The sequence below is a fragment of the Leuresthes tenuis genome, unplaced genomic scaffold, assembly GCF_036924035.1.
Source record: "Leuresthes tenuis unplaced genomic scaffold, fLeuTen1.0.hap1 SCAF_23, whole genome shotgun sequence".
In the NCBI taxonomy this organism is placed as follows: Eukaryota; Metazoa; Chordata; class Actinopteri; order Atheriniformes; family Atherinopsidae; genus Leuresthes; species Leuresthes tenuis.
In genome coordinates, this window is record NW_027325377.1 from 25,194,097 (window position 1) to 25,315,992 (window position 121,896).

Consider the following 121,896-nt stretch of genomic DNA (forward strand, 5'->3'; position numbering starts at 1 on the left):
AGTGGGATTATTTGACAGCGAGGGAACAGTTTTACCATAAATAAACTGTACCGAGTGGGATTATTTGACAGCGAGGGAACAGTTTTACCATAAAAAAACTGCACTGAGTGGGATTATTTTACAGCGAGGGAACAGTTTTACCATAAATAAACTGTACAGAGTGCGATTATCTTACTCCGAGGGAACAGTTTTACCATAAATAAACTGTACCGAGTGGGATTATTTGAAAGCGAGGGAACAGTTTTACCATAAATAAACTGTACCGAGTGGGATTATTTTACAGCGAGGGAATAGTTTTACCATAAATAAACTGTACCGAGTGGGATTATCTTACAGCAAGGGAACAGTTTTACCATAAATAAACTGTACCGAGTGGGATTATTTTACAGCGAGGGAACAGTTTTACCATAAATAAACTGTACCGAGTGGGATTATTTGACAGCGAGGGAACAGTTTTACCATAAATAAACTGTACCGAGTGGGATTATTTGACAGCGAGGGAACAGTTTTACCATAAATAGACTGTACCGAGTGGGATTATCTTACAGCGAGGGAACAGTTTTACCATAAATAAACTGCACTGAGTGCGATTATCTGACAGCGAGGGAACAGTTTTACCATAAATAAACTGTACCGAGTGTGATTATTTTACTGCGAGGGAACAGTTTTACCATAAATAAACTGTACTGAGTGGGATTATTTTACAGTGAGGGAACAGTTGGCTGTGATGCCAAAGGACACAGAGTTCAGAGGCCTGAACATCGACTGATTCGAGTTTCGAGCATCTTGTTCCTTCTCTGGGTGCAACACGTAATATTTCCACAGAAGAAGAAGGGATGATGTTTCTATCAGCAGCATCTAATGTTTTATTTCAGCGTCCTGAGTCTCAGATTCATGGAATAAATGTTTTGGAGGCTTTGAAGTTAAAGTTAAAGCCGCTATGAGGTTCATCACAAACCTGAAAGCTTTCACACTCTTCTGCTCAGCAAACGCTCGTGTCAGATGGTTTTCTTCGTCCTTTAGAATATTCTTATTTATAAATCTATTCTTGGTGTGTTTCCAAGTTATCTTCAGCCTTCTATCCATCAAAAAGAACTCGGTGCCTTCGTTCCCATAGTTTGTATTTAAGGAACTGGTCTTAATTAAATATATTAGAAGCAGATTTATCGGTTTATAATTGTTGTGTTTGACAAATTTTGTTAAATTTTTTTAGGTTTTAGTGTATTAAACTTGTGTTATTTTAACTTATGATTTATTTAGTTCCCCTTTATAAATCTGACCGAAGCAGCTGCCTGTCTTGGCCAGGAGACTCTAAAAGAGATTTTAAATCTCAAGAGTTTTATTTCCTGGTAAAATAATGACAATGAAAAGCTCTCTTAAACATTTATTTGACCTTACAGAAGCTCAGAATGTGAAAGAATATGGAAATGACCCCACAAAGTGAGAAATATTGTGCTATTAGCTGAAAAATCCTTAATTCTGGTGACAACGTAAGTGGAAATCACCCTGAATGAAAAATTATGCTCATTAGATAAAATAAAAGACTCAAACCTGAGCAGTGAAGATTTGAACCAATGCTACAGATCAGCCACTGGGAGGCGCTATAAGGCAACATGAAGAAGACAAACTGGGAATAAATTCATAACTTCATGAACTCTGTAAAGGAAACGCAAGCTTTGAGCTCACGATCAAGCAAACATTCGATTATCTATCAAACAACTGCTTTCAGATGTGATAAAACAGAAGAAAAGCCGTCACCATGGTGACGAAGACGATCCTGAAAGGTATTTACTTACTGTTGCTGTCTTCATTTCTTTGGAAGCGAAAGCTCAGCCACTCAGAGCTGGCCGAGGGGAGAGTTTGATGAGCAACATGCAGCATTTTGGCTTCTTTACTTACTTCTCCTCCATCACAGAGTCGTAGTTTTTCATTTGGAGAAATTATTAAAGTCTTTCTGACCTCCGGAAAAGTCACAACCCAACAAGGTCTTAAATAAATGTTAAATTTCTCTTATTTCCTGATGCCAAAACAGTCAAAAGATGTTAAATAAGGTACAAATTTCCACTTTTTTGAGCAGTAATTCACAAATTAAGTAAAAAATAAGGTTTATTATTGAAGTTTTTCTTATGTCTTAAACAGAATCTTACAGATTAGCTTAAAACACACACGATGGAATAATATTGGCCGACTGTTTTAAGTTACACACAATTTCTATGAACTAAAAATAAATATCTGGTAGCTTCATCCGATCCAATCATTCTTTTTCAGTTTATCTTCTTGATTTGGAAGTGAAGACTCAAACTTCTCTCATTAGGAACTTGTGACTGGAAGCCAAACGGTCTCATATTCTAATTACCCGTTATGGTCGTGTACATTTTCTGGTGATAAAAATAAGCAGAACGTGGCTTTACAGACAGTTTGCTGGTTAAATCATTACAATCATGGCTCCATAACATAAATTTAGTTTATCTCTGTCTGTTTAAATGCACAGACATCAAACTCACTGTAAATACATCGTTATCTTCCTTTTAACCCTCTAGCATCATTTTTAGTGGAGGTTAACCGACCTAAAACCATCTCTAACACTTGATTTAGTTCCGTAGAGGTAGAAGAAATTATGTATTATGACATTACTTTTTCAAAATGACACTTTTAACATAAAGTTTCACCCCAAATACTTTATAAAAATAATTTATTCTGATTATTTTTACTCCAAAGAAATAAAAAAATGCAAATAAACATTTTAAAGAGTTAAAGAGCGGCATTGTGGGTAATCTGCTTGGAATTTAGGGTCAAATAGTCAAAAAAGTTCGTACTTTTTACTTCGTAAAAGTCAATACGTGAATCTGACCCCACTGACACTCGCCTGAACCTACAAATATTAACTTTAAGTATTGAACAAAGTGCTTTTGATACTTTTCATCTTATCTCATCGTTATTAAAGATGATGCCACATATATCCTGTTAGAGATTATACAGAATATTATCTTTTAATCAAAGTTAGTAACTGAAAATTAAAGGAATTGCGGGACAGAATGAGCTTCTTTGTCTGATAAAAGATGGTCCGCTGTTTCCTAAATAATTAAATTAGAATTTACAGATGGCTGCTAATCAGATACATCCAGGTTACATAGAAAGAACCTGCCAGGAATCTAACCTGCAACCCTTTTGCTCATTATGTTCTGTGTTAAGGTCCAGGTCAATACAGTTCATTTCAACTTAAAATAGTTACAGTAGACGTACGCTGGCTTTGCATGTTTGATTTAATTGTGCTCCATCAGCGCCAAACACTTTCTGCTCAACCCATAACCGCCACCTTATGGTGACGCATCACTACCAGGTCCCACCATGACGAGAATCATTGTCCATCCATGATACAGCATAGAGATTATACAGATTATTATGTGCAGATAATTCCCCAAAACTAAGATTTATTGATAAATAAATGTAGATTACATCTTTATAACAAAATTCTGCCTCATAAATGACCAATTATCATAAAAAAAAAGGCTGATATAGTTTAAACACGTGCTAGAAATTGTTGTTGTTAAAGGGAAACTCCGGTGTTTTTAAACCTTATTTCTGGCATGAAATGCGTTCATCTGCTCACTGAGAACAGTTTGGTGAAAGTCGGCGTCCTTCAGAAGATATTTAGATAACTGGAGATGAACGGGGGCTTAGAGGATGCAGCCTCTAAATAAGGCATTATCTGTCTTTATTTCACCAATACTTTAAGAAGAATGAATGAATGAACGTGTGCTATAGCTCTGTTAGCTCATAGCTGCTGTTATGTGGCTACTTGCAGCTATAGGAGAGCTAACGGAGGGATTTCTACACAGGCACTCTACTGGGACCACTTCATTGATCATACTTTGGGACTGTTGAAGCGAGTGTAAAACAAATGTAAAACTAATTCAAACTTAAACACACTTCTGGTTTATATTGATCTTGGGGACATGTGAACAGTCCACATCCTCTCATCCTAAACCTAAACGTATCCTAATTCAAACCTCAACCTTCAAACCGAGTTTTAACCCTGAAATATCACATTTCTATGGGGACAAAATGGTTAAAAAATAGATTTATTTCATTCATTGAGGTGATAAAATGCTGAAAGAGAAGAAGATTATTACAGAACAAAATAAGATTAGACCAAAAAAGGTTGAAATCGTTCCAGTTCAGGTCTAAATAAGAAAGTTGACTTCAGTGTGATGTCTGCATCAGCAGTTTTCTCTTTTTCATTGTGCAGATGTTTGTGTGAATCAGTGTATCACAGCATCTTCTGCAGATTGTCTCGGTTCATTGGAGCCGTCACCGTCAGTGACATTATTTCAAAGCGCTTGCCATTTCTGATCATTGTTCTCACCCATACAGTGGGCGGTTACAGCAGAGATCTTTTCATTTTCCACTCTGCCTCCGATCCTCTTTCATAACAAGTCACAATCATCTCAAAACTTCTTGACAGCATTGATTCTCTGGTGAAAATCATAAAGATATTTCTCCCCAGATACGTTAAAAGTTGTGTAATGTGAAGCTTTTTTCATAGTAAAATGTGAAATAGACACAAAAGTCAATGAAATCTCTTTCAGTTCAAGTCATTATGATCTCCTAAACCTAACCACATCGTTTAGATGCCTAAACCTAACAAATCAGCGAGAAAACGCGAAATTGAACAGGAAGTGAAAATGAATTAAATGTGAAATGAAACAAGCTTGTCTTCAAAGCTTTCCACCATTTTGCCAACACGCTGCCCCAAACCTACGCTTTGGAGTTCATGTTAAACGACACAAACGAGGCAGCCATTTTAGTGTAATCCTTCTGCTTCGTGACATTTGATCGCAACAAACTTCACCAGGAGGTACAGTATCAAAAAGATGCTATTTATAAATTCTTTTGGGGATGAAACCATGTTAGCAATGCGCTCTATTTAGCTCCCCAGCGAAGCATTGAGCCCTATAGCTGTTGGTTTACTGTAGGTTTTTTTTTAAAAATAGACAAATAAAGCTTCTTGATGATACCTGTGATGGTTGAAAAACCAAAAAACTAGCTGGAAAATGTTCCTTAATTCTCAGGGAAGACTAGCACACTTACCCAGATACTATATATATATATATATATATAAGTTTAATTACATAGACAATGTTTTCAGTTCAAGTATGAAATACGCCCATTTTATTTTCCCCGAATAAAATTGAATATCTTAGTCGATGATGTTCAAAGGTTTATTTTACAGTCTTTTCAGAGGCCCTATTCTCTCCATATTTGCACAGTTTATTAATTTTTACAGGTTGAACAGGTTTTTACATATTTACTCCCCTGAGTTCGAGTAGATCAGTACACATAGTGTGAGAGTGAGTTGGTTATGTGAGAGTGTGTCGAGTCAGCAGAGCCACAGTGAAGTCATGGCTGTCAGATTATTCTCTAACTTCCCTCGACACTCTTGACCCTTTCACTGTACATCAGTCAGCTTCCTACTCGTACGTCCGCATGCCAGCACACATGCATGTATTCACATGTCTGAGTGGCTAAAGAGACGACAAACACAGCAAGAAATACTGCGAGAGTGCACCAGGAATTAGCCACATCCCACACTGACGTGTTTCCACCTTTCTCTAATCTACACACAAGATAAGAAAGCCTCAACAACCCCATTTATCTATTAATAATTAACTAACTCACACGTGTTATGAAAATGTAATAAACCGAGTGGACCATGAAAATATATACCAACACACAAGACAAACTTTTTTTAAAAATGCAGTCGGATTTGGCCCGAAAACAATGTTTGAGTACAGCTTAGAGCTGCCTGGTACAGGTTGGAACCGGTTTGGTCCGGCCTGGGAGCACATGTGACATCATTAGCCACGACGGAAGCCAAACCAATAGGGGAGAAGTATTGGGTGTGATCTAATTGTTGCCGTTCTGCCCGGCAGGATAAACCAGAAATTGAGCGAATAAAAGCTGCCCGATGCGACCGTAAAATCCGTCTTTTTCTGGGAAGGACTCGTGTTTATTCTTTTTTCCTGAATAAACTTTACCGCATTGGATTTTTAACTCTGTCCAGTGTATTTTTTAGCTCTTTTGACTCCAACAAACACTTAAGGAACTCTGTTCTTGTCCCTAGTATTGCTCTAATAAGGTGTTTGTAATAAATGTTTGTGTAGAAGTCCAGTGTTAAAACTGTTCTACCTGGTTATTTTTACCAAAGTGTAACTTTATCAGCCATCTTTTAACTGAGCGACCCAGAGGGCATTTAGTTTCACTTGTTTGTAGACTTTAATTAAAAAATAGCATTTATGTCAGTGTGACTTTTTTATCTTCAGTTGATGTAAGCAAAAATGAATAAAATCCAATAAGCAAAAATGAGAGACATAACTTTTATAAACAGGACAGAGTACTTAATTTCATGTTTGCTCACATTATCTCAAATCACATCTCAATTATCCCCCAATCTTGACATATTAAGCTTTGTAACGATCACCACTTAATTATCTCATTCAGTAATTATGGTTCAAAAGCAAATTCTTGATGTAATTTCACAGTAAACATTTGATCAAGTCTTAATCAGGCAACTGATTGCAATCTGTGCCTGAATCACTATTTTGACACAGAAACTAACTGAGCAGCAGAGGATGCCATATATTAAAAGTGACTTTATGCTGAGCCTGAAAAATAAACTTGGTTTTTACTCTACTTTAAGTTTTCTATGTATAATTCTATATTCTCTTTTACCCTTAACAATGCTATTTGGAGTATTTTCTGTGGCGTTTTAATGTTAAATCTAAAAAAATTGGACTGCTAACTGCAGGAAATGTTATCAGTCGTTAATACGAGGGCAGAGGAGCATTATACGTTAAGAGTGGTTTCTCCTCCTTTTTTTAAAGTAAAACTGTCAGATTTTCATGCCCAGAAGCCTCCAAATTACTAATGTTACCATTGAAAGACAAATGTGGATAAATATGAAAATAAAACCTTTTTTTTTACCTTCAAACAGGAGGTCCAGAGTCTGTAAACAGTGAAAAAATAAAAGTTGAAAGCACCATATCATCATATATATATTATCAACGTGATATCAAATACAGTAACAAGACACCTGCTTTCCACAGAAAGATGTTACATCGAGCTTTAATTAAATAGCTTTAATTATTTATTAATTTGAATGGTTATGAAGAACTGGTAAAACAAATCAATATCAGTGATGATTCTCGGTTTAAGTAAGCAATAAGAAAGTTTTTAATCAGCATTCAGTCCCTGAAAATGACTCTAAATGAACTAGTTATCTATCGGCTCCGCCTCCAATTGGCGTTTAAAGTCAGCTCTGAGAAAAAGGTTAATTTCCTTGGAGCCATAGTAATCACAATAAATGCTTTTCTACAAATGGGTGTTGGGACACTTTATGGTAAAAGTATGAACATTTTAAAACATAATGTCATTTCTTTATCATTTCATACCTCAAACATCTTTAAAACCTGGTTCCTGATGAGGTTTGAGCAAGAACTGTGGATATAGTGAGTATATAGTGATATACTGAGGCTGTGAACCATGTTGTTACGCAGACATTCTGCTGTTTAGACCGTAATTAATAAGTAAACAATGATCTTATATGGAGCAGTATAAAAGTATAATATATCCCCAAAATGAGAGCGTTCTGACTGCTGTCTGATCCAAAAATAGAAGAAAAAATTTAATATTACTTCAGCCCTTTAACTTGCACTTCATTTCCTTGAAGCAATAACAATCAGAAACAATGTTTTTATGGTAAAAGCATGAAATTTAGAAGCAGTGATGTCATGAGACATACTTTCTTTTAGTATTATATACCGAAGCCAAGTTTTAGAGACGGTTTAGGTAGGTTCACTTCCACTAATCTTTGATAAGACCGAGTACAGACAGTGAAAAATGTGCTGTGTGAGGGATTTTAAAGGGTTTAAAGGCCTCCTTTACCAACCATAACAGCTCACATAACGGTTCTGAAACTTAAAGGTAACCGGACTGATCGATTTTAAACATGAAAAATTATAGTTTTTAATCATAAATTGTAGGCCAAATAAGTGACCCAGTGTCCTGCCTTCATGTCACAGTTTATAGACTTGTCCCCAATTAAACAATCTCAGATAATGGCTGAATGTATGTTCTGGCTTTTTAAAAGATCCAGTTTTGAAAGCACAACCAAAATTACAGTGTTTAAAGTTATGGAGGAACCAAATCCAGAGATCAATTAAGAGAAACCAAAAGAGCGGCTGAGCTGAGAAACATGAACTAAACTAAGCAAACAAAAGAATAAATAACAGGACAACCAGACAGGGAGATAATCAGATGAGAGTGGACCAGAACCACAGAGAAGAAGGAGCTTATATACTGTGGGGAAGTAATGAGTTAGTGACCGCAGCTGAGACGAACAGGTGAGCCTGGAGGCAGGTGGAAAGACCAGAAACAAGCAAACACTGACGACTGAAACCGAACACAAGAGATCAGAGAGTAAACCCAGGAACTGAGACATAATGAAACCAGAGAAAAAGAACCCAAAGGACAGAAAATCAATGCATGAAAACTATGGACCATGTCAGTTCTTTATCAAACCTCCTCTGACTTCATCAATAACAACAAAAACAATATTCATCATCAGTCAGTTCCAACTCATTTTAAAGAAGAACTCCGGCATTTTTAAACTTTATTTCTGGCATGAAATGCGTTCATCTACTCACTGAGAACAGTTTGGTGAAAGTCGGCGTCCTTCGGAAGATATTTAGATAACTGGAGATCCATATAACGGAGAGAACGGGGCTTAGAGGATGCAGCCTCTAAATAAGGCATTATCTGTCTTTATTTCACCAATACTTTAAGAAGAATGAATGAATGAACGTGTGCTATAGCTCTGTTAGCTCATAGCTCTGTTAGCTCATAGCTGCTGTTAGCTCATAGCTGCTGTTATGTGGCTACTTGCAGCTAAAGGAGAGCTAACGGAGGGATTTCTACACAGGCACTCTACTGGGACCACTTCATCCACACGCCCCCCTGCAGCACAGTTTATTAACTCCGTGCTCTGTGACAGTCGGCTAACTAAACACAGAGTTTGCTGCTGATAGTTTTGTGCAACATGGCAGGATATTTATCAGATTTTGACAACATGAATGACAACTTTGAGTAAGATGGACGTTCTTACCGGAGTGAATGAGCTGTGCTGCAGCCATCCCCTTTAAACCCTTAGTTTAACCCCTCATTACCCTGAAAACTGTCCATCTGTGCGTTTACTGTTGAGCTAATGACTGCCCCCCCCGCTAAAATAAACCCCAGATCATCAATGATTGTGGAAATTTCTTTTCTTCAGGCAGGCGTCTTTATTCTTTATGTTTCATTGGACCTGCACCCACCTGAGGAGATATTGTCATCATTAAGCTTGAGAATTTAAGCTACAGTTTTCTTGACTGCGTTGCATTATGGGAAAGAAAATAAGCAGTAAAATGTAGTGTATGTGGGCGTGATTGAAGATGAAAATATACTTAGTTCAGTGAAGTAAAACAATAAAGACGCTGCATGAAAATGTGACTTTCACAGCTTCGTTTGGCAGAAATTACACGAGCCAACAGAACGCATAATGTATATAACCGTGCCATCACTTAGCACCTTAAAAACTATAAAAGTTACAGAAGAAAGTGTTCTATTTCTGTAAGAGTGGTGCGTTAGCTTCCTTAAAGGCACGCCGCCCACATTCACATCAGTTTGACGGTCGCACATTTGATGGTCCACAAAGGTTTACACTCAGGGTTGAACCAGCCACCTGACTTTCTTTGTTCTCCCCTCTTAATATCTGAGCAATATTCAAATGAGATCCAACTTTAGCTCGTCTCCGTGGCAGGTTGCTAAGCTACGGACTGTGTCAGGAAGTGACAAGCGTACATAATTACGACCCTGGTTGACAGACATCGACCACAGTGTTCATTAGACTTACTCAAGCATTAAGGCATCAAGTCTTTTTAAGGGATGGAAACCTGACACAACCTTTTGTATCAGCTAATTACCACGTCATAAAATTGGTGAGTCAGTATTTCGACAGTAAAGAAGCAAAAAAGGGAGTCGGTCCTCCTTTATTTGATGTATTATTCCTCACTTTACTTACATCTGGTTACATTTTGAGCTTTTCTTTTCTTTTCTTGAGTTAAATCGCAGCTTAAAACACTTCCAGTGTTTTATTGCACGTAACATTTGAACAAAAAAAGGTTAATTCCGTCTTGTCTTGTGTTCATAGGCCATGCGGTTCATCACATTCTGTTTCTTTGCAGCGAATGCGCCCCTGCTAGCTTTGACTGACAGGGATATTAGCACCTTTTCCTCTCTCCGCCTCTCTTCAACCCACAATCAATCCATCCATCTCTTCCCTTTACCTCAGGCGCGCTGGGAAAATAAAGCTATTTATAGCAACCTGAGGCATGCATGAGGCTCTCTGAGCAGGGAAAAAAGCCTCAAATCATATTCAAACAACTCAGAAATATTCTGCTGATTTTTAACTGGATTTTCAGTGAAACGTGATGAATTTAAACAGACAAGCTGTAACCAGTTGAGTCTGAGCCTGGAGTATCTCCACTTTAATCAGGATTTATGGGTCTCACACCTTAAATTTCAGTGTCTTTCTCCTGGTTTTCCTGTTGATGTGAAGCTAAGAGCTGATTCTGACAGCAAACCCAGCAGTCGCAGCTTCCCGTGATAATCAGATTCGTAAAAAACTGAACCACAACCAGGTGTACATGGCTGCTTTAAATGTCACTGCTTTCTTATTATTTATAACTCCAAAGCATGTTCCCCCAGTGCTGGATGTCCTGAGGCTGAAAACAGGACAAATGCATGAGCTGCAGAGCAAATATTATGTTTACCATCAAGATTCAGACACATTCCAGACCCAAATCTTTCCCTTTGATCTCATTACCTAGTTTGGACGCACTTAATTCCTCCCTTGGATGTCTGAACTCGCATCTTAGTTCACCATCAGAGATGTGAGCAGGTGGAAATTCGTCAGCCTCGCTTGAAACAGACGTCGGTAAAGATGTGGCATCTGACACAGCTGCAGAGTCGTTTTCTGCTGTCAGATGAGCATAAAACGTTTGTGTCGGTGTGTTTTTATTCAGGTTACAGTGTGGAAAAAAGCTCCTCCATCATGCCTCCTCTCCAGGTAATCTCCTCTCTTCAGAGTGTTTTAGAAGCTGAGATGTGCTTCAAAATACTGGAACGATTTCCAGGTTCCACACAGTTGGAGGAGAAGATGAAGAGGCACAAATGAGGCAAATCAGTGTCAACAAGAGGATCTTTTTACACTTGAAATCACTGAAACAAAGAGCCCTAAAGGGCCCCAAAGGGCCCCAAAGTGCTCAGACATATTAAAGACTTTCCACTGGACTGGAGGAGACGATGACTTCAAACCATTTTGTCTTGTTCGTCTGTCAGAAGTCGAACTAACATCCAGATAAAAGGCCATACGCATCATAACAAATCCAGAGCCAATAAATCTGTTACTTATGCAACTAAATACTCAAAGATTTAGTGGATTAGAACATTATTCAGATTAACATTTACCACTTGATATCCAGAAGCTGTTTAAAATGAGGGATGAATCCAAATATAACATTACGGAGGTTAAACTTTGCTCTGAAAGTGTTTAAAAATGTCCAAAAACAGCAGAATTAGTCAGAATCGTGATAAATGTTTCGTGTGAAGATGCTCGACATACAAACAGCTCATTATCGCTGGGTTTGACACGAAAGGTCTTTCTTTTCTGTGATTAAATCAGGATTAAAGGTGTCGCTGATTTAATTTTCCTTATCTGTCGGCTGTTATATCAGCTGAAGCTGAACCCTTCTGGTTAATCGTTTAATTTCTTTATCGTTTAATATGAACATAATAAAGATTTCAAGAAAGCTTTTAGATGCATGTTCTGAAAACTGATTAAAACATAAAAAATTTATAGAATATCTATTAAATACTCTGATATTTAATCTTAAAACTGTTTCTGCTTCCTGGTTTAATCAGACCTAATTTTGATTTTTGTGAAGAAATGTAACTTTTTATTGAGGAAAATGTTTAAACAGCAACAACTATGACTGGAAACATAAAATCCTGCTGGATCAGTGCCTCTGGATCTCTGGTTAAATAACAGTTCAAGCTTTTATCCTGACAGTTCGGCTTCCTTCTTTGTTTCCACTGGTTGGGAAGAAAAACGGAGCTTTAAACTAGTTTTAAACTCGTTTTATGGACATAAAAGCAGAGACCGTAACCGAAGATTAACCAAGATAAGCTTGTCTTACCTGGTAAGATCGACTCTGCGTCTAATGCCACTCATTCTGGCTCCTTTTTGTAGTTGTTTTACATTCATTTGTTTTCTTCTTCTATGACTTTCTCGGCTTTCTTACGTCTCTTCGCAGTTGTTTTGTTCGGAGATCACAGCAGAACTGTGGTCCAAACGGACCAAGAACAGAGTCTCTCAGAGTTATCAGGGAAGAACAACGAAGAAAAAGCTCACATTTTTCGGTTTTTCAGTTTGCTGAGCGGCTGCAGCTTGTTTGAAGACAGCTGCCAGTCAGACCAGGTGAGGTGAATTTCTCTAATTATCTGCCACATCCTCTGCAGCCGCGGCCCAAAAAAACATGAAATGGTGAAATATTCCATTGTGCAGGCCTCATTAGCACATAGTGAGGCTACAAATGGGTCTCTTGTGGTATTTATAGCATAAAAATGTAAAATAGGAACAATCTGGAGTCATTAATTATCACCAAGATAAAGAAAATTGATCTCCATCAACACAAATCACCTTTCCAAGAGAAGTGTAATTTCACTTGACTCCACACAGCCGATTCTCGATTTCAGGCTTGATTTTCAGCGGGCAAATGTGCCGCCAGCTGAGTGGATTTGTTTTGCTAATACATGCAAATATGGACGATTAATGAAGCAGATTCATCAGCCGGTTCTGTCCGTTTCCTTAATGTACGAGCGCATGTATGAGGGAAAGAAGAGGGCCAGCACCTGACATCGATGGGCTGATGGTGATTGATTGGGCTGCCTTCGGTTGCAGGGACACATGCTTGATTATATCTGTCACATCAGCAAGCTTCACTATCAGCATAAAGCTGACATATTCTCACAGATGTCTCACTTTAATTTGTGCTCCGAGGGACTCCAGAAAATGTTTTTATCCGTTGGCATTTAAAGGTTTTAGTGGCGTCTCTGTTCAACTCGGTGACTTCCTACGTACTCAGAACAAGCTGTAGCAACAATAAAGATAGCAATTAATGAGATAATGTCAGCTACACTGCAGGATTTATACTTTTTCTGTGATAATTAGCTTTTGCATTTGAGGGGTTTGGGTTGAAAAAGATTAAATGTGCTGCTACTGTCTGCTTGTTATCAAGTTGGAAACAATGCAAAGTGAGTGGGAGAGACTTTTGTAAGCATATGGCATTAGAAGACAGTTACCATGTGGGCAGCAGCTCCTATATGAGGATAAATGGAAGGAATCTGGAGGAGTTTAGGTTCGAAACGTGTGTGTGGACTTTAACTTTGGTTCAGGAATGAGTAAATTGCCATAATTGTTATTTTCAACTGGTTCTGAACAGCAGCAAAGACTACAAAAAGCTCACATTTCTTTGAAAAAGCAAGTAAAAGCAGAAAAGTACAATTAAATATTTCGTTTTCAAGACCAAATTATAATATTTTCATGCAAATCTATAACTTTCAGAGCCAAAAAAAACCCGCATAACCTCAAAAACCAGCCCGAACGGACCTCTAATGTCCTCCTCCTGTTAACAATTTCAGCTTTAGCTTGATAACGGAGACCTGATACATTTTGTTCTCTCTTTCTTGCGATTTCGGCTAGATTAAGGTGACCAGATTTCTCAAATGAAAATCGGGGACATTTTCAATGCGGCGGTGAAAAATCTGCCAAAAAAAACAACAAAAAAAACCCTGCCAGTTAACACAAAATAAATAAATTAATCCACAACATACCATTTATGGCGGCCGTTGGTCTCCTTTTCTTTCCTTTTTGCCGCCTCTTGATTGTTGCTGTTGACGCTGCTGCGTCTGTACGTCTATGACGTCGTCTCTGGTGATGCGTTCAATGGCTACCGTAATAACTGGTGTTACTCTGCGCGCATTTCCCCCCCATTCAGTGTCAAAATCGGGGACATTTTCGGGGACAACTTTGTCCAAGGACAGGTCGCCTTACAGTAGATTTGTGTCAACGTTTAATTTGATCTCTCCTTATTTAAATGAGCTTTACCTGTTTTACAAGTTGTGTTTTATGCCTTTAGCAGGAGTTAAGCTAGCTTTTTTCACACCAAAGCTAAGTTCTAAGCTCATCGGCCCAGGTCTGAGTCAAACTGGTTCGATCAGAGGTCACCAATCGCTATGTGTGAACACTCCAAAGACATGATTTGTGAGTCTTAAGCACGTAGCTACAGTCGATGAGATTCCAAGCGATGGGCTCAAGGGATAATATGTTGGGGGAAATCTTTTGGAAAAAGAACCATACAGCAAACAGAGCATGATGAAGAAAATACTGCCAGGAAACTCAACACAATTTGGTTAAATGTTGGCTATAACGTGCCTCTTAGAGGTTTCCATTGTGCAATATGATTACAGACTTAATTATATTGTGTATATTGTGACATTAATGATGAGTCTTGTCTACATGACAGCTGGAAATGCTTAATATAGATTTGTCAAATGAGCTGGAGGTTAAATCTGGGGAAAAGTCTTGTGGTGTGTGACCCCCTGTTGCAGATCAGCTGTACAGTGTGAACACACTAGGTTACATAACTCCCAAACACAAGAGAAACACATGGATGCAACAACACAATGACAGAGTTACTTGTACTGTGAACCTACGTCAGGCCATGAACCTTATTCTGGTAACAGCAGGAAGCAACAGCCTCTTCAGGTCAATTAAGTAACCCCCCACCACTCTTATGGAGGGGGTATGCTAAAATTCTAACAAAAACAAGCCAGATCAGGAAAATCAGTAACGGCATCTGAGTGTTAATAACAAACCCCATCAACCCCCAGCAGACATACCCATCTGGGTGTTTCTGTGACAGGGCGTTGGCAGCTTTACTAACTGCAAGGTGCCAATTCGACAAAAGAAAAACTGAGAAAATCTTTAAAAAATATGGAAAATAGTTGCTTCATCTTTGAATTAAATTACAGATGTTTTTAATTTAGTGTCAAAGTTGGTTGACATGTGCTTTATTTGTTAAAAAAGAAGGAAAAAAGACAAACTTTAAGGGGTAAAAGATGTATTTGAACACTGAAGATTGAGTTTGATATGAATATTTATTTAAAAATCCATAGTTCAATACAGAAATAGTCATCTATGTATTTATCAGACAATCAGTACTTCAGCCATGCTTTATCTGATTAATCACGGTTTAAAAAAAAAAATACAATTTCTTTTCATAACTGAACTTGTGCAAAGAAAATACACTCGAAAGCAATAGAAACACTGCCACTATAATCAATTCCTTTAAACAAGTCATTTATCTGAAGAAGGCATCGCACAATTCCAAGAAAATCAGTGAGAGATTTAAGGCCATTTTGTACAGTTAATTTTCATAGAGATTTTATATTTCAAAACACTCAGTTTTTAACAAAAGGAACTGGTGCATCCTTTGTAAAACTGTACATGCAAACATAGTGCACATTGTTAAGAAGATATGACAAGCATACAATATATTATTTGGATATCTTTAGTAAACAAACATCTTACCTGGTCTAATAAAACACTCTTGTAAAGGTGCCTCACAGGCACTCACAGACACACTATAAAATACAGGCATGCACACACACACTTACATACACTCACTTCTGGCTTTGTGGGGACAGATAAAGTCAGTGATTAAAAAATAACATATCTTTGTTCAGCTGAAACAGACCAACGTGGAACAGCTGGAGATAATTGGCAGCTCCGACTATGTGGACGATGTGAGCGCGGCAGCAAGAAAGGTCAGAAAAATTCAATCTTTATTAGCAAATTAATCAAATTATTTAAAATAATACCTTTAAATCCAATACGGATTCATTTTTGGCACCGAAATGTTTTAACTTGAGTTTTATAAACAAAAATCTCAAAGTCTCAGTGACATCAGATTATCGAAGTGATTTTCTGAATAGATTTCTGAATTTCTTTTTCGTGTTGAGCCGTTAAAATCATCGACTCTGATTTGTGAGCCTAAACTATGACAAACTCATCCTCTTGAGGCGTTTTGTAGAGATTAAACAGTTTCCTGCAGTATCCAGGACCAGACCACAGGATGTCAGGATGGGGAGATGTGTTTCTGCAACACTGGAATAGGTAGGGATGGGAACTGTTAAGAATTTAGCAATTCCGGTTCCATTAACGATATCGCTTATTGATTCGGTTCCGTATCGATTCTCTTATCAATTCTCTTACCGATTCTCTTATTGATTCTCTTGCCGATTCTCTTATCGATTCTCGTATCGATTACCATCCAGTTATATAGTTCAAATATAGTACAATATATAACTCTAAATATCTAACTCTGCCTCACTCTTGCAGTCCTCATCACCTAAATGTTAATATCAGGCGGAAATGATTTATACAGGATGTCGCTAATATTATTTCAACAGGGCTCGGAAGTTTTGCCCGAGCCGACCCAAGCCGAGCCGAGCCGAGCTGAGCCGAGCTGAGCCGAGCCGTCTCGTCTCTTCTTCCTGAGATGGCTCAGGTCCTTCAATGAGGACTGAGAGGTTCAGGAGGTCCTTTGTCCCCGCAGCCATAAGGCTTTTTAACACTGACTGCTGACATGTTCTCATCAAAGTTATTATTTTATTATTATTGTTGCTCTAATATACAATCATTGTAAATATTAAATTTTTTTGAGCTACTTGACTAATTTGAATTCCCCCACTGGGGGGTGAATAAAGTATTTTTCTATTCTATTCAGGCCTTTCTGGCCTTTCTTGCATCTGCACTGCGTCCCGCTCCGGATAAAAAGTTTTTCAAGATATTTAGAGAAAAAAAGCATCGTTTGTCCAACCCTGAAAGGATTTAGTGAGGAAAACACAACCGGGGCATGAGTGTTTGAACTTTGTCAGCCAATTGGGTAAAAAATTTACAATCAACAATAAATTGTCCAAACGAATATTTCATCTTTACGTGTTTCTCGTTTCTGATTGGTTCCCTTTGATCTGTAACTGTAATTTAACCATTTTAATGATAAAACAAGATGTTTTTCATTCTGATTAAATGTACAGCTGCAGCATCACATCCAATGTTCCCACAGGAAACTTCTTGGACTCTCCAATCAACAGAGCCTGTGATGAACCCACTGTGGTGCCCACATTTTCGGATCCGTTAACAGTTTGGTGGATCTGTTTTATAGTGTATCTGCTGCAGTAATGAGCTCCTCATGTTGACCTGCAGTCCTAATGATATGTCCAGCGAGGCTTTGAACGCAGCAGGTGGCTGCAAGAGTTCTGAGACAACACGCACACACACATTCATGCAGTTAGAGCTGCCATGTTGGCGCTCTGCTACAGTGATAGTTGTTGGGAAGAAGGTGAAAAACACGAGATGAGTTTGGGATTGTCAGGCAACTATAAGACAGGGCATCAGTGTAAGAAGACAAACAGAGTTTTAACAAACCGGCGTTATCATTTCTGAAAACATGAATTATTTCAGGTGCTTTTTGTTTGTTTTATAAATTTAGCAAAGTTTCCATCACACGACCATATTCATCTTCAATTTGTATTTGGTATCGTGTAATCAGAACAAATCAGAAGCTTCTACGCTGCCAGAGTCCTGTTCTCCTTAGTTCAATGTTACTGAATGTTAATGCACTTCCTTTTGTAAATTTAGATTCATTTCAACTGAAAATATCTCTATTTACTGAGATAAAGAACAGCTAAATCACAGGTTACTGTTTGATATGATTAATAAGGGACACCAACCGTACTCTAACCCCCTCTGATGAGTTCCAACAGTATCTTGGGTAATATCAGGTACCAATTCTGTTCTATACAGTGCTAAGGAATATAAGGACCCTGAGAGCATAGTGATGACTCCACAACAGAGAAAATAAAGTGTCATCAGAGCAGCTTTTCCTTACACAATACTTCCCAGATACTATCTGGTTTAGCTAGCTACCGAGATGTGTAAAAACTGGAAACATCTCTACAACCTTGTCAAATAGATGAGTTCAGTCAACATCCAATAAAAGTGAAATTATTGCAGTCACACTTTCTGTAAGCCTTTTAAAACTGTCAATCTATACAGTTTAACGTCTTTAAAGAATTCATTCTTCATCAATCTGTCCACATTCACCACAAAAACAGAAGAAATCAAAGTTAATCAGAAACTTGCTGTCGGATGTCGTCAGTGACCACAAAAATCATCCATGTACACGTGATTAGAAATCCTAAAAACATACATACGAAGCTGTATCAAAGCTAAAGGTGCAAGGAAAGTTAGAGCTCACACACACAACAGAGAACCAAAGAGCATACAAAGGGAAAGTGTGTTTTTCTATGCATTTTTGACCACTGGGCTCTTTTTACTCAAACAGCATTTTGTTTGAGAGCAGCTGCTGTCGTTTTAAAAATGGGGTGGAAATGACGACAAAATGAGATGGAACCCCTGGGCACGTGGGCATCGTATTGCCAAGGCAGTTTGGATGAGATACACAGATACATAGAGAGAGAAACAGTAGCTACGTTTCCATTCAACTGTCAATTATGCTACATGAAAATCTGAATTGCTCAAAAACAAAGGTAGTACTTTGAATCCCCATCATCTTAAACAAACCTAAACAAACTGACATTTAAGAATTAAGACATTAACAACAAATAAAATTGGGTATATTTTAAACTTTATGTCTTTCTCAATGCTAGCAGCTGTGCTTCGTCCTACTAATTCCACAGAAACTGCTAATGAAGTGGCATAATACTGCCACCAGATTACGCGTTTCCTGTAAAACTAGATACTAAAAACCCTGCTCTGATTGGTCAGCTACACAGGCCTGAGCAGGCCTCAGAAATTGAGAACACATTTTATCAAACTCAATTAGCATCTGCCCCCGAATTCAAGATTAGCCTTCAAACTTTTTTTTTTTAAGCATTTAACTAAATGACAAAATCTACCATTACCATTTGGTAAAAGGTTTTGTCATTATTGGATCACTGGTGTATAAGTAACATACAGCACAAAACATCTATAGAATAAATATAATATCTGAATTGATTTCATGAAAACATGCTAATACCGATGCTAACGTTAGCATGCTAACATTTTCAAAACAACAAAGCTAGCATGCGGAGAGTTTGAAGATATTTCGTTTCCCAGTTACAATATCTTAAGAGTGTTAATCTACTAATAGCTGCTAATTGCCAATGCACACACAATACAGTTGATGAGTGATATTAGTTCTTCATGTTTTTGGTTTTACATTAAACTATTGGGTAAGCTAAACAAGTTCATTTTGAAAGCAGCAGAAATCGCACACTTTTTAAGCAACATCACCACCTTTTGTGTAGCATACATGGCTACAACTGATGACATGCATTAGGGAAAATAATGTTTTTCTTTTTTATGGACACTGAAATAAACAAGATACTTCCAGTTATTCAACAATAACTTTCATCTAATTTTCACCGATTGCACCCATACGGTGTCAACATATTTTCACCTCTGGACAAAATGTATAAAGTAAACAACTTTCATTTTAATTTAAAATAGGCCACATCTACTGGCCAACATCATTGGGCATTGCTAAATGAAAGTAATATTTTAATATTTTGTTTTGAAGGTAAATTAGTTATGAAACTGATTGCTCTGAAATTGAGCTTTTATAGTTTTTCTAATACAATAAATTGCTGTACGGAATGGAAACAGAGCTACTCGAGGTGAGAGAGGCACAAAAGAAAGAGCGATGAAGACAGACAGGATGAAGTGACAGACAGATGGGTAGAAGAGGTAGTGCAGGGCCACTATATGCATGCACTGAGGCTACACTCATGCAAAAAGGTTAATACAAACACTAGAATACGGTACAGTACGGCACGGTACGGTACAGTACAGAAGGGCTACCAGGACCTGCACTGCTGCTACCTGACACGAGTGCCAGGAGAGAGAAAGTAAGAGAGAGTATAACAAGCTCCATATTGAAATTATATGTATATAAAAGTATCAACAGTAGAAATCCTTAATAGCATTTACTGTAAACAGTGAGTGATCTGGAGAGAGAAAAAGAGAAAGAGAAGTTACATTTGTCCAGGTATTTACAGGAGATATTGTTCATTTAAGATCAAGTGATTCCTTGTTTGTCTGGAGACATTCTCTTTACAATGTTTCCAAAGATTTGGTCCTTCATTAGCCCCCCCGCCCCGTCCTTTCTTCACGTTTCTCCTCACAGCTCGTACTTACTAACTCTCTACGAGGACTTTCCAGGTTTCCCAAGAGAAAAACAACCCAAAAAAAACAAATCAGTAAAAATCCAGACGATTACAGGAATGCTTGACAGTGGAAGTAAACAGACTCTTGTTGGCTTTTCCCCTCAGAGGCGTCTCCACTCTGGCCTGACGTGCAGCTTCCTGAACACGAGAAAGACCTCTGTGATCCACGACGACAAGGCATGGAGAGCGGCTTTAGGGAAATGGAAGTATTTCGCGTGTAAAGTTCTGCGAACCCCTGACTCGACCACATTTCTCAGCTCCGCCCCTTAAATCTGGGTTTGGATGGGTTGCCCTGGCGGAGTGTAGGGAGGTGGTGCTGGCGAAGGCTTTATCCCACGGGTCCGCATGTAGGAGAGGAACTGGTCGGGGATCTCGGCCAGGACGTCTTTGGCGAGCCGAGCCATGCTCAGGACGTGGTTACCTGTTCGGTCGATGTAATCCCTGAATGGGACAAACTGGAAGGACAGAGAAGAAATATGAGTCCAACGCTCTAAATTCACATTTCAGGCATCTTGCTTCTCACTTTAAATTCTTGTGTTGCTAAATTGAATTTGGGTCCGTTGCTTGGCTTTGCTGACATAATTTGTGTCATACACCAGCCAATCAGATCGCCTGATTACTGGATACCATCAAGCATTAACGCTTGTGCGAATCCGTATTAAATCCTACCCTGAACAGCAATATTCCATATCCTAGTTACTAAAAGCGAGCAAACCAGTCTGACTAACTGGGCTCGCAACTAGCACTGTGCATTATTAGCTTAAATTAGGATTTAAATGACCAAAATTATTAGCTAAATATTTAACGGTCAGTGTTAAAATGACCAAAATTAGCTGCATTTAAAAAAAACAACAACCTGTAACTGTGTTTGAATACAGTTTGAAGTTAAGGTTATTAACTGTAAATGTTAAATGTGAGTTTGATTAGAAATTGAAAATAATAAATCATGAATAAAACCATTGTTGCTAATCTTATATTTTTCCCTGACATGTGGTCCGACTGTCATTCGGAAATCCAAATTTTCTTAAATCTTTTAAATTCTATGATCAGTTTTTGCCGGGTAAACTGGATTTTAAAGCAGGGTTAAAGGGTTAAAGGCCAAAGGGAGTATTACAAAAACTAACAAAATATTTATTTTTTCTTTTCCTCCAGATGAAAAACAAAACAACAAAAAGGAAACAAGGCACGGATGCAAGTTTCTATCTTTAAGAGAATAACTTGAGGGGGAAAGATTGTGTTAAACAGATTGAATAAAGAATAAAGACTGATGGAAGTGGAGATCAAGGGAGAAGATGGGGAAAAGGTGGAGATCGAATCAAATCCATGCTAGTTAAGACGGCTGGTGTTCAGCTTTCTGAGCAGCAGTTGGTGAATTTCTAAACTGTCCTTAGAGAGAAATGAGCAGCCAAAGCAGATGCTCCAACTGTGAAAATTATCAATATCATGTTTTTTATTCATGAGTTTTTTGGCACTTATATCTGCTGATGGTATTTAAACGGACCAATAATACTGAGACCTAGTTAGCTACAACACGTCTGGGATTACTGAGATCAGTTATAATAAGCTTATTATTTTCTGCTGATGCTAAAAAACACGAGCTGACTTCAGACTGCTTCATGCAGCGATGAATGCTGCTCATTCTGTCTTTGTGTGTAAAACATGAACTGCATTTACAGCCACTGCTGGTCAATAAATGCATCTAATATCTAATGATAGCCACATGCCACAAACCTTGACAGATCTTTTTCTGCTCTTACATGGATGTTTCTGCTAAACTAAAGGTGGACTGCTTTGTTTACTTCATTACATGCTGTCACCTGCAATCCCAATCTCCAACGAGAAGCCAATTTGTGCTGGAAGCCCTCGCTGTGGAGGGTAAGCCTCACAATATCACTCGGGGTTATTAGCTTGCTGATAATGGGAGCCTGTTGGCTGAGCTGATGCTCCAGAACAGAAACTTGGTTTCACACCATCCCCAGGTCTTCTCTGCGTGGATCGCCTGTGCATGTGTCCACATCAGCTTGTTAAAAAGCTAACTAATGAGCATCCATGTGGCTCGATGTGAGGGTGCCAGGCAGCAAGACATGACAGCGGCAGCATAAAGGTCACGGTGTGACTTCACTGTGGCACAATCAAACAAACAGCTCGCTATGAAATATGTGCGTTCCTTCTCTTTGCTTTGATGCAAGGATACAGAATGAATCTGTGAATGAAACACACTACATGTGGTGTGAAATAGAAGATAAAGAGATGACGAAGGCATGAAAGAAAGGAATTATATTAAAGAGAGTTTTCTCTCATTTCTGTGAGGGTCCACTTTATATCATAAACTCTGCAAATATATAAAAACAACAAGCCAAAAACGTAGCCTACACAGTGACAACATCTCGTTTCATTACTTGTCCTTTGTGCACTGCACAGTCCCCTCTGTTTGCAGGCCCCACGATGCCCAAAAGGCTTTTTAAGCTGGACATTAGGTCAGGGGTTAGAGCGGAGGGTCTCTGTTCATTCATTTTAATGAGGAGAGACTTAGCAGAAGATGGAGGAGCAGAGGATTGGCTCCTCTTTTTTACCATCCTACCATCTGCTGTCTGGTGCACCATGAGGTTAAAGCAACCAGAGATCAGATGCATGAAAATCTGTCGATTGACGACTAAAAACTGAGTGCAAACAAAGGCAGAAATTATTTAAAAAGCAGTCTTATTTATGCATCTCAGATTCTACGCCTAACTACCACTCCCATCCTAAGCTATGAATGGGAATACGCAGTCCTAATATAGATTAAAAAAAAGTAGAGGCAAAGTTCCACCTGTTGTGAAACAGGATTTTATTAGATCTGGAACCACTTACAAAACAAACAAAAAAAAAGCTAGCTAACGTTAGCATGCTAATGTTAGCATCTTAATTAGCATGTCTTCATAAAATCAATTTATACTTAGTTCTACATACAGTATCTTTTGTTCTATATGTTACTTATACAACAGTATCTGATCCAGTAATAAAACCTTTCCCCCAAAAATACCAAATAGTAAAGGTAGATTTTGTTATTTTGATGCTTTCTCAAATTTGTCGTTTTTATAATGATTAGCTTGTATACATAATTAGCTTTGATACATTCTATTGTACAAACACTGTGTAAGAAAAGGCGAATTTTGCTTTTGGTATACTTCCAACTCCAGCTGTCTGTTATATCTCACTCAGTTTTCTGCTGTAACTGTAACTTTGCTTGATGTTGATGTCAACTGAAAAGCATCATGTGACATAAAAAGGCTTTTGAAGTGAGCCTTCATTTTTATTTTTTCTATATCTGATGAAAGTGCAGAAGAATTAACCAGAACCCTGCAGACCAAGTAGATAATTGTCCACAAAAGCAAAACAAAACAACATCCTAAACAGAGTTTCAGAACATTTTTTGGGTGAGCAGCAAAAAGGAGGAAAGAGCAGAATACCTGCACAATGTCTCTCTCAGCGAATCTTCCTCTGGATGAAATTCTGATTTCATCGCCGTCCAGCTCAACCATGGCTGCGGAGCACAGAAAGCAGAAAAAAAGGTAGATGAGAATAAACTGAAAAGACACGCAACCCTGTGACAGACTGCTGACCAGCACAGTCCTGAAATCCTCAGAAATCATCATAAAAATATGAACGAGTTTGGAGGCTCACCATCAAATTCTGCAGGTCCAACCCCGACGATAATGATGGACATGGGCAGACAGGAGGCCTGCAGGAGAAGCCAAAAGAGGAACAATAAACACTCAGAAGCGTAGCCTGGGTAGGTCCTTTTCGTGATTATTTTGGGTGGAACACGCACGGTTTGTGCAACGCTTTCACCTCCCGGAGCGCCGCGTGGGAGCAGACATCACAGTCATAGAATCAACAACACAGCCTGAATCCACTGACAGCTTACAAATGACATGTGTTTGGGTCGTGTGTGAGTGGGAACGTGCGAGTGTATTAGATCCAGGATGCCAGCAGTGTATCTGAGGAATGTTTTGACCTGAGGCTGCACAAAGATGGACCATCATGTCAAAACATCTCGTATTTTTTCCTCTTCAGGTCTCTGCTCTTCTGGCTGTTTTATTTTTCCATTTTCTCCTCATCTTCGTCACCTTCCTTCTCCACTATCCTCACACCTCAACGTTTTCCTGCCCACTTCTCTGTTGTTTTGGTGTTTGTGGCTTTCACATGTCCGGGTCACCGGCTTCACAGCTGACCGCCGTTTTCTTTCCATCCTACGAGGCGCTCCGGTTTCCCTCCGCTGCGTGCTATGACTTGACAGTGATGAAGAGGACGGATCAGGGGTGAATAACACGCTGTCAGATGGAAGAGCCGCACGGCAAATGCACAGAAATAACAATAATAAAGGCTCCCTCGAAAGGAGGAGAAGATTTAAGGCCAATCGCTGTATGATATGATAAATATGATAAATATGATAAACACTCATGGTAGCTGATGGTTGATTCAGAGTATGAAGCATGAAACCCCTACTTAAGCAAAAAATAAGCCCTTATTTGGAGGCAAATGAGAAATTTCAGTTATGGAACACAACTAATTACTTTCTGTAAGGCTAAGGTACATCCAGGTTCAGATATGGCAAAGGAAAATAAGCTTTAATATTTGATATTTGGCCTTTTGAAAACATAAAAACATGTAAAACACCAGAAAATATGACAAACTATAAACCCAAAAAAATCTAATTAAATTAATAATGTGAACAGCTTCACTCCACAACTAACTTTTGACCTATATGCTTGAAAAATAAATCAAAATTTAGACAAAACAGCAGTTAAAATGGCCTGAAAAGCAAGAGGCTGAAAAAAATGGTTGCAAGTATAGAAAATAAAAACAAAAAAAAGACAAATTAGAAGAAGCAGATCCCCGGGAGCCTGGAAACTGAAGTCTTCTTCTTCTTAAGGACTTGTTGTGGGGTGAGAGGGAATAAGATCTTTCACACCAGGAGGAGCTCAACCACTGAAGCCTTTAAAGGTGTTTCAAATCTTTAAATCCAAAGTAAAGAGGTTGGACTGATGTGATCAAATGCATCACTTTAAGACATGATACTCCTGATTTTTTGGTGCTACAGAGATTAAATAAGTTGTTTATTGTGAGATATAAAAGAGAAATCCAGGTAAAAAATGACTCCAGGGTTCCTCACAGTAGAAGAAGAGACATCAAGGGCAACTTTGTGTTTACTTTGTGTTCACTTTTTAAGATTTTTAGACCTTTTGTGTGTATAAAAAGTGTTGTAATGTCCACAAGGTGGGTCTGAAATGTATAAAAAATAACTTTAAATTAAAGTCTGGAATGTGCACTTTGACCCCGAACATTTTGCATTGAAGGAATATCCGAGGGCTCCATATCAGACCAGCTACTGACACACAGTTTATGATACTTAACTGGGACCCGCTTGGTTCAATAACTTCCAGCGGTGACACAGGCTGGAAATGGGCAACACAAACGGTCCAAACTGGGCCTGACAAATGAAAACGGGTCTCATCCTGAGCAGATCAAACATGATGCAGAGAGCAGCAGGTGCAGATATCTGAGGTTCTCAGTCAGGTCCATCTTGTGCATGTCGAACCAAGTTGAACCAAGTTGAAAATGGCCAAAATATTAATCTTGAGACTTGGAAAGTACGTAAGCCACAACAATACAAATGGAAGTTTAGCTCGTAGTTATGCACATGCACTTGAGTTGATTGTGTGGTGCACATTTCCTTTTTACAGTTTAAAACACCGACTTATGCAAGTTAAATTTCTCAAAAGGCTGCAACCTTTTGGCGCCGTTTCCTGCAGGATCGGGAGCTGATGTACTTACATTCACGATAGACTCTTTAGTCTGAGCCATGTCTGAGATGACGCCGTCGGTGATGATGAGGAGCACAAAGTACTGAGAGCCATCCTTCACAGAAGCTGCATACCTGTGCACAAAAAGCATCTTTGTGGTTATTTTTCAGCTCCCATCCTCTTGTTTTCTTTTGAATCAACTTTATCATTTATCATTTGGACACTTTTTTTCCACTGAAATGCTTAAAAACTGAGACATCATGTTCATTTTGATGCTAGCAACAAGGAGCATGTTTAACACATGCTGCTCTGCAGGTTAAAGACTCCTTCACTGGACTTGTCTGTGCAACAAATGTTTTGAATGGGTCTGAGTTTCATGCAGGTTGTTTCAGAGCTTTCCATAAAAAGTTTGGTTCTGTGAGCAGAAAGATGAGCGCCTCCCCATCTTCAGAAAGTGTTCGGGTGGACTGGTGCTGAAGAGATGAGGAGCAGCAGACTTTAAAAACACAGGCAGACAGCAACAAACAGCGAGAATCTGACAAAGACGGAGCAGGACAAAGGAGTGGATCTATAAACTGAGGGGGAACTAATGAGGAAGTGGCTGCAGCTGTGGTTGGATGAGATGGAGACAGGCGTGGAAGCAGAGGACCAAACAGGAAACTGAGGACACTGGGAGTGACATCAGCATATAAACACAGCACTGGATGCAGGGATGAAGCTTAAAGGGGAACTCCGGTGTTTTTAAACCTTATTTCTGGCATGAAATACGTTCATCTGCTCACAGAGAACAGTTTGGTGAAAGTCGGCGTCCTTCGGAAGATATTTAGATAACTGGAGATCCATATAACGGAGAGAACGGGGCTTAGAGGATGCAGCCTCTAAATAAGGCATTATCTGTCTTTATTTCACCAATACTTTAAGAAGAATGAATGAATGAACGTGTGCTATAGCTCTGTTAGCTCATAGCTGCTGTTATGTGGCTACTTGCAGCTAAAGGAGAGCTAACGGAGGGATTTCTACACAGGCACTCTACTGGGATGACGTCATCGCCGCTGCAAGTCAACTGTCACATATTGGGTTTAAAGTATTTGCAAATCATTTGATTATGTTTGATTCATATTCCTGTTAAACTTCCTCAACTTGTTCCTGATGCTGATACTTTCCAAAGTACATTTCCTAAATGTTACGAAGCTCCCACTCTGGATCATTTTAAATGGTCAGAAACCTCTTTCTGTATCCGTTTCATTCCACAGATCCTCGGCTTTCAATTTATTCTATAATGTGGAGTGTGACCTTTCATTCCCATGTAAGTCGTGATCTGTTACTGACATTTACACACTGAGATTACTCCAGTTGCTTCACCTTTCAGGGCTGAGAGATTAGCCGTTCGTGTACGTCTGGCTCCTCCACTCCAACAATAACTGATACATAAGTGCCTTTTATTGAAGGTGATCACAGTGAAGGAGCCAGAGACTGATTGAGATACCGAGCGAGACAAAGAACGGCAGAGAGAAGAGAAGGTAAAGTTAATGAAGGTGGAGAGGGCAGGATTACAGGTGAAAGATGAGAAATAACAGCCTGATGACAACAGCCTGCTCTTCATAGCAAACTGCACGAAAGCTGAGAGACTGAGAAGCAAACAGGCAACAGAGCTGCAGAAAGATGCCCTTAAATGAGAAGTTTTACAATGTGGTTACACAGGATGAATGTGTGGAACGTGCACTGATCTGTCTGGAAGCAAATTAAAGAACAACATTAATAATCTACAATCTGGTTGAGAGGGTATTTCTGAAAAAAAGATACCTTGTTCACTTTAAAATGTGAATATATCATCCAATGATTTGCAAAAGAAGGGGCATCCCTGGTCTAAAGTACCCGGAGACATGTTAGCTTCTTCTTGTAGCATTCAGTTACGATTTAAGAGCGCGAGGCAGCTTCCTGTTTGGTTTAAAGAGTGCTGATATGGCTTTAATTAGGATGTGAAATCATGGTAAAACCTTATCTCAGATGACCCAAACTGGGCAAAGAGAAAATTAAACTCTCATGTATGCTAAATACGAAGCTAAATAAAAAGGCTCTTAAGCTTTGTGTAAAAGATATGCTTAGACCGAGCCTTCATCTTCAAAGTCAGCACATTAACTAATCTTGTTTACTGAACCCTTAATAAATGTGTTCCAAAGTGTCAAATGTCAGGTCCAAATGAGTTAAACTTACGTAACAACAGGGAGTTACACAGAAATCTGCGTTGGTCAGAGCCAGGCTGGCTGTTCCAGGCTCAATGCCGAGCTAAGCTAATCAGATGCTAACGTGAATATATTAGGGTTTATTCACCATCTGAAGAATAAAGAAATAAAGCAGTGTTGCCCTTTCATGCATAACTGCGCTGTTGGGATTTCAGTAAACAGTCTTCCAGAGATGTGAATTAACCTGATGAGACATCACTTGAGTACATCTTTTTGATTACACGCTCGCATTTAAAGTTTCTTAATGTCTTTTCAGACAACTTTGCCTTGATCACATAGCTGCAAGGCTTCCCTGCAGGATAAATCATGTTCTCATTGAAACCCAGACACAAACAAACACGCAATCAGCTCCTTCAAACTCTTCCTCACTGCGTGGGAACACCTGCTTCGCCGCTTCAGGAAGCCTGGCTGTGCGATCTGCTCAGTTTCCTTTCACACAAAGTTCGCTGCACTGACAGTAAAGTGTAAAAACAAAGTCCTGGAAGCTGAAAAACTACCTGGCCACGTGGTTGATGACGGGGGAGAAGTTCGTGGGACCGTAGAGTTGAACGGACTTCAGACTCTGGTAGTAGGCCTCCATTACGCCGTCAATGCCGGCGCAGTATGGGTTCTGAGGGTTCCCGTTCTGCAGAGAAAAGGAGAAGCGAGGAGAGGATTAAACCCCGGGATTGATCTGAGATGTCTTCAGCAGAGCAGCAAGAGGAGGAAACACGCTCAGGAATGATGGATGCAGTTCAGAGGACTCTGCAAAACTCAAAAGCTCGACCTAAAATCCTTCCTTCAGCTGAGATGTGTTTGGATTTACATTTTCATCCATTGTTCTTCTTTTTTAAAGAACAAAGATGGAGATCTTTTTTTAAAAATGACAAAACTCCAGGTCCTGTGGCTGCAGAACGAGCCCAGATCATCAGCCCTCCACCACCGTGCTTCACAGTTTGTGCTGATATGCTGTGTTTGGTTTCCTAAAATATTTAAAAATCATTTAATTCTGCTTTTATCTGTATTTTAGAGTCAACAAACCAATAACTTTCTACCTGAATGAAAAAAACTAAATCTATAAAATCAATATCTCAGCATTTTTCCCTTCGTTTGCAACAGTTTTTTATTCTGTCTGATATTAAAAACGACCTGCACACACACTACAGCCACAAGCTGCAACCTAGCTGCTGTTTTAAAACAGTGGAAACAAATCCAGGCTCGCTTCTGTCCGTCTCATCCAACAGTTGAGACGTCCCACAGGTCTCAGTCTCGTGCTCACCAAGGCAAACTCATGGGACACCCGTCCATCAGGAGGCAGTTTGGCTCCAAATCCCAGAGCAGGGAACATCTTGTCGCTGTCATAGTCCTGAATGATTTCTCCGACTGCCTTCAGAGCCATGCCATAGGCGTTCAGCTGGTAGGGGCTCATGTAGTGGAGGGAGGTGGGCTGGGCGGGGTTACCTGTGTGTGACAGATATAAACGTTTAAGTCAAACATTGTAATGTGGTTTTGTAGCTGGTGTATCTCAGATAAAACTATCTGATCCTGAGCAGATCAGTCAGAGCTCTGTTAATGTGATATTTCTCCAGCTGACTCGTCAGGCATCTCCTTCAATTGCTTTTGATAACCTAAAGTGTTCGGTACTTAGATTCAAGTGACAAACCCACAGGATCAAGTACACCTGAAGCTCGAGTGCAGATGGATAACCCTTAATCACGGCCATCAGCGCTTGTAGTGCACTGAGCTTTAGCTGCCAGGTGAGATGGAGGGGGCCAGTAGGAACAGTTTGGTGAAAGTCGGCGTCTTTCGGAAGATATTTAGATAACTGGAGATCCATATAACGGAGAGAACGGGGCTTAGAGGATGCAGCCTCTAAATAAGGCATTATCTGTCTTTATTTCACCAATACTTTAAGAAGAATGAATGAATGAACGTGTGCTATAGCTCTGTTAGCTCATAGCTGCTGTTATGTGGCTACTTGCAGCTATAGGAGAGCTAACGGAGGGATTTCTACACAGGCACTCTACTGGGACCACTTCATCCACACGCCCCCCTGCAGCACAGTTTATTCACTCCGTGCTCTGTGACAGTCGGCTAACTTCACACAGAGTTTGCTGCTGATAGTTTTGTGCAACATGGCAGGATATTTATCAAGTTTTGACAACGTGAACGACGACTTTGAGTAAGATGGACGTTCTTACCGGAGTGAATGAGCTGCAAGTAGCCACATAACAGAAGCTATGAGCTAACAGAGCTATAACACACGTTCAAACTATCTGATCCTGAGCAGATCAGTCAGAGCTCTATTAATGTGATATTTCTCCAGCTGACTCTTCAGGCATCTCCTTCAAATGCTTTTGATAACCTAAAGTGTTCGGTACTTAGATTCAAGTGACAAACCCACAGGATCAAGTACACCTGAAGCTCGAGTGCAGATGGATAACCCTTAATCACGGCCATCAGCGCTTGTAGTGCACTGAGCTTCAGCTGCCAGGTGAGATGGAGGGGGCCATTAGGATTCCCCACCTGCATATATTTGTATAAACTCTCCCTGAGAAAGCTTTGTGTGAGTATGAAAGGTGTGATAACAAGGCTCACCATTGGAGGCGGTGAAATCAATGGCCACTGTGAAGTTAATCTGCGTCCTTGGGAAACAAAAGGAGAGACATCATTTATCAATCAGCAAACATAGCCTGGCTGGCGTTAAAGTGTAGAAACATGCAACAGAAAATATGTCTCCTCAGACCTGAAATAACATTTAATAATAACAGTTTGAGAAAACACGTATCGTCCATCACAGAGAAATGAGTTGAGGCGAACCAGAGAAAAACTGACACTGCTTAAAGGGGAACTCTGGTGTTTTTAAACCTTATTTCTGGCATGAAATACGTTCATCTGCTCACTGAGAACAGTTTGGTGAAAGTCGGCATCATCTGTCTTTATTTCACCAATACTTTAAGAAGAATGAATGAATGAACGTGTGCTATAGCTCTGTTAGCTCATAGCTGCTGTTATGTGGCTACTTGCAGCTATAGGAGAGCTAACGGAGGGATTTCTACACAGGCACTCTACTGGGACCACTTCATCCACACGCCCCCCTGCAGCACAGTTTATTCACTCCGTGCTCTGTGACAGTCGGCTAACTTCACACAGAGTTTGCTGCTGATAGTTTTGTGCAACATGGCAGGATATTTATCAGATTTTGACAACGTGAACGATCTCCAGTTATCTAAATATCTTCCGAAGGACGCCGACTTTCACCAAACTGTTCTCGTGAGTAGATGAACGTATTTCATGCAAGAAATAAGGTTTAAAGATACCGGAGTTCCCCTTTAAGTCAAAAGTGTTTCTCAGCCAAAAGGTTTTTCATAGATGACTGAACTGTTTCCATGATGTAAAACAACCTTCTGCATTTTTATCCTTCTGAGATAAAACATAAAGAGTTCGAAATGATGAAAAAGAAGGAAGAACACAAACAACCAAATATCACCAGAAAGCTGTGCGTCTCTTTCCATCAAAACACTCCTTCTCTCGTTAACCTGAAGCAGCAGAATGTGGTCGAGCACTCTGTCACAGACATTTCACACCTATCCTCAGCACTGCCTCCCCGTCTACCTCTGGTGTCAAACACCGAGCAGCTCATCGTCTTTGTCGCCTCGGCAGGTCACAGAGAAGTCCAGAGGTGACGCAGGAAGAGGGGAAAAGGTTCATCACACGTTTAATGACCAACCAACAAACATTGGGGGGTTTTCTGGGTTTAAACAGTGGAAAAGGAGAAAAAACGTACTCCTAAAGCTCAAAATAATTATATTCACCATCATTTTGATTGATGTGTATGAGATGGGTTAAAGACTTTCTGATGTAATCTCAGTTGATAAAATTTAGTCTGTAGCTGTTCAACATGAGAAGAGAAGCTGTTATGAGGCTGAAAAACCAGAATAAACCATCAATAGGCCGAGGAGGACAGAAGAATCCTCACTGTGGGAAAGAAACATCCTCAAAGGCCCGTCCAACGGATCAGAACCATCTCCAGGAGGCAGGTGTGTCTCTGTCAGAGACGACTGTCCACAGAAGACTTCATGAACAGAAGCACAGAGGCTACACTGCTACATGCTAACCGCTAGTTAGCCACTGCTACATGCTAACCACTAGTTTAGCCACTGCTACATGCTAACCGCTAGTTAGCCACAGAAACAGGATGGACACGTCACAGTTTGCCAAAAAGTCCTTAAAGGAGCTGCAGAGTTCTGGAAAAAGGTGTTCTGGACAGACCGGACCCAGATGAACCTGCATGTCTGGCTGCCACAGGTTCTGCTGCCACAGGTTCTGGCTGCCACAGGTTCTGCTGCCACAGGTTCTGGCTGCCACAGGTTCTGCTGCCACAGGTTCTGCTGCCACAGGTTCTGGCTGCCACAGGTTCTGTTCACTTATCTTCACTGATGATGGAGCTGCTCCATCAACTCTGAGCTGGATAGAAACATCTGATCTGCTCCAGTAAATGCCTCCAAAGCTTCATCCTGCAACAAGATAATGATCCAAACATCCTGCTGAGCAGCACCAGAGTTTCTCAGAGCTGAAACATGGCCGAGCCCGTCAGCTGGTTCAGATCCAGCTGAGCTTCTATCTGCTGAAGGAGAGACTTAAAGGGACAAACTGAGGGCTGAACATGGCTGCTTTAATGCAGCCTCCATCACTCTGTCCCACACACTATGGAGCCTGAAATTAGGGGTGGGGGGGGCTGTCCCGCCTGATATTGTTCGTGGCTTTAAAACTTTTCTGATTTATCTCTTATAAAAAACTTCACTGTAGTTACATCATCACTCTGTAAGTCCCTTAAGTTATTTTTCAGCTGCTCTGAACTCATTTGCTGAAATATCTTCACTGGTTTCCAAGGTAGCGTTTCGTGTTCTGAACTCACCTCGATCTATTTGTGGAAAAGGTTTAATTTGGGTAAATAAGCTGAATTAGTAGAAATGTGGGTGTATTTCTGTGCTGTTTCAGTCTTGTCTTCACTCATCCACAGACCTAATCATTTACTCATTCTCACTATTGATCAGTATCAGAAGCATCACCTAACCCTGAAAATCCCTCAGGTTCAGACAGGTTCAGGACATGGGGGGGCGTCTCTGGATCAGCCCCAGACCAGTTTCCTTCTTGGCTTTGTGTCCTCATCTGGTTCTGATCTGGGACCCGTTTTCTTTGCACTGTTTCCCACCCCTTGAACCCCTTTAAAGGGCTCTCATATCATTATTACGCAGATGATATCCAACTGTTCGTTTCCTTTTCTCCAGAAATATCAGCATCTGTCCTTCAAGACAGCGCTGGAGCCACAGAGAGCTGGATGGCTGCTAGCTTTGTGCTCACAGGCTCAGTCAAAGGTCTGAAATGTAGGCGTTACATTCGACCGGGATCGTAGTTTTGATGATCATATTCATTCTTTTTTCATCTATAAAACATAATACTGCCGAATGGAGTTCAAGTTGGAATTAGAAATGATGATTCAAGCCTTTGTTTCCTCATGATTGGACTGTTTTAAGTCATATTTGGGCTAAAAAATGGTCCAAAATGCAGCTGCAAGGCTTCTTATTCTCGGTCAGGGATGTCCAAAGTCGGTCCTGGAGGGCCGCTGTCCTGCAGCTTTTAGGTGTTTCCCTGCTGTAAGTAAATATGTCCGCCACGTATTCAAGGATTCTTCTCACCATTTTGGAACTGAAGCAGGAAGTTGACAGCACCTCGTTAATTCTGGGGCGATTAGTCCGCTGGCCGTGACCACGAACATCACACAAATGCCAGCGCATTGCTTCTTCTTCTTTAGCCTCAGTTAAATGGAATATAACTGGAATAACCCTTCATTATTGATCCAATAACGGGAAATTTGCGCCGGCTTCAATCCATTTTAGTTCATTAAGAAGAAAACCTGCAAATATTTTGTAAAAAAAACACATAATAATGAAGAAAAACAGGGCGTTTGATGGCGAAATGATGATTCAAGCCTTTGTTTCCTCATGATTGGGCTGTTTTAAGTCATATTTGGGCTTAAAAATTGTCCAAAACGCAGCTGCGAGGCTTCTTACTCGGTCCTGGAGGGCCGCTGTCCTGCAGCTTTTAGGTGTTTCCCTGCTTCAACACATCATTAGCAGGCTTGTGCAGAACTTAATCTTTTAAAGAGATCCATTTAATCTGAATCAGGTGTTTTGAAGCAGGGAAACACCTAAAACCTTCAGGACCGACTTCCAGCATCCCTGCTCTAAGTGGGTTCGTGTGACAGATGTTCTGTCGTCTTTGTACTGGCTCCCAATAAAGTTCAGACTTCAATTTCAGGTCAAATTAACTCTTTCCTCCGTATATAACGTGCAGCTCATTAATGTCCTCTGACCAAACCTGTCGGTGGTTCCTCGTTCTTACTTATTTGAAGTAAATTTCATAGGAGACAGCTGCAAGGACAAGAGGACAGAGAAAGCAATTTCTGGTCCAGTTGCCCTTGCTGGCACAGACGAGCTTCAGCTAAGCAGGCTAAATTATGCATGAACTCCTTCTCTTCTGCCATATCTCCCTCAGTCACACATGCAGAATTTCACTGAGCAACTCAAATTGGGATAAATGGGAAGCCAGAAACACAAGGTGAATTTAGAAAAAGACAAGTAGAAATTACGCTAAAAAGAAGCAAGGCAGCTCCAAAATAAATGCATCATTCTGAAAAAGTCAGAAAAAGGAATAAAAAAAGAGGTATTTTTGCTTTTTATGAGTCAAAACTGAGATGGACGACTATAGAGACGTAAAGAAAATCATTTAATATAAAAAAAAGCACATAAAGGGTTAAAAAACGCTGTTAATGCGAGTTGAGTCACTGGTACAAATTAACACGATCAAACCTCTGCAGCCCGTGATTATTTTCTAATTTGTCACAATTAATTTCAAAGTCAGTGTCAGTTTTTGGCAGAACAAAAGTTGGATTTAATGCTCGACACGATCATTTAAATATGACTCATAATGGAATCAGAGTGGGACTTAAATTACTCCTTTTTTCTGGCTTTGAGGTAAACATACAAAGTTATGTCTTTTCCACTTATATTTTTAAGTTTGCTGCCCTGTGATGGACTTTTATCGCATCAACATGACTTCTTTTACTCTGTATGTGAAGGAATATGGTTAAAAGAACACATTTGTTCTGTTTTCACTGATATATTTTCATGATTCTGAGTAGAGATTAGAGCAAAGGCACTGAAATAAAAGCAGGAATCACACTGGAGTGTTTTTCAGGTGCAGTTATGGCTCAAAAACTCTGAAAAACACCACTTTGACAGTTGCTTTGGGTCTAATTTTTTTCTCAGCTTCAAGTTGGAAACTCTGAGATACTATTTGACAAAGTTAAACTGGTTTCCTTTGCTAAAAAGTAGCTCATATAAGCAACCGTGCTTAACGTTAGCCTCTAAAAACATTCTTGCTAAAATATCCAAGACAGGCTTTAGTTAAACCAGACCAGGCTGATCTGAGGAGGAACGGAGCAACTGCTCACCAACGCTTTGGCTTATCGTGAGCTAGCTGAGCTAAAGTTTCAACCAACGAGGCTTCAGCAAGCAGTCGGGGAAGAGTTAGCTTATTTAGGCTTGTACGTTGGCTAAGGACACACTGGCTGCACTGTGTTTAAATATGTTACCTGGTATCAAAACCTGTTTAATTTAATGCAGAAATCTACCAAAAACACTCCAGCTCTCTATATGTAGGTACAGATAGTTACTCTATTTATCCCAGAGGGAAATAGTTTAACAGTTAGCTGTAAGTTAGCAGTTAGCTGTAAGTTAGCAGTTAGCTGTGAGTTAGCAGTTAGCTGTAAGTTAGCAGTTAGCTGCAAGTTAGCAGTTAGCTGTAAGTTAGCAGTTAGCTGTAAGTTAGCAGTTAGCTGCAAGTTAGCAGTTAGCTGTAAATTAGCAGCAGATGCTAGCAAACGATGCTTTCTCATCAACAGTAATGGTTCAAGCCGGAGATGTGCACAGCCTAACTCGCAGTAATGCACGTTAATTAATTTAATTAATTAATTAAATTAATTTATTAATTTAATTAAATTAATTAACAGTTAATTACTGGAGCAACAATGAAGCCCAGCGTTTATGGTGCGACATCATCCAAGTGTCATGTTACCCAGAATGCACCAGCCGAGTGGCAAAAAGACAAATTACATGTATGAAATAGGAAAAACCTGCTGTGCAACTGTCTGTACCAACATAGTCAGTTTGGGTTTTCTTTTCATACAAAAAAACTTAAAAGACAAGACAATTCTGCAACAACACTTCGTCTTCTGGTCAGTATTGTGAATAAGGGTTAGAGATGTTTGCTAATCATTAACTTTAGAATAACACTAACTGGTGGTGCACAGAAAGTGACTCAACTTGAGCTTTTCAAATAGGGCTAAATAACACTTCTAACCTCCTTTTGTGATTCTAATCCTCAGTTTCACATGTTTTTCCAATGCTAACAAACACCGGGGACAAAAGGTTTGCCTTTGAAACCTTTTTAACCGTCTCATGACTGCACTGACATAATAAAACACATTTTTCATTTCACTGAGGTAAAAATAAATACAGGGAAACCTGCTTTCTGGCTAAATGAAAGAGTTAAGTGTCCATGATGCACTGAGTCTTTAAATTTAGATAATAGTCACTCATAATATCAGGCGCTTTTCTGCAGATATTATCAAAGATAACAGCATTCCCTCAATATGGGACGAGGAATCATGAGGTAATGTTTGACATGTAGAGCTGTAGGAGGCAGAAACATTTAGTTTAAACTGGAAAAAACATCTCCTTTGGGCTTTGTTTCAGCCTGCAGAAATGTTCACACCATCACGGATGTGTTTGCCAGATCCCAGGTCTTGTTGGGTGTCGCTATTGGCTGCTCTACAAAAGCAGATGAACGTGCGTTTAGAGCTGAGGAAGAGCAGAGCGTAAACGTTGCAGCACATGCATCGAAAGTCACCATCCAAGCCCTGGCAGCAACTACCGACATGAAATAAGCTAATATTAGCATCAACAATGGAGAAGAAGAAGCTCTAACGGCAAGTTTTAGCAATTTCTACATGTATCATGATTGTTTGTTGTGAGCTGATAGTCACAGTGAGTACCTGTGTCAGTTGTTGCTGATAGCATAGCATAGCATAGCATAGTATAGCATAGCATAGCATAGCATAGCATTCGGTTCACCACAAGTTAAAGTTAAGCTGCCGTGGTGGCTACTTTTATCACAGAGTATTAATCTAATCCTCATTATGATGTTAAGTATTCAGACTATTTCATTTAACTGTAACTCTTTCAATGCGGGCTCAGACCAAACAGCTGTTCGGTGGTTCCAGTTAGTCCAGAATGTGGCTGATCGACTCCTTACTGGGACATAAAAGTGTGAGCACCTCACTCCCGTTTTAGCTTCACTTCAATGGCTCCCTGTGATTTTGTTGCTTGTTTTTAAGGTTTTAAATGGGCTGTTTATTTATCTGAGCTTTTACATATTCACCACCCTAATTCCAGGCCTGAGCTCATCAAACCAGATGATTCCAGATGTTCCCACATCCAGGCTCAGAAATCAGGGTGGATGTTGTGGAACAGCCTTCCGAACAGTGTCAGAACTGCTCAGGTTCCACCTTTTTCTTTGGCTTTTATTTCATCTTGAGCCACGACAGACCAGTAAAAAGCTTTTTGTAGCTAACGTAGCTAATTAGTTAGCTAATGTAGCTAACTACTAAAATCTGTGTGGAGGGGTTAGCAGCAGGAAACAGGCTTTATTTCCAATATTCTGGCAGTTTTCTTGCGTTATTACAACCGATGATTCACAAAGAAATGTGCCTGAAAGTGCCATCATCTTGGAGATTAAAGCTATCAGTGTGCAATCAGTTAGCAGTTAGCAGTCTGTGCTCTGATGCCAGATCCTGTCTGCTCTCCTGTGCTTCAGTGGTTTTAAAAGAGGCAGATCTGCAGGGGACAGGGGTGAGGCTGGCGTTATGTGGGTCACTCCACGCCCTAAAACAGGCCGGTGTGAACAGAGATGTACATTCGTGGTTGAAACTGGAGCTTTTGTGTGATATTCTGATCAGGAATTGATGTGTGAGGCGCCCACTTTAAACCTCGGGGCTCCTCAGATGTGCAGATGAACAACTTTACTTTAATCTTCAGCTGTTCGCTGAGTAGCTGCCTGTGAAATACAGACAGAATGTGTGTCCCACCTTTCGGGAGAACGGGGAATGCCTTTAAATCCAGCTGGTTCTCTGTCAGTCACTGATCTTCCCCCGCTGTTTAAGCCTTCAGTGACTCAGCCAGGAGCCAATGTGACAAAACAGAGCTCAGCGGGGGCGACGATTGAGGGGGTTGTGCTTAATATTCAAATAAGCTTTTTAGCAGACTGAACAGGCTGTTCTTCAAAATTCCTACATCTGTGTCAGTGATACAGCAGCATGAAATACTCAGTTCGGTCATCACGTTTTGGCTCTCGGGGCAACATCCCGTCAACTTCATTTCTGTCTTAAGATATTAAGACGATACAGAGACGGAGAAGCGTCGTTTCTCAGTGAGGAGCAGACAAATCCGGACTTTTTATGTTTCTGTTTATGCATTTAGCAGACGCTTTTATCCAAAACGACTTACAGGTAGGCAGATAGGGTAAGGCAGGGGTCGGGAACCTATGGCTCGCGAGCCAGGTGTGGCTCTTTTGATGATTGCATCGCAGATAAAACTAAATATTCTCACTTGTTTTAATCCATCCATCATCTGCCGCTTATCCGGGGGTCGTGGGGGCAGCAGCTTTAACAGAGAAACCCAGGCATCTCTGTCCCCGGCCACTTCCTCCAGCTCTTCCGGGGGGACCCCGAGGCGTTCCCAGGCCATAGCCTCTCCAACGTGTCCTGGGTCTTCCCCGGGTCTCCTCCCAGTGGGACGGGCCCAGAACACCTCCCCAGGGAGGCGTCCAGGGGGCATCCTAACCAGATGCCACCTCATCTGACTCCTCTCAATGCAGAGGAGCAGCGGTTCTACTCCGAGCCCCTCCCGGATGACTGAGCTTCTCACCCTATCTCTAAGGGAGAGCCCAGAAGCCCATTTCCTTCGCTTGTATTCGCGATCTCGTTCTTTCGGTCTCTTCCCACAGCTCGTGACCATAGGTGAGGATGGGAACGTAGACTGACCGGTAAATAGAGAGCTTCGCCTTCTGGCTCAGCTCCTTCTTCACAGCGACGGGTCGGTGCAGAGCAACACTGCAGACGCTGCACCGATCCGCCGTCAATCTCCCGCTCCATTCGTCCCTCACTGGGAACAAGACCCCGAGATACTTGAACTCCTCCACTTGGGGAAGGATCTCATTCCCGACCCGGAGAGAGCATCCCACCCTTTTCCGGCTGAGAACCATAGTCTCGGATTTGGAGGTGCTAATATTCTTTGTTTTAATCCATCCATCGATTTTTCACTGCTCCTGTTCAGGGCTGCAGGAGCAATTGTCCATTATTTTAATTGGATGCTGGACTACGTTGGCCGTTGCAGCGTAAAACAGGTAAACGCCCCCTTTTGAATCAGTCTGCTCGGTCATTAGCTCAAAGCTAACCCTTCGACGAAGAAGATGGCGAAAAGAAAAAAAGATGACGAGTATCGTACATTTCAGGCCGAATGGACTGAAGAATTCGCCTTTGTGGAGAGAGCAAATTCTGCGGTGTGTCTAATTTGCAAAGACAAAATTACATCGATGAAACGGTCGAATGTAAAGCGGCACTTCGACACGCGCCATGCTACCTTTGCATCAAAATACCCAGCAGGAGACAGCAGAAAGAAAGCGTGCCAAGAGCTACTGAGCAGGGTACAAGCTAGAGCTGCTGAGCAGGGTACAAGCTAGAGCTACTGAGCACGGTACAAGCTAGAGCTACTGAGCAGGGTACAAGCTAGAGCTACTGAGCAGGGTACAAGCGAGCCAGCAGCAACCCGGCAAGGTGACTATAATTCTGCTAGCTTTGCTGGATCTTTAGCAATAGTGAGGAACGGAAAACCATTCACAGATGGCGAGTATGCTAATAAATAATATGCTAATATAATATGCTAATAAATTCAGAGGCTTATTATACTGACATTTAGTTGAATTCACTTTTAAAATATATTATATGGCTCTCATTGAAATAAATTTCCAAATTTTTTGCTTTCATGGCTCTCTTAGTCCAAAAGGTTCCCGACCCCTGGGGTAAAGGACATAAGGACCCCTAATACCTTTCATGTAGGGGTTTTGAACCCTGGGTCTTCCCCGGGTCTCCTCCCAGTGAGACGGGCCCAGAACACCTCACCAGGGAGGCGTCCAGGGGGCATCCTAACCAGATATAAATCCAGGTCTCCCACTACTATCCAGTCCCTCCATACATTTTTATGTGAACTGATCATGTTCCAACGTAAAAGATGCTCGGAAAGAGTTGCCAAAAACCTCCTTTCCTGCTACTCAGGGGAGCAGGGTGAAGCGTGTGTGCATGAGCGCACTGAGTGGCCTAAAAACAGCATCAGATGTTGTGACCTCTGCTGACGATATGCAAACAGATGTTGCTGGTTGGACAGCATCCAGGGGGGAGGAGGGCTCTACCTGCATGGAGGGAAATTAGCCTCATCCTCACACTGAGGTGCTGAGCTTCTGCTCATTTGTGCCGGTTTCTCCCCAATCTTTGGGTCTGCTCTTCTAGCTAATGATAACCTCTCCGAATGATTCCTGTTTCAAAGCTCAATTCACAAACCAAAACAATATCTGTCACCGTGGGAGACGGGTCTGCCTTCAAAGACGCGACTCAAAATGAAAGATAGCGCCGACAGTTCCCGGTTTTATCGTCACGCTCACAAAAAGAGGCGCTTTTGTTTGAATTCACGGGTGGTGATGATGCTTTATGAAAGGGAGAGAAAAGAAAGATGCCAGCAGATCATGCTCCTAATTAGGTCCAAATGAACAATTAGCAGATTGGGTTGAAACTGCAAAAAGAGAGCCGTCAATCAGGGAATGAGAGGAGATGCAAAGCAATGAGACGACGGAGAAAATAGCACCGGGGGTTTCACAGAGAAGGATCTGCCTGAAAACTGCACACAAACTGGCCGTCTGCCCATTATGCAACTGGAGTATTTGCTCCTGGACCATTAGAGTCCATTTAGGTTTCAAACACTGAAACAGCACTTGGTTCTTAATTTAGCCGCAGAAGCGTGTTAAGAGCAGCGAGCTCACAGTCCCAGAGAAAGAGAGCAGGAAAAACCTCTGCCTGAGAGTTTCAAAGCGCTGCCAGGACCGCAGTGCAGCTGGGAGCAGTGAGAGAGAAACTAAGTGAACCCCTGATCCAGCAGCTTCAGCAGCAGTGAGCTGCAGTGATGGTTTCCTGTGGGACGTTCTCAGTCTCTCTCCTGGTTCTGGAGGAATCTCGGCCCTCTTCTCTCCAGCGCTGCTTCAGCTCATTGAGGTTTGCAGCATTGGTTTCTGCACAGCTCTCTTAAGGTCCCACCACAGCATCTCAGTCAGGCTGAGGTCTGGACTCTGACTGGACCTTTGCAACACCTTGATTCTTCTCTTTTTCCCACATTCTGCTGTAGATCTGCTGCTGTGTTTGGGATCTTTGTCCTGTTGATGAGCCAGTTTCAGCCCAGCTTTAGCTGTGGGACAGATGGCCTCACATTTGACTCTAGAATACTTTGGTATCCAGAGGAGTTCATGGTGGACTCAATGACTGCAAGGTGCCCAGGTCCTGTGGCTGCAGAACCAGCCCAGATCATCAGCCCTCCACCACCGTGCTTGACAGCTGGTATGAGGTGTTTGTGCTGATCTGCTGTGTTTGGTTTCCTCCAAACGTGCTGCTGTGCATTAGGACCAAACATCTCCACTTTGCTCTGGTCTGTCCAAAGGACATTGTTCCAGAAGTCTTGAGCTTTGTTCAGATGCAGCTTTGCAAACCTAAGCTGTGCTGCCATGTTCTTTTTAGAGAGAAGAGGCTTTCTCCTGCAGCCCTTCCAAACAAGCCATCCTTGTTCAGCCTTTTTCTAACTGTGCTGTCGTGACCTTTAACCTTTAACATGCTAACTGAGGCCTGGAGAGTCTGAGATGTAGCTCTGGGCTTTTTCACCTTGGGGTGAACCTGCTGGGATGTGACGGTTTCTTTAATGTTGGTAAATAGCAGAGATTCTTATTTGCTCTTTCTTTCTTTTAAATGATTTGATCTTTTGAAGTCAGAGTAAACATGACTCGGCTTTGTTCCTCAGGACTTTAATGATTACCTGAAACCTTTAATGACACCTGAATCTTTTTCACTGTAAATGTGACGAACATCAGTTTACAACAGATTATATTCTGCTGGTTCTGAGACCCAAACTGATTTATCTTCTGGCTTATTATTCGTGGATGAAAACAATCATCCCTCTCTTGTATTTTGGAAACTAAAAAGCCGATTTTTGAGGTAATTCAGTTGCTTCTCTGACACAAAATGTGCTTAAAAGTACGCTGTGTTTTGTGTTGGTGACGGGGAAAATTAAACCACTCGTCCGGTGGTTTTCTTCTCAAAAACACCTCCGAACCAAAGCTCCAAGGGCAGCAGGAACAGAGAAACACAGGGATGACATATTTTCTCCAAAGTTGCAGGCATACACTCACATTCACACACTTTTCTCTCCCCTGACAATCTCCCCCTCTGTGACTCTAATGAAGGCAGAGTGTGTAGGCGAGCGTTTACGGCATGCCTGGCTGCACACGGTCAGCACCTCCTGAGCAACATACAAGAGCACAGAAACAGGCTTTGGAAGAGCAGCTGTCAGTCTCTGCCTTCCCACATCGTTTTAATGGCATCATCTCACATGCAAATGCAGACTTTTCCATCCGATTCCCTCACACTTAGGGATCATTATCGCTGGCACTTTGCAGACACGCAGTCATGATGGGGTTATTATGGAGACAGGGACCAGCTCACCTCTCATTATTAGCACAACCCCCGTCTGTCAGTGTGGGTTCAATGGATGCAGCGACTTACCCTCCTTTGATGTAGTCCAGGAAGGTGACTTCGATGTCCACCAGGAAAGAAAGCAGCGTTACCTGGAAATTAAACAGTCAGTGACCTATGGGACGGATTCAGTTATTCTCACCAACACAGCCAACAGCGTCCAGTGCAGGCATTTAAAACTGCAGCTGGAATACAGCTGTGGGAATTAAGGAAAAATAAGATAGCTTCAGTTTTACGCCTCACCGTTCCAGAGTTGATGTATTTTTTCTTCTTTCCTTTCTTCTTTGGATTTATCACCTAAAAATGAACAGATTGACAGTTAACAAACGCCACCTCAAGGCCCGATAATACAAGATCAATTCATGTTGTCAGCCTCAATTTAAATCTTGTATGTGCCTTTTTTAAGTATGAATGAATTGGCTGTAATAGAGCAGAGTAAGAACAGCTATTTGCTTTTTCCTGACTGTTTCAGCTCCGCTGACCTGTCTCCTGCAGATATTTTCTATTAACAGCAGCCCTTTAGGACACTTTTACAATTTAAGAGATAATTTAGCTACTAATGTTCTACCAGTAAAGTGTTTAATTTGAGTTTTCTTTTGGAAGTAAATGCAGATTATAACGGGACCTGAAAGTTTCCCCTAATGAGCAGAAGTTGTTAAAGTTAGCTCCTGAAAATGCAATCAAAACACAGATGAAGCCTGGTTTTAAAAACCAGCACCAGTTAAACACACGACTTTCAACTAGATGGATTCGTACAGTTTCCATCTTTGTGTTTAAATAAAGTGCTTTTCTGTCAGTTTAAGGTGTGGAAGTCTGAGTTTGGTTTGCTGTGTGCTGGTTTGAGCTCTCAGGCTCCATACTGTCTCTGTTATACTGTAATAATGAGCTTTAAGGGTTACTGAGTCCAACGTATGTTTGTGTAATAGCATAAAGCTTGAGGCAGCCTGCAGGACAACCAAGACATGGCTGAAAAATAAGCTGTTGTGCTACATGTTTGTGATAATTTGACCAAAGATTGCTGGAGATTTTGATTTTTACAGCACAGAGGAACCAAGTGGAGGAAGGACAAGTTAGCTAAAGCTAAAGTTAAGCATGAGGACAGCTTAAATATCATATATCAGAGCCCCCATCCTCGATGAGGCAGGTGTTCATCCTCCCCAACCAGTGGAAGGAATCGAACATCATTCCCATCCCAAAAAGACCCGGCTGAAGGATCTGAAACTACAGCCCAGTGGCCCTGACATCGGTTCTGTCTCAGTGTAACCGGCTGTTAGCTGGACTGGATTCACTCCGGTTTGCTTATAAAGCAAAAGCAAAGGATGCAAGTCTCCTGCTTCTGGACACAGTCGCCAAGTGGACTCTACAGAACCACACACAAGCATCTTATTATGGACTTCTCATTGGCTTTCAACACAGTAAACACCAACACTCTGACCTTCAGATTCACCCAGCACTGATTTCATGGATCAGGGACTTTTTAAAGGACAGACCACAACATGTGTTTCCAAATGGGTTCTGAATCCAGTTCAATGAGTTTAAAGACGAGGCTTCCAGCTGCAGCAGGGAAGGAATGGACAGTTTAAATATGGTTCTGGTGGCCTCATCCGACTGATTCCAGGCCACAACCTGGTCCAAACCTTTGCTTAATATCTCAAAGACCAAGAAGCTGTGCTGTGAGTCCAGAATGAAAAACCCAGAGAACTTGTTCCTACCGATCAGCATCAGCTGGTGGAGCAGGTACAGAGCTTTAAAGACAGAGATCAACACCTTTCCTGTCCTTTTCACAACAGGCTGACTCAGAAAACAGAACTTTTACCATCAGCACAGATGTTTTAGCCCTCGTTTACAGACCACTCAATGAATCCACTGCTATCGATGACATTTCCTCACAACTGCTACCAAAACAAAACTCTCCCACATCATAAATCGGGCCAGTAGAATAACCAGAACACCCTCTGACTGAACTGTGCAGGCACTCAGGAAAGCCACCTTAATCACCGAGGACCCCTTCCAATCTATGGCAGAAAGATGAAGGGAAAGCTAACCTATAAAACCGAGTCTTCAGCAGTCATTTAAAACAAAACACAGACTCAGTCGAACTGATATGCCGACGAAGGCTGTTCCAAAGGGATAAGATCTCAGTAGGTCTGATATAAAAGCAGAACCTGTCCATGTAGAGCTTTATATGTTCTTAAAAAGATGATAAAGTCGAGTCTGAATTTCACTGGAAGCCAGAGAAGGGAAGTAAGAATAAGTGTGATATGTGAGCGCCGGATAGTTTTTCTTAGCAGTCTTTCTAAGATGGGGTGAAGGATCTGATAAATATCCTGCCATGTTGCACAAAACTATCAGCAGCAAACTCTGTGTGAAGTTAGCCGACTGTCACAGAGCACGGAGTGAATAAACTGTGCTGCAGGGGGGCGTGTGGATGAAGTGGTCCCAGTAGAGTGCCTGTGTAGAAATCCCTCCGTTAGCTCTGCTTTAGCTGCAAGTAGCCACATAACAGCAGCTATGAGCTAACAGAGCTATAGCACACGTTCATTCATTCATTCTTCGTAAAGTATTGGTGAAATAAAGACAGATAATGCCTTATTTAGAGGCTGCATCCTCTAAGCCCCGTTCTCTCCGTTATATGGATCTCCAGTTATCTAAATATCTTCCGAAGGACGCCGACTTTCACCAAACTGTTCTCAGTGAGTAGATGAACGTATTTCAGGCCAGAAATAAGGTTTAAAAAGGTTTAAAAATACCAAAGTTCCCCTTTAAAAGTGAGTTACGATGATTTTTTAAGTTTGTACTCAAAGTTCCAGATGATCGAATGATTTTTACTATATTTCTTAGATGAAGGAAACCAGACTGGATGAGCTTCGAAAGGTGAGATTAAAAATTCAAACATTGATCAAAGATGATACCAATGTTCCCAGCAGATGATCTGATGTTGGTAGCAATGGGGCCAATGTACTAAATTATGTATTAAACCTCAGTTTTACTCGATTTCAGATTAAATCAAACCTTAAATCAGCAGAGAATCGTTCACCGAGGCAAGAAAGTACAACTGTGCATCATCTGCGTAGCAACGGTAGGATATTCCTTTGAAAATGTTACGTAGATGGCCCAGAAAGAAAACCGAATTGGTCCGAGAACTGAGCCCTGGGGCACCCCACAAAAAAGCTATAAAAATACATTACATCAATAAAAATGCTTCTAACCTTTAGATATAAGTAAGCTCTTAGTACTTTTTACAGAAAATATTCAAGAAGAGACACTAATTCATCTGAGGCCCTCAGTTTACATCATCTCCCACACTGCAGGGACCAGAGCTGAAACTCCTTCTGAATCCCAAACACTGTTTCTGTGCTTTACGGTCTCATTAAACTGTGCCAAGGTTAAACAGAAAGAGAAGGCCTCAAGGAAACAACGCATTAACGTGTGGATTTATGCATTTCTCCTTGGTTTACTCCGAGCCGCCCACGAGGACACGACTGGCTTTGAAGGTGAGCTGAAACGCACACTAAGTGCATCTCTGACTGTCCCACTCTGCTGAGTTTGATCACTGCAAAATCCTGAAGAGTGTGAGTGTGTTAATCTGAGAAGGAAAACAGCAGCTGTTTAACATGGCCGTCCCCTGTGTGCTTCCCTTTATATTTAATAAAGATGTCTCCTCCAGCGAGAGAATAAGCAGGTGATCTGTCATTATGTCGGCGTTTGCTTTAAAAAAACAGGAAAAGTGGCTCAGGATGCAAAGGATTCTTTAAATTCTTACTCCAGGTGAACCCAAGGACCTGCAAACATGAGGAAACCCACTGAGAAAAGAATTTTTGGGATTTTCTTGGAGCAATAATGATCAGAATCAACACTTTTATCAGAAATTATTGGAGCTTCGGGTCAGATTTTTCTCAGCCGTCAGTAGAGATTCCGTTTAAAATGAGTTTTTTTCTTCTTTGGACAACACTTCTGTCAGGTCTCACAGAGGCTCTTAGGTTTTTTGTACCTTGTCTTGTCACTTCCTGTTTTATTTTGAAATTAACAACTCCTTTTGTTTCAGATAACTTTCCCTTCCTCCCGTGTCTCATTGTCTTCCCTGATTCCCAAAGTGTTTCCACCTGTTCCCCTTGGTCCCTCATGTGTATTTAGTCCCCAAGTTATCCAAGCCTAAGTATCCAAAGATCTTGTTTATTAATGATTTCCTCCTTGAGAGTGATTTTCTGTTGTAAGTTTAGCTCTAGTGAAGTTTTGTTTGTCTTGTTGTTTATTCAGTAGTTTCTCCTGTAGAGGAGTGTCTTTGATTTATAATTATAACTTTCATAGCAACTCCATTAGAAGGAGTCTCCTTCTGTTTATTGATTTTGTTAAATTTCTATAGAGCCTCCGACGGTTCGGATAAATTTATTTGTAAGATTTATAAAACCTTTTGTTTTGTCCTCCTAGCGTGGAGAAAGTTTTCTTTTGATAAGTTTTATAGTCTCACTCTCCTCCCCATAGGTTTCAAGAAGAGTGAGTTAGGAATTCATAATCTATTACTTTGCTCATCAAGGGACTATCATTATATAAATAAAATCTGATTATTGATTCTGCCCTGGATCTGCCTCCAGTGCTTCACGGATCGTGACACTTGTAATCATTACGTGCCGAATGAGGCTCTTATCTTAAGGTTCAGTTCAACTAAACCTCCATTTATAACTCTGATTACTCAGATTTGAAGCCGTCTGCGTGTCTCACAGGTTTATTGGCTAAATGGGAAAGTAGGAGGAGGTTAAAGAACTGCCAGGATGGTGCATCGAACACAACCTTCTGCTCAACAAAATGATGGACAAGGTGCTTTGACTCCAGCTCCCACATCAACAGGGACTGTGTTCAGCAGGTGTCTTCCTTCAAGTTCCTCACATAGCTGAGGACCTCTCTTGGACCACCAACACCAACTCGGTGGTTAAAAAAGCCCAACAGAGACTCCACTTCCTGAGGATGCTGAGGAGGAACCATCTGGAGAGGAAAGTGTTGGTGGCTTTGAACCGCAGCATAGAGATCCATCCTCACCTGCTGCATCACGACCTGCAGAGGGTCATCGGCTGTCCCCAACCCTCTCTGCAGGGCCATCCCTGGGCCATCAGAACACTGAACACCCCCCCCCCATCATGATACGATACACTGGCATAATGGTATAATATTCAATATTACTTACAACCCGAGACTGCTGCTAAACCTAGCATCATGTCCTTTGCTGCTACTGTTGACTCAACAGTTTGGGGGAGTTTTCCTCCTCTTAACACAGTACTTTGTGTGTATTTATTGCTTTTATTTTCACTATTTTTGTTCAGCACGTAACAAAGTTCGCACTGTCGGCTCGTCTGCTGAAACTAAAGCTCCGCCCCAGTTTCACTGTATGACGTCTACAGATAGCAATAATAAAGGACTGTTCATCTTTGTCTTCACTGGGAACGTTTGGGAGGCGTTCAGTCTCATCCCAGAATGAAATATAATGTATAAAATAATGTTCACGGTGGGGTAAACTGCTGCTTTCTCACGTCACACTGTCAGACCAGTTATTTAGTTGGGTTTAGCATGTAAATACTGCAGTAAAATGTCATTCTCACAGCTTTTAAAGCTAATTATTTTAAATACAGTGTTTTATATCTGCAGAAGAAGAACCAGACCCAGCAGCTGCTCATGAGGTGCACAGATGTGAACACACCTGTACACAAAAGCTCACCTCGTAGACGTTGAACTGGCTCTGTCCTCTGGACAGTTCTCTGTAGCAGGTGCTGAACTCTCCGATGAAGTCATGACTGCAGAATGAGGCGAGGAAAAAGACAATTTACTCGGTAAACAGCTCCAAACAGTGACACGTCCATCCCAGAAGTAAAAACCCAGAACACACTGACGAGAGCAAACGAGTTTTTAAAAGCAAACTTGGATCATTTTATTGAGGGAAACAAAAATGAGGGTTAGGGTTATTGTTAGTGTCAAAGCACTGAGTCTCACACCCCCCCAAACACCTTGTTAAAATCAGTTTTGTGAGATAAAGTAGAAATAATGGAAGAATAACTCCCGTTTTTCTCGTTTTGTGTGACAGAATCCAGATGCTGCTGCTGCACTCAGCTTCCTTACCTACTGAAAACAGGCCGCTGTTAATTATGTGCGAATGGGATTAAATGAGCACAACAGACAGCTGACATGTTAAATATTAATGTAATCAAGACACACGGTAAAAAGGAAATGCATCGCTGTGTGATTACAGGCTCTGAGGTTATCAGTGGGAATATGTCGGATTAATATCTATCATGTTATTAAAACCAAACTGGTGAGCAAAAGTGTTCGATGTGGCAAAGAAACATCCACGTAAATATCAGGATGCAGGTTTCGACAACATCATATGGAGGACTGAAGCTGCCATAATCCAAAATAAATACAAAAATGTATAAATGGCTAAATAAATAACTTTATATGATTATTTCGATTAAGTTATACAAAAATCATCGGACAGAATGTCTTAGAATGACATTTTTCTGCTTTAATTCAACCCGTAACCATGAGCCAGTGAGACAATCTGAAGCCCCGCCCCCTCATTTGCATAACGGATGAGTAAAAAGAAAACATGGAAATAAGTGGGCTGAGAGAAATAAGATGGAGAAAATGCAAAGAGGAAATGACAGAGAAGTAAAATCAGTTCGGTGAAATAAAATTTAAATCAAGAAATAAGGGAATACGTAGATCAGTACGATGTAAAGGGAACTAATACAGAAATAAACAGTAAAAAAACTAATTAACAAAGAAGGAAACTAAATATATTCAAATCAAAATAATAAATTAAATTAAAAACTAAGTGCAAAAGTAAATAAACAGCAACATTAACACAAATTTAAATTAATGCAGTTGAAAATCAAAGCGGAAAATATACTTATTTCACATTCTGTTTGATTATTTTTCGTATCTTAATGTTTATTTTAATTTTGGTATCATCTATCATCATATAAACTTCTAAATTAAGCTATTTATATATTTTAGATTATTTATTTTAAATTTTGACAGTTTCAGTCCTCCATAGCACAAATGTATGACATAATAATGACAGATTTAAGCGCTCTAATGTTGCACAATTTCATCTTTGTTGCAAAAAATACATAAAAAAAAACAGTGTTTACATTAGAAAATATGAGCTTGGCTTTGGAAGTGCTTCCAGAGCCAGTAGATTGGTCCAAATTAAGAAGAAAACATTTAAAAAATCTGTTTTATGGGTAATCTTAATCAATTTTGGATTATGAAAAATGTAGATGACTCATACTGATATGTGCACTAATTTTGTGCCAAATGAAATTTGAATTTCGAACTTAAGCAAAGCTGGTAAGAAATGATTGGTGGAGCCTGACAGGCCATTGAAGACGACCAATCAGAGCAGACTAAGCAGACAAAGCCAGTACCATGATACTAGCTTTGAAAAGGGCGTGGCCTTCCTAACCTGTTTATTTACTTTTTTTAACCAGAAATTTAAAAGCCACCAGTTTTAGCTGAAGACTTTAGTTATTATGGGGGGTTTTAGTGCTTTATTATTCACTTCATTAACTAATGCAGCAACAGTAAGAAAGACAAGTCTCCGTATGTTTAACTCATCCAAACATAAGCTTCTTAGCCCACGTTTTTAATATGAAAAACATGCTAAAATCTTTACTGATGCCTGTGAAAATGGCTCTGGTTCCACCTCATTTCACCAGAAGTTGCCACTTAACTGATGATAGTGATGCTGCAGGCTGTAATTTGACAGAAAAACATTCAGAGAATTTACCTGCCGTCTCTGTCCCAGTCGTACACCTCAACCTTGATTGTTCTGTTGGAAGAGACACAAGATTTTACCAGATTTTACAGATAAACTGTTCTTTATATTCCTGAAGAGTCCTTCGTTGCATCATGTAACGCAGTAAAAGATGGAGGTGTTAAATGAAACTAAAGCTGATTTCTCATGGAGCAGATCCATTCTCCAGTTTATCCTTATTTAACCACGGTGTCCACCTGTCCCTGTATATATCTCTGCTAATATTCACTCCTTATGAGGAAACTGGAAAGACGTAGACACAGAAGGGTAATTTCTCCCTGACAAAGGCGAAAGAGATAAGAGAACAAACAGTAAATTAAAACAAAGTCACCCTGCCGGGGAGCAGGACTCTCGGTTAATTAAGGTTTTCATTTTGACCGTAAAAAGCAAAGACAGATCGAATCTTAAACACTCTCATGTATTAATGTGTAAAGTTTGTAACCAGACACCTTCCAACTCGAACATCCTTTCAAATTCTGTCTGCTCAAATCAGAGCTGCACTTTTCCATCCCGCTCATCTCTCAGTGCGAGAGCGAGTGGAAATACGAGTCATTAAAGGGAGAGCCAGAGCCACATTAAAGGGAACAAAGCCATAAAGGAGAGGGAATGGGCTTCCTGATAATAATGGCCACTCTCGGGATGAATGGATGTCCTGGTTAGTGTACCACTCTGTCCTCCAGAGAAGCCGATCTGTGCAGATCTGTCTGTGGAGATGTCTACGCACTTTCATCTGTTTACGTGTGCGTCTCATTAAAGTCGGTGTTGGTGTTGATGTGACACAAAACTGACAATGTTTTCACTTGTGGCCTCACTGCCAGAGGCCCACCGGAGCACCCATGAGCAGAAAGACACAGTTCTCTATTGTTTGCCAACTCGAGCTTCCTCTTATCTCTTTTCCCAGGCTGCAGACACACAAACTCAATGCTTGTGTGTTTGTCCCGTATGAGCAGCTTCCTCAGCCTCCCGTTGATAAGAAATGGTGCGAGTCAACTCCCCACAATAAGCCGATTGGACCGAACTTCAGATCAATGCGGCTGTCTGTTAGCTCAGCAGAGATAAACCCTACTCTCTACACTTTATCTACTTATTTGTTTTCTAAACTGATAGTTAAAGAAATCAGAACGGACAGTATTTTGTTTTTGCATAATTTGTAAAAAGATTCTTAGATATGATTGATGAATGCTTGTTTCTCAGTCTTAGAAAGAGTCTTTCTCTAATTTAGAAAACAAAGTGATTGCATTTGTATTGTTTACATTATATCTTTTACAGATCATTGGAGAAAAAGAAGCTTGTGGCCATTCAAACTGGTAATTTAGATTACCAGTTTTATGATGCATTATGATGCTAAAACTTTACAAAAGTGGGAAAATAAAACATTTAAATATATAACGTTGCTCTTCAGATTTGCTCTACAAAGTCCTCAAGATGCAGTAAAACTGGTTCAAGTCTTACTTCGAGGACAGGAAGTATTTAGTTGAAATTGGTAACTGTGTCTCAGATCAAATGGCTGTGACCTGTGGGGTTCCCCAGGGGTCAATCATGGGACCCCTATAGTTCAATCCGTACATGCTCCCATTAGGCCAGCTAATATGCAGCTATAATGTGTCCTACCACAACTATGCAGATGACACTCAGATCTACGTGTCACTGATGGCAGGAGAACACGGGCCTGTAGATACATTGGGTCGCTGCATCGAACAGATCAGTGTGTGGATGCAAAAAAGTTTTCTCCAGCTAAACTCCAAACTGAAATCGTTGTTTGTGGCCCACAGAAACAAAGAGAAAGTGTTATCAGTCACCTTGAAACTCTCTCCCTAAAACCTAATAATCAGGTTAGAAATCTGGGGGTAATATTGGACTCAGACCTGAACTTTAACAGCCACATTAAATCAATAACATCAGCAGCTTTTTACCATCTAAAAACATTGTCAGAATCAAAGGAATAGTGTCTAAACCAGACTTAGAAAGGCTAATCCATGCGTTTGTCTCCAGCAGGTTGGACTACTGTAACAGCTGCTCACTGGGCTCTAAACAGGCTGTAAGACAGCTGCAGGACATCCAGAACGCTGCTGCTCAAGTCCTGACCAGAACCAGGAAATACAGCTTGTGAATTGCCTCAAGTATGAATTGTGCTCTACAAATAAACTTGCCTTGCCTTAAAAATTGTGGGTGCTTTGAAAACACCAAGAATATACTTCAATAAATGATGCTATAAGAGCTATAAATTTAAGAAATAAATGATAGACGAATGTTTCATTTAAGCAGAACTTTAAATTTCTGCGGAAAATGCCAAATAAGCCATTTGCACCTCAGTGTCCCGACAAGTTGAATCCACAAATCTTCCATAAAAGACATTTTTCTTGTCTAAGAGGGTTCAGGCTGTGTTGAAGAATAAATGCAGTCACACTAAATATTGACTTTCAAACTTGTTAGAGCTGTACAAACTGCCTTATAAACTGTATTTCTGTTTATGTTTGCACATGTCTGAGTAAATTACTGCACCTATTTCTTCTTTTCCTGGCAGTGTGTAAAGAGGAGTGGCTCCAAATGTTTGCACAGTACTGCATAAAGTATGCAAAACAAGCATCAACACTTAGCGATGCTGCTCAAACTTACAAACACAAATATTTCTCCTGAGCGGCTTCATGCATTATTCATTCACACTGTATGGAATCCTGAAAGTGCTTATTTCTGTATTTCCTCAAAACACAGAGCACACATTTTTCAGACAAAGGGGGTTTGCAGAGTCATGTTTATGCAGTTTTTATTGACTTACTGTTTCCCTGTCAGATGAATAATGTAACGACTATTTTATCAGTTGAAATTAACCCTAAAAACGAATATGTAACACATCTTTAAACCTACATGTGAACATATTGTTACATTTGTTTTTCCAAAAGATGATGAGACTTGAACCTCATTTGTAAACCATAACCAGACGTTTTATGTTACGCAGGCTGAAGAGGCCATTAGACACTGCAGGAACATTCAGAACATCTTCAGGGTTGCTCGTATCGTCTGTAAGCCTGATACTGAACATAATGGTTGTCTTTGTTGTTGCGCTGCATTTAAGCTGTGGCTTACCTGTCGTAATCACCGTTGCAAAGAGCTCGCACAGGGATTTTAAAGGCTTGCCACACGGGGTTCAGAGTGTTCTTCACCACCTCTGTCTTGTGGCAGATGGTAAACCTGTAGAGAGAATGTAAAAAGTAGAAGAGTGGAAGATCTTTCATGAGCAGAAAATACATTAACAGGGAGAGAAAATGCCATTTGTGACTTATTGGACTGAATATGCTCTAATTAACCTCTCCTACTAAACACATTGAGAGAAACACATGAAATTTCTCATTTCAAAAACCCTGAAATGTAGTCAACATATTTTGAATTAAGGAGGCCACCTTTGCTTTAGTTGAGCAAAGTGTTCTGAATCAGTGAAGTTTGCAGCTTTGCTTGACAGTTACTGTTCTGATGGTGTTACAACAATTAAAGGCCAGCCGAGGAGAAAATATCTATAGAATTTAGTTTGTAATCTCAAAGCAACAAGGGAAGTACAGCAAGTCTTTACAGCTTTTGTAGTGATAAAAAAGGAGCAAAAACAACTTTGTAAAGGTCTTCTACTGTGTATTCACCAAGTCCCCTTATGTACTTTATGAATTTATCAACGAGAAGACGTGAGGTTTTGGTTATAGATAAATAAAAAACAAACAGAAGAGGGTTTTACATACTCCAGGTCTTGCTCAAGATTTGTGTTCATGTAAATGTAAATGTAATTTATTTATACAGCCCTTTACAACAATCCATTTCGGTACCAAAGTGCTTTACAGCAGATAGTAAATAAAGAAAAGAATAAGTACAAAACGATAAAATAACAGGAAACGCAATAAAATACAGCAAAATTGAATAAGATAATATAAAAGAGTCACCATACTACTGGGTATTAAAAGCCATCTGAAATAAGTATGTTTTTCATGAGCCAGAGGCCACAATAGTGCGGTTAAATAATACAATTTTTCATTAGGGTGCTGAAAATCATAAATTCTATCAAGATCTGAGAGTAGAAGCATTGATAAGATAAAGTAGAAAATGAAGCTGCAGTGTGTGACACTTTTGTCGGCTGTTATCCAGAAGTAGCCTGAGAAGTGAATTCAGCAATGTTAAGATTTCAAATCATAGGAAGGAGAAACACTCGGTTCAAAGGGAACTGAGAACTTTGTTGGGAAGAACTGAACAACTGTTCTTTACTTCACATCAAGCTGAAAACAAATCTTATACCATCGGTCACTGCATCTCACTTGAGTTCCTAACTAAAAAGACAAAAAAAGAAAAAAGTTTTAATGTTTTAGTCAAAATAATTTAATAACCCTGTCTTTATTGATGTGATTTATGAGATTAAGTGACAAAACAACAAACAACTATGTTTAAAAGTGTATAAAAATGATTAAATACCCTCAGGAAAACAAGCTAGTGCTAACATTAAAACTAGCCTGTTAGCAAGCTAAGCTAACTCCGGTTTGGCTAGCTAAACGACTGGAACTAACATTAGCTTTTGGTGTTTAAATCACACCAGCAGCAGTAAGAGGTATGTTGGGTGATCAGAGTAACACAAGATAAGTTGTGTTGCATGTGTGCTTCAAATGGAGGAACTTTTCTGTGGGAAACTCCCTTATTTAACATTCCCTTAGCAGGAAGTGGGGATGCTGTTGATGCACATTGTGGATTGGAAGGCAGCTTCTGTTTTTTGATAATAAATTCATTATGATTCTCGGCATCCTGTACTTTTTGTACAAGATATAGTTATAATATAAACTACCACCAAATGTTGTGCCTATCATTATCTCCCACACTGTGCTGTCAGATGGTAATTTAACTAAATATGAAGAAGAATGAGATTCAGGAGCATAACACTGTGAATGCAGCACTTGTAACAATGACCTTCAAAAAGTCAGGTGCCCATATTTTCTGTGTAATTCAATCCACACGGGGGCTTGTGTCAAGCTCATTTAAAAACACATCACAGCTGAAGTGCTGAACAAGCATCATTAAACACAATCGGGACACAATAGACGATTACCGGGAATAAAAACAATGAATAAAAATACATAAAAAGCAGTTAAGGCTGGAAAAGCCTGCGAGAAAAGCTCCGTCTAAAGAAGAGATTTATGGGAGAGTAGTGATGAGCGTCTTCAAAGCAAACCACATAACCCGAGTGTGATGTACTCAGGTGTCACTGATGAGAGACGGGAGTTAAACAGCTTCTATCCACTGAGTCTCAGTCAAGGTCGTCCGGTGTCTTCAAAGCAAACCACATAACCCGAGTGTGATGTACTCAGGTGTCACTGATGAGAGACGGGAGTTAAACAGCTTCTATCCACTGGGTCTCAGTCAAGGTCGTCCGGTGTCTTCAAAGCAAACCACATAACCGGGCGCTCACACCAAAAACGTCTTGAGCTGCCAAAGGGGCGTGGCTTTCAGATAGCAGGCATATTTAATAATTAATCTATACATCGGTTCCAGCAATAGTAAGTTTATAATTGTCAGTACCAGAGAGGGATTCAGGACGCAGGTGCAGGGTCGTGTGGTTTCAAGAGGTTTTATTATCAGCACAAGACAAGATCACTGCAGGGCGATCTCCCAGCAGTGCAAACAAAAAGGCTATAAACGCCTAAGCGCTCTCCTCCGTATCTACGAGGGAGGAGGAGCGCGGCTATGAAAGTTAACAAAGGTAAAATCTCTCCACAACGGGAGGAAAACCAAAAGCTACGAACTCTTAACAAAGCAAAGTCACGCTCTCAAAGTGAGGCGGAATAAAACAAAGGCGCACTCTTTACAATAACAGAGGCTCTATGAAACTTTAACTGAAAGCTCTCCTTTAACGGAGGCGACCATGACAAGTAACAACGAAAAATATGGAACAAGAATAAATTACAAAACAAGACGCACTACAGGAGAGTCGCTCACTGCAGGCTCGTGGAAACTGTGGGTTCAAGACAAGGAGAGTGGCTGGTAATGACGCTCAAATGCAGACAACATACTGGCGACGAGACAAGGGAAACGCAGACTATTTCAACACATGAGGGACCAAGGGGAACAGGTGGAAACACTTTGGAATCAGGGAAGACAATGAGACGCATGACACGGGAGGAAGGGCAAGTTACCTGAAACGAGAGGAGTTGTTAATACTTCAAAATAAAACAGGAAGTGACGAGACAAGACATGGAACGGAAAATAAACCGTGACAATAATAATAGGTTTCTCCTCCATGGTTTTTACTCTTTTCCACCTTTTTTCCGCCTTCGGAATCCAGATCGGCTGCTCATTTGCATAAAGTTGAGCCTTTCTCAACTTTCGAAGCTCACAACGCCGGCCGCTCATCGGCGCCAGCTTACATTGAAAATTAATGGCCGCTCAAGACGCTTTTGGTGTGAGCACCCGGGAAGGAGGTCAAAGGTCAAACTCATCCCGACCTGATCTTTACCGAAACAGTTCCATGAGTCTCAGCTAAAGGGACAAAGCCCTTCATGCTGCTGAGCTCAATGAGCTGGTGGGAGAAGCTGGAGCTGTTTGCACAACCTCTCAGGACCAGAGTCAGCTGACGTCACTTCCCATAATGCATAGAGATGCAAACAACAACCGTGGCAATGAGTTTGCGTTTCACATCGACGTTAATCTAATAAGACGGACGAGTCATTTTCCTCTCGGTTCTGTCCACTCGATGAAAGTGGACAGCTGTGGAAGCTGCACACACACACCCACTGAAAGAGGTAATTTCATTAGTGCCTCTCGCTGGCAGGTGGAGTTGGTATTTTCCACCCTCAGAGCACCAAGTCTTATCTGACTTGTAACACACTGCGGGATGGCAGAGAGCGCCGACAGGGCTGGATCGAACACACCCTCACATCTAAAATCTTTTCACACAGACCACAGCGCTGCACTTGTCCAATACCCCCTGCTTCCACACACACACACACACTGCCACCTCCCCACATGCTTAAACAGGCAGCATTTCCTTTGATCTGAGGCAAATCAATGAAAGCCATTTCCTTTGGATGTGGGGAAGGATTAAACCGAACATGAAAGAGGAAGGAGGGAAGGAACGTGAAGGAGGGGAACTCACGTGCCGTCCTCGTTGCTCCTGTAGAAGACCAGGAAGGGATCGGACTTGCCAAAGAAATCCTTTTTGTCCAACTTGTTTCCACAGAATTGCATCATCACTGATTCCTTGTGAGCAGAGACAACAAAGAACAGATATGAGTCAGGAAAGCTGACCCCCTGGATCTCCATTTCATGACCAACCAACGCAGCTGTAAACCAAAAATACAGAAACGGCTGAATGAAAATGTTAAATGATGATAAATGCAACTGAAGTTAAATCATTTTAACAAAAAAAATTTAATAGAATGTCAAATAAATACATTTTTCTGCTTTATTCTGTGTACTGAAGCTAAAAAATGGGACTCAAATGATGACAGAAGTGCAGATGAACTCTTCTTATCATTCGATTTCGTATCTTTTGCTTTGTTTTGTGCTCTTGTGGGAACATCCCGGCACTCACCCTGCAGTTGTTCAGCTCCTCTGCTTTTACAATGATGGTCCCACACTTCTTCCCTGGAATGCCCCTGCAGACGACACAAAACACAACACGGCTTCAGGTCGCAGTCACGGGACGGCGGCACGACCACGTGGTTTACGCCACACGTGCCCCGCCTCCTAATAATAATCAGAAGACGCCTCACATACAAAAATCCTCCGGAACTTGTCCCGTCCAGAACTAAAGCAAATAAATTCTCATTGATGATCATATTCATGCTGTGCCACATTAGATATGACAGATGTCTGCATTTAATTTACATTAAATGTGTTTATATTCACTGTGAAGTTGTAAAATCTTTAATGTAAATGTAATTGTAATTTATTTATCAATTTCGCTTTACAGCAGATAATAAATAAAGAAAAGAATAAGTACAAAACAATAAAATAACAGCAAACGCAATAAAATACAGCAAAATTGAATAAGATAAAATAAAAGTGTCACCATACTACTGGGTATTAAAAGCCATCTGAAATAAGTATGTTTTTAGTCCAGATTTAAAGAGGCCCAGGTCAGAAATAAGATGCATCTCGGGGGGGGGGGGGGCTTATTCCAGAGCCTGGGGGCAGCAGCAGAAAAGGCTCGGTCACCCCAGGGCTTTTATTTTGACCTGAACACTTCCAGCAGAAGTTGATTTGTTGACCTCAGAGCTCTGCCAGGGTTACAGTTAAAAGCTCAGATAAATACGATGGGGTGAGGCCGTTAAGAGCTTTAAAAACAAACTTTAAAAGTTTAAAATCAGTTCTATAAAGGACAGGAAGCCAGTGAAGGGAGTTAAGAACAGGAGTGATGTGCACAGGTCTGTTAGTGTTGGTTAAAGACGGGCAGCAGCAGCATTTTGCACCAGCTGAAGGCGACTGAGAGAAGTCTGGGAGACGCCGACATAAAGTCCATTACTGTAGTCTAACCTTGAACTTATCAGGGCAGGGAGGCTTAAAAACATTTTAACTTTGGCCAGGAGACGCAACTGGAAAAAACTCGTCCTGACAACATTATTAATTTGTTTGTCAAACTTCAGATGACTGTCAAAGGTCAAAGGTCACTCCCAGATTTCTGACAGTTGAACTGAGCTTTAAGGACCGAGCAGTGAGCAGACAGCTGAACTCTGGGCTCAAGAAAAGAAAAAGAGCTGAAAACAACCATTACGTGCCTTTATATCACAGAATGTCTAGAATAGATCCCTTCTGTGGCCACAGGTGTCTGAATCCAAGCACCTCGGCTGCAGACTGCTGCTACAAACTGTGAAAGATCGGGTCGCTCTCAGGAGCTCAGTGAGTTCCAGCGTGGTGCCGTGAAAGGAGGCCACCTGCGCAACAAGTCGTGAAGTTTCCTCACTGCTAAGTATTCCAGTCAGCTGTTGGTGGGATTATAACAGAGTGGAAGCGTTGGGAACGACAGCAGCTCAGCCAGGAAGTGGTCGGCCAGGTAAGATGACAGAGCGGGGTCAGAGGTCGCCGACTTTCTGCAGAGTCGATCGCTACAGACCTCCAACCTTCATGAGGCCTTCAGATCAGCTCAAGAACAGAGCGTAGAGAGCTTCATGGAATGGGTTTCCATGGTAACTGCATCCAAGCCACACATCACCAGGTGCAATGCAAAGCGTGGGATGCAGCGTGTAAAGCTGCCGCCGCTGGACTCTACAGCAGTGGAGACGCCTTCTCTGGAGGGACGAATCACGCTTCTGATGGAGGAGTCTGGGTTTGGCGGTTGCCAGGGGAACGGTACTCATCTGACTGCATTGTGCCGAGTGTAAAGTTTGGTGGAGGGGGGATTATGGTGTGGGGCTGTTCTTCAGGAGCTGGGCTTGGCCCCTTAGTTCCAGTGAAAGGAACTCTGAATGCTTCAGATACCAAGAGATTTTGGACCATTTCATGCTCCCAACTCTGTGGAAACAGTTTGGGGATGGACCCTTCCTGCTCCAACATGGCTGCACATCAGAGCACAAAACAAGGTCCATAAAGACCTGGATGAGCCAGTTTGGTGTGGAAGAACCTGACCTCAGCCCGGTAGAACACCTTTGGAATGAATTAGAGCAGAGACTGAGAGCCAGACTTCTGGAAGAAAGGTCAAAAACTCCCATAAACACTCCTGAACCTTGTGGAAAGCTGAAGAGTTGAAGCTGTTATAGCAGCAAAGGGGGGGCCGACGCCATATTAAACCCTCTGGATTAAGACCAGGTTTAAACAATAACGTCATCATGTTGTATTTCCTCTGCACAACCTCAGCCCAGCACATTGTAAGTGGTTGAAAGAAGTTATCCATGGCTGAGCAGCAGAGCACGATGACATAATCTGACTTCACTCCTGATGGGTCCTGAAATCTAAAAGTGATGAGCTCTGCCATGAGAGACCCATCTGGCAGAAATCGACTCAGGCAGTTACTTAGAAAGCCCGGAATTGGGGTCGAGGACCTCTGCGTAACTGTAATTCAAATTCTGCTTTTACTCCAGCTCTGAGAGGAACATGCTTCTGAAATATCATATTTATTAAAATGAAACAGATACTGGAGCAAATGAGCTGAAAGCTTTACTTTCTTTTTCCTTGAAAAACCTCGAAAAGTACATCCTCCAGGAAATGTGAAGCAGGGAAGAAAAGCTCAAACATCAGACCACACGGGAAGAAATGACCTCTTTGCCCCCTTATTCTCACTGCCTTTTATTCCCAGACGGCACAGAGATCTGGGGTCACATCGTTTATATGCATCATGTGTGCAAAGCCAAGGAAAGATCATCGAGAAGCAGACAGAGAGGAAAAGTCAGGGGAACGATAAAGAAAAAGATGATTTATTAACTTCCCCCAAGAGAGATTATCAACTTAGAGAGGATATTTTGGTGGCTAAGTCTATCAGTTGTTTCCAGATGTTTCAACCCTCTCCAGTTCCAGCCTTCCACAGATCAATAATAACCTCTTTTCTTCTTGCTCAGTCCTGCTACGTTTGGACACTCGCAGCCTCCGACAGCTAAACCTAATCTAGCTTTAAAACGGTGAAGTTTTACCTCACAGGTAAAACAAATAAGGCTGCTAACTTCTACTTTATAATCACAATTAATTTCCTTTAGAGGAAAGGAGAACAGAGTAAGATCTCTGTCAGGTTGTTCATGTAAACGTAGCGTAGCTAATATTAGCTTCAGATAATGTGGTCTATTTTAAGCTTTACTATGAAACTACAAGCTATCAGATCTGAGGCCCTGGTTCTGAACCTCCGGGTCGGGATGAGTCTCTGCCTCAGCTGGAGCAGTTTCAGCATCTCTGGACCTGGTTCCCAGTGATGGTGAGTTGGATCAGAGATGGACAGACGGATCGGGGCTTCGTCAGCAGTAATGAGGGCGCTGCTCCGGTCCGTTTGGTGAAGCTGAGCCGGAAGGAGAAGCTTTCAGGTTCCTGCTCCATCTTTGTTCCAACCCTCACCTGAGCTCACAGATCTGGGTTCTGACCCAAAGAAGGAGGTCGTGGATACAAGCGGCTGAAATGAGTTCCTTCAGAGGGGGGCGGGGCTCAGCCTTAGAGATGGGGGGAGGAGCTCCATCATCTGGGGGGAGGAGCTCCACCATCTGGAGGGAGGAGCTCCACCATCCAGGGGGGAGGAGCTCCACCATCCGGTGGAGGGGCTACATACTATGGGGGCGGGGTTACACCATCCAGGGGGAGGAGCTACATCATACGAAAAGGAGCTACATAATATGGGGGCGGGGTTACATCATATGGAGGAGGAGCTCCATCATCCGGAAGAGGGGCTTCATTATCTGGGGGAGGAGCTTACTCAAAGCCAAACTGCACTGGATTTAGTCTTTTTATCTGAAGAAAGTTCCCTATTTGGTTGAGAAAATGCTTTAAATTTGGTTGCACACACGTGTTCTGCATGTGAGATGGAAGAAGAATATCCAAACCTCTCTGAATTAAAGTTAAATTAAATCAAATATCAGAACTTCAAATGCTTCGATTTTCTGATTGATCAAAAGGAAGAGAACGAAAATCCTCCCCCACCATCTACCTGCCCATGGATATGAGTGCAAGTCTGCCAACATAAATAGGCCCCGCCCCCATCGGCGCCCACATTCCTGAACGCTAAAAACTCTTCTTCGTTACTTGTCACTTGTAAATCCTCCTTGATTTAAATAAAGTTTTCCTTTACAGTCAAAGTCCTCGTTTTAGTTTATCAAACACGAGAAGGTGGAGAAACACTGAATTCTCTAATCAAGACACATGGATCTGCAATCATGGCCTCTTAAGAGATGGATAATTAAGTAACTGCGGTGCAACACACACGCATGTAATTTTCATTATATACCCACTGAAGGTGGAACATCTGAATGGGATCCATGAGCAGACACAAAAGGCAGCTCATAAGCACAATGCTCCCTCACAAAAGGAGCACTGACATGAAATCCATGTGACATGTCTTTGTCCTTGTTGTACAATCAGGCTCGTATTCACAGCCATCTGCTTTGTGTGCGTCTGAGTTTTCTCGGCTCATTCGTATCTAAAACTGTCGGCTTTTCAACAGCTCCACGCCGACCCTGAACACACCGCTTAAAATGAGCGCTGAGATCTTATTCCTGGTAACCGAAGAGGGGAAGTTAGGACAAAAGAAAGGGCGTAAAAGGGCAAGTAAAAAAAGGGCGGCAAAAAGGAGGAAAAAGAAAGAGGAAGAAGCACAAAGTGGCAGTTTGTAATAAAATGCCTCGGTTCACAGAAAAATGTCTCCAGTTGTTACAGAATCAGGCTGGTTTTTCAACAAAATAACAAGCCCTGAGCGGTGTTTCTGCTGTGCTTCACCTCAGGTGTTTTACCTGCAGCAGAGCGCTCTCAGTTTGGAGAATCAGGGACCAATTCTGCCGGAAAACAGCTGAGCTCCGACGTTTTCAGAGCTAAAGTCATCCTGAAGGTTTTCAGGAACATGCTTCAGAACTCAGCTTTTTATGTGTCTGAGCTGCCGAATGTGGACAAAATATCTCTTTATGGAAAAAGTCCAAAATATCTCTTTAAGAAAAAGCAAATTAAAACAAATGTTCCCCCACTGTGCAGCAGCAACAACATCTGTAAACATCTGGAACTGAGGAGACCAGCTGCTGGACCTCTGGGAGAGGAATGCTGTCCCGTTCCTGTCTGATGGAGGATTCCTGGCTCGTCTTTGTTGTATGTTAACTGTTTTCAGCTGGTGAAACATCTGGACTGCAGCTGGACTGCAGCAGGTCGGTGCAACAGCTGGACTCTTGAAACATCTGGACTGCAGCAGGTCAGTCAGCAGCTGGACTCTTGAAACATCTGGACTGCAGCAGGTCAGTGCAGCAGCCGGACTCTTGAAACATCTGGACTGCAACAGGTCGGTGCAGCAGCTGGACTCTTGAAACATCTGGACTGCAGCAGGTCGGTGCAGCTGCTGGACTCTTGAAACATCTGGACTGCAGCAGGTCAGAGCAGCAGCTGGACAGAGCAGCAGCTGGACTCTTAAAACATCTGGACTGCAGCAGGTCAGTGCAGCAGGTCAGTCAGCAGCTGGACTCTTGAAACATCTGGACTGCAGCAGGTCGGTGCAGCAGCTGGACTCTTGAAACATCTGGACTGCAGCAGGTCAGTGCAGCAGCTGGACTCTTGAAACATCTGGACAGAAGCAGGTCGGTGCAGCAGCCGGACTCTTCAGGATGTGGTTCAGCTTTTTCCTGCTGAAATATTTCAGGCCTTCCCTGAAGAAGGGTCCAGATGTTGCTCCAACACCTGTTTATACCTTTCAGCACTGATGGAGCCTTTCCAGATGTTATTATTATTCATGGAATAATAAAAGATCCAATTTTCTTTGTTCTACTGTGGATTAAATATTAGTTTCTGAGACTTGCAGATGATTTAATTCTGCTTTTATGTACACGAACGCAGTTTCAGAGCGGAATGCAGCCCCTCCAGCAGCTCAACGGGGTTAGTGATGGGCGCTGTGACATCACCGTGACTAAGTCCATCCACACCTCCTCCATCACCATGTGCTGCACCGCTGCAGCTGCCAGATCCCCGGCTGCAGCCTGTCATCTCTCAGGGACCCGCATGCCTCCAGGACATCGAGGCGAGCAGGACAGATTATGGCCGACCCCCTTCTCCATCCTGGAAAATGTTTTTTTAAAACGCTCGCCTCCGGCGGGAGACTGCGGTCTTTCATGATCAGAGGACCCAAAGCCCACGATATATTAAGTTTGTTGCTCCATGTTGTTTGGAAATATGGGGACAGAAGACACAGGGACACATGAAAGTCTTTTTCTGTAACCGATTACAATTAAATCCGTTTAATTTCATTTAAAGTGTGGAACTTATCTTAAATTTTACTCCCAGAGCTGATTACTGTCAGTCACACTTTGTTCTTTAATCTTATTCTATATATATATATATATGAATAAATAACTTTACCGCTTTACTTTAGGTGTGAACTGTTTTCTTTATATGTTCAGTTTCTACCAAAACTACAGAACTGAGCAACTGTCAGATTAAGCCAAAAAATGGCTGAATTAATGGAGTTTTAGAAATTTTTGTGGAACTTTAAGCAAGAAAAATGTTAAACAGGTTAAAGCTCCGTCAGATGCAGGTTAAAGCTCCATCAGATGCAGGTTAAAGCTCCATCAGAAGCAGCTTAAAGCTCCATCAGAAGCAGCTTAAAGCTCCATCAGATGAAGGTTAAAGCTCCGTCAGATGCAGGTTAAAGCTCCGTCAGATGCAGGTTAAAGCTCCATCAGATGCAGGTTAAAGCTCCATCAGAAGCAGCTTAAAGCTCCATCAGAAGCAGCTTAAAGCTCCATCAGATGAAGGTTAAAGCTCCGTCAGATGCAGGTTAAAGCTCCGTCAGATGCAGGTTAAAGCTCCGTCAGATGCAGCTTAAAGCTCCATCAGAAGCAGCTTAAAGCTCCATCAGATGCAGGTTAAAGCTCCATCAGATGCAGGTTAAAGCTCCATCAGATGCAGCTTAAAGCTCCGTCAGATGCAGCTTAAAGCTCCATCAGATGCAGGTTAAAGCTCCATCAGATGCAGGTTAAAGCTCCATCAGATGCAGGTTAAAGCTCCATCAGATGCAGCTTAAAGCTCCGTCAGATGCAGCTTAAAGCTCCGTCAGATGCAGCTTAAAGCTCCGTCAGATGCAGCTTAAAGCTCCGTCAGATGCAGCTTAAAGCTCCATCAGATGCAGGTTAAAGCTCCATCAGATGCAGGTTAAAGCTCCGTCAGATGCAGCTTAAAGCTCCGTCAGATGCAGCTTAAATCTCCGTCAGATGCAGGTTAAAGCTCCATCAGATGCAGGTTAAAGCTCCATCAGATGCAGGTTAAAGCTCCGTCAGATGCAGGTTAAAGCTCCATCAGATGCAGGTTAAAGCTCCGTCAGATGCAGCTTAAAGCTCCGTCAGATGCTCCATCAGATGCAGGTTAAAGCTCCATCAGATGCAGCTTAAAGCTCCGTCAGATGCAGCTTAAAGCTCCGTCAGATGCAGCTTAAAGCTCCATCAGATGCAGGTTAAAGCTCCGTCAGATGCAGCTTAAAGCTCCGTCAGATGCAGCTTAAAGCTCCGTCAGATGCAGCTTAAAGCTCCGTCAGATGCAGGTTAAAGCTCCATCAGATGCAGGTTAAAGCTCTATCAGATGCAGCTTAAAGCTCCGTCAGATGCAGCTTAAAGCTCCGTCAGATGCAGGTTAAAGCTCCATCAGATGCAGCTTAAAGCTCCATCAGATGCAGGTTAAAGCTCCGTCAGATGCAGCTTAAAGCTCCGTCAGATGCAGGTTAAAGCTCCATCAGATGCAGCTTAAAGCTCCGTCAGATGCAGATTAAAGCTCCGTCAGATGCAGATTAAAGCTCCATCAGATGCAGGTTAAAGCTCCATCAGATGCAGGTTAAAGCTCCATCAGATGCAGGTTAAAGCTCCATCAGATGCAGGTTAAAGCTCCATCTGATGCAGGTTAAATTGCTCTTTTTAACCTTCATTTTTTAAGCATCATTCATTATTTCCTGAGTGAGTCACTGACTTAATGATTAACAATTAAATGTCATAAGTTAGTTTCTTTCAGGTCGAACCATTGTTCCTGATACATTTGAGACCCTTTATTTCCTTTTTTTAGATAAAATATTTTAAAAAATGCACTATTTATCCAAATAAACTCAGAATAAAAGTCTGCCAGCCGGTCAGCTGGGAGCTGCTGTTACATCCTGCACCCGTCAGGGTATCTCGCCTCTTGTTGCTCACACACACTCCAATGCCCACCGGAGTTTGACTGAACAATATAATTACTTGTAATTAGTGTTCATTAAAATTGTTAAAGAGCCCCCCCGTGGACTCCAGCTGCAGGTGTGTGTCTGACAGTCGAAGGCTCACACGAACAGACAGGCAGCTGTGGTCTCTGCACCTCTGTCTTTAATACAAGTCGACATTCCTTCTATTTCTGCACCAAATCCCTCCTGACTTTAATCAATGTTTATCAATCAGACTTGATTCTTCTGTGAACGGCTCTCCTGAGCATGATGCTCTGCAGCTATTCAAAGTTTTTACTTTACTGACTTTATTCCAGGAAGATTAACACTCTTTGCTGTGTGTCAGAGCTGTGGGAAACCAAAGGAGGGAAGAACTAACCGACAGCCGTGTTCAGAAGTATTGATCCAGCTGGAAACAGACAAATATCAACATAAATATAGTTCTTTACAGTGAAACTGAAGCATGGACATAAATCCAGAATCTGAGGCAGAAACAGAGTTTTTTCTCAGTTCTCAGCAGCTTTAAAGTGAATCTCTGGTCTGAGCTCCTTTATTCTCCAACACAGCCTGAACCCTCTGAGACGAGCTTTCTGTCATTTCTTTAAGGAGTCTTCAGGAATAGTTCTCCAGGCTTCTTGAAGGACATCCCAAAGCTATTCTTTGGATGTGGGCTGCCTTTTGTTCCGTTCTCTGTCAGATGGTCCCACACTGCTTCAATAATGTTGAGGTCCGGGCTCTGGGGAGGATTCATCCCTCCATAAGACCTGTTGCCACTGATTTTCAGTCCACTTCTTGTGTCATTTGGCACAGCTCAGCCTTTTCTCCCTGTTTCCCTTCCTTAAGAACGGCTTCTTGACAGCCACCCTTCCATGGAGACCATTTCTGATGAGGCTTGGGCCAACAGTAGATGGATCAGCTGAAGGTCCAGATGCATTTCTCAGGTCCTGTCAGGTCACAGCTGGATTTTTTCCTCTTTCTTAAGGACATCACTTTCAGATCCTGTTCATCTGCTGGAGATAGTTTTTTAGGCCTGACACTTCTTCTTTTGTCCTCCACTTGTCCAGTTTCCTCAAATGTTTTAAGGACACACTGCACACCATGCTGAGATATGCCAAGTTTTCAGCTAATAGCTCTTTGGGAATCACCTTGTTGCTGCAGAAATCCTATTTTCTGTCTGTCAAACTGTGTTTTCTTTGCTGTTTTTCATAGATGCAACTAAAGAAATTTGAACCTTTTACATGAGACAGATGCATTAATTCTCCATGTTTCCACACATCACTTCTTGGACGATGAGATCATTTAAAACAGATTTGATGGTCCTTCATGTTATATTTATCTTTACCCTTTGACTTCCCGCCTCTCTTCTTCTGTTCTCTCTGACTTTTCTTCTTCTCTGCCCCACATCACATCATATGTCCGATGTTTCCAGCAGCCATTTACAGCCTTTTTCTGATCCAAACCTCAGGTCTGGGTCTGTTTCTGGCGAGTCAAAAATCACCCGAGTCCCTTTTTTGTGGCTTTTTTGAGCATTTTTAATCAAACTTTGCCCTGAATTATGTGTAGATGCAGGTGTTTCTGCATGGATGACCAACAGCGAAGGGGGGGGTGGGGTTCCTGAGAAGAGCTTTCAGGGTAGACAACATAGTTTTGCACTTTAGAGTGACCCACAGTGCATATTCCCCGTCCTTTTTGCTTCCTCTTCGTGGGAAACCTGCCTTTGCAATCACCATGGCGACTGCACACATGGCCGACATCGTTATCTTTGACATGAAAAGGGAAAACACACACATCAGGTTCCTCACGCCAGCTTTGCTTTAACTTCTCACCTTCACCTCTGTCAGGATAAAAGCCGTGTGTCCTGATGAAGCTGCTTTAGCGTTTCCTGTTGATGTTTCTGTCCGTGACGAATTATAGATGAGAAGGTTTCAGAGTTTGATCCCACTCGCAGGTATCTGATTTTTATCATCACACTTGGTTTTGTTCGGTTTAGTTGAATCAAAAGGAGGGTTTGGTTTAAAGCAGGAGTTTATAAAGTTTATAAAGTCAGACGCCACACTCACCCGAGCTTTAGTTTGGCTTAAACTTCATCAAAATGATCCTGTGAGCTGAGACCAAACACACAAGATCACCACATGTTCCTTTTCGGCTTATTCAGAAATTAAATGCTGCCTAAAACTGGGAGAAACAAGCCGGGGTATGTTCTCCCTGCACTGATGAAGCAGTGAAACACACCTGGAACACACATCATGGAGCCTGAAATGAGGATAAAAAGGGTGGAATCCGTCCCAAACATGACGGAGGCGGCTGTAAAAGGTCTGGTCTCAGGTCTTTATCAGTTCCACACCTTAACTTCCCTGAGAACTAACGTATCTGAGCCCTTCCACTGCATCCCAAACACTGAACCCACCCTGGGGAGGCTCACCTCACATCTTTAAAACAAGCACTGATGTCACGTGGTGCGTTCAAATGACTCTTTTGGAGTGAAGTTGGAGGCGCTCTGTTGTTCTCATGGTTACAGAACATATGACCACCGGCAGGATGATCCGAGAGCTTTTTCATCTGTGACCAAAATAACTCGACAACTTTACTTTGCTTTGTCTCATCTTATATATCGACTGTTTGTTTAACAGTTTTTCCTCCATTAGAACTAAGTGGTGGATGTTTTCTCACATTATGTCCATGGATGAGCTTCTCAGAAGTCTGTTGGACAGTCGGTGAGACACGACTGCCTGTTCAATAAGTGAATATCATCCTAAATTTAAGGCCTTTGGTCTCAACAAGGACCAGAGAGGGCCTGTAGGAGTCTCTGTTTGATCATTCTCCAAAGAGGGAACAAATTCAGACAAAGAGCTTCTATTTTAGTCAAACTTTTCTGATCCGTCAGCAGGATTTAGAGACAGTTCAAATGTTCTGGGGCCGCACCTTTCGATGATTTATCGTGGTATTATATGTGATTTATAAAGCCCCAGGATCAGGATCATAAAAGCAGGTTAGAAGTACAGTTTAATCACATCTGACCCTAATTCACAAAGCAGACAATAAGGAGCGTTTTTACACGTTTTATCCGTCAAACGCAAAAGTATCGCAGCGACAGAGATAATAAACGGGAGGTTCGAAACAGCCGAGCAAGGTTTCCAATAATGACATAAAACACGCATGAAACAGCAGTTAAATAAGTAAAATAACAACTAGAAATAGAGTTCAACAGCTCACATTTCAGTAAAAGCCGAAGAAACATTTAAAAACAGGAGAAGAAGCCGAAAACATGATCGGAAAAGAGGACCTCAGGGACCGATGGGGCTGTAATTTAGACATTTATACGAACAAAGCGCAGACAGAAGTGGTGAACTGTGCTCACGGCTCTGCGCTCCGGTTAAACGGCGAGCAGCAGCGTTTCTGGACAAGCTGAGGGCGCGTAAAGGAGTCGTGATAAATCAGTTTTGCTGTCTGCCTTCACTGAAAGGCGAAAAAATCCGTCCAAGATCACGAATCTGCAACTCCAGGTAACTGTCATCGTTTTATCTTCTTTTGCACAACCTCGTGCACACATTCCCTGTTTTTAAAGACTTTAAATGAAAAACATGGCAGCATCTGAGTTTCCTGCGTCCTGAATCTGATAAACAAAGCCGATGTGTGCGTTTACTGTAGCTACGCACTGTTCCTCAGCTCAGTTTCCCTAGAAACGGTTGTCAAGTAGTCTTCAGGAATAGTTCTCCAGGACATCCTTACTGGCTCTTAATGACCGAGCTCCATCACATCTTAAAGATCTCACAGTTGGATATTTCCCCAACAGAGCACTTTGCTCTCAGGCTGCAGGTTTCCTTGTGGTTCCCAGAGTTTCTAAAAGTAGAATGGGAGGCAGAGCCTTCAGTTATCAGGCCCCTAAAAGCAGAATGGGAGGCAGAGCCTTCAGTTATCAGGCCCCTAAAAGCAGAATGGGAGGCAGAGCCTTCAGTTATCAGGCCCCTAAAAGCAGAATGGGAGGCAGAGCCTTCAGTTATCAGGCCCCTAAAAGCAGAATGGGAGGCAGAGCCTTCAGTTATCAGGCCCCTAAAAGCAGAATGGGAGGCAGAGCCTTCGGTTATCAGGCCCCTAAAAGCAGAATGGGAGGCAGAGCCTTCAGTTATCAGGCCCCTAAAAGCAGAATGGGAGGCAGAGCCTTCAGTTATCAGGCCCCTAAAAGCAGAATGGGAGACAGAGGCTTCAGTTATCAGGCCCCTAAAAGCAGAATGGGAGGCAGAGCCTTCAGTTATCAGGCCCCTAAAAGCAGAATGGGAGGCAGAGCCTTCAGTTATCAGGCCCCTAAAAGCAGAATGGGAGGCAGAGCCTTCAGTTATCAGGCCCCTAAAAGCAGAATGGGAGGCAGAGCCTTCAGTTATCAGGCCCCTAAAAGCAGAATGGGAGGCAGAGCCTTCAGTTATCAGGCCCCTAAAAGCAGAATGGGAGGCAGAGCCTTCAGTTATCAGGCCCCTAAAAGCAGAATGGGAGGCAGAGCCTTCAGTTATCAGGCCCCTAAAAGCAGAATGGGAGGCAGAGCCTTCAGTTATCAGGCCCCTAAAAGCAGAATGGGAGGCAGAGCCTTCAGTTATCAGGCCCCTAAAAGCAGAATGGGAGGCAGAGCCTTCAGTTATCAGGCCCCTAAAAGCAGAATGGGAGGCAGAGCCTTCAGTTATCAGGCCCCTAAAAGCAGAATGGGAGGCAGAGCCTTCAGTTATCAGGCCCCTAAAAGCAGAATGGGAGGCAGAGCCTTCAGTTATCAGGCCCCTCTCTGTGGAACCAGATCTGGTAAAAAAAAATCCTCACATATAATGACCGAGCTCCATCATATCTTAAAGATCTCATAGTTGGATATTTCCCAAACGGAGCACTTTGCTCTCAGGCTGCAGGTTTCCTTGTGGTTCCCAGAGTTTCTAAAAGCAGAATGGGAGGCAGAGCCTTCAGTTATCAGGCCCCTCTCTGTGGAACCAGATCTGGTAAAAAAAAAAATCTTCTTTTGCACAACCTCATGCACACATTCCCTGTTTTTAAAGACTTTAAATGAAAAACATGGCAGCATCTGTGTTTCCTGCGTCCCGACCCTGATAAACAAAGCCGATGTGTGCGTTTACTGTAGCTACGCACTGTTCCTCAGCTCAGTTTCCCCAGAAACGGTTGTCAAGACTGTACCTTGATACAAGCTGAGTCCAATTACCAAGCAGCACACAATGTAGCTCCCAGAGTAAATCTGTACATACAGCATCTGACACCACAGGAACATCTCCTTCACTCACCTGTGGCTGAGCTCGCGTGATTTGAGTGTTTAACTCAGGGATATACCTGCTTTGGCTGGTTCTTAGTAAATCACCTTGTTATTTCTCTTCCTGAACAGCAACACGGGTGGATTCGCTGTCCCGCCACAACAGATGGACGGAGACACATCATCACGCCCACAGCTTGTTGAATGAAAGCAATAATGAACAGCAGAGCTGGGATTTCGTGTCAGTTCCACCAACTTTTCATGGCATTATCTTAAAAAGACGTCATATCAACACCGGCTGTGGAAAACCCCGCAGGGACTATTTTTAGAAGATGAAAGATGAAAGTTTGTGAAACTCCCAAAGGAGACGTCAGTGAGCTCTGCGGGGGAAACTGACAGCTCTGGGATTATTTGGATTTTATGATCAGTAACCATCAATCACCTTCGGTCAGACAGTGACTGCTGTCTCTCTCTCTCTCTCGGCACATTTCCCGTGAAAGCTGCGAGCGCACCTACTCACCCGAGAGGTTTTTCCAAGCGGCTGCCCATCGACCCGACCACTTCTCCCAGGGTGCAGTGGGCTTGGCCCAGAAAGTCCTGCAGAGACGATGAGAGACTGATGAGTGAACTTTATTAAAAATAAACACACGAGAGCCAGCAAACCTCGGATGATGCAGTATGTGCAAAAGTCTTCAGCCACACCTAGTTTCTCTATGTATGTATTATTTTTTTATGTCTTTACAGATTAAAATGCCAGGAAATAGTCACTCTTGTCATTTCTCTAATAAGTCTCCAGGACATCCTTACTGGCTCTTAATGACCGAGCTCCATCATATCTTAAAGATCTCATAGTTGGATATTTCCCAACAGAGCACTTTGCTCTCAGGCTGCAGGTTTCCTTGTGGTTCCCAGAGTTTCTAAAAGCAGAATGGGAGGCAGAGCCTTCAGTTATCAGGCCCCTAAAAGCAGAATGGGAGGCAGAGCCTTCAGTTATCAGGCCCCTAAAAGCAGAATGGGAGGCAGAGCCTTCAGTTATCAGGCCCCTAAAAGCAGAATGGGAGGCAGAGCCTTCAGTTATCAGGCCCCTCTCTGTGGAACCAGCTGCCAGTTTGGCTTCAGGAAGCAGACACCCTCTCTACCTTTAAGATCAGGCTGAAACTTTCCTTTCTGATAAAGCTTATAGTTAGGGATGGCTCAGGTGAGCCTGAAACATCCCATCCCAGCTGGTCCAGGCACATGACCGCCCTTCCTGGTTCTGGTTCTGATGGAGGTTTCTTCCTGTTAAAAGGGAGTTTTTTCTCTCCACAGTCGCCTCGTGCAGCTCAGGACGGGGATTGGATGAGAGAGAAGTTTCAGTGGTTTCCTTAGCTGGGCTGCTTTATTTAATTGGCTCATTTGTTGTGAATCGTCACTTTATAAATTAATCTGAATTGAATAAAACTGGTAAAATGTTAAATGTTCACAATAAGAAGGCTTAAAAGATTTCAAATAAAAGGTGAAATGATGTAAAAGTAAAAGAAACAAAAGCAGGATGGCCGTTCTTTCGTGGTTAACAGCGACTAAACTTTAATTTAATAAAACACTGCGATCGAACCAACACAAATAAGTTCGTATATGAATAAGTTTCTTACGAATAAGTTTGTATTTGAATAAATTTGTACGAATAAGTTCGTGTTTGAATAAGTTCGTACGAATAAGTTTGTGTTTGAATAAGTTTCTTACGAATAAGTTCGTGTTTGAATAAGTTCGTACGAATAAGTTCGTGTTTAGGAGTCCAACCTTCTCTGGGAAGGATGAACAAAATGTTTTAGCTGCCAGTTAAAACAGATCAACCTTATTAACGAGGTTTTCATTTATTTAATCTGTTCCAGATTGTAATCGTGTTACTCCAGAAGGTATGTGGCTCATTAGAGGGATCTGCTTATGCTAAAATGAACAATTACACAACCTACTGCAGCTCATTTTTACCTAATTCCTGCACCATGGCTGATGACTTGACAGAAAAGCAAAGAGTTTAAACGCTGCCTGTGGTTTTTTACTGCATTTCTGAAACCATAAAAGAGGGGATAAGTGAGTGTGTTTGCTTCTCACTCAGTTCCCAGGATAAAACACCACCTAATGGCTCGGCTTTCCCTGTGAGACCCTCATCCAGGCTGCTGGAATCCTAAGCCGCTCCCGAGCCAGCGCGTCTCTACTCTTAAATGAGATTATTGATTTTAAACGAGCGAGGCGAGGAGGAGCACAGTCCGGCTAAAGGAGGGAAACTGAGGATGAGAGAAAAGTGAGAGGCGGAAGGTTGAACCGATGAAATACGGTTAAAAAGTCGAGGGAACACCACGGCGAGTGGGAGAAACATAATATATCATATCCTCACCCTAATCCTGAGATTATGAGAAGAATAAAGACTCTGAAAGTCTTTCGTTTAGTCAGATCAGAACATAAAAGCCACTTCCTGTGATTCTCCATCTTTTCTGCAGGTGCTCCTTAAATCCTTACAGCCTTATCCTGGCTCTCCGTAACGGCAGTTTTGTTCGATTTACAACATAAACTGGCTTTTTATTCAGCTGCCAATTCATCTTGTGTCTTCAACAAGCTTTTTAAGATTCAGCCTGGAAGATACGGTGACCCTCGAAACTATTGTGACCGTGAACAACATCATCTTTGGAGTGGAGTTTGTCCTCTCTGGGCTCCTGTAGCAGCACAGCAGACTGCAAAGAGGAAGACCAGCACTGTCTGCAGATATAAAACTCATTGTTCCTTTCTTTCACCTGATTCTACACTAATGGAAACGCTCATAAATATTTTATCATATCATATATACTTCAGAAGTCTGTAAAGGCCTCACTGACACTGAAGTTGCTCTTATAAGAAATGAGCTCATTCTTTTGTTGATAGCTGATGTTTATTAGGTGCATTTCTCTTTATTTTTGATGCCTGATACCTTTTAGATTGTGTAGTTTTGTGCTAAATGCACACATCTAACTGTAACGGTGCGGTTTAGTTGAATTGTGATCTTCTCTTTATGCTCGAGCCAATGTTCCGGTCAGATGACGGCGTGCCTGTCTGGTGTTACGTGGGCGGACTGGTCGGTTCAACCGTAAAAAGCAACCTGTGATAAGAGCTATCGAGGGGAGTTTATTGCCTCGGGGCAAAGCAAATGTGGAAGTCTACAGCGCTGCTGAAAGGAAGAAATGGGCAGCAAATCTGAATGAGTCGAACTTTAAGACTGGATAGTGTAGTGGTATGATTGCCACCTTCCATGTGGGAGACCTGGGTTCATATCCCCTGCATAAAAGGTATTACCTCCAGTAGGGGTCCTTAGGCAAGACCCCCTTACCCTACCTGCCTACCTGTAAGTCGCTTTGGATAAAAGCGTCTGCTAAATACATAAACATAAGACTCTTAGTTTCATTGTGTATAAACAGCTGTGGCGTTTCTCTCCAGCCAGTGGCTATGAAGAGACTGAACACAGTTTTAGGATAACAGCCAAATAAAAGGAGAACTGAGAAGAAGGCAGCTGATGTTCAATTTGCTTTTGTAGCTTTCCATCAGTTTTATTGTGACTTTTGGGAAGCACGCCGCAGCTCTCCCAATGGATCGAAGATATCAATGTTTCCTCAGCCGCCTATTAACCTGCAAACTGATGAAATCACTCAGTGATCTCTTAAAAATAACCATAAGAAAAATCAGCTAATAATGGCTTATTAGCAGCACGAACAACAACCACCTCAAAGCGGAGGCAGTCGCAGCTATTACTGCCTGCAAACACACTGTTGTTTCTAATTACTGTTGTTGCAATCACTGTTATCAATGGAAAAAAGCAGGGTGGACGTATCTAATTCCTAAATGACCACCAGGCTGCTCAGTGAGCGTGCTATTCCAGGCGATGATAAACACACTCGCAGTAATGGCCAGAGGTAGCGATGAGGACAGTAATTATGCTCACACAAGCAGACAGAAAGAAGTGTGGAAATATGTTGTGGGTGCACAGCAGAAAGACTCACGTGTTTGGACAGGTTGGCACTGTTTGAGTCGACATCGTACCTGAGGACAAAAGGACAGCGAGTCAGTCAGAGACGGATCAACAGACGGTGAGCAGCTTGGAAGTCAAGCTCCGGGTATTTCGCCTCCCAGCCTTACGGGTTTGCATTTAACTGACACTAAATGCACTAATTGGCAGCCACACATATGATTTTGAAAGTGTTTGTGCATGTGTGAAAGAGGCAAACAGAAACTAATAATACTCTGTTAGTAAGTAAATGAGTCAGCCAATTTCTGTGTTTTTTGTTTTGCTCGAGAGCGAGCAGCTTAGCTCGCCATCACATTATTTTGGGATCTGCGGATGAATCGCACCTTTTCCCCTAAATGTCACCTGCAGGTGCCTCATACAAACAACATTTTCAGAGAGGAACCGTCCAGAATTGGCCTCTCTGGGTCTACAGAATGGGAAGTAATCACACAAACCATTCACTCAGCAATTTGAGATCATTTCACAGCTCAGGTAATTTGAGCCACCTCTAAAAATGGACTGCACTTTCCGGGGTAATACTTTGGAGGAAGGAGAAAGGAGCGATCTATAGTTACTTTACAAAATGATAAAGCCTGTTTCTGTTCGTCTTCCCATGTAATACCGGAGCAGCAGCATGGGATGCGTCATCAGCTCTACTTTATAATGCTGCAAACTGGGTAAATTAGAAAGGCTTTCACTTGTTTTCTAAAGTAGGCTGTTGTGCAATCTTCAGACTTTTTTACTCTGGTTTGGATGCTGTGCTGCTAATTCTGGCACTTTTTAACATCCCTTTTGATGAGTAACCGCGCTAACAGGAAGGTTGTTTGTATGTAGGAGCAAATGTTGAGGTTTTTAAAGCCCAAATACCCTCTGTAACACCCTGAGTTAAAGAGGGGACATCTCGGATCGAAGAACGAAGACCAACGAGGAGGAAGTTTCAACATTTTCTATCTCAACTGTCATGGAGAATATGAGAAAACTGGTAAATAACGTGGGAAAGCTTGAAGAAAGAAGGGAATATCAGGAGTATTTTGCGCTTCATCGAGACTCTAACTCCTCTCTATGACGCTTTCATACCAAAAACACCAAAAAGAGACGATTACAGAGCGGTAATCCTCAAAGGAAATTATTTGAGCTCAGCATTACTGGCGAGTTAACTCTTTTTTTTCTGTTGCTGACCTCATATCATCAGTGGATGAATCTGATCCAACTCAATCAAATAAGTAGTAACTGTAATGCACAGTGGTTGTGAGTATGATATGCAGAATAAGGTTCCAGGATTATTTTATCTGAAACAAGGGAAAACCCTAACCCTAACCCACCTCCAGAGGACAACGATCCCACAGAGTCTCTGCTCTCGCCATTTTCAGCTTTGTTCCCGTCACATTACCATATGGTCACATTTATTGACTCGCCGATCTGCTCACGCAGCAAATCGCACTGCAAACACAACATCCCAATGCGTTCGTGGTGATTTATCTAATTAAAACTAATTAAAACAGGGTGCATACCCTGGTAACTCCCCAGTGAAATAAGCCAATGTTTGTTAAATTTCTACGACAATTAAAGAAACTCGCAGACAAAACACGAAAACCACGGCATCAAGTAATCCGAGAATCAGGGAAAGTATTTAATAGTGGTGCTTTCGGTAAGAAAAATGATGACTAAATATCATCATCAATCCCGTGACGAAAACGAGACGCAACATAAATGTTGGTCATGTGACGATAACTATTATTGAATATATGATGCAATATTGTTGACGAATATAAACGAGACTAAATGTGGTTTACAAAACAAAAAATCTGCTAAAATGTCTTAATTTTCGTTGACTGAAACAAGACGAAATGTTTTAACGTTATTTCGTCTCGGTTAGTCACGTTGTTGTTATTATTTTGCAGTATTTCTGTTTCCTGTGTCTCAACTTGCTTGCGGCTTATTTAGAAGATGCAGCTGTTTCAGCCAGTTTTACGCTCTGTTTGGTTGGTAAAATAAATATGTTGTAAATTCAAATTAGAGCGTCTTCCATGTCTGGAATGGATGCATTCTTGAGTCTATAAAGGTAACAATTATATAATAATAAGACAGCCTTGTTTGAATTTTGAAATGGGTTTGACTAAAAGAAAATTTTGGTTTCATTTCTACTGCTCGGTAGTTATACTGCATTATCAAAAAGAGACTAAAATACAATTTTCATTGACTAAAACGAGATGAAAATTGTCTAAAATAACACTAAAATGCTCAAACTTTTGAGTTTGAACGTGACTAAAACTAATAAAACAATAATAACAGCTTTGTTTGAGTACTTTGTTTGGTAACAAACTGAGGAAAGGCCGTTTGTCGCTATCTCACTCTAACAAATCTAATCAACTGCTAACATGACGTCCAAATGAGGTCCAAACAAGTGAGCCAACGTCTGGTTTTGGAGTGCCTGCTGTTCAGCACAGTCGGCTACAGCAGGATCCTTCATCATAGCATACCTGAGCTACGGTGTGGACAAAGTTCCCACATCTTGTTGAACACAAAACTGCAAATATAAAGTATAAAACCAGACCCTAATCTAATCTAATGAAGAGACAAAGCTAGGTGGGCCCTCATTACAGGAACCTCTGACAGAGCCACAGAATACTTGACAGTTGCTTCCTGTTTATTAAGGAGCAGAGAGGACACCACACAGCTGTCCATGAGGCAGAAAACATCAGCAGCACACAGGAAAAATGGTGAAGCAGTTGCAGCTGTCACACCAGACTGAGTTCAGAGCACTGTGTGTGTGTCTTGGTAAGGTCTGCATCTAAAACACGGCGGGATTTCATAACTCCACTGCTACATTTTTATTTTCCTACAGATTTCATTGTTATGAGCCTGTGGGAGGAAACGACCTTTCACCTTTCTGTCATTCCAAACCCTGTTACTGTCTGCAGGCCTTCAGTGGCATCCATCATCAGCTGGATCACAAAACAAGGGCCACACACACACACAAACGTGAGCATCTCATGCACGGATGCACACCCTGAATGCTGCTAAAGACGACAGATACTCACAGACCTACAAAAAGCCAGCAAGACGCTCAATTCCATTCAGAAAACCACTCACGAGACGGCTTCATTTCTATTGAGCTAAATAAATGAGCGTGCAGTGAAGAGCGTGCACTGAAGAGCGTGCACTGAAGAGCGTGCACTGAGGAGCGTGCACTGAGGAGCGTGCACTGCGCTGACCTCCATTCGTGATGGAAAACTTACCCCAAACAGGAGCCCAGAAATGACATCTTGGTGTTTATATCAGAATAAAACACACAGAAAGTGTGTGCATGTGTATGTCATAAAAAGGCATTTCATATGAGCTGTCAGCTGTAAGTCCTGCCTTCCTTTTCCCTTTTCTTTTTCAGTTCTCAGCCTGACCGACAGATTTCATGCCAGCCACCACCAAGGCTTCGCCACCTGTCCAGCTGTCCTGTCGGCCTCCAGGTAAGAGGTTCAGCACCTGGCTGAGTGGAGCGCCAACAACAACCTCAACACTAACCGGCCGCTCACACCAAAAGCGTCGTGAGCGGCCGGCGTTGTGAGCTTCATGAGTTGAGAAAGGCTCAATTTTATGCAAATGAGCAGCGACAGCCAATTAGGGCCGATCTGGATTCCGAAGGTGGAAAAAACTAATAAACATGAGTTCCTTCTGGAAAAAGATGCATGGTGCAGGCTTTTATTCACTCAATTCCCGGTAAAGCCCCGCCTTTTCTTTAAAAAAGAGACACCCAATACTCCTCCCCTATTGGCTCGCAGCCAACTTCTAAAACGTCTTCAGTCTGTTTCTACGAGTCTGGACGCCCAGAGCTGCACCTGCACTTGACCTCATCTTTGGGGACTTTCCCACAGAGGAAACTCCAGCTCTTGGCCCCACTTGAACTCATCTTTAGGTACTTTCCCACAGGGGAAACTCCCACTGCACCTTTACTGGGGGCTCACACCAAAAGCTGCCATTCATTTTCAATGTAAACTGGCGTCGATAAGCGGCCGGCGTTGTGAGCTTCATGAGCTTCAAGAGTTGAGAAAGGCTCAACTTTATGCAAATGAGCAGTGACGCAATGCGACGACAGCCAATTAGGGCCGATCTGGATTCCGAAGGCGGAAAACGGCAGAGCGCAAACACAAAGAAACACAAAGAAGGCTGCCCAGAGTACAATCCATGGTGAAAGAGGGAACCGATGTATGGATGGATTATTATATATATATGCTAGTTGCTAGTTGCTATACATATAAGCCCCGCCCCTTTGGCCTCTTCCGGCTTCTCTGGACGCTTCCGGCGGCGACCACAGCCGCTCACGACGCTTTTGGTGTGAGCCCCCGGTTAGAAGACCAAGGAGCTCATTGTGGACTTCAGGAAGACGAAAGGTAGCACACAACCCCCCCCCACCCCCCCCACCCCCATCCGTAGCAACAGGACGGAGGTTGAGCGTGTCGCCAGCTTTAAGTTCCTGCGTGTCCACATCTTGACGACCCTCAACAACCAAGAAGGCTCAACGGCGCCTCTTCTTCCTGAGGAGGCTGAAGAAGGCCCATCTGTCCCCTCAGATTGTGGTGAACGTCTACCACCATCGAGGGCATCCTCACCAACTGCATCTCGGTGTGCTCTGGCAGTTCTGTCGCTGACCCTAAATCACTCCAGAGGGTGGTGAAAACTGCCCAACGCATCACCGGTTCCTCACTCCCCACCATGGAGGCTGTGCAGCATCATCAAGGACCGCTCTCACCCAGCCACAGACTGTTTGCCACAGACTGTTTGCCACAGACTGTTTGCCCTCCTCCCCTCTAGGAGGCGCTGCAGGGCCATCCGTTCCCAGACCAGTAGGTTCAGAAACAGCTTCTTCCCTGGGGCTGTCACCCTCCTGAACGCACCACAGCGATAGCTCCCCTGAAGTTCAGACCTGGTTCGTTTCGCTTTTTTCAGCATTAGAACAGTTTAATGCTGAATCAACAGATCCTGATTAAAGACATAATGGATAAGTCAGTCTACGATTGCCTAAAGAACTTCTAAACCTCCAAAGCAAGGCCACTTCTTGGGCTAAATGCACTTGTTAGGTCACATTTAGTCGTATTTTTTAGCAGTGAAGGCGTGAAAAAGAACTTCTGAAAAGGATAAATGAGTGAAAATAGGAGATTCTGTGTTGCTTTAAGGAAGATTTAAGGAGATTAAGGACAAAGAAGACAACTTCTGGCTCTAAATTCTGTGGTCAGGTGAGGATTTTATGACATTTTGTTTTGCAGAAGAAAACATTCACGAGAACACTTCGCTTTCCATGAAACTAAATTAAGTTTGGTGATGGGAGCAGAGCGGTTTGGGCTTTGTTTGTCTGCGGCTTCCTGACACAAAGGGACATCATTAACATTCTGCAGGAGAACATCAGGACGTCTGCCAAAAAACTTGGTCCTGGGCAGCGTTGGACCTTCCAAAGAGGCAGCCAATCCAGACTTGAATCCCATCCAGAATCTGTGGAGGGAGCTGGAAGGAAGCCTTGGAGATGTCTTCATGTCTTTTGTCACTTTCATGCTTGTTGTTCTGTCCACCCAGAAGAAAGCCAAAGGTCAAAAAAAGTCGTGTCGTAAAACCAAGACGCATTTATTAACAAATATTCTGTTCAGACGGCGTTTTATTTGTGTTATTGCAGCTTTTACGGCTCAATTAAAGTGTGAAAACGTGCACATGGTGGAGTCTGAAAGTGGGGCAGGCAGAGAAGATATGAAAGGTTAAATGCTTCTCTTTCCCTGGAGGAAATCTGTCTGTTCCTATATCTCTGCCACCATCCCCAGAAACCCCGGTTGTTATGGCGACCCATCAGCGAGAAGGCGTCCACACAAAAACCCTCGCCGTGGTCACACAGTATGAGGGAGTGCACGGCCGCCACGTGACCCTGCTTACATCAGATATGCACAGATGACAGATGAGATCCAGGAAAACAACTGAGAACTATGAGAGATGAGCAAGAAGAGGCTGAGAACCGTCATCAGAGCGTTAAAAGGAGAAAGATACACAGGATTATTCCTCCTTTTCACACACATCTGTGCAGATGTGTGTCCCCTCAAAGGCTCATACATTATCAGACATTATCAGACTATAGATCATCTCATTGATCTCCATTTTAATACAATAAAGCTCCTGAAATCGCAATTTAATAGACAAGAAACACAATCTGAGAGGAGAGTGAGACCTAAAGGCTCCCTGAAGAACAGAGGATATCAGTCACAGAAGTAAAAAGTTACGCTGTTGATTTCTGTGACAAAACGTCTTCTTTGCATCATTAAAATCAACCCTTATTTTGGCCGATCTTCACTGGATTTGCATCAAATGAAGCCTTTCTGCAGGGGGTTCTCTGGTGGGATGAAAGACAGCTGGACTAACTTTCCACTGAAAGTTTTCTCAGACTCGTGTGAACCAGACATCTTTCATTCATGGTCCCAAACATCCTTCAGTCCGAACGGTTCAGCGCCGAAGGAGGCGGCGAGATCCAGTGAACACAGCGTGCTTCGTCCTGCCATCACTCTGATGCAGGTTCATCTGGGTCCGGTCTGTCCAGAACACCTTTTTCCAGAACTCTGCAGCTCCTTTAAGGACTTTTTGGCAAACTGTGACGCGTCCATCCTGTTTCTGTGGCTAACTAGCGGTTAGCATGTAGCAGTGGCTAACTAGCGGTTAGCATGTAGCAGTGTAGCCTCTGTGCTTCTGCTCATGAAGTCTTCTGTGGACAGTCGTCTCTGACAGAGACACACCTGCCTCCTGAAGATGGTTCTGATCCGTTGGACGGGCCTTTGAGGATGTTTCTTTCCCACAGTGAGGATTCTTCTGTCCTCCTCGGCCTACCAGAGCATTCTTTCTTCTTCATGATCTTCCAGACAGCTGATGCTGGTGATCCTGAGGTCTGACTCATGTCTCTGATGGTTTCTTCAGGTTTTCCAGCTTCTCTCCTCATGTTGAACAGCTTCAGACTCTCATCCCTGCACCGATGAAGCAGAGAAACACACCTGGAAGCCACCTGGCCCAAACATTATGGATATAAAGGGTTGTAATGTCTACATGATGGAGCTGAGATGTAAGAAAATGACTCAGAGAGATGGGACTCTGATGGAGGGGGCTGCAGCTTTACAGAGACATAAACGTAATAAATTTGTAATGTGTCAGAGACTCCTGGAATCTCTCAAATGTCCCTTGAAATCCTTAAAATATCAACTTAAGACCCATGAGCTCCAGTCAGCGACATCAAACTGACACAAAGTTTTCCATCTTACTTACAGGTCGAATCTGAGGTTCTGCCGCTCTTCAAAGAAGTAATCCAAAATGAATTTCTTGACAAAATCCGGGTTTAGCGTGTTGTCAATCACCTCCGTTCTCCCAAACTAGGCATAAAAACCAAGAGGAAAGAAAACAGTCAGACAAAAACAGCATGTTTCTGCTTTTCTAACCTTTTTAAAATAAAAAAAAACAGCTTTTACAGGTGAAGGCGACCCGTAGAATATCTAATCAGCTGCAGAAACATCAGGAGAGACGCTGGTTACAGGAGATTATGTTGAGCTTCAGAGACATGAATGCAGAGCAGCTTAAGCATCCAGTCGGGGGGGTCAGGGAGGTCCGGGTTTGGCATTTAACTCGCTCACAGATGATGGGATGTTCAAACTATGAATAACTGGGGATGATTAGGTTTCATTTACATGAATGAAGAGTCAGTCTTAGCAGAGAGAACCGGTTTATTCATTAAAGAGAAATGAGAATAACCAGTGAAAAGCGTCAATAAAACGGACTGTTTTAGGAGTTTATTCTGCTGGAGCGACAACATACTGACGAGTGGATTATTACCTCAGATCGTATCACTTTCCAAACCGGTTAAACGTGCGGTTGTATAAATACAAGTTAAACCGGAGTGAAGTTTTTCATCTGATTAACATCTAGAAGATGTTTTTGATGCTGCCGCTCCTCATTCCCAATATTATGTCACAGTTTAGGTTCTAATAGTCTGGTTTTCAGGTATTTAGTCTCCTGGTTTCCTTTCATTCACTGCAGAATCCTCACCATCCCTTCATGCCTCAGTCACTGAAGAGAAGTCTGGTTTCCTGCCCCATAGACATAGCCATAGTCATAGCCATAGGCCATAGTCATAGCCATAGCCATAGTCATAGCCATAGTCATAGCCATAGTCATAGTCATAGCCATAGCCATAGTCATAGCCATAGCCATAGTCATAGTCATAGCCATAGTCATAGCCATAGTCATAGCCATAGTCATAGTCATAGCCATAGTCATAGCCATAGTCATAGTCATAGCCATAGCCATAGTCATAGCCATAGCCATAGTCATAGTCATAGCCATAGCCATAGTCATAGCCATAGCCATAGTCATAGTCATAGCCATAGTCATAGCCGTAGCCATAGCCATAGTCGTAGCCATAGCCATAGGCCATAGTCATAGCCATAGTCATAGTCATAGCCATAGTCATAGCCATAGTCATAGTCATAGCCATAGCCATAGTCATAGCCATAGCCATAGTCATAGTCATAGCCATAGTCATAGCCATAGTCATAGCCATAGTCATAGCCATAGTCATAGCCATAGTCATAGTCATAGTCATAGCCATAGTCATAGTCATAGCCATAGCCATAGTCATAGCCATAGCCATAGTCATAGTCATAGCCATAGCCATAGTCATAGCCATAGCCATAGTCATAGTCATAGCCATAGTCATAGCCATAGTCGTAGCCATAGCCATAGCCATAGCCATAGTCATAGCCATAGCCATAGCCATAGCCATAGTCATAGTCATAGCCATAGTCATAGCCATAGCCATAGTCATAGTCATAGCCATAGTCATAGCCATAGCCATAGTCATAGCCATAGTCATAGCCATAGTCATAGCCATAGTCATAGCCATAGCCATAGTCATAGCCATAGTCATAGCCATAGTCATAGTCATAGCCATAGCCATAGTCATAGCCATAGCCATAGTCATAGCCATAGCCATAGCCATAGTCATAGCCATAGTCATAGCCATAGCCATAGTCATAGCCATAGCCATAGCCATAGTCATAGCCATAGTCATAGCCATAGTCATAGCCATAGCCATAGTCATAGCCATAGCCATAGTCATAGCCATAGCCACAGCCATAGCCATAGTCATAGCCATAGTCATAGCCATAGCCACAGCCATAGTCAGTCATAGCCATAGTCATAGCCATAGCCTTAGCCATAGCCATAGCCATAGCCATAGTCATAGTCATAGCCATAGCCATAGCCTTAGCCATAGTCATAGCTGCCATAGCCATAGCCATAGTCATAGCCATAGTCATAGTCATAGTCATAGCCATAGTCATAGTCATAGTCATAGCCATAGTCATAGCCATAGTCATAGTCATAGCCATAGCCATAGCCACAGCCATAGCCATAGTCATAGCCATAGTCATAGCCATAGCCACAGCCATAGTCAGTCATAGCCATAGCCATAGCCATAGTCATAGTCATAGCCATAGCCATAGCCATAGTCATAGTCATAGCCATAGCCACAGCCATAGTCAGTCATAGCCATAGCCATAGCCATAGCCATAGCCATAGCTGCCATAGCCATAGTCATAGTCATAGTCATAGTCATAGTCATAGCCTTAGCCATAGTCATAGCCATAGCCATAGTCATAGCTGCCATAGCCTTAGCCATAGTCATAGCCATAGCCTTAGCCATAGCCATAGCCTTAGCCATAGTCATAGCTGCCATAGCCATAGCCATAGCCTTAGCCATAGTCATAGCTGCCATAGCCATAGTCATAGCCATAGCCTTAGCCATAGTCATAGCTGCCATAGCCATAGCCATAGCCTTAGCCTTAGCCTTAGCCACAGCCATAGCCATGTTATCATAGTCCTGTTATCATAGTCCTGTTCATAGTTATTTTTTCATAGCCTTGGTTTTTGTTAACATTAAGCATTTTTGAATCCGGCTCTGCCGCGCTTTTTGTTCTTGCCTTTTGCTCCCTGTTTTTTGGAATAAACCTTTTTGTGAATCCAAAGAGCTGCATCTGGGTACTACCTTCCACCGAACCGGACATATTAATGCTGATTTATAGCTGCTTCGGTCCACAGTTTGGGATTTTAGGAGGAAATCTGTCACGTGAACATGTCTTTGTTTCTATGACTCTCAGGCTGACCTGGCTGCTGAGTTTCAGTCCAAGCTGAGATGTGTGGCTCAGTTTTCCAGGTTTTAATGTCTGAGAACAAACTCAAAGGGAAGGCCGAGGCCTCTGTGTGACTGATGCAAAGCAGCAGGGAGAAAAAAATGGAAATCCCCATGAAAACGGTTTGCTAACTGCAGTTTTTCAGGTTTGAGTTGTTCAAATCAAAGTGATTCCTTTCATCATTTGAGGAAGTCATTGAACAGAATATAGATCAGATGGTATTTTTCCTATTGCTAAATAAACATCCAGCACAGACTGATGTTGAGCAGATGTTTCTCAGCTGATCCTCTGGCGTTGGACTCGTGTCCCTGAAAGGTTTTAACCCAACGACACCAAAGAAGTGACATTAAATGCAAAAACAGCTGGGAAGCGTGCAGCGGTGCTTCCTCTCTGATGCATTGTGGGTATAAAGTGGCTTTAGGAGGGGAAATGGAAGCTGTGCAACACACTGACCTCTCTCCACTCCTTGTTTCCCATGCCTTGTGTGTAGAGAACACAAACTGTGAAGAGACAGAAGGTGAATGACGTTAATAATCAACCAGCCGTTTCTCAGAAAACACTGATGTCTTACTTAACAACACAACTCTATGAGCACTGGACATTAATTAGAATTAAACCACATTTTTTAACACTTTGACAGCTAATTAAGGGAAGAATGGAAGAATTTCACTTGGCATAACAAAGAAAATGAATAGAAAACCTCAAATGAGACGAATAAACCTTAAATGCATGAATTAAAACCAACAAAACAGCATCAAAGCGCCTAATAGTTTTACTCCTGAAGCTTATATCTACATGTGGGTGTTATATTTCATTTCAGGCCATTACCCAAAACAAGGCAGGTCACTAAAAGGCTTCATTGCACTCGGTTTCTGGAGAGCTTTGATGCTTTCCGGGGAAGTGAGAGTCGGACACATCTACCTGTAAATTATTCCCTCGGTGACAGACGCAGGCAGCTGAGATCTCAGCAGTAACAGAGCAGAAAATGCTGGATTTGTCTTTTTCCGTCTCTCCTACCTGCTGCCAGGGAGCTTTAATCTTTTTATTTGGATCACTGCTCTCCAGATATCAAAGATGTTTCAGTACCAGGCGACAAATCCGAGATATTTCTGTTTCCTTCCACATCCTCTCGCTCTCTGTTCCTTCCTCCTGTCAGACACGTTCATATCAGGAGGCAGAAGTCGCACCAAAGAACGGTTCAAACCTGGCCTTCCTCCTCCTCCTCACAGTCATCATCAGCTGCAGCCATTTCTCCGGCCCATGCTGCCTGAACACACTCCTCTTCAGGGGACTCACTCACAGACATGATGGTTTACAGGTGAAAGGATGAATGTTGTCTCTGGACCAGGTTGCACACATGCAGTCAGAAACTGGTTTGATCTATCAGGAAGTCGCTCTCACACTCGTCCGGTCAGTTTGAGGTCGCCATCAGGCGGCCGGGTTGGACGGGAAGGTGAACGCCGCTCTGTTGCATCAGAAACTAAGCTTTTACTGAACATTTACACTCTGAAGAGTTATTTCACTCCACTTCTCAGGCGTGATGCTAAGCTAACCACGGCTAACCACTTCTCGGGCGTGATGCTAAGCTAACCACGGCTAACCATCTCTCAGGCGTGATGCTAAGCTAACCACGGCTAACCACTTCTCAGGCGTGATGCTGAGCTAACCACGGCTAACCATCTCTCAGGCGTGATGCTAAGCTAACCATGGCTAACCACTTCTCAGGCGTGATGCTAAGCTAACCACGGCTAACCATCTCTCAGGCGTGATGCTAAGCTAACCATGGCTAACCACTTCTCAGGCGTGATGCTAAGCTAACCACGGCTAACCACTGCTCAGGCGTGATGCTAAGCTAACCACGGCTAACCATCTCTCAGGCGTGATGCTAAGCTAACCACGGCTAACCACTTCTCAGGCGTGATGCTAAGCTAACCACGGCTAACCACTTCTCAGGCGTGATGCTGAGCTAACCACGGCTAAGCACTTCTCAGGTGTGATGCTAAGCTAACCACGGCTAACCACTGCTCAGGCTTGATGCTAAGCTAACCACGGCTAAGCACTTCTCAGGCGTGATGCTAAGCTAACCACGGCTAACCACTTCTCAGACGTGATGCTAAGCTAACCACGGCTAACCACTACGTTTACTCTCATATACGTCAGAATATCAAAACCTCAAATGTTTCCAACAGAGTGAGACAAATAAACCAGAATTTATGCAGGTTGTTTGTCTCATTCGGTTGGAAACATTTGAGGTTTTCTGTGTTCTCTCCGACCTCTGTGGGTTATGAGCTGTGGGTTAGCTGCTCTCACCTTTCACACAGTGAAAAGCACCACAGACAAACCTCCTCGGTTAGAAGGGGAGAAACATTTATGTAGCACTGACAAACAGGAAGTTTACCCACTTAAACTCTGCAAAGCCAAAAGCAGAGGCAGTGATGTCAAAAAGTCTCCGTCCATGCAAGGCTGCAGGAATAAAACAAGCTCAGGTGAAGTCAGCTCTGCAGAGGAGGCGGCAGAACTAGGCCTTTCATCGTACTTCTGAGGCTTTATCAGGAGCAGATCGGCTCTGACTGCATGGAGAGGAGGATGGATTTACCACTTCTTCTGTGAATCCATCAGAGAAGCTTCAGAGCTGATTTAAAGCATAAATCCTGCTTGTTTCAGGCCAATCCAACGAGTCAGGAGCAAAAATACTCTTATTTTCTCCCCTTTTCACATTTGTTCTTGGATTAAATGCCTGCTTCTTGTACAATAAAAGGTTTTTCTGTGAGTTTGGGCCCCTTGAAGCTGAGAGAAACACTTACTTGGGTCTGATTTGGAGAAGGTGTCCCTGTCCAGCAGGTTTCTGTGGAGACACAAAGGGGAAGATGGTTAAAAACAGAATGTTTTCTGGGTGAGAAGGGAAAACATTTGTCATTTCTGTGTGGGCAGTGAATGCACCCTAACACATCTATTTATGTTGTCTGTTAGCCATGAGTTGGCATGTTTTCATCCGCTCTCCTGTGAAAGTCTGGAGAGATTCACCAGTTCTGGATGTGTCACTTTATCATCCACCATCCAGACTGAGGCCACAGGACACGCCTCAGCCTCAGAACCATCAAACGGCATGAAACCGAGCTCAAAGCGGCTGTAACTCTGCACAGAAACTCAGACTTTTATGGCTCCTCATTTCACGCTTCAAAGACATTCGGTCCAAGCTGATTCTCTCTGGGACGAGCAGTCCTCTGTTTCAGGACAAAGTGACGTTTCCCCCACAGACGGAGAATTAAACAGCCTGATGTGAGAGGAGAGCTCATCAATCAGTGTTCAGTGATGAGGGGAATCGAGGTGACAAAGATGGTCAACAGAAGAGATCAGAGGATCAGCAGCTTGTCATTAATTCAATTCAGTTTTATTTATAAAGCGCCAGATTACAACAAATGTCATCTCAAGGCACTTAAATAATATAGTCCAATTAAAGCCAATTGGAATTCAATTCATTGTAATCATAATCCAATTAATTCATATGGAGCCAATTCAAAAATAATATCCCAGCTAAGGAAACCAACAGATTGGACCGAAACTTCAGTCCAATCTCCCGTCCTGAGCCTGAGGGACTGTGGAAAGGAACGACTCCCTTTAACAGGAAGAAACCTCTGGCAGAACCAGAACCAGGAAGAAACCTCTGGAAGAACCAGAACCAGGAAGAAACCTCTGGCAGAACCAGGAAGAAACCTCTGGCAGAACCAGGAAGAAACCTCTGGCAGAACCAGAACCAGGAAGAAACCTCTGGAAGAACCAGAACCAGGAAGAAACCTCTGGCAGAACCAGGAAGAAACCTCTGGCAGAACCAGGAAGAAACCTCTGGCAGAACCAGAACCAGGAAGGGTGGCCATCCGCCTCGACCAGCTGGGGTTTGAGAAGACAGAAAAGAGTCATTAAAAGGTTCCCGTTGTTTTGGGCGTCTTTTATCTGCCGCGGCAGCAGAAAACGCTGCTTCCCATCATCCCGGCGACTTTAAAAGGCTCGCAGACGGAGCTGAGAAACCACCGGGTGCTGAGAGTCTGAAGGCTGCTTTTAAGTGTCAGCACCTCCACCACAGCGGTTGTGTTTAGCTGCATCGTTCTCCTCTGTTTCTATATTCACTTCTGTCTTTATCTTATGATGAGAATACGTTTGGCATGGAAAAGTACTGCAGTAAAGTCTGAAGTCATTTCTTTCTGTTTCCTTCGAAGCAGCCTGATCAATAGTTCTGCAGCTTTCTGAAGCTCTTTCAGAGTTTTTCTTTGGACATTTTCTGCTTTTTCCCTCATTTTCAGTCCATTTTTTCTTTGTTCAGCCACTTAACTCTGACCTATGAACCCTTCAGGCAGAAAAAAGGCTCCTAACTCAAGGGATGAACCAGTGTTGTGTCGACACAGAACAGACAACTTAGCAAAGAAGCCATTTTAAACTGGATCTTTAGGCACTTTGTCACAAAGACACATCATTTGTTCCCATTTCTTTAGCTGCATCTATGAAAAACAGCAAAGAAAACACAGTTTGACAGACAGAAAATAGGATTTCTGCAGCAACAAGGTGATTCCCAAAGAGCTATTAGCTGAAAACTTGGCATATCTCAGCATGGTGTGCAGTGTGTCCTTAAAACATTTGAGGAAACTGGACAAGTGGAGGACAAAAGAAGAAGTGTCAGGCCTAAAAAACTATCTCCAGCAGATGAACAGGATCTGAAAGTGATGTCCTTAAGAAAGAGGAAAAAATCCAGCAAAGACCTGACAGGACCTGAGAGAACACTCCTCGGGTCAATAAATGGTCACTTATTAAGCTAACATGAAAGCAGAAACTCCTGCTGAGAGCTCACATCACACATATTTCCTGTTTCCCCGAACATTACAGACACCTCTGCTGTCATGCTGTCCCACCTGCTCGTTCACATTCTTCCTTATCTGTAGATCACATGTTACAGTAAATCTAATCACTCAAAAAGTGTGAGAAGCCTTCTGCCCGCCTCCCATAACCCAAACAAAAGTCAGGAATGTGTCTGCATGCTTTCCACTTCGTGATCTGAGGTGCAGCTTAGTTTCTGTTTCTGTTCATCATCCTTCTCAGCTCATTTTCCTTCTCCTACCATTAAAATCGCAGCCTGATTAATGAGTGAAAACACTCCCTCAGCTGCACCACAAACTCCTCGTCAATACTGGCAGCTGGAATGATTCAGACTGATCAGCCAGAGAAACACTCTCCTCCTCCTCAGCAGTTCCTTAAAGCAACAAGGTGGACAGAGAAGCCACAAAGATCCCAGCGAAACATGGTAAAAGGTTCACAAGCACTAAAAAAATCATCAATCTGCGCATAAAAAGCATCCTTTAGCTACATTTGGCGTAATTAAAGTGCATCATCCCCGTTAAGCCGACCAGAAAAAGGAAAAATAGCATAAATTGCACTTCTTTCTCCACACATAACGAGATTTTAAGAGATAATGGCGGCAGTTTTATATGTTTCTGTTAAAGACCAAACTGACAGTTTTAACAGTAATTCTGTCTGTTTTGATCTGCTTCCTTCACCACTTCCACCACGGCTGGCAGTGCAGATCAGTGTGGCGGCACAGGTGCAACAGAGCGGCCAATCGATGGGAGATCTCGTGGTTTTCACCCTCCTCACATGTTCGGAGCCCCGAAGCCAACATCCACATCACCAGCTTTACAAAAGTCATTCTGCTGGAAATTAAATCTAGATTAAAGTAGAATGTCAGAATAACGAGATATTTTTCATAATTAAGTGTAAAGTCCTTTACTTTCTCGGATTTTTCGTGCAAAGAGGTTGCTTCTCACTGTTTGTGCACCACGTGGCCCAAAATACTCTGTTTATCGAGCCAAAGCATTCGCTGATCTGAAGGTCTGAAGGAAAAGCCTGGTCATCCTGTCACGGTTCGCAAAAAGCACGGATGCAAGACTAAAGAAAACCACGAGTACCAGCAGGAAATCCCAACTACGTTTAACAATGTGGCAAAGCCATGTGCATTACTTTGCATTACTAAACGATACTAAAGATCAGACCATACCTGACCCAACATGCCCCCCAGCTCCTGGTGCAGGCCATGGTCATCTCCCACCTTCACTACAGCAACGCTCTCCTAACTGGTCTCCTAACTGGTCTCCTAACAGGTTTCCTAACTGGTCTCCTAACTGGTTTCCTAACTGGTTTCCTAACTGGTCTCCTAACTGGTCTCCTAACTGGTTTCCTAGCTGGTCTCCTAACTGGTCTCCTAACTGGTTTCCTAACTGGTTTCCTAACTGGTCTCCTAACTGGTTTCCTAACTGGTTTCCTAACTGGTCTCCTAACTGGTCTCCTAACTGGTCTCCTAACTGGTTTCCTAACTGGTCTCCTAACTGGTCTCCTAACTGGTTTCCTAACTGGTCTCCTAACTGGTCTCCTAACTGGTCTCCTAACTGGTTTCCTAACTGGTCTCCTAACTGGTCTCCTAACTGGTTTCCTAACTGGTTTCCTAACTGGTCTCCTAACTGGTCTCCTAACTGGTCTCCTAACTGGTCTCCTAACTGGTTTCCTAACTGGTCTCCTAACTGGTCTCCTAACTGGTCTCCTAACTGGTTTCCTAACTGGTTTCCTAACTGGTCTCCTAACTGGTCTCCTAACTGGTTTCCTAACTGGTCTCCTAACTGGTCTCCTAACTGGTTTCCTAACTGGTTTCCTAACTGGTCTCCTAACTGGTCTCCTAACTGGTCTCCTAACTGGTTTCCTAACTGCTCTCCTAACTGGTCTCCTAACTGGTCTCCTAACTGGTTTCCTAACTGGTTTCCTAACTGGTCTCCTAACTGGTTTCCTAACTGGTCTCCTAACTGGTCTCCTAACTGGTTTCCTAACTGCTCTCCTAACTGGTTTCCTAACTGGTCTTCTAACTGGTCTCCTAACTGGTTTCCTAACTGGTCTCCTAACTGGTTTCCTAACTGGTTTCCTAACTGGTCTCCTAACTGGTTTCCTAACTGGTTTCCTAACTGGTCTCCTAACTGGTTTCCTAACTGGTCTCCTAACTGGTCTCCTAACTGGTTTCCTAACTGCTCTCCTAACTGGTTTCCTAACTGGTCTCCTAACTGGTTTCCTAACTGGTCTCCTAACTGGTTTCCTAACTGGTTTCCTAACTGGTCTCCTAACTGCTCTCCTAACTGGTTTCCTAACTGGTGTCCTAACTGGTTTCCTAACTGCTCTCCTAACTGCTCTCCTAACTGGTTTCCTAACTGGTTTCCTAACTGGTCTCCTAACTGGTTTCCTAACTGGTCTCCAGCCTGTGAAACCTCTGCAGATGGTCCAGAACGCGGCGGTGCGTCTGGTCTCGGATCAGCCTAAAAGAACACGTCCCCCCTCTGTTCATTGAGCTCCTCTGGCTGCCCTTAGCATCAGATCCAAGTCCCTGATGTTAGCTACAAAGAGCTTAATGGAACGGCTCCATCTACTTGAATGCTCTTGCAAAGGCTTCTGTCCCAACTGGGTCCCTCCGTTGGTCCCAGGATTGTCGTCTAGCAGCTCCTACACCACGCCTAAGACAATCCAAACTCTGTTCATGTGTCGTCCCACGATGGTGGAATGACCTACCGAGCGCTACCAGAACAGGGGCGTCCCTGTCTATCTTCAAGAAGCTCCTGATGGAACTTTTCGGGGATCCATCTTGTCCCCACAGAAACTGATCCAAGGGCGTCTTCTAACACTGGTTTTTATTATTTCTTTAGACTCCGCCAACCAGAGAGCACGAGCTCTTTCAGGTGTTATTCAAAGTTCTCTCTGACTCTGTCAACCTCGATATTCAGCTTATGTGACCGAGTCGTTGTTGTTGATGTAAAGAAAATCCCTGAAACTGGAGAACTGAAACAGGCAGAACCCGAAGCAAACACAAAAATAAATAACTGGCTCAATAAATACTTCTTTATGATTAGAAATGCTTCTAAATAACAAACTGATTCAGGCAAAAATAATTGAAGCGTTATGTGAAAGTTCCCAGATGTAATGGTGATATTCAGGTAACTGCTAATAAAATCCAAGTAATAAATAATAAAAACATCACCTGGAAAAGCAAAATGACCAAACAGACAATAAAAAACTATCAAACGGAACAGTTTATATCTAATTTCATATTTATAATCTTGCTGTTTATTTACTTTGCCACTTAATTTTATACAGGAATATATTTAATTTTCTTTTTTAATTTGTTATTCTTGTATCTATTTACGTATTATTTTTCCTTTATTATTCCCCCAAAATTTTAAATTTTTCTTTCTTTTTTCTTTGATTTTTTTCGTTTATTTTATTAATTTCTTGTCATGTTCTCGTCCTAATTATAACAAATTATTAAACCATTAAATAACAAATAAAACAGAAAATTTAGATGCAAAAAATAAATAAATAGCAACATTAACACAAGCTTAAATTAATAGTTTCAAATTAAATCAGAAAAGTATATTTATTTCACATTTTGTATTAATTATTTCATTTTAGTAGCATCCATCATCATAAAGACTTATTTCATTCGCCATTTCTATAGTTTTGTATTTATTTTCCACCATAAATCACTGATGGTGTGCCAGCACAGCGATTTAATGCTCTGCTATGATGCAAAGTCATTTGGAAAAAGCTTGAATTTAACCGTCACTTCATGTAATCTGGATGTAAACATCTAACTTTGGTATTTTCATAATGAATAACCAAATAATTTTTCAGATAAAGTGTTGAAAAAGACAAATTTCCAACGTGGTGGTGTGTTTAAATGCCTGTGTTTGTGCCAACATCAACAAAAAAGTCAAAAATCTTCAGTTTTTCTGTTCTAAAAGCAGATAAATTATGACACAATCACTGCTTATTTGGGTAAATCTCTTTTGTGTTGGAATTATCAGCACTTTAGCACACGAGGAGCCTAATTATTTGGCCACTTTAAGCCCAATGTATGAATAAACTTTACACAAGAAAACACCAAGTCTGCTGTCATAAGATGCATCTATTAAGTCTGGAGGCTGGGAGTCATTTCCTGCTCTGAGTCGGTGATGCAGCCACGAACACGATGTAATCCACACGTTCTCCACAGTGCGTGAGTGGGTCCTGCTCGAAGCACATCACACATGGTGGCACTCCAAATGGGCTCCCGGGCTCCCCCTCCGTGCCTTTTTCTGTGTGTGAGTGCGACCCGTTTTCAGGATTTCCACTTCAGAGGATACTGAGAGTGAGTCACGGCTCCATCTCTTCTTCTCTTTTCATCCAGAGGCAGGCAGCACAAAGCTAAAAGGTCTGCTGGAGTAACAGTACCGGACCAAAATAGCATCGGTATTTTTAGCACCAAAAAAATGAATTATCTCATGGTGGTGCCGGGTAATTTTAATTTTTTAGCTTCTTTGTCATGTTAATATTACACAACCAGAACTTTTTTTTTTGTCTTGGGTAACAAAGAGAATATCATCTCAAAATATTCGTTAAATTTCCTCTCGCCTGAGTTTCTGCATCTGGTAAAAATCCCTAGAAATTCCACCAATTCTGTTCTATACCATTCATCCATTCATTCATCCATCATCTTCCTCTTATCTGAGGTCGGGTCTCAGAACCAACAGGTCCAGCAGGTAAACCATCCATCCCTCTCCCCAGCATCATTCTCCAGCTCCTCATTCTTTGGGTCAGAACCCAGATCTGTGAGCTCAGGTGAGGGTTGGAACAAAGATGGAGCAGGAACCTGAAAGCTTCTCCTTCTGGCTCAGCTTCACCAAACGGACCGGAGCAGCGCCTCAGATCTGGAGGAGCTGACTCAGCTGTGAACTGAAGGTCCTGAAGAACCCAACAGAACCACATCATCATCAGAAAGCAAAGCTGTAACCCTGAGGTTCAGGACCAGACGCCCTCCTCCCCCCAACTACACCTCCAGGTCCAGTCCATGAAAACCACAAACAGAACCGGTGGGGCAGCCCTGATGGAGTCCAACATGCTCCGTGAACTCAGCTCCAAACACACGATCCAATCAAATCCAATTCATAAAAAGCCATTTAAATAAGAAGCCTAGCTAAGGAAACCAAAAGACTGCATCCAAACTTCTCTTTGATCCAAACCCCCGTCCTGAGTGGGCACGAGTGCAAAGAACCAGAACCACCTCGACCGGCTGGGGGTTCAAATAAAAATGTTAATTCACTCAAAACCCACTCTCTGTCCTACAATTCTCTCGTTCCACCGAACAAATGTCAACAAGTTTGGTCTCAAAGCATCTGAAGCTAACTTTTTACCACCTTTAATCCCATATCTCAGCTTCTCAGCTGGCTGTCAAACGCTGCCTCCACCCCCCTCTGAGGAAGCCGTACCTATGGGCCCCCCGCTCTGTCCTCGCCGCTCTGCCCTCGCCGTGCCTCTGATGCTGTGGCGGCTGTCACTCACGGCAACGGGAGCCGAAACATGACACGAGGCGGGAAAAACACGCTCATCTGCTGCCGCAACGTGGCTCTTTGCAGGTGCAAAGAGGGGGAAAGCGTACAGGGAGGTGTGTTCATCTCTTCGCTCTCAGGGGAGAGCTGACTGGTTACCATGACAACGCCTGACAGCCAATTGGGGCCAGTTGACTGACAGCTGCTCTGCACATTTTATTTTTTGAGTCGTGACCAGCCGAGGATGCCATCAGAGCGAAGGTATCACCTTTCCTCCTCCCCTTCGATTAATGACCACAGTCGGAGCATCTTTTGGCCGTGTCCCTGACAGAGTGTTACCTTGACGACGTTACAGCAAACCCCCCGGAGACCCCCACAAGCCTCTCCTGTGCTACAGAAATAAATTGGGTTTTTAGCCCATTGGATGAGGACGGAGAGGAGAGTGATGGGAAAAAATAAAAGAGAAGAACAAAGAGGTGAAGGAATAAAACAACAAAGTCTAATTCTCCAGCCTTCATCTGCTTTCCTGCAGTCCTTTGGACTGTCTGCAGTCCAGGTTTAAGCCCTCGGCAGCGAGAGGAGTGTGAAAGAGGAGGCGTGGAGGCGTAAAATGTGGCAGCTCCGGCTCATTTTAATGTCCTCTGAGGGTTACTTCAGCCAGAGGCTGCAGCGGGTGAAGAAGTCCTTCAGCATTTACCTTTAAAGCGTTATGAAGCCGTGTTTTCATGTGTTTAAACTCTTCTTCTACTCATTTATATCCAAAAAAGATCTAATTACCACAGTAAGAAAGTGAGAGAATGTAGTTGGTTGCAATTTGCCATTTAAGCCACTAGATGTCACAACACCGAAAGCACTGGAGTTTGGACCAGGCTGGCGGTTCCAGGTTGGTCCACTGGACGATTGGCTGTTTGATCCCTGCAGAAGTATTTTTATTGTGAAGAGTCACAGATTTAATTTCTTTATTTATTCTTTATTCTGGAGCAGGAAGTAAATTCTACAAAAATCCAGTCTGCAAGCACCTTGTTGCTGTTTTCACTCTGAAAAGTTTCAGGTTTTGTTCTTAAAGGCGTTTTTATTCACTGGTGGAAACAGAAAATAGCTTAAATAGAATCTCTGAATCTGAGTTCTTCCCCTTTTAATTAGTTCTTTAATCAATTGGACTGAATTGGGTTGAACTCAAAATATACTTGATTTGGATCATATTGAACTTTTCCTGTGAGCTGCAGCTACAGAAATGAACTCAAATTAATTGATTTACAGCTAAAACGAAGCACATGTTGAAAGATTAAGCAGCGTTTCCTCCTCAGGGGTCACATGACCCCGCAGAGCACTTCCATCTGAACTCGTTTACGTTTGTGTGCAGATGTCAGGAGTGTGATCCACTACTTGTTATGTTTAAGTTGCATGTTTATTTATATTTTGTGTTCTTGCATGTATTTTGTTAACAAGTAAGTGGATCCACCTGATTGGCTGACTGCGGCGCCAGCCAATCAGGTGCTGGGACTGGCGCCTAGATTGTTTTTAAGGAGGCCAGGTAGCCAGAACAGGACAGAGGGGGAAAAGATACGCAGCAGGAACGTTTGGTCGGCGCGGACGTGGACAAGCGAGAGGCGGCGGTGGCGGCGGTGGCGGCGGCGGCAGGAGGGACTCGTGGCCAGAGACGCCGGAGCAGTGCATTGGAAGCTGTTGGGACGCAGTGGCTGTGAGTCCCTGATGTCCAAAGCACTGTTAGCTGTAGGGTCAGGGTGACCCTCCTGTCCGCATAGTTGTCTGCCGCCCATGTTCTTTATCTTTTAGGTCCACGTCCGTAGCTGGGAGCGCCGGGGACCAGCGGAGCCGACCAACCAGGAGCCGGGATTGGCTGGCGTGGTGGAGCGGCCGGGACAGTGGGCGTGGCGCACCGACTGCAATTTTAGTAAAGTTTTTAATTGTGTTTTTATTCTAACAGAGGGATCCCTGCTGGTTTTAAGGACAGTGGTTCTTTTAATAAATGTAGTTTTTAATTGTGCATCTAAGCTGTGGCTCACACTCGTAGTTATAAGGAAGAATCGGGTGGAGAGGGGTGGTTGGTAGTAGTTCGTTGTGGATTATTGTAAGTAAACGACCACCCCCGTCTCCCCGTGACACAGACATCATTAAACCAGCTAAATTCATCATGATGCATTTCATTTTTTAGAGCTTTTTCTTGTGGATATCGTGGATATCGTGGATATCGTGGGCGCAGTGTTAACCGCTGTAGCTCACATGCGACCAGCGAAGGGAACAAAGACGAACACAGAAATCGAACCACGATGTATTTAACGGCCACACAGAGCCCCGCCGTCTTCTTCTTCTTTCCACCACCGTTTGCTCTTGTCTGAAGCCGACATCGGAACTCGTAAATAAACTCTGACCTCAGCACTGCCCCCTGGTGGATATATTGTGCAACAACAAAGCCAACGTAAAGCAGGCAGTGACGCTGGACAACGTTTGAAACCGATGTGCCTATTTACCTACATGAAGGGCCACAAATGAGCCTTTAGGCTAACGTAGGTTCATAAATAAAAGCTCCACTGTCTGTTAAACATATAGTTTAAACCTTTTAAAGGCGGTTTGAAATGGATTTTGATGGGAAAAAGCAGGAAAAGCACAGTTGTAATGATAAACTGATGCCTCTGTTCCATTTAGTTCCCTTTTAGAGCCTCAGTTTTGCTGCTCCACTGCCTCACCTCGACTTCTTCCACTCTTACGGATCCTGATCCTGGTTTCCTTCCTCCTCCATCTGTAACGTTTCCCCTCCCTCTCTGGCTGTCTTCGTCAGTTTGACCGTGACCTGAATAGGCTTTGTGGAGACTACACACCATCTGACTGAACTAGATACACTTACACACATATGTAGATACACAAAGAGCCATGTGGAGCAACCTGTGTACGGTCCATCGATTTTCCAGTCCAACTGTTCCTGGTGTCCATTTCCTCACTCTGGGAAATACGAGGACAAATGAAGACAAACTGCCTCATGGCATCAGCTGCTGACTACTGACATCATGAATAAGAGGCACAAAGGATGGTCAAAACAGACGTGTTGCTGCCATCAAATTGATCAGATCTCACAGTTGGATATTTCCCCAACAGAGCACTTTGCTCTCAGGCTGCAGGTTTCCTTGTGGTTCCCAGAGTTTCTAAAAGCAGAATGGGAGGCAGAGCCTTCAGTTATCAGGCCCCTAAAAGCAGAATGGGAGGCAGAGCCTTCAGTTATCAGGCCCCTAAAAGCAGAATGGGAGGCAGAGCCTTCAGTTATCAGGCCCCTAAAAGTAGAACGGGAGGCAGAGCCTTCAGTTATCAGGCCCCTAAAAGCAGAATGGGAGGCAGAGCCTTCAGTTATCAGGCCCCTAAAAGCAGAACGGGAGGCAGAGCCTTCAATTATCAGGCCCCTAAAAGCAGAATGGGAGGCAGAGCCTTCAGTTATCAGGCCCCTAAAAGCAGAATGGGAGGCAGAGCCTTCAGTTATCAGGCCCCTAAAAGCAGAATGGGAGGCAGAGCCTTCAGTTATCAGGCCCCTAAAAGCAGAATGGGAGGCAGAGCCTTCAGTTATCAGGCCCCTAAAAGCAGAACGGGAGGCAGAGCCTTCAGTTATCAGGCCCCTAAAAGCAGAATGGGAGGCAGAGCCTTCAGTTATCAGGCCCCTAAAAGCAGAATGGGAGGCAGAGCCTTCAGTTATCAGGCCCCTAAAAGCAGAATGGGAGGCAGAGCCTTCAGTTATCAGGCCCCTCTCTGTGGAACCAGCTGCCAGTTTGGCTTCAGGAAGCAGACACCCTCTCTACCTTTAAGATCAGGCTGAAACTTTCCTTTCTGATAAAGCTTATAGTTAGGGATGGCTCAGGTGAGCCTGAAACATCCCATAGTTCTGCTGCTATAGGCCCAGCCTGCTGGGGCAGCTCCCATGATGCACCTTTCCTCACTTTGCTCTCTTTTCCCCCTGTTTAATTTCTCAAATGATTTTATGTCCATGTGACATTATTGTGGTTATTAACTTGTGTTTCCCTGTTCCAGCAGGTATCCTTTGAATGGTGTTATGGTGTTTTTCCCCCCTCTTTTCCCTCTTTTCTGTCTTCTCAAACCCCAGCTGGTCGAGGCGGATGGCCACCCTTCCTGAGTCTGGTTCTGCCAGAGGTTTCTTCCTGGTTCTGCCAGAGGTTTCTTCCTGGTTCTGGTTCTGCCAGAGGTTTCTTCCTGGTTCTGCCAAAGGTTTCTTCCTGGTTCTGGTTCTGCCAGAGGTTTCTTCCTGGTTCTGGTTCTGCCAGAGGTTTCTTCCTGGTTCTGGTTCTGCCAGAGGTTTCTTCCTGTTAAAGGGAGTCGTTCCTTTCCACAGTCCCTCAGGCTCAGGACGGGAGATTGGACTGAAGACAAGTTTCGGTCCAATCTGTTGGTTATCTTTTTTTTTTTTTTTTTTTTTTTTTAAATTGGCTCTATATGAATTAATTGCATTATTTTGAAATTAATTCATTTGATTTCACTGGATTATAATTACAATGAATTGAATTCCAATTGGCTTGAATTGGACTTTATTATTTAAGTGCCTTGAGATGACATTTGTTGTAATCTGGCGCTTTATAAATAAAACTGAACTGAATTGAATCAAATTCCAGATGAACTAAATGTTGGGCTGCAGTTGCAGCAGCAGAAAGTTTTCCCTCACAACTAAAGGCTTCTCTCTTTCCACAAAGACGTTCAACAGGTTCAGAGTTCTTCTCCTGAAGAGAGGAAAACCCCCATCTGTGCAGTTAAGATGACTTCCAGACGACACAGATGGTTATCGAACATCTGGGAGCAGGACTGATGCAGGGTTATGAAATCGTACAGATAATAAAGCCTCGGTCATTACTGGCTGGAATTTGACGAGCGGTCGGCTCTGAACCTGGAAGTCTGCCCCCCCCCCCCCCCCCCCCCCCGAGCACATCTGCATATTTATATCCGACGATGCTCAATAATAACAGCAGCGCTGTCATCATCTCAGGCATGAATGGAAATTAGATCCGGCTTCATCGTCCAAATCACGAATCCAGACTAAAGAGAGCAGCTAAAGAGGGTCCGGCACCGCAGGAGGCCCTTAGGCCTCACTGGGAGGCGTCCTGTTAAATGTTAACACCAAAAATAAAGCTTAATGGAGCTTTAAGGGCTCGTAAGAACAGAGCTGACAGAGAGAAATGCTGAAACATCTGTTTAAAAGTGCCCTGATGCTTATAGAAAAGGACTTTCTGTGTCTCGCTGCACCTCAGACTTAGCAACAGAGCAGGAATATTACTGGAAACATGTGGAGCGAGAGGAGCCGACTGGGCATGCTCAGACCTTCCCAACAGGTCGCTGAGCACAATGCTACAGGTACCCGCTTTCCTGCAGCACTCCCTCCCCACATTTCCACTGTTTTGTTCATTGGTTACCCAGCGTGAAGGAAACCCACCGCAGACACACTGTTATTGAAGGGGAGCATCAGCAGCTTGTATTCTCTCTCTGCTTCTCTAAGAGCTCTGCCCTAATTCTTCCTGACAAGGGCTGCGAGAGCCAAGAGAACATCTCAGCGCACACATACCCGCTGAAACACGCCACTATCCATTTACACACGAGCTCTGGCTACCAAATACGCGTCACTCACGCCCCCCGACACACAGCGACACGGCTGAGCTTGTGGCATTTTACCTTAATTGCCTTTGTCACTGCTTTCAGAGCAGCTTAGTCCAGCTTCCCTCATCAACACATGTCAGCAGCCTACGTAGGAGAGTAACCGCGAAATAAAGGGTCAAACGCTCCCGTATGAAAGGAGGTCCGCTGAAATATGCTTTCACCTGCATGCAGCCTGCTTCCTCTGCAGCACACCGGCGCTGTGGCGTCCTGCTGCCGACGCCGAGCGTGCATGTGAGACACGCTTGGATGTGCAGGCCGAGGCCGGGGGCTTCCACATGAGAGAGAAAGAGGGTAAGACAGTCGGGAGGGAGGCAGCATCCCTGGAGGAATGCAGGCAGCTTCTGTGCTGTGTGACCAGGATGGAGATGACTTCATTAGGCCGGTTCCTCCGTCTTCCTCTGCTGTGGCTCTGCTCTGAGCTGCGAGGTTCATATCCAGGATGTCATCAACCCTCACCTGTCAAACGGTCCAAATCTGAGGCCGTGGCCATCTGTTTTATAGCTTTTCCTCAGCGACGCTTCGCCTGAGATAAAAGATGGAAATCTAAATGGGGGGATTTAAGGGAGATGCTTTATTTTACCTTCATGTCCCACAGGAGGCAATCGAGGAATAAAATGTCAGAACATCAACCGTTTTTTACGTGTTTCTGCTGAAAATGGCATCACTTGTGTGAGTGAAGGCAGCGGAAATGTTGCTGAGCTGAGCTGCTCCCGGAGGCTTTCTGCCGAACATCTGCCAAGATATCGATGAATTTATTTGCTCTTCGGAGGTTTTCTGATGGACTACTGAGCGGAACTTTTCACGGCTGCTTTAACCAGTTCAATAAGGCGCATTTATTTTCTGCGAAAAGGATACTATAATATTATATATTTCAGATGGCTTTTAATACCCAGTAGTATGGTGACACTTTTATCTTATCTTATTCAATTTTGCTGTATTTTATTGCGTTTACTGTCATTTTATTGTTTTGTACTTATTCTTTTTTTTATTATCTGCTGTAAAGCACTTTGGTACCGAAATGGATTGTTGTAAAGGGCTGTAGAAATAAATTACATTTACATTTATAAAAACACTTCAGGGGAACTTCCAGCAGATCTCTAAATTCAATGCCTATTAAAGGCGCTTCAATCAGATTTTTGAGGTGCTGGAAGTAGGATCCCATTAAAAATAAATACTTTTCTTTGTGTTTGTTTGATTTTGCCGGCCTGGACAGATGAAAATCTTTGGGAAAAAATACCACAGCTCCCCTTTCAACCATGAATTTGCAGCTCTGTTTATAGATTTCTTTTAGCACTATTTTTAGTTATAATTATAATCAGGGACGGCTGGTATAATTGGGCTAACAGGGCTCAGCCCTCCCTACATTATTCAATAAAAATGAGAATATAAAATATCAATAATTCAATAAAAACTTTAAACAAATTGTTTTTTAATTTTTTATCAGAGGCGGAGCAAAATCTGAACTGAAACCCATGAAATCGGTGAAAATGTGCTAATTATCTACAGCCCAAGCGAAGCAGCTCAGTTACACTTGACTTTTCTTCAACATTTGAGTGACAGGTTGCAAGTCCCGCCCCCTCCATTTGCGGCTCATTTGGGCCTATCACAGACGACTCTACTTGATTGCGTGTGAAGGGCGAAACTTTGACAATGGCAGGCATCGGCGTTAACAAAGTGGATTATTTACTTTCTAATCCGTTTTCTTCAATGTCCTCAGCTGAAAAAAGTAGGGGCACATCATCCAAAGGAAATCCAAATTACACAGAAAGAAAAGCGCCAAAATCGTAGCTTTTGTGTAGCTTAGTTTGAGAGAAAGGCTAACGGCTAACGTTAGAAAGGCTAACGGCTAACGTTAGAAAGGCTAACGGCTAAAGGCTAACGGCCTCTTGAAGCTTCTCTTCAAACACAGATGGCACATTTTGTGGAGTATTTCTTTTAAGGCTCTCTTAACGTCTTTCTGGAGTGTTTTTCTGGAGTTACTATTTTAGTTTAGTGCTGATGTTTGGATTATTGTGTTCCAAAGCTAATTGCAATAGGCTATAAATCTGGGTTGACCTTTTTTAAAACCTTTTATGGTGTGAAAGTATTTGTATTTCCAGAGAGATGGTAGATGGTATATTTTCCATCAGTGCATTCTTCTAAATAGTGTTTTGGTGGTTTGTTTTAAAGGCCCGTGCTGTTGTGATAGTTTAAACTTTCTAACAGGACACCTTTTATGTTGAAATGCAACTACTTGGCTTTTATAATACATTAGCCCCCCCCCCATTCAAAGTCACCACAAGCCGTCACTGATTATAATATAACTTTAATTATTTAGTATAACTATAATAATTAAAAATAATCTTTAGGGATCCATATCAGTCCGTCGCTATTAAACCTTTATCAAGACAACCATGTGATTAACCTTCAGCCAATCACATCACATTATGCCTATAAAGCGAAATTAAACCAAAAACTCTCCTTCTACGTGAATAGAAACCTTCATAAAAAGGTCAAATATCCCAAACACTGTAAATAAAATGTTCAAACCTGCTCACTGACGTTTTCATGGCTGAAAAGGACAGAATCGGAGCTAAAGTTAGCCTGAGTTTGCTTGCTCTGCAGTTGCTGGTGTGAAAGGTGTGTGTGTCCTTGTGTCTGTGTTTTATCACCTGCCTTTTGAAATAACACCACAGCTGTCCAACCTTGAGAGCCGGCCCATCACGTGCGCTTTTTAGCCCTATATTGACTGCATGTGGCGGCAGAGTGCCGCACCGCTGCTTTCAGTGTGACTTCAGCACCGACTTCTCTTCCCTCGCCATCAGATCTTTATCAGTCCATTTCCTCACCGCCGCTGCAGCCTGATGTATGGAGGCATTGTAACAGTGTGTTAAAGAGCTTGTGAGCGTGCTCAAAACGCAATAAAACACGCACGGGAACACAAATGTTGTGACATACTGCCAGGCTTCTTTAAAAGTGAACCACCTGCAGCAGAAGGTCGATACTAATTTCCTCAGAGTGCACAAATCTTTACTGACTTGCCTAGAAAAAGCCCAAACCCTATTAAAGTGAGGACTGCACCGTGCAGAAGACCCAGAGATGTACATTAATGCAGTCCTGGAGCAGGCAGAAACACTCCGAGCTGGAGTAAGACAGACAGGACAATGGCATCCATTCAAGGCAGCTCAGAAAGGGCTTGTTCAATATGGCTTTGTCTCAGTGATTGCCAGCACCACGCTGCTCTCATCCAAAATCATTTGCACTCCCTGCTGTTGAGTGCCCCGCGTAAACAGACAGAGGAAAGTTATTGGCTGCTGCGTCACTGCGCACACATCCTTTTGTGCTTCCTTGCCGGCATTGAACCGGCGCACAGCGGGGAACGCCGTCTTCCTTCGGCGTGATGGCTGTCAGCAGCATCTTCCATAAGACGACTATTATTCCAGCTCTACGGGCCCAAAAGGTCACTGCAATCATCTGGGAGTGAGCATGAAAAGAGACGATGTGTCATTAAAGGGTTGGACTGCGAGGTAATAACACCGAGAGCAAAGTGCAAGAAGATGTGATGAGATATTTCTGTAGGTGTCCTGCAGAAGGAATAGAAGGACAGTGGCCTCCATCATGTTTGGGAAGAAGTCATTTTCAGACACCTCAGCTCCATCATGGAGACATTACAACCCTTTATATCCACAGTCCCCTCATTTCAGGCTCCATGGAGGCTTCCAGGTGTGTTTCTCTGCTTCATCAGTGCAGGGATGAGAGTCTGTGGCTGTTCAACATGAGGAGAGAAGCTGGAAAACCAGAAGAAACCATCAGTTTGGTTTATTCTGGTTGAGAGGCGAAGTTCTTGGTCAGGGACAGGTGAGGTCGGTACCGGGAAGAAAGGCAGGAGACTGCTGGCAAAGAACAATCTGGCAAAGGAGTGAGTGTGGAGCTGGTGACGATATGCTGATTGTATGTGATGAGAGGTGAGTAAAGGTGAGTGGAGTGAACTGAGGAGGTGGGTGTGGCTGTGGGGCAGAAGCAGGATCAATGGAAAATCCCTGATGGCTTTATGACTGAACTGTGACACAGAATAAACCGTCAGAGACGTGAGTCAAACCTCAGGATCACCAGCATCAGCTGTCTGGAAGATCATGAAGAAGAAAGAATGCTCTGGTAGGCCGAGGAGGACAGAAGAATCCTCACTGTGGGAAAGAAACATCCTCAAAGGCCCGTCCAACGGATCAGAACCATCTTCAGGAGGCAGGTGTGTCTCTGTCAGAGACGACTGTCCACAGAAGACTTCATGAACAGAAGCACAGAGGCTACACTGCTACATGCTAACCGCTAGTTAGCCACTGCTACATGCTAACCGCTAGTTAGCCACAGAAACAGGATGGACACGTCACAGTTTGCCAAAAAGTCCTTAAAGGAGCTGCAGAGTTCTGGAAAAAGGTGTTCTGGACAGACCGGACCCAGAAGAACCTGCATCAGAGTGATGGCAGGAAGAAAGTGTGGAGACCAACAGGAACCAAGATCCACAGCATAGCAGCTGCTCTGCTGAACACGGTGGGGGGGGGTGATGGCGTGGGCATGTCTTGCTGCCACAGGTTCTGCTGCCACAGGTTCTGGCTGCCACAGGTTCTGCTGCCACAGGTTCTGCTGCCACAGGTTCTTGCTGCCACAGGTTCTGCTGCCACAGGTTCTGCTGCCACAGGTTCTGCTGCCACAGGTTCTTGCTGCCACAGGTTCTGCTGCCACAGGTTCCTGCTGCCACAGGTTCTGCTGCCACAGGTTCTGCTGCCACAGGTTCTGGCTGCCACAGGTTCTGCTGCCACAGGTTCTGCTGCCACAGGTTCTGCTGCCACAGGTTCCTGCTGCCACAGGTTCTGCTGCCACAGGTTCTGCTACAGGTTCCTGCTGCCACAGGTTCTGCTGCCACAGGTTCTGCTGCCACAGGTTCTGCTGCCACAGGTTCAGCTGCCACAGGTTCTGCTGCCACAGGTTCTGTTCACTTATCTTCACTGATGATGGAGCTGCCCCATCAACTCTGAGCTGGACAGAAACATCTGATCTGCTCCAGTTCCAGTAAATGCCTCCAAAGCTTCATCCTGCAACAAGATAATGATCCAAACATCCTGCTGAGCAGCACCAGAGTTTCTCAGAGCTGAAACATGGCCGAGCCCGTCAGCTGGTTCAGATCCAGCTGAGCTTCTATCTGCTCTTTAAGAGACTTAAAGGCCTGAACTGAGAGGAACTGTATAAATCTTCATACACCTCAAACATTTTAGCTTCAAACAGCACGAATAGCAGCAGGTAGATTTGATTCTGTGAAAAACAGCAGGTGCTGTCTCACTGGGTCACTAAATGCAGCTTTACCACATTTAAATAATCAGTTTCACTGTGCAAAAAAAGCAACTTTATTACCAGAATCAATCAAATCAATGATGTCCACGGGGGGGCAACACATTCAATCCAGAGCCATGTAATCAGTCCCATCCTCAGGAAGCAGAACAAAGTTAGCTTTACTTTTACTTGAAGCTGGCTGCCTTTTGTTCCGTTCTCTGTCAGATGATCCCACACTGCTTCAATAATGTTGAGGTCCGGGCTCTGGGGAGGATTCATCCCTCCATAAGACCTGTTGCCACTGATTTTCAGTCCACTTCTTGTGTCATTTGGCACAGCTCAGCCTTTTCTCCCTGTTTCCCTTCCTTAAGAACGGCTTCTTGACAGCCACCCTTCCATGGAGACCATTTCTGATGAGGCTTGGGCCAACAGTAGATGGATCAGCTGAAGGTCCAGATGCATCTCTCAGGTCCTGTCAGGTCACAGCTGGATTTTTTCCTCTTTCTTAAGGACATCACTTTCAGATCCTGTTCATCTGCTGGAGATAGTTTTTTAGGCCTGACACTTCTTCTTTTGTCCTCCACTTGTCCAGTTTCCTCAAATGTTTTAAGGACACACTGCACACCATGCTGAGATATGCCAAGTTTTCAGCTAATAGCTCTTTGGGAATCACCTTGTTGCTGCAGAAATCCTATTTTCTGTCTGTCAAACTGTGTTTTCTTTGCTGTTTTTCATAGATGCAGCTAAAGAAATGGGAACAAATGATGTGTCTTTGTGACAGGCTGCTAGGAACAGTTTAAAACTGGTTATTTGCCAAGTTAATCCTTTCAGTAAGGAGCCTTTTCCAAAGCTTGAATGATTTACAGAAAAGAGTCAAAAGGCTCAACAAACAAAAAAGCACATTACTCCGGAAATGGTCCGATACAAGGACTGAAAATGCGTGGAAGACCTTCAGAAAGCCTGGAGAACTGTTGCTGAAAACCACTTTTAAAGAAGTCTGGCTCCTTGGAAGGAAAACAGAAGGAAATGAGGCTGATCAGGACTTTTCTGAACTGTACATTTCAGTCCATTTAATTTCATAAGAATTAGTCAATGGCCATGCCTCAACATCCCAGCTTCTACAGAACCTGCCCGACTCTTTGTATGATCAACCTACATTCACCCTCCCTACTTTCTATCCTTTCATTGGCTGTGGCCCTCTATCTGCTTCCTGTGGTGAGATTAAACCAATTCACTGTTTTCAAGTGAAAACCTCCTTTTGTGACATTTCTTCTGACTTACATGATCAATGCACACATGCACCCTGTTTCAAAATCAATAAGAGGTCCAAAACGTACAGCAGTTTGTGGAAATAAGCGTCTCTGGGCTCCAGACTTCTTCACTTTCTACCTTAAAAACATATTAAACAGTTCATTTGGGAGAGTTATTGGTCAATATTTAAATAAAGCATTTAAATATTTTAATCGGAACATAAATAGTCATAATTATACCAATAAAGTATCAGGAAACTAACAGAAAGGTGTGTTTTTATAAATCAACACAGGACCCATCTGTCTGAAAATGTGTTTTTCAGTAAACTGTTCAGATTTGCAGGAAAAGTTATTTCCAGGCTCCATCAACATCTCCGTCTCTCTTTGCCACCATATAATTAACTTCACTCAAGGAAAAAATGAGCTAATAATGCTTTACCAGCACTTTTTTTCTTGTTTAATAGCTCAACAAAGAAATTTGACTTGCAATTTTTCAATTTCCACCAGTGAAAAGCTAAATTTTCCAACGTTCCCGTTTGTCTTTGAATGCACCGTTCGTCCAGCACCTTTAAGCAGTGATGTATGGAAGACCAAAACTGTCCAAAATAAATGCAAAAACATATAAATAGCTAAATAATCAACTTTATGTGATTATAAATGCTGCTTAAATCAAATAACAAAACAATTTAAGTAAAATCAACGAACAGAATGTGAAATAAATACTTTTTTCTGCTGTAATTTCAAACTGCGTTTATGTAAGTTTGTGTTAACGTTGCAATTTTTTTTACTTTGTCACTAAATTTTCCTTTATTTGTTTTTTGTGTATTTATTTCTGTTATTTTTCCTTTAAATTGTATCAATCTGTTTGATTTTATCTACAGATCTATTTCCATGTTTTCTTTTGCCATTTTCCCGTATGCAGGTTTGTTTCATTATGCAAATGAGGGGGGCGGCCTTATGAGATCAGATGCCCAGTTAGCGAAGCGATCTGATTGGTTGGGGCTTTAAACTTTCAACTGCAAGCTACAGGAACAAAGCAAACCAACGGACCAATAAGACAAATAACCAGTTTGGCAGCCCGAGACGTTATTTCACTAAAACTGAATCCAGAAAAGAAATGTCAGCCATTTAAGAAACAGCTCTTAATGTAAGAAGCTAAAAACAAATCCCAGACGAGTTGACGTGAAGAAGAAAAGAGTCTGATCTAAGCTCTCAACCATAAAACTTGTTCCAAGGGTTATTTCTGTATTTTCCGGAGTATAAGTTGCACTTTTTTAATAGTTTGGCTGGTCCTGCGACTTATAGTCAGGTGCGACTTATATATCAAAATATATATAATTGAACATGTTTTTAAATGTTAATTCATACTGATTGAGATTTACTAGGAGTAAACATTGGTATCTACAGCCGAGAGAGGACACTGTGGGCTTGTGACAACTATATGCTAACAAAATAAGCTAATCGTGGGCTGAAAGCAAGATGGCCAGAGGTGGAGGAACGAGTCCTCAGGTGGGCGCTTGAACAACGTCCCGCCGGGAGAGGCTCGTCAACGGTGGAGTTACGCCTCCACGCCCTGGTATATACCAAGAAGATGACTATAAATTACTTTGCAGGGGCCTTCTTGGTGTTAGCTTGTATTCTCTATCTCTATCAGAGCTCTGTGTGTCAGAAACTGTCAGCAGACAGTCAACAGCTTCTGTGAGTTCACTGAAAAGCAGCTAACTGAACACAATGTGCCACTGGATCATATTATCAACACAACGAGGTCTGTTGGCTTTGGATTTTGTGAACTACATTTCTGAATAAGTGCGACTTATACACGCATTTTTTTGACTGGTGCGACTTATAGTCTGGAAAAAGTCCGGTAAGTACTCGAGATCTCAAAAGAAAGGAGGGAGGGGTCCAGTGGGTCACCCCGAAATGATCCACCGACACCAAGGTGTGAGTTAATGAAAGCAAAGGGACTCACTGCTGCGTCTCTCTGTTATTTTGACCAAAGCATGTCACAGATATTTCATCCAGACCTCAAGAAACTGTGTCAGCTTGTGAAACAAGGGCAGAATATGCCTCCTTTACAGAAATACCTCTGGGAAGTTCACAACTGCTCAGGCAACTGTGACACTGGAAGTTTAAAATGTGCAGCAGGTTCTATGAATTATGCAAATGCACACAAACACCTCCTGCTTCAGAAATGCAGGACAAACAGAAACGCTCTTCAGACTTCCTCAGACTGACAATGCAGCGAGTCGTGTGGGCAACATGACCAAATGACAGACGGCCTGACTGACAGCAAGACAAACCTTCCTCTGGGTAGAAATTAAGTCATGCCAGAGTGGTGACAGATAAGCAGGGAGAGGAGGCTGCAAGGGAAGCAGGAGCCAAAGCAGTGTCTCTTTATTTCAGGCTTTTCCTGCCGTTTCACCTTACATTTGGACTCTGGAGCTGGAAATCTGTCCTTCCTCATACGTATTCAGCTGCAGTCACTGCACAACACGGGGGTAAAACGTTCACCTCGGATCAGCAATAAAGCGAGCTGGGTTTTCAATGTGCATTTATCTTTTTACCAGAGTGGATTTGGAGAGACAAATGCATCTGGCAGCAGCAGAACATATGTAAATGTTGAACTGATGTGACCGGGTGGGCCAGGTGTGTGATTTTAGGATGATTTCAGCACCACAGACTGGGAAAACAGCATGAACAGCAGCGCGAGAAAGGAATTAGTCAAGTCTGCACCATAATGAGCGTAGGATCACCATAATCCCACAGTGCCAACTGGTCACATGCTCTGTATGTGGAAAATCTGACAAAAACACCTCGACTCGTTGTTTAAAACTTAAACAATCGACTCATAATGTGGATTAGATTCAAAATCAGAGCACACAATGTCTGGAACTAACACTTTTAGTGCCTAATATACCAAGAATCTTCCTAAAAATGCTCTAAAAACCTGTAATTTTCTGAATTTGAGATCTTTAAAATGATTCTCCTGACCCATCCAAAGACTAAACCTTTCATTCCCACCCTCACCTGTCAAAATCAAATCAATTTTATTTATATAGCGCCAGATTACAACAATCATCTCAAGGCACTTAAGTAATAAAGTCCAATTCAAACCAATTGGAATTCAATTCTGTCACTTCTTGATTGTAAATAAAGGTTTGAATTCAAACTTAGAAAACACGATTTGAACACAACTTCCCCGCTCTTCCACAGAAACACACAAAGCCGCAGGAAGTGTTGCGCTTTGAAGCTGATACGATGACACATTTTTTGAGTGAATCCACTGGGATCACAACAGTTAATCGCAGCAGCCTTCAGGCCTGCACAAACATGACCTTGCATGGCCTCTTTTCGTATTTCACAACGGCCTTCACTGAACTTAAGTGTAAGCAGGAAGACTTTGTATAAACAAAGACCTGCTGGCTGAGAGTTTTTCATTCGACACAATCATTACTGAACAAAGTGTTGATAATTACCTGAAAGCTGGAGGTGTTGCCTCTGAAGTCATGTTGTGACAACAGCTCATGACTTCTGCATCAGAATGAAGATGATAATTCTTTACTTTTCTATCCTTCAGGGATAGATGTCATTGGTTTAAAGACAAACTGCTTTAACCTGATGTATTAACCGATGGAGCCCATGTATCTGTTTCATGTAAAGGACTGACTGGGACAGCATCTCAGTCAGGCTGAGGTCTGGACTCTGACTGGACCATTGCAACACCTTGATTCTTTCCTTTTTCACACATTCTGCTGTAGATCTGCTGCTGTGTTTGGGATCTTTGTCCTGTTGATGAGCCAGTTTCAGCCCAGCTTTAGCTGTGGGACAGATGGCCTCACATCTGACTCTAGAATACTTTGGTATCCAGAGGAGTTCATGGTGGACTCAATGACTGCAAGGTGCCCAGGTCCTGTGGCTGCAGAACCAGCCCAGATCATCAGCCCTCCACCACCGTGCTTGACAGCTGGTATGAGGTGTTTGTGCTGATCTGCTGTGTTTGGTTTCCTCCAAACGTGCTGCTGTGCATTAGGACCAAACATCTCCACTTTGCTCTGGTCTGTCCAAAGGACATTGTTCCAGAAGTCTTGAGCTTTGTTCAGATGCAGCTTTGCAAACCTAAGCTGTGCTGCCATGTTCTTTTTAGAGAGAAGAGGCTTTCTCCTGCAGCCCTTCCAAACAAGCCATCCTTTTTCAGCCTTTTTCTAACTGTGCTGTCATGACCTTTGACCTTTAGCATGCTAACTGAGGCCTGTAGAGTCTGAGATGTAGCTCTGGGCTTTTTCACCTTGGGGTGACCTTTAACCTTTAACATGCTAACTGAGGCCTGGAGAGTCTGAGATGTATGACCTTTAACCTTTAGCATGCTAACTGAGGCCTGGAGAGTCTGAGATGTAGCTCTGGGCTTTTTCACCAATAACTCAAACCATCTAATGAGCAAATAAAAGTGCATTAATTCACAACACTTGGCTCCATCTTACTAAGTGTAATATGTAATGTGTTGTTCAGCTCATTTTCAAACCTACTTAAGGACCAAATCATTTTTCTAACATCCTTTTCTTCTGTAATGACATAATAACAGACCACAGAAAAGCACGTAGAACAAGAAAACCTGACAACTACTGGCCTGTTTTGTGTTTTTACCAAAACAATCACCTTCTCTGACAAGTTCTCATCCTGTAAAAAATCTAAACTTCATCAAACCAAGCGTAATGCGGGGCTCAGAGAAAGGTGATGATAATGGTTCCATGCTGTGTAGAAGACAGTCGCAGCTGCAGCTCAAGCATCCACGTGTTCACTGAAGTCCATCTCATAACTCCATGAGACAGACATTGATTTACTGCACAACAAGTCATGTGGAAGTTCACTGTCTTTTCATTGTAAGGTTATGTCCTGACAATGGGAACATAGTCGGTAAACAGAGCACCTTTACAGGTGTTAACTAAAGCTGTGTGAAACCCACACAGACATAATAGGAAAATGCACACAGTGCTAGCTAAAGAAACACTGCTCTCGAAGCAATAACAATCTGGCATCTGTGCTCGACATAAAGAAGATGAAACATGCCCTCGAAACAAACATTCTTCAAAGAACATATGAGCTTGTCACTTATTTGAAACATTAGACGCAGCGGTGTTTGAAAAAAACAGGTAGCGAGCTGTGCTCAGATCAATATTCGTGATGGAATACTGGGTCTTGAGGCCATTCACCGGTGGCTTCACTGTCTCCCGGCCACAACATGTAGGTGGCAAATGCTAAAGTGCATCAGGGAGTCATTTTTCTCCCTGTACCCTTCGGTATACAGTATGTGTGTCATGCATGTGTGCTTTTGTGCGACGCAGTGGGCAGAGTTGGTTGCGTATCGATCCCAGCGGATACCTCCGGCTCGCAAATCGATCAGCGAGATCTCAAGCTCTCAAGCCAAGCTCTTACTTCAGATCCCCGTAGAATGAGAGCATTAACTGAATTAGCTGGAGAAGAAAGCTAAAAGGATGAGTTTTGCAACGGGTGGTGTCGATGCTCACAAAACAATTACATAAGAACTACTTTAAGCATCTGGTTGGTCTCCTCGACTTCTCAGTTTTTCCCCTCAGTGCCGTTTAAGAAGTCCTTTATGGGTCTATGAGAGTTGTTTCCGTTTCAATATCAAAGGTAAAAATAATAATTGGAATAATTGTTAGGTTACAACTGGAAGTCAAATTGGGATTTCTTATGGGGGGGTTTCAGAGAAGCTATAGTTTGTGCTGCTTGTAAAGGTTATAGACAACAAAATCTGACATAATTTGACTATAAATTAACTATAAATTAAACAAATAAATGAACACCCATCAGACTCTTTCTAGATCCAGCTAGCAGTGTGCAAAGCTCATCAATAAAATCCTTCTGGAGGTGCCCTCTCCTGCGTATCTGTACCAAAGAACAGAATAATAATACATACAAACAAGAATTAATCAAACACCTTATAAAATATCCGAATCTTTCCAGAACTTGTCGAAGTCCCATTAAATTTCAGTCACCAGTTCCTTGCTATCTTGGAAAGTGAACATATATATCTATGTGAACATTAGAGTGCAAAAAAGCCTAATAAACAAATATGAAATTAGGTTTGTAAGATCCTTTATGAGGCAAGACAAACCTGTCGACATAAGCTAGCCATGGTGCGGATTTTAAGCTAGCTGGCTAGCTTGAGCTAACCAGCTAGCTTTATTTAACAGCTAATGAAGTTTTTCTTAAGTAGGGTTGTGTAGCGTGCTTTTAAGTAGTCGGCGCCTTCCCTGCAGTAGCTTGAGCTGGCTAGCTTGAGCTAACCAGGTAGCTTCGTTTAACAGCTAATGAAGCTTTTCTTAAGTAGGGTTGTGTAGCGTGCTTTTAAGTGGTCGGCGTCTTCCCTACAGTAGCTTGATCTGGCTAGCTTGAGCTAACCAGCTAGCTTCGTTTAACAGCTAATGAAGCTTTTCTTAAGTAGGGTTGTGTGGCGTGCTTTTAAGTAGTCGGCGCCTTCCCTGCAGTAGCTTGAGCTGGCTAGCTTGAGCTAACCAGGTAGCTTCGTTTAACAGCTAATGAAGCTTTTCTTAAGTAGGGTTGTGTGGCGTGCTTTTAAGTAGTCGGCGCCTTCCCTGCAGTAGCTTGAGCTGGCTAGCTTGAGCTAACCAGGTAGCTTCGTTTAACAGCTAATGAAGCTTTTCTTAAGTAGGGTTGTGTAGCGTGCTTTTAAGTGGTCGCCGTCTTCCCTGCAGTAGCTTGAGCTGACTAGCTTGAGCTAACCAGCTAGCTTCATTTAACAGCTAATGAAGTTTTTCTTAAGTAGAGTTGTGTGGCCTGCTTTTAAGTAGTCGGCGTCTTCCCTGCAGTAGACGGCAGTCAGAGCGCTCTCAGTTTGCGAAATCAGCTATGAATCCCGACTGCGGAGCTCTACTCAGAATTGGGGCTAAATGAGGAGCACATTTTTCACCCTCGAGAAGAATTCAAACGGTTCGGAAGAACACAAAATAGTTTTTACAACCACACCCTTTCTACATCTGTCGGTTATGTACTTTAACATTATTTTCTCAACCATGTTGCGACACCATGTTTCAACATGGACGACGTCACACAGACACAGTCCATGTAAATTAGCTTACTTCCTATTAGCTTTTAGCTTGGCATGTCAGTCATTGTCTAAGATAGATATCAGCAATTTGCATTCCTTTTAAAACACTATTTTCACTGCCTTCCTTCCCATCCATATGCCACATCTGAATGTCTCATCTGACTGCGTGAGAATTGACTTATAATGTCTTATCTCTTAATTCACAACTCTGTAAAGACAGAGATAATGAGCCAAGTTTTCCGTGACAAGCAGTCACAGAAAATTGTGGCTGATGCCTTTAAGCCCAAGAAAAGCGTAACAACATATATATTGTTGGGGATGTGTGAAGTTAAACGTCCCATGATGACAACCCTGGAGAGTCCCGGCCCAAACAAACCCCCGGAGACAACATTTGAATATAAAAATAACCCTTTTTGCAGATTTTTGCACTGATTTCCATTAAGTACTCTCATTTTTCAGTTTCGTGACCCTTTGTTCTCCCTATCCTACAGTACAGAACTTAAGTCTCATGCCAACAATCTTTTTTTTAATATTTTGCCTCCAAGCAGCCAGACTTTGCTGTAATCTCTTAAAGTGATCTTGAGCATTAGTCCTTCAGGCTTTCTGAAGGTCTTCCAAAGTTTTTCTTTGAACATTGGCTGCTTTTTTCATTAATTTTCAATGAAAGAATAAAACAAAGTTCGACCCAATTATTTCGCACGCATGTCCGCTTTTTATGACAAAACAAAATGTTTATATCTATATTTGTATAAGAAACAGTTCCTTTAAATGATCCAAAATGTCCTGTTAATTCTGATTAATTCCCATGTAAAGTTTCAGAGAATTTTCCATAAATCTACCGGGAATTTTACGCCCCTTTGCGACCTTCAGAGAATCTCATCAAGGTCAAGGTAAGTGAGAATTAAATGTAAATGTAATTTATTTCTACAGCCCTCTACAACAATCCATTTCGGTACCAAAGTGCTTTACAGCAAATAATAAATAAAGAAAAGAATAAGTACAAAACAATAAAACGGGTGGTGTCGATGCTCACAAAACAATTACATAAGAACTACTTCAAGCATCTGTTTGGTCTCCTCGACCAAAACAGTCGAGGACTGAGCACTGAGATTTCTTATGGGGGGGGTCTTTGGTTTCAGAGAAGCTATAGTTTGTGCTGTTTGAAAGGTTATAGACAACAAAATCTGACATAAAGAATAAGTAGAAAACAATAAAATAACAGGAAACGCAATAAAATACAGCAAAATTGAATAAGATAATATAAAAGTGTCACCATACTACTGGGTATTAAAAGCCATCTGAAATAAGTTTTTAGCTTAGATTTAAAGAGGCCCAGGTCAGAAATAAGGCACATCTGGGGGGGGGGGCTTATTCCAGAGCCTGGGGGCAGCAGCAGAAAAGGCTCGGTCACCCCAGGGCTTTTATTTTGACCTGAACACTTCCAGCAGAAGTTGATTTGTTGACCTCAGAGCTCTGCCAGGGTTACAGTTAAAAGCTCAGATAAATATGATGGGGTGAGGCCTTTAAGAGCTTTAAAAACAGACATTAAAAGTTTAAAATCAGTTCTATAAAGGACAGGAAGCCAGTGAAGGGAGTTAAGAACAGGAGTGATGTGTTGGAAGACAGAAGTTTCCACACCTCTGTGAATTATAAAAAACAGATGGAAGCTCAAAGCTTTTACACAGAGCTGTATGATCCTTACAGAGTCCTTCCTGCCACTTTGCCTCTGATATAAAGACCAATCATTCATGTTTTTAAGCTGTTTCTCACTAACACCCCCCCCACACTCGCAGAGGGAAACTTTAAAGTAACCATGGTGATATTTTGCACAGCCCACTGCGTCCACTCACAGAAACTATGAAAACATATACAAACACACAAGATGAAAAGAAAAGACCTATAAGCTCGCACCTGGCCGCCGTAACCATGGCGTTCCCGCGCTCCCTCAGGCTGCAGGTAGGAGGACGAGCCACCGAAACACTCCCCCCCCGGAGGCCGAGGAGCAGGTGACTCAGACATTAACTAACTCTGCCAAACATGTCCACATATGCTGCTGGAAGATGACATGATGTCTCTGTTTCTAAGGAGATGCTGCACAAAACCTTCTGGAGATACAGTAGCTACAGTATGAGACCGTTTCTGGCCTCTCCGAGGAGATAAACTTCAACTCCGAGGAGGCAATCAGAGCCTTTTTTCCCACAATCATCTGATTGCAATTATTTGAACTGAAATCATTTGCATACTCATTTAAAATGCTCTCAATCACCTGTCTAAAAATAGCTGGATGAACAGAGAGGCAATGCCACAGAACCATAATTATTTCGACACTGTTTCGCCCTTTTAATGACATCGTGCCACGCAAAAAATATAAAAATAAAGAGCCTTCTCTCCATTGTTATTAAGCTGTTATTAGGCTACTAACAGAGGCAAGAAATGAGCAGAGAAAGAACAATGAAGCTGTTCAGCGCAGTTATCTGTACAATTAAATGGTTGTCACAGCCATAACCGCCCTAATTAGAGATGATCACTTCTTCACGACTAACCATGAGCCGGGTTGTGAAAGGACAACCAGGGATAACTCCACATTAAACACTGCAGAAACTAAAAGAAAGACAATAAAATATGACGCATCAGACCAAAGGTGGGTAAGAAGTAAGAAGCCGGACTAAACCACTTCAAATCAAAGAAGAAAGAGGGTCCCATCAAATGCTCGTAGCACATAGAGCTGCCTAGGCTTAAAAAGCTATTCTTCCTTCTGCTATTCGTATGGTTTCAACTGTGATTGATGATCAGCAGCCATTAAACTAAAGACTATTCTTCTGTCAAACAGTACGATTTAAAGGCCTGTCAAAAGATATCGAGGAGCAGCAAAATGACACGAGACCTGAAGGAAACGGCACTAAAGACTGTTTATTGACCACAAAAGTCATCAATGTTTCCACTATAAAAAGGAACTCCTTCCTTCCCAAGTGATTTGTTGCATTTAAGTCAATTTCAGACTTTTTGTAACAAAGAAACGGCCCGATTTTATGAATATTGAGAAGAAATGTTTGGTTTAAAGGTGCTTCATGTGGAATTAAAAAATAAAAAAACATGATAAATCAATAAAACTGCCGTGAACTATCAGCCATCAGAAGAATTGGAAGAAACAAACCCACCAACAACGTATTGTGCAGCTAAAACATTCAACTTCTTCGAGATATTTCGAACGTATTTTACTATGACTCTGTACCAAATACGAAATTAACAAGAAAATATGTCAATGGATAAATAAATACGTTTATATGATAATAAATACTACCAAATTTATATAAAAACAGTTTAATTTGTGAAATAAACACATTTTTCTGCTTTATTTTAAGATGTATTAGTTTACGCTTGTGTTAACGTTATTTTTTTTATAAAATTTTAGTCGTTATTTTAATTGGAATATATTTAGTTTCTTCCTTTGTTCATTGGTTATTCCTGTATTTATTTTTGTATTAGTTTCGTTGACATTATATCTGTTTATTCCCTTTAAATTATTTAATTTTGATTTCATCACATATTTTTTCAACATATTTTTTTTAATTTGTAGATGTATTTGTGTCCCTATTATTTCTCCTGAGCATTTCCCCATTTATTTCTGTTTTCTTTAACATTTTCCTGCCTCTGTTCTTACATTCTTGTTCAGTTTGTCCTTCGTTATGCAAATGAGGGGGCGGGGCTTCCCCCTATTGGTTGAATATCAGGCAGCAGGGAAAAAGGTTCCTGATGAGGGAAGCTACAGACTCTTAATTCAACAGACAGAGACAGTTTTTGTTCTCTGAGTCATTTGGTCTGCAGTTGTTTATATGAATTCAACAAAAACGCTGCGCGACTGAATTCATGCAGACTATTGTTTAGCTAACCGCTAACGCTGATAGCCTTCCTGATTTCCGGTCTCTGTGGTTGTTTTGTTATTAAACAAGCGTCCCATGACAAGCTGAAACACTGATCCCTATTTCAGATGATGACAGTTTCCATTTGTACCAGGAAACGGGACCAAGAAGAAGAAGAAGAGGAAGCAAATGAACAAACTGCCGGCAAACAGCCCTGTGACGCCTGTGTAATCCATCAGCAGAAAGAAGTAGCGTTAGCTTTTTGTTTTTCTTGTTCTTTTATTCTTTTTCCATTCAAAAACACGCCTAAATGACACATTTTGTAAACTAATCTTTCCATCTCACCTGGTAAAAACTCTGCCCCCTTGTGGTGATCATTTTTTAACATCGATGCAACCGAATCTCATTGAATCAAAGAAGAAGAAGAAGAACCTTTCAAATTTCCTCCCAGTCAGACAGAAACATTTACTTTATCACGCCTAAAGGAAGCAGAAACTTAAATAGTCCAAACCAAGACAATCCTCAACAGCAGAAACAACTACTTTCAGTTAAAAGGCCTGAAATAAGGTTTAAAGTTGAGCTTTTCCCAACACCTTTTCTGATTTGAATCAGTGGATTTAAAGCTGGATTTACATGCAGCATCTCTGCAGACCCACTTTCCAGGTGTGACATTTCACCGTTTCAGCGGTTTTAAGCACTCACAGGTGTGTTGAGCCCGAGCACACACGCCAAAGTCATGAATTTCCATGAACTGAGCCTCTCACGAGGCGGGGGCGCGCCTCGGGACACTAACTTGTGAGAGCTGGCAGCCTGTGGCCCACCGCACTGTTTACCAGCCGGCTGCGTGCGTGCAGGAAACCCCCCACACACGCTTTTACGAGCCTGACACTTATTTCCCAGCCCAAAACGTGGCATTTTTAGCAAAATAACGTCCGCGTGCGTCCAAAAACAAGCACAAGCAGGAGAAGAAAATGCGTAAATGCCCGGCGTGTTGTCCGTGGAAACGTGTCCGCGAAGCTTTGAGGAGACTTCAAACGCTGCGTTTTTGGCACTGAACAGGAAGTTTAGCTGTTACAATCCTTCGTTTTTTGGTCGCCACTGTCTAAGTTAGCGTTACATGTTTGAAGTCGGGTAAAAGTGTCAAACTGGAGTCTCGCGCCTCGGTCCAAACGTGACGGGCGAAGCGTAAACGTGACATTTACGCGTCGTTGTCAAAAATCGCTCCACTGACATGAAGCAGAAACTTGCTCGGAGTTGGAGTGCAGGGAGTCCGCAGCTTGGTGCCTTTCCCGGAACCCTGTTGGACTAAAAGCGGGTTACACACGCATTCCCCTACCTGCAGGACACCGTGATTTCAACTTTGGTGGCTGGAATTGACGGGTTGAGAGGGTCGAAGTCGCCTATCGACGCCATGTTCAGGAAACTGTTGTTCATGGTGTCAGTAATGTTCTCTTTTTTTTTCTAATTGTCTCAGGAATGTCCTCTTCTCCTCCCTTGGAGTCCAGCCCCCTTTTACGAGCGATGAAGGAGGGTAGAAACTGTGCGCCTCCTCGGCGAGAAGTGGAGCAAAGGTTCCGCGGAGAAGCAGAGAGGGGCTGGGAGATGTGATGTCACTGCTCTCCATCGCTCCCTCCTCTCTCCGTCTCCATCTCCCCTCTTTCTTCCATCCCTCTCTATTACACTTCCCCTTTTTCTGTCTGCCTCCACATCAGTTCAGCTGACTTCTGCCAAGCTCCTTTAAATCCCGCACTCCCACGTTTTTTTGGCGTGGAAGTAATGACAAGGACACAATCACCAATAAATCAAATCGAATAAATTTGCGATGAAAAGACTTTCCTTTGAGCGCGTGTCTAATTCACATTTCCCCCTGCCCTCAATACACTCATTCAG

The 121,896-nt window shown here is 42.5% G+C and overlaps 1 protein-coding gene across 1 annotated transcript; it reads right to left on the reverse strand.

Annotated features, from left to right (window-relative positions):
- Nucleotides 1–15,296: 15,296 nt before the first annotated feature.
- Nucleotides 15,297–121,597, reverse strand: LOC140282607 (copine-8). Its single transcript, XM_072377096.1, has 20 exons — nucleotides 121,343–121,597; nucleotides 89,270–89,310; nucleotides 86,919–86,965; nucleotides 83,548–83,651; nucleotides 76,265–76,304; nucleotides 72,781–72,857; nucleotides 58,781–58,844; nucleotides 58,343–58,446; nucleotides 54,313–54,417; nucleotides 51,202–51,243; nucleotides 49,132–49,207; nucleotides 43,668–43,721; nucleotides 43,455–43,516; nucleotides 31,058–31,104; nucleotides 29,739–29,920; nucleotides 28,978–29,105; nucleotides 26,269–26,371; nucleotides 24,115–24,172; nucleotides 23,901–23,974; nucleotides 15,297–20,906 (listed from the first exon to the last, which is right to left on the reverse strand). The coding sequence occupies exons 1-20, from the start codon at nucleotides 121,438–121,440 to the stop codon at nucleotides 20,718–20,720; spliced, it is 1,695 nt and encodes a 564-aa protein (XP_072233197.1). The 5' UTR covers nucleotides 121,441–121,597; the 3' UTR covers nucleotides 15,297–20,717.
- Nucleotides 121,598–121,896: the final 299 nt, after the last annotated feature.

Bases quoted from the DNA above. Each gene is read 5' to 3' on its own strand.
- LOC140282607 (XM_072377096.1), bottom strand. From the start codon at position 121,440: ATGAACAACAGTTTCCTGAACATGGCGTCGATAGGCGACTTCGACCCT. The intron at 83,652-86,918 runs GTCAGTGTGTTG...TTTTATGCCTAG, and splicing joins GAAACAAGGAGTGGAGAGAG to TTTGGGAGAACGGAGGTGAT. The intron at 58,447-58,780 runs GTGAGTGCCGGG...TCTGCTCACAAG, and splicing joins AGGAGCTGAACAACTGCAGG to GAATCAGTGATGATGCAATT.